Below are 144,179 nucleotides of genomic sequence, written 5' to 3' on the forward strand. Positions count from 1 at the left end.
GTAACTTGTTTTGGTTTAAGTCAGCACACTGATCACAGTGAACCTACAAAGTCACCCCAGTTACCGCAGGTCTTGTATTTATTTATACTACAAATACAGCTGTTCTTTGATGTTTAATTCTAGCATCTTTTTAGGAGAATATAACTATATATAAAAAGTTTTTGTAGTGATGAACCTACAGAGAATTATCACCTGAATCTGCCGCTCCTCCGAGATTTATAGCTCTAAAGAACCCAAACTACCTACTCAGCTCCAAACAGCAGACAGAGTAACTGCGAAACATAGTGGAGCATTTAGAGCAAAAGAGCCGGATATTTCCCTCAGGAGTTGGCCAAAAATAGAGCTAAAATAACCACTGGATGTGTAAATAAGCAACTGTTTGCCAAGAAGTTAGTCATAAACTTAAAAAGTAATGTGTGCCCACAAAAATCAAGTTATTGCAGGTTTACCTGACCTTGAATGTGTATCAACCCATCACGCTTTAACAGTTGTTTTAATTGCTCTGCATTACAGCATGTATGCACTACTGAAAGTTGTTTACCCTTTACTGGAAAAAGTGAGGTTTAGTGAACTGGTGTATAGTCTGGGGAAAGTGTTAATGCAGTTGGTAACTTGGGGTTTTAAGAATGTACAATCTCAAAATGAAACCAGCCAAGTTTTATACTTGTTTGGTCTCTCAGTTTCACAATGTTACATTCTTACATTTCAGAGCGGTGAGAAATTACCAAGACAGAGGAAAGGCTACATTTTTCTGTGACTAACACAGATGTGTTTTCTTGTGTCCTTCTGGCCATTCGACTTCATTATCCAGTCACATGCAGATGCAGCACAAGGAAAACATCAGCAGTTATCAGCTGAAGAACTGAACCAGTTTATCCTGTACATTTAAGTGAATTAAGTAAAGAGCCGTTTGTATTAGCAGAGTGACCCGTTTACTGAAGACGTGTGTCCAGATGTTGCATAGCACATAATTATTAACAAGACATTCTTCATTGCCAGATCATCTCTAAACCTGATCGGCTGCCGAGATGTTGAGCAGCGTATTACCAAAATTGACAAACAGGAGGAGCCAGATTCTTAAAAATACACTTTTATTTTATCACAGTTGTTTATGTTTTAAGCTGCAATATAAGTAACATTTTAATGGTCCATGCCAGACTCCCATACAAACCAAAATACAAAGTACAGAAGAACAGACCAACATTTTAAACAAACAGGCTGTTAGGGATGTATACGGTTGGTGTTATGAATAATATTGTGTACAATTTAAGCAGATTTTTTTAAAGCATAAAAAAGGCCCCCAAAATGCAAAGAAACAAAAATATAACACTGACAGGCACAAGGCCTTTTATCACACCCCAATTCATAACAAAGTTTGAAAAACATACTAAAAACTAGTGATATAAAACTTATCTTCCATGAGAATATGTTTAATGAGAAATGTCACAGGCTCGAGAAAGCCAGAGAGTCAAGTCTCCTAATCTCATTTCACAACACTGTTACATATTTTTCTTTTTGCTGCGTTCAAAAACACATCCAAATCTATTGTGTGTTTATCAGGCAGACACAGTAACGTAATCTTCAACAATGCGGGCTGATAATCTAGACGGAAAATGTGGCCTCTGTTTCTAATTGGTCAAACTGAAGCACGAGAGGATGTTTTCAGATAAACCAAATAGACCCACGCTGATACAACTCCATCTAAAACTACTGAGGCACAAATAGACAAACACAACTCTCTAAGACCATGAATATTCAGCGGTTAGTGGCCCAGATTAAAACCTCGTCTTTAAGTTTTAGTCCATCCTTACATTCTTTGAGAATTTACTGATTTGCTATGGAGGACGATCGCTCACACACACACACACACACACACACGCACACACACACGCTTGTTTCACTATCCCCGTGGGGAACAGTCATTGACATAATGCTTTCCCTAGCCCCTGACCTTAACCTTAACCATCACAACTAAATGTCTAACCTTAACCTAACTGTAACCTGTACCCTAAAATCAAAGCTGCACGTTTAGCCGTTCGAAGGGTCATGACCTCCCTTCAAAGTTCATCGTTTTCCCAAGTTGTCTTTATGTATTTGGCTTGATCAGAGTTAAACGCTGCAGCAGCCCAGAGTGATGTAACGCTCAGGTTTCATGTTTGATTCGCTAACATCATAAAAAAAGAAGTCACGTTAAGGATCAGTTCACAAATTGATGGGTTAAATAAAAATGTGTAAAAGACTATTTACACAACATCATAACTTCATATGATTTCTAAAAAAATGTGATTGTATTGCAATCTAACATTTTATCATTACTTTATAATTTTGTGTAAAGGAACGTTTTATGAACGTGGCTCCAGGATACTGTGTAAACAGGCCGTCTTCATTAACACTCAAGATTAACAGTTTCGTGAGATCTGGGAAAACTTAAAACAGCCCTTGAAGAATTTCTACTGTCTTCTACATAAAAACATAAAAAAAATAAAAATCTGTTTTAACACTTTTGGTTGTGATTTGCTTGTTGAGTTGCACTCTGTATTCAATTTATCTCAGAGAAACAACCTGTTTTGATCAATGGCATCGATTGCGAAATATCCCCAAGAAACAGGAGGCAAGCACACATTTACACACAGTTTTGAGGGGGAAAAATATTCTGTAACATGTTTCAGGTTATATAGTTGCCGAGATGGCTGGATGAGACGAGTCTCTACTGTACACTTCAGAAGACTGAGGTCCTCTAGTCTTCTTGTCTGCTGTACCATCTCCACTCAGCCGGAGAGTTGTAGAGGAGCGTGGCTAGTCCAGTTATTGATCTCCCATGAACGGTAAATACAGGGAGTGATGGAAGGTGAGGTGGTCTAATCTACGTCTACGGAAGGGCCTACTGGAGATTTTAGATCATGGCCCGGAAAGCAAATGACACTGCAGCGCCAAGCGCCAAGCCGAGGGACAAGAAGAAGGCCATGATGGCCCCCGCTGTCTCTGCCTCGTGCTGTGGCACCTTCCTGTACAGAGACAACAGAGGGACAAAATTCATTAGAAGAATGAGTGGTTCACCATTAAAACACAATGGTGTTTGTGGTCAAGAGTTAGATGAAAAGAGGCTGTAACTGGCGTACATTGTTTTATGTCAGCTTGTGTCTGGGGTTTTAGCATTTGTTTTACATATTTCTTAATATGCTTTATGTATTTTATTATATTTTATGTTAATATCTGTGTTTTACCAGGGTGCTAGAAAAACTTTTCCTGGGGGACAATACAATATAAGTTGAAAGTTGGCCACAGCCGTCTGTACGGCAAGTATGGCACTACAGCCCAGAGCCTGTCCAAAATTAAAAAAAAATTTGCCTAAAGCCCTTTAAAGCCCAGTAATGTACATGTTTTATCTAATTTCTTTAATTCGTCCACAAACAAATTTAAAAACGTCAGTTTGTGGTTTTAGGGGGAGTTACAAGCTGTAACTATTTAATGAGAAACAACACTTTATCCATCCACCCAGTTCTATGTGCAGCATCTCCGCTGGTTGCCCAGCAACCTCACAGTAACAGCAAGACTGCAGGAAGTCACAGCACCCAGCTGTTATAGCTGTTATTGCCAAGAAATAGTTTCAGCACGTAACTAAAACAGTATACAGAGTTCATTTTGAGTTTTAGAGGTGCTGGTAGAGTACTGTTGAGCTCTGAAGAGAGCCAGGCTAGCCTTTTCCCCTTGCTTCCAGTCCTTATGCTAAGCTAGGCTAATCTCCTCCTGCCTCCAGTCCAATACTTAAAAGAGTACTCCTCGGATTTAGCACTGCACTCCTACGTTGTCGTGTTCTTGATGGACAGTTAAGATCTCTGGTTTTACTGCATTCGATATATTTTTCGACATTTTTCTTCCTTGTCAAAACCTGCCGCCTATGTACATCTAATCCTCGGAAAGAAAACGACTAAGCATGAAGCTTCCACTGAACCATCGGCCACAACTAACACTAGTCAGTCTCAGTGTACGCATTTCCTCCCAAGTGTACAGTCTATATGTGTGTAGTTCTTACTTGGGTCCAAAGCACATGCAGAGACTGGCCAGGTATCCGTTGGAGAAGGAGAAGAAGATCATGAAGATGATGTACCAAGCGTCGTGGGCAAACAGCACGGGGAGGTAGTGACGAGGCTGGACGTTACACAGCATGAAGAGAGGGATGAAGATGAGCCGCAGACCCACCAGGATAGGAAGCCATATACTGTCTTTCCCTGGCTGGAGAGAAACACAGCAACATCAACCACAGGGACAGACCAGGAACTTCAATTAACAACAACACCGTAACATAGTTTTGGATGTTTTTATTTCCCACAGACACTAAATACATAGATGTACAGTATATGTGTGCATGTGCAGATTACTGTGGGTGCTTTGGTGCATGCATATATGTACTTTAGGTAAGTGTGTGTGGATAAAGCTGTAGATAATGGGAGACACATGTATCTGTATTTCATATTTAATTTTATAATTTTCTCTCGCAATTCAGTGGAGGGGTAAGTCGGAGGGTTATGGAGACTGGGTTGGGGATACAATCTGCAGTTGTGGTTACAGCATGATGCAATTAGAGGTAAAGTCAATGAATCGATTAGTTGATCGTCAGAAAAATAATTGGCAACTACTTAGATAATCGAAATAAATCAAGTCATTTGAAGGCATCACACCTTGGTCTTTGGGAACTTGTGATGCGCATTTTTCACTATTTTCTGACCCATTAGACTAAATTAATTGAAAAAATTATTGCTAGATTAATCGATACTGAAAACAATAATAATAATGATAAAATTGGTTGGTTATGTGGTATATTCAACTATTGTGCATCTATCTGTGGATATACTCGTGCTTAAAAGAAATAATCACAAAAAGTAACACTGTAACATCTGTTTGTCCGTGTTTTAACAACAGTGTTTAAGTTCCTCTGGAGACATTTATGTCTTCGATGTCAAGTTGGGAATACATGACTTTGAACGTGTGGCACGGCAAAGCTGAGTTCAATGAACTAATTTCTTAACGCACTCTGAATTCACTTTAACTTTTTAACAAGTAGGGTTAACAATCTTGTATGTGGGAGAAACATGTTTAAAGACATGACTGACCAAAGGACCTGGAGTCACAGAAGCACCTCTGAGGAAACTGTCAGGATCCTGATCAGCGTCTTGATGATAAATAAACTCACATGGTCCTGGAGCAGCTGACTACTGTTATCTGCACTAACACCAATAAGCTGCATTCCAGTACAGATCAGGTGGGGTTAACGAACTGTACTCAGTTTGAATTAATTGATTCAATTTGATTATTTCCACTGGAGCGCAGGAAATTAGACTTGTTTGTTAATTTGTTATTTTCTGGACAAAGAGATCTGAGCTAACATTTGACAAACAAAAGAAGAAAAACATGAGTATGATGATTAATGTATTAGTGTAAAGAAAATTGCCTGACACACTCAATATAAAATAATGGATAATTAAATCTGAAGGAAGTGGGGCTAAAACACTAGACAGCTGGAGATACTGTGAACCTAAAATAATCTATTAAAGCTGGTAGCAGATTAAAATTGGCCAGAAATGAATTCATGATAATAGACAATACTCAGATGTGTAGCAGCACAGAGGGCTTCTTAGCAGTGCAATAACCTCCAAGCTGCCACCGTTCATCCAGATGTGTATGTAAGAGAGCGAAGAGCGAGTGAACCTTCAGAATCACCAGCCTCACCCCTCTCTCCGACCACCTAAACCACTTCCTTAACACAGCGCACCCACACACCCACACATGCTCTTCTCCAAAACAAACCTCTGATCTCAGCAACAAAACTCGCCGTCTTTATTTTCATCCCGAACTCTGAGCAATGTTTTTCCACCATCCCACTCAGGACTGTGATTTACTCATGTGTAAACATTTTATAGTGACAACAAGTGTGTCTGTTGACCACGGCACCACTTGCCTGCCAGACAACAGCAGACCACACTAAATATTTTGAGTTGTTCATTTTAAACTGACCCTATAAGGCAAAAGTGTTTCTAAACAGGAAGGCTGTTACTGGATTGATATATTCATAGGGCCATGTGAGGTAGCAGAGTTTAAGCATCGGTCACTGTCATTACTCCAAACTGATAAAGTCTGAAATATGCTCCAGTAGTATTTTACAGATATTGTTAGTAGCATTAAACATAAAGGTAACTGTAGGGTCAACAAACACCTGAGACTACCTGGTAGTTATGTTCCCCTGAATAGATCCACTAAACCTGCAGGAAACTTGACAGTTAGTTGGGACCAAGCCTGTGAAGTAATTAAGCTGGCTCTGAACCTTCAGAGCAGGTTAGAAAGACCAAGCCCTGTTCGTAAAACGTGTTATATATATTGTCTATATAGTGTTGTTACTGACCCACATACAGAAGGCCGTCAGACTCCTGCCAGCCCAGTCCATCACGTTGAAGAGGAGGAAGCATGACACAGGGATGAAGTAAGTTTCTGAAGAGGGAGCAAAACAAACAAGTTTTTGTTAACAACAACAAGACTGCAGATGACTTTGCCTGAAAGAAAATGACCCAACTCAAATACCCAACCTCTGTGGGCTTGAAATGTGGAGATGAAAAGTTTGCAGCTTTCTCCTTCATGGAGGACGGCAACTGTTGTCATGACCTTTTTCCATGACTCCGGGTCGTGTGAATCCAAGCTGACAACAGCTGCTCCATGAAGGAGAAAGCTGCAAACGTTTTAGAGCATTATAAAATTACAAGCCTACAGGGAAGAAAGGACTAAGTAAAAGAATTAGAGGAGATAAAGGACTAAGTAAAAGACTAAGGAGATACTGTATGTATTTTTACAGGCTGCTCTCATATTCATAAATAAAGCCTTGTCCACCGCAATTTCAACTATACAGATCTGCAATGAAAGCAACAGTTAAGTCTAATTTAGTGCATCTATGTGACGAGAAGGTAAAATAAGCAGTTTTAGAAGAACAGAACAGGAAAAAGTCCAGTCAAATACTACTGTAGAATTAAAAGCCTTCCAACACATTTGTGCCTCACAGAGACAGTTTTCACTTTTTAATAATAAATAGTAAAAATTATGTGAATAAGTTTACATTATTTCCAATTGTCTCGCAACTCAGTTTCCTTAAAAATAGAAGACATTCTTTTCCCACACCCATTCTTACTGTCTGTGGTTAAGAGTTAACAATCTTCCCAGCGTACAATCTTTTGGCTGGGAAACAAAAAAAAAAAGAAGATGTCACTGAAATGTCACTGGCTCACTAGCTACTGTAGCAGTAGTAGCTTCGTACAGATGTTAGAAATGGAGACTCACCCCAGGCGCCTCCATCTGCTACTTTAGACTTGACCTCGACTGTTACGGCTGGAAATGTTCCGATGGTGACGGTGAAGATGAAGCACACTGACAGAGCCATCACCCAGATCTGATTAGAGAGCATAAGACGAACATAATCAATATTATGTAACCAGTTTAATCGCTGTCATACAGGTAGAAGGTGGAAAATGCATAAAGGGGTCATCAGAATAGCTAGCTAGCTAGCTAGTGATCGGATGCTGAATGGCAGTAAACATCTACAGTTATTACTGGTCAATCTAATAGCAAGAAGTGAAGAATGTGTCGTATCAGAGGTGTCTTGCTTCCGAAACTGCATATATTTCTAACTGAAACAGAGACTGTTTAAAAATCTATGATGCATTATTAGCTGGAATTTGTCTCTACAATGCTTTTTTTGGCATTCATTAATTTGTGTTCACATGTTACAATGTGAGAAAGTCATTTCACCTGTTTGAAGATGTTTAACACAGACACGCTGGGTTTGGCCTCGTCCTCCATCAGACTCACCACCGGTCGCTTCTCTGCTGGACCTTCTGAGAAACAAACAAATAGCTGTCTATCATTACGTTGGTTACATGGAGTTAAGACCATCATTCCCACATATGAGTGGGTTTACACACAAGATTTCAATTGTTATATAACATCGGGCTTCCATAACACTCTCACACACTAGTAATTAACTCCACAGGCTCACACTGGTCATTCGAGCTGTTGCCAAAGCACAAACACTTTCAGTGGGTTTGGCTTCCATCGACAGTGTGTAGTAAAGAGAGCAAACCTTTGGGTGTAAAGGAGACTCTAAGACAAAGGCATGCATGACACAAAGTGACTTGTTATGATGTGTATGAGTGTTATATTATGAATAGCTTTTTTTCCGGAAGTAAAAGTCCTGCTCATTTTCTGCATAAACAAGCCAGGTCTTGTACCTTTTTGACTTTTGAGTTTCCTGAGCACGCAAAAACATAACAAAAAGAAGTAAAATATAATTTGCACGGATTATTTCTATAAAAAAACTTCCAATCAGAGCTTCTAATTATTTTGTGTGTGCCGCTAACTGCAAGCGTAAGCTAAATATTACTCTTGATAGAAACCTGATGACATTCAGCAGATGAAAAAAAATTAATTACTCAGATAAAAAGCTAAAAAATACAAAACTGATGGCCATAGCATAAACCTATAGTGTTATTAAGTTATCCAAGTGAAGTGACTAACTTTGTGTTTATGTTGGGTGGATGATGGGTAAAAGAAAACTTTAAAATGGGAAATTAAAGTGGGGGAAAGGCATCACCCCTCACTTTGTAACTGCAGAGGAGATCTTGGTCCTCGAGGGTCTGCGCAGTTTGGTTGTTGTTGGTCGACACACAATAAAGACGTGTCCACAGCTTCAACTTCCATAATTATACATTTTTGGAACCTAAATATCTTAGCAGGACTGTGAGCATACTCGATGTACCTTTCGAAAGCAAGTCCATCTTGTTCTCCTCATCAGCAGAGGGTCTGGATCCATTACTCTCTGTGTAGTACCGGAAAAACTCCTGTTGACAAAAACAAATGAGCCAATTCCACTAAGCCAGTAGAGCAAAGATAAATAATACAGGGAGGACAACATGCTGAAATGCTGTTAATAGTTTATCTATCACCTCACAGACTGAAGAGTTTGGACAGATATCAAAAAACAAAAGACTGAACTTTATACAGCACCTATTTAAAAGCACAAAGTTAATAAGAGCAAAATGGGAACACATCTGAAATATCTCAAGATAAAAAAACAGTAGAAAGAATTTAACTCTGTAAAACAATGTTTAGTTCAGAGAATATGAGGTCTTACCATCCTGGGCAGAGTGAGGTAGGACACTATGGCCAAGAGAATAACAACACAGGCTGTGATGAAATAACCAAAAGCGCTGTCCTGCAGGGCTGATCCACCTTCACACAAAGACAAGACACATAGAATCATTAATGTTTATTAGACTATTGTAAGTACTGACTGAATTCAACAGTTTTTCTTGTGGGTCACAGCTTTGGGCAAATATCCTGCAAGATTTCTTTCGCTCAGTATTCCTCTTTTCAAATTACATTTCAAATTCCAACTGTTTGTTATATAATTTTACTAGGGCTGACACTAATGATTATTATGATTATCAATTAATATGCCAATTCTATTCTTCATTAATCAACTAATGGTTTAGTTTATAACATGTCAGAAAATAGTAAAAAAAAAAATGCAACGCATCAAGTTACTTGTTTTCCCCAAACAACACCTCAAAACTTGTAGTACAATAGCTGCAGATTATTTTTCTGTTGCTCGACTAATTGATTAATCGCCTAATAATTTCAGCTGTATTTGAGACTGAACCACCAGCAACAGGCACCAACATGGGCTTAAAGACCTCATGGAATATCTGCTCATCAATACTACAGGCTACAGCCTCAAAAATTACCAACAGGTTGAATAAAAACCTCTTACAGTCTAAACAATAACTAAAAATTAAGAATTTACAGCCTGCAGGACTGTACAGTGAACATACTGTAGCAGTTCTTATGAAAATATCATCCTGTGTGAATACAAACATGAACACAGTAGCACTCTAGTACCAGCAGTATGCTGAAGAACTTTGTGATTATTTTTGTGTATTTGTGCGAGATGCCTCTGCATATGTCAATTCCTAATGGCAACATAATGCTGAAGTTAATCAAGAGATCGGAAGTATAAAAATGAAAAACACTTCCCATAATTCACCCTCACAGCCTCATCAGCTAATGTTAGCATCGTCACATGGACTGAGAGGGTGAGATTTGTCCAATTCGATGCAGTCTGCTGTGGTTTAAACGCAAAGAAACAGCTAAACTGCATAAGCGGGTCTGAGTCAAGTCTTCAAGAGGGAATTCTCACAGAACACAGAGAAAGACAAATCTGACAGAAACACTCCCGAGTGCCAAAAGCATATTCAAGTAATTAATTCTGTTTTCATATTTCTGTCTAGGAGGCCAATTTCAAAGATCAGCCAGTAAAATGTATTGTCAATCATTGAACATTTGGCTGACCTTTTACCACAACAAAATGGATCTCTGAACACAATTAATATTAAACATTTGTATGTGAATGTGACACTTTCATTTAAAAGCAGAAATAAACATTTTCGCTACAAAGTTGAACTTTCTGTCACTATTTTATTAGTAATTAAAATTGTGCAAGATATCGGAAGTCATATTTATTTTATAAATGGCATCGTAGTAGACAGGGAACGTGCAGCATTTTGTTTAGTGCATCAAAACTTTTAACTTGTCTATCACCAGTGCTACCTCCTAAAAAGGTGTATGGTGTTTTTGTTATTTTGTCCACCACCTCTGTATCCATAATTCTAATGATTAAGTGGTGTACTAGTGCTTTGTGTGTGTGACATACTGGCCAGTGCGCAGATCATGGAGAAAGCAGCGAAGGTGCCGGCTAGCCCCTGTCCACTCATGATGGGAGTGGTGTAGGAGGCAGGCAGAATCCCTGCCAACCCGAACAGACTGCCCTGAAGAATCGCCCCGAATGCTGGGGAGGGACACAGAAAACAAGAAAAGCATGTTTAAGAATTAGTTGACTTTAAAGAGTCACTGTAGCACAGAAAAAACACATAGTCCATCAGCAAGAGCTGTGGAGAGACAAGGAGAGACAACACCCTTTCTGAAAACAACATGGAACAAAGTAAATATTACATAACTAATAGTTACTTTATCTTTAACCAATAAGGCTTTTTCATACAAACTTGCATCACACCAATGGATTGCACAGCAACTTTGAAACTTAACTGCTGCAGAAATCTGTTAACTTGTGTTCACTAAGATGAATGTGCCGACGTCGATATTAAAGCTTCAAGGTCACAACATCCTCCCCTCTAAATCAAACATGATGGGCTGTTTCTCACAAGGACCTTGGGGTCAGGTCTGGCCCAAAGGGGATAAGGAGGGGTGTGAGCTTATCCCTGCTGTTCAGTGAGTCATTGTAGATAAACAAACGCAGTGAGATTACAGACTGTGTTCTGAAGTTCACTGTGGTATGAGAGAGTGGAGGATTTTCCCAACACTCTGGATGCAGATCAAAGGAGAAGACACATAATCACGGGACAAAGACACTCCTTAAACTTATGCAGTCCAATACTACAGCCCTGCAATAATTCCTACCTTCATTGAGGTTATAATGTTCAGGTGTTGATTCAACTTTATTGTCATTTTGGAGGCTGTAGATTGTGTTGCTGTGGAATTGCATTGCGTTATATACTGAGAGGTGTATGGAGTATACAGTCTACCATCAGTGATATAAATGGGTTCTACTGTCAGGCTGTCTGAGATCCACAGTTTCTGAGGAATCCTGAGACAAACAACAGAGAAATAACATTTTAAAATCCACTTTAAAATGTATTTATTTATTTGCATCCCAAAACAACCACACCCAACGTTTCTACCAAAGGTTTTTTTCTTGTAAATCGCCACCCACATCTAAGATTTGTTCAGCGATTCTAAACAGGTTTGGTGTTGTGCCCACTGACGGCTGTTTCCCTCATTAGATAAACCACTGACCAATCAGAGTTTAGTTGGCCGTATTAAAAATGGGGACTTCATCCACCTATGTAGCTATCTTGCTAACCAGCTACATTCATAGAAAATACCAACATAAAAATGGCGAAAAGTGCGAATGAGATTGATACAGCAGCAAGTTGTTGTAAGTCGACTTACAGAAAGAACAACTCTTAAACCAACATATTTGTTTGATCAATGTGAAAACATTAAGTTAACTGCTCCTACCAACCCCTCCCACAGCTTCTGTGTCCACTGAAAATGATATTGATGGGAAAGATGCGTCACTACTGATGATTGGTTAGAGCAAAACAGCACAAAATAACCCCCACTCCAAACAAGAAATCAGTTAACAAGAACACAGTCAGGCTGACTGAATAAAGTGAAACAAAATGGCAAATCAGATAAACTTTCCCTTGCACACACCCAAAGTCTAATGCTTCTGGTGTCTAGTAGGCTAGTTTAGGAAGGGTTGTTATGTCGCTGCTACTTGTTGCTTCAGTTTTGTTTTATTTCTTTTTTTATTTTGTATACTACATTACTTTATTTTGTTCAGTGACTGACTGTTGATTAGTCTGATATAGGTTTGAATTTTCTTTTTGAGTAGGCAGAGAGACTTTCCCTGCACTGAATACTGAAGGATCATGTAATTATTATTAGTTATGCATTTAGAAACTCACAATTGATGCAAATAATTTTGATCATAGTGAGAGTGAAGAAGGGCAGCGGGGCCACGTCCACCTTAACGAGCACCGCCGTCAACAGGAAAACCACCAGGATGACAACCAGGCTGCCAGAGATCCGCAGTTTCTGAGGAATTCTGAGACACACAGAGTGAAAACAACACAGAGAAATGAAATTTAAACTACTACATATGTCTCTTTCTACACAACCAATCCAAACCACCATTCAAGAACATTAGCCACACCCATTTTGGACGCTTTGGGGTTAATTAAAAAAAAGAAATGATAGGACTTTACCTATCATTTAACAAAATTTTAACATAAGTTTCAGGTAAAGAAATATCCAACTACTTATATTCATCATATAATAGTAAAAGTGAAAGAATGAAAAAAGGCAACAGGAGAAAAACAGGATTGGTTTTTAAATCTGACTGGAAAAAAAAAAGAGGGGAATATGGAAGAGTGGTATGATTCATTGTTAAACAGAAAGTAAAAACAAACATTTTCCGATAATGACGCCAGAGGGTTAAGTTGAGGTCTTTCCAACAGAAAGTGTAAGAAAGGGGTAAATAGAGTGTGTTGGGTCAGTTCACAATGAGCAGTGCTTTGTTCATCAAAAAGGAAATACATTTTGTGTTTTTTGGAGAAAAAAAACAGGGAGAAAACAGACAAAAAAGGTCAGCAGAAATAAAGTGAGTATATGGAAGAAACGAGGGACAGCAGGAGAAAAAGAACAGAAGCAAAGTTTGGAAGAGACGCAGGGAGAGGTAAAGAAGAAGATGAGGGGGGAAGTAGAGAACATAAAAAGCATTCCTGGGCCTGTTTGTGCAGGGGAAGAGTCAGCCGTGGTCGTGGGGTCCACCCCAGATTTCTCTCAATCCGACTCTAATTAAAGCAAATATACTGAAGGCATATAGACATACATTCACATAACAAGATCATGTTACCTATAATGGCATGGGGTGACCAAGGGGTACCAATAAGCAGGAGGGTAGGCAGCAAGAGCGGGAAAATAAAAGGTGTAGAGTTTGCCTCAAAAAAGGTCATCCTTTGAATGTAATGTCTTATGTTACCAAATTTCTCTTTGTAATAAATAAACTACAATGTGGTTGCTACAAATCTACTCCAAAGACTAAAGCATATACCTGTACATGGTAGTGTATGGTGGATTCTGACCACTTAGTCTCAAAAGGACACCAAACCGACTAAAGAGGCTAATGATCTTAACTGTGGTCAGTTTTTTTTTGTTTTGGGTGTGAGTGTGTCAATGTGGAGCAGGGTGAATACCTCTGGTGTATGAAGGAGTTGAGGCAGGTGAAGATGAGCAGAGGCACCATGGCGCAGAGCGTCATCACGTTGTTAAACTTTGACTCCAGCACATTGCGAGTATCCCCGACCTCAGTTTCATTTGTCGTCTGACTGGAGGAGGGGTCAGTGGGTTGGTCCTTCAGCCGACTTGTGAAGTACTAAAAAAAAGGATGGAGGAATGCACATTTATTACGATGGTTATCAGCTCCTGCAACTCAACAGTAACAGTTAAATTAATGAATATGGAGTCAGAAGTTTGTGCGATATGAATGTAATTTGCAGAGATGTAAGCAGCATAGTTTGTTTAGCAATCTAGAACTTTATTTTTCTGTAACATTTCAGGAAAATAAGCCATCTACCGAATATAGTTTCGCAAAAGGCCAATACCAAGAGGCGTTTCTAATATTTTTGTTCAGCCCATTTATATCAGTGAGGGTGGATTAAATATTATAAAACACCTCAACATAACACGATTCAATGGCACCAGAAATCATAGCTTCCAAAACCACATGGGTGAATTAACACCTCTCTAAAACAGCTTCAACAACAACTGAATGGTACAACCTTCATGAGTGTAGCATTAGACCATGTTGTATTAGACCGCATTAGTTTTAGCTAGGTGTAATTTATAAACTGGCAACTGGGTGAATGTAAAAAAAAACCTGAAAGAGGTGGAAGGTCGCTTGAATGAAACAGTTTAAGTGCTTTAATGATGCACAAATTAAACACATGTTTAAGTTACAGAATTTACAGTCTACAAATGCATTTCAAACTAGCCTAAAAAACTTTTGCATTCATAGATTGTGGCCATATAGTCGTAGTATATTTATATTTCTGGTCCATGTCCTTAAAGCACATCTTATTTATCAAAGTGGCTTTCCAACTTTCCTTTGTCAATACAAAAAAGCACTATAAGCTATTTGAGCTTCAACAAAAATTCCCACTAAGGGTGGGTCCAAATGAACTTCCCCAGGATAATGAAACTGAAATTCCACATTTTAAGATGTTAACCCTTTAAACCTCAAAAAGAATGGCTGGGGATTAGAAAGGCTATACCACTGCCATGGAAGTCCACCTGGCTGGAGTCAGATCAGCCATCCTGAGTGAAACCAGATGCTTTTTGGAAGGAAAGGTAAACAAACAATCTTTGTTTTCTCTAAGTTAGGTGACCTTCCCTTAAGTGGGGCCCAACCTTTTAATTAACTAGTCTCTAACCACAAGGCCCACCAACAAGGCTCTTCCTTTCACTTCCATCTGTCTGTTGTTCCAAGGATTACCTGCATTTGGCTGCAAATATTCTCACACTCAGACGATTGCAATTGTCCTAAAATGTTACTTACCATTGTTGCCGTCATGAAGAAATTCCACGGTAAGAGGGTTCCCAAGCCCAGGATGAAGAAAATGATCCATACTGCATTGTATCTGGGAAAGAGAAAAAAGGAAGTTCACATGAAAGTACATCAAATGAAGTAATTCAACTTAATATCAACAAACAATTGAGAACAATATATTCACTAGAACTCATCCAAATCTCATTATATACTTAATGAAACTAAAACAGAAAGAGTTTGTCTTACTTGTCCCGAGGTGCGTTGATGGCCGTCATGGTTCTCGTTAGACTGTCAGAGGCACGTGCTCAGTTAGGTCTTGATCAGGGTGGGACCAGGTCTGAAACACACAGATAACAAATACATGTTTCAATCGTGGAAAATGTTAAGAGTACCTGCACCTACATGTTTGTCATCAGCAGCCATATGGCTCTCCTTTCTATATTTAGATATTTTAATAAGCCAGATAATGTGTGGGCGAACACAGCAGTTTAATTATGGGCTGCATAATATCATTTGAACAGAAAAAAATTACAATCAACCAATTCACTTAAAACTGTCAGGTTCAGTTTAGTCAGCTCCAAATTCAGTGGCAGCATGACAGCACCAGTGTAAGAAAACATCAAGCTTTACAAATCAGCCGCAGAAACTTCTCAACTTCCTAATTTTTTCCTAATTTTTGTCTGGTTGTCACTCTGTGACATTTTAAACCAGCCACAAGAGCAATAAGTGGTTAAACACTTAAGCATACAACATAATTCAAAGAAATTTTGCCACTTTGTGTTAAAGTTGCATAAACTCACAAGACAACCTTTCCATCGGTCAGAAACAAGTGCATAGCATAGCATTCCTCTTAAATGTGTTAAAACAGTTAAAACATGAGGAAAAATATAACCATTCTGCCATTATCAATCTTAAAAGCAAACTACTTTTTAAAAACTGTTAACTTACTTACAGCAAAGTTCAAGCAGGGACAAAAAAACTCCTCTTTTCTCTGATGTGATGAACAACTACTGCAAAGACCGAACAAGCACTGCATGCTTCATTTTATATTTTACAGCGGTTTAGTAGGTTGACACCCCACTGTCTGTTGCCCATTGGACCTGCCCCTCTCTGCATGTCAGTTTCTCCCCCTCTTCCCTTTACCTCAAACTCCCTTTTCTCCTCAACCCTTCCAAAACATTTTTACATTTACATTCCAAGCATGCACAAAGCTCTTTGGCATATAGATGTCAACTCCTAGATTTCAATCATTTCAAGTAAACAGTAAAATGGAGCAAAAGTCAGACCCTTCCTTGACAAGATTTCTATGAGAATTGAACAATCGTATAAGTTTGAAGTGCACTTAAAAGAAGGAAATGTAACATCTAAGAAGAGAACGTGAAACATGCTTGTTTTTAAAATTATAATTATTTCACAATGTTCTTCAGTCACTTGCCTTTATATTCCCATCTGGTCCTCTCTCCATATGATCCTATTTTTCAGTCTATACACCCACGTCTTCTTAATTTGTCCATCCATTCCCTGCCTACTAATTTTTCACCTCATTTCATCCACTGTTTCTCCTCAGTGCCTCTATCATTATTATTTTCATGTCTGTTGCTACCCTGGCCTTTATTGTGCAACTCTTATTTTCTTGTGCTACTTTCTCCAATGCCCTTCTAGTACCTCCCATCACTCCTCTTTCATTCTGCTCTTATCGCCACTCTTAGCTTATCCAACACAATCTATGCACTCCCCCCCCCTTTCCTTGTATCTTTTCCCCTGGATTTGATAGAAAACATGTGCTCAGACAGCTGCGTGAGACCTTCTCCAAACAAAATAACTTTTCTTCAAGACACTTAGAAAACACTCCTTAAAAAACACAGAGGAATTTGGCATCAAATCAAGCTAAACATAAAGAGGGGTGATAGGGATTGGTAATGGTTTCACACTATTCCACTGATCAACAGGTGGAGGTAATGTGCCAAGAAACGCAGTAATGTGTCAGGAAGGAAGAAAACAACTGCTTGCAAGTAAACATGGACATAAAAAAATGCAGATTTCAAACTTTAAAGAAAAAATGAGGAAGGAAATGGATTCAGCGTGTTTGTTAAAGTTCAAGGAAGAAAGATAAGCATGTATGACTTGATTTATTCACAGTTGAATAGACTGTTGTTGGCTGTGCTCTGTCTAGCTTCTTGTTGCTGACAGACATGACGAGCCCCATGTTTGATCCAGCTGCTCGAGATTGCTCTCAGTCTAATTCTGAGAAAACAACCGTCTATGAGAAAGGTCTGTATGGCATGTGAGATGGGACAAAAGTCTAACAGACATGAGACTGTATTTGTTAAACAAGAACAATGTCATGGTACAGCTGTACCATTCCTAGTGTCTCAGTCTGTTTGTCCGATGTTGGTTCCCCTCCTGTGTGTGTGTGCGTGCTGGGGGTGCGGCCTCCGGGGAACTGCCAATCAGTGACTGACACACCTGCTCCTGCTCACCTGTTCTCCATCCACAATCAACACCTGGCAGTATATCTACCCGGTTCTCTTCACCAGTCTTCACCAGATTGTCTGTTTACCCAAGAGGTATTAAGTCTCGGCCTCTGACTTACCGGCCTAGCGCATTACCTGTATGCTATCTGAAACCTAGACTAACTCTTTGACTCCATGAGTTTGGGTTCATTCCTCTCACCTGCCTCCAAGTTGCCCACCAGTTTCCCAGCAGGACCTTACCCCAGATCTTCTCTGCTCCACCTCAACCCGCTGTCTTTCCTCCGCCTGCCTGCTCTCCCTAGTCTCTTGCCAGCCCGCTGTTTTCACCCAGTCCACCGGCTCCCAGCGATTACCTCCACACTCCTGGTTTCCCCATTGTACTTCCTAATAAACGGAAACTAACTACTTCAATCCCTCTGTACTAGCTGTGCTTTTGGGTCCAGCCACGGTGTACCATGACAAACAAGTCCATATGTACTTGTTTACACAGAAATTCACTGATATCAGTATATTTCTCCCAATAGGCATCAAGAAGTTGCAATACAAAAATGATAAAGATAAGTTTAAGGTATAAATGTGGAAATATAGAAACAGTGTCTGCATTACATAGTTTGTCCACCAGAGAGCACTGACACGTTTATTTTTCAGTGTGCCGTTCAGCATATCGGTCATAATTCTTTAAAAGCAATAATAATCATTCAGGGATCCGTATCAGAATGTTTGCTATTTATGTTAACAATATATTGATATTTATTTTTTATCAGATTTCTTAAAATCTCAAATGTCGATACAGGCGGTCTCAAAAATCTAACACCGGTAAAAACCCAAAAGAGTGTCCTAACAGTTCCAAATTAATTTTAAGCATTCATTTGGGTGGTTTTATCACCAGAAGAAAAACTTGAATTAGTCTAAACCCCATAGTAGCTGTCCAACTCAACTCACCTCACCCTGTGTGCCTCCTCCTGTAGACTTTTGCCTTGACAGTTTTGAATGGCCTTTTGAGAAACACATGGCCAAATTATTATTTCTAAAATCATTAGTATTTTATACTTCTGTTTTATTTTTCTCTCTCCCTCTGGTTGTCATGACACAATCATATCCTACAGCATAGTCTTAACTTTATCATAGCCGATGATGGTATTACAGACACCACTACGAGACACAGTTTAAAACACAGTGGCTCAGCCATGTCCCAGATTCCTGTAAAGTATGCCTCGCTCAACCTGACGTGTCATCAAAACGAGCCAGCTGGCATGAGTTGCCCGGTGCTGAAATGATGCCCACCACAGACACAGTCAGGCACTTTGTAGTCTGTAGAGTGGTACAAAACTCCAGTTTGGCATCAGTCTGACACTTTAACTAGCCTCTCAGCGACATCCAAATCAGCACTCCAATGGAAAAAGATTTAAGAGTGACAGCAATTTATTGTTTCCACCTCTAATGTCAAAGTGAAACATATAGGAGTTCAAATTTTGCCAAACTGGGGCAGTTCAGACTAGTCTGCTTGCCATGGTCACAACTGTGTGCAAAATTTCAATTATGCAACATGAAAACCTGTTCTGGCCATACAACACTGTATATACGTATTTTATTTATTTACCTCACATACTGTTATAATTTGCTAAATTGATATTCCTTGCTTGAGGCTTCTTCTCACTTTGACACTTTGATTTCCACAAGCAATCTGAACTCTAATTCACCTGTGTGTTATTTGAAACCTTGGCACAAAGCTCCAATCTTTTAAAAACATAAAAGATTGGTATATTTTATTATTATCAGGTTTGCTCGTCATTCTGTTAATAATTAATTACTTCACACAATGTATATCCAGAATATAGGATTTTAGCATAAAAGTAGAAGGAATTGAGGCTGTTTTAAATAGGACCAATGCTAACAGTAACTTATCAATAGTTTAGCCACTACTGACTTGCAACAACTTTGGAAATCTATTGTTGATTAGAAGAATATCCAGGTGAGTAATAAAGTGAAATAACACACAAAAGACTCATGTGCTGTGTGGTCCTGTTTATGAGCCACAGTGCATTCTGTGTGCCACGAGCAGCGGCAGTGTTCAGGACTGTAGGCAAACCTCAACTCAGCTATGCGTGCTGAGGAGGAGTTTTACCCAGATGTCAAAGGTGAGCCTAAAGATATTACACAACCTGTCTGCAAGCTATGTAAAAGATGTGTGCCAGTGAAGGATATGCAGACCACTAATTTATTTGCACACGTGCAGAATCACAATCCCTCCGAGGCTGCAAAACCGTTTATGGGTGAATATTTATAATGTTATAACCTTCTTAGTAGAAGTAGTAAATTTATTCGTTTTAAATAATTTACTCTCTGTTTAGCATTTTTTAAATTATTATTGATGTTAGAATTTAATTTGGATTAAATATTTCGAAAGATCATCTTGAGCGTGGCTGAGCGTCTGACGGAGCTTTGAAATAATCAAATCTTTAAGCTTTCTGCAAGCAATAAACTTAAAGTTACGTGAATAAACATTTATAAAAGAGTGAATTTTTTAAAAATATTTTAACATATTTAAATCTATTTAATAGCGATGTCTTCTCTATTCAAACAACGGCTCCCTTTTAAAAATCTGCGTGTCTGTGCAACAATATCACAGCATCATGTTCCTGTTCTGTTTCACATTATTATCTTATCTTTAATATCACAATCCAAATCATATCCATAACGTTAACTACTCTTATGGAGTGCAGAGCACTTTTAAAATTCAGACATTCGATTGTGAAAATTAATATTCGATTGTGGAAAAAAGCAGCACTACCGCGGCTGTCTGCCTCAAGAGTTCTCACATTGCACTGAATGCACTGCATGACGGACAGGAGTCACACATCGTCACTTTCATTGATTGATAATGAAATGTAGGTCAAGCTGAAACGAGCAAATAATTTAATAATAAAACGAGCAACAACCATGTGGTAATGATGGCAGAGAGTTTACAACCCAACATCAAGAGTCATTTGCACTCCGAGGAATCTAAAATGGCAGTAAATCTGAATGAATAATACTTTGGTGCTCATAGTTTCCGTAAAACAAACTAAACAATTGAATTGTGGAGAATCTAACTGATCTAACGATGTGTAGCATGTCCATGTTGACAAAAGTTTAAAACATTTATATTTGCATGCGCGATCTATGCAGCTTAGAGCTCAAGTGAACAACCCGGTGGGCTTTAAGAGATTTTATATATCCAAAGTACTTAAAAACCAGACACAGCATCTGATTGAGATTCGGATTTTGGTCAACAGACGGCAAAATTGTGGAACCTCGTGATAAAGTAGTATGCAAGCTATGTAAGCTACAGTTAGCCTACCATTCCAGCACTAGCAATCTGAGGGCACAACTCGAAAATATGCACCCAAATGAGCATGGCCAGCGCAATTTTGACAGAAAAGAGACAGCAAACTGGTTTGTAATTAAGGACTTAAAATTCACTCATCACTCGTGCTGATTAATGGGGCTCAGCGGACAGACATGCCGCTCCACCAGAAACATCTCTAAATGCACAGTAGGGCGCAGATTCTCCATTATTTTTTGTAACATCTTAGTTCTGATAGTAAGTTAGTTAAACTAACCAGTTAGCTAAACTTCAAGCATGCCTTAAGGACATAAAGGCCTGGACGACCTGCAATTTTCTGATGTTAAACTAACAAAACTGAAGTTATTGTACTTGGCCCCAAACACCTCCGAGACTTTCTAAAGATATAGTTACTCTGGATGGAATTGCCCTGGCCTCCAGCACCACCATAAGGAACCTCGAAGTTATCTTTGATCAGGATTTATCCTCCCACATGAAACAAACTTCAAAGACTGCCTTCTTTCACCTACATAACATTGCAAAAGTCAGGCACATCCTGTCTAAAAACTAGTGCATGCATTTGTTACTTCTGGGTCGGACTATTGCAATTCCTTATTATCAGGCTGCCTGAATAAGTCCTTTAAGAGTCTCCAGTTGATCCAGAATGCTGCGGCACGTGTGCTGACAAGAACTAGAAGAGATCATATTTCTCCAGTATTAGCTTCGCTGAACTGGCTCCCTGTAAAATCCAGAACAGAATTTAAAATCCTTCTCCTCACCTACAAAGCCCTTAATGGTCAGGTACCGTCATATCTTAAAGAGCTCATAATACCTTATTACCCGACTAGTACACTGTGCTCCCAGGATGCAGGGTTACTTGTGGTTCCTAGAGTCTCCAAAAGTAGGATGGGAGCCAGAGCCTTCAGCTATCAAGCTCCTCTCCTGTGGAATCAGGTCACAGTTTGGGTTCAGGAGGCAGACACCATCTCCACATTTAAGAGTAGGCTTAAGACTTTCCTCTTTGTTAAAGCTTATAGTTAGGGCTGGCTTTGGTGAGTCCTGAACCATCCCTTAGTTATGCTGCTATAGGCCTAGACTGCTGGGAGACTTCCCATGATGCACCTCTTTCCTCTCTCCTTCTCTCCCTCTCCATCTGTATGCATTATTATCCCATTACTGCATGTTACTAACTCAACATCTTCCATCTCCCGTAGTTTTGTGCTTTCTCATCTCTCTCTTCTGTCACTTTCAGCAGGTATTTCTGCCTCCGGAGCTGCAGAGACCGGATCTGTGGTTGTGGGCCACCTGCTGCCCCTGTGTTCGTGCTCGACAACCCCTACTACAGTTGTTGTTATTGGCTCTGTTACTAATACTGACAATATTATTTCTATAGCTCTTAATCATATTATTATTAATATTAACACTACCATTACATTATTACTATTTTAAAAATTCTAGGTGGTATTTGCATTGTGCCCCCCCCCCCCAAACACGGCAGCGGTGGATGGCCGCCACCCTGAATCTGCTTCTGCTCATGGTTTCTGCCTGTTAAAAGGAAGTTTTTTTGTTGGGTCTCTGTAAATAATATTATAAAGAGTACGGTCTAGACCTGCTCTATAGGAAAAGTGTAATGAGATAACTTCTGTTATGAATTGGCACTATATAAATAAACTTTTATTGAATTGAATAAAATCGCCTTAATATCAGTGTAGGAAAAAACAATCGTCGATCATCCCTTCAATCGTTGATATACAATCCGATCACCAATCAGCACAAGCCTAGAGGCGATGGTGTGGACCTCCTGCACATTACGCTCTCCCGGTAAAGCTCATTGCTGGCAGGTGAAAAGAAGTGACTGGTAACACCATGTGTCTATCTGCAGTGCACACGGAAGTGGACATAACATACTGGGAGTAAACTGGATCAAATGTTGGGTTTTTTTAAATACTCTACACAGGGGTAAATCTTAATAGAATAAGGACAGGAGTAAATTTTTCTCGTCTTACCGGCATACTTCTCTAACAGGGTCGCCTTTATTCCCAGGCTGACACGCAGAATGGTTTGATGCTGGTCACATGAAGAGGCAATGGAAGAACAACCCCTTTCCTCAAGGTCATTTCCCAGTGCTTATAGATGGCGAACACTCTTTTCAAAGACATAAGATTTCCTCTGCCCAGTATTAGGAATTTATCAGAGTAAATGGATAACAGGGAGGTATTTGTTTTAAACCATCAGTGGTAACATATTCTAAATGCATCTGGCAGGCTCATGCCAAGAGTTGTTGTGCTTAGTATCAGTGAATCTCCTAAATTCAAATATATAGGATGTAATTTGGCAAAAGTCCTGCTGGTTTCCATCCAAGCTAATCTAAGTAGAGGTTATTTCGCAAATGGGACACAACCTGAATGCAATTAACTGTGATTAACTAGCTAGTAGCAGAAGGACCACTAAATTGAATTTCTCGTATCAGTAGCTGCAAAGTATTGTATACACAAAACAGTTTCAAGGGCATTTAATTTTTCTTAACCATCCTTTCAACATGTCTGTTGTATGCAGCAGAAGCAGGACAAACTGGATAATGCAATATCACATTACTCTGCACTGATCACACCAAAATTTACATATTGTGCACTGTGCTCCCTTCAGTGCTCACAGGCCTGTTTTCTCAAAATCTGTAGTCCTAAAATTAACTGCGGCAGGATGCACTGCTATAGTGTAAACAACAGTGGACAAAAGAATTATATTTCCTTGCATATGCGGGTAGTGGGTTCGAGTGGCAACAAGCTATTGGGGACCTGGACCAGAATTAGCCTGACTTAGCTCTGTAACTTGTAAAACTAGTCACTGATGATTCATATGCTGTTCACATTTGTGCCTGACAACCATGTTTCCAATTTCACATTGTTCCTAGAATGGCCAACACACACACACACACAGATACACACATACATAAAATGCAGCTTGCACAACAGCCATCCAAGACCATCCAAGAATACATTACAGTTACGTTGCAGTACATTGACTTTTACAACCTTGATTCCCATTTCACACACTGTGTTCCCTCCTGCTCTTCTTTCAAGGACAGTTATTACTGACTCTGTCCTCAGTCTGTCAGATGAGAACAGATAAAGAACTTCAGAAAATGACAGACAGACTGGAAAGATGGAGAAACATGTAGGTTACACAATCTTAAAAACAAACAACGTAAGCTTCTCTAAAATATTACATCATTGAGAAAAGCCTAAGAAACTACCATGTCTTAAGATGTCTGGTCTCTGTTTTTTAATAATCAAGAGAAAATAATGAACGACAGGATTGAACACATCAAGCTGATTTATGTCTCTCTGTTGCCTCTGGTGTAGTAATTGATTTATAGTTCAGCACCTGATTTAACCAGTTACTGTCATTAGGGTTGGGCGATGTCTACCGAACTGGAATATGACACATCCACAGTGACACATCGCAATAGACGATGATATCGTTGTTGGGGCTACTCCTATAAAAAGGTACTATAATTTTTTTTATATACTTTCTTTTATACTTTTTATATGTATGTATGTTGGATATTAATTACAATATCTATTTTGCCCATTTGAGCCCATACACAGCCCATCCTCACCTACTCACCGGTCTTTCCTTACTTTTCCTCCCTATAGCCTATGCTTAAGCTACCTCATTAAGCAGATCGTCTGATTATATAAAATACCTTAAATACTAGTCATAGTGATGTATATGCAGAATATACCAGTGAATTTTGAATCACAATGTTATGATGGTAGAGGGCTCAGTGGTTGAGGACTGTCAGCCCAACCCAAACTGTCATAGCTCCAAAAACACTATATGGATTTGTCACGCTGAACATTATCAAGCAGTGTTATGCGTTTATTATATACCTGAAGTAATCGTGTTCATATTATTTCACTCATTTTATGATAGAGGACAGAACAGTGGGAACGTTTGCACGGGAAATAGCATTCATAGGTCACAAAATATAAATTTGTGAAGCTTAATGATCACTTGTTTTGTCTGACGAGCAGTCCAAAATGCAACGATTTTGCAATGGTATCGAACAGAGAAAAGCAGCGAGTATTCACATTTGAGAAGCTGGAACCAGGGAATGTTTAGCATTTTTGCTTTTTAAAAATGACTTAAACAATTAACTGAAATTGGTTGCCAATTCATTTTCTGTTAATGAACTGATCAATTAATTGTTTCAGCTCTACAAATCAGATTGCAAGATCTGTGCTGACATATTATCTGATAAAATAAAAACCGTCTTCAAAATCACTGATCACGCTTTATGAAGACGGCACTATCATTAAGTACTCACATTGGTTCTCGGTATCCACCAAGTGCCCAAATGTAAGTACTCGTACTTGGTGTGAAAAACAGCGGTATCAGAGCATCCCTACTTCTGCATGTAGTTACATTTATGAGAAGGTGTACATAAGTTCTGGCGATACCTCCAACTTAGCTTTGGAGCCTCTGCATGTAGACGCCCTGGTGCCGAAATATAAATCCAGCTTTACTGTCAACTCCCAAAGACAGTAACTGGATCTAAAACCTTAAGAAAGTCCACTGGTAGTGTTGCTGTGCTGCTATGGACAAGACAAGATTCAAAGATAACATTGAGGTGAGTAAACTAGCTTTGAAGTGAACTTCACTACTTGTACTGACAAATTCCCAAATTAGCTTACAACAAAGTCCATACTATAGTCTGCATTATAATTCAATTCATACAACTATCAGCAGCAACCGTGCATCTACACCTGCAAGCACAAGTTAAAAATAGGTACACTAATCACATTTTGTGGTGAGTTAGGTCACCTTTTGAACGTTAAAAAAGCCATGTATCGCCACCCTGTCACCCTGGCTGCGAATCCAACACTGCCTAAACATTTAACAACTTCCCATCACGTGCACACACTATGGTTTGGCGAGAAGGCGATCTCACAGTCCTTAACCGTCAGTTCAAACTGCTTCTCCATGCAGGTCTTTCATGTCAGCCACTGGCTTTATACTAATGGCCAAGTGAAATACTTTTGACAGAAAAAATAAATAAAACTCAACAGATTAAACAACTTCTCAATCTGAACCAATTTCAAAAAACCATTTCAGGGAACATAAGCTGCGAACAGAAGGACCCTGACAGGTGGCCAAATACATAGTCACCTAATCACTTCCACATGGACAGAGAGGCATTTGGGTATTCAGGGTCAAACCAAGCAGACACAGCGGGCCTAGGTAACACTGTGGGGGTCCTAATGCTCTGATTAACAAAGAGACATAGAGGCCGATAAAATTTAATCAAACAAACCTCTGACAACATTCACTGGACCTTTATTTTCTGGGAAGCTGGGGTCAGAAAGCCAATCAAAACACAAAATTCAGCTTGGCACATGTTGCTGTTCTCAGTCAGGTCTCTACAAGATCGTTCATCACCCAGAAATGACGCTACATTGATATTTCACCAGTTTCAAACCCCTAATGATCTTTTAAATCAAGCCTTAAAACGTTTCTGTTTGCCACTTTTTATACTTAACCCTTAAATCTTTTAAATCTACTGTATTTCTACAGTTTCCTTTAAATAATTTTCTTTATTCTTTTTATATATGGAGTTATTTTCTGTTTTATTTGTTTCGTATGTTTATGCTAAGCACTTGGAATTGCCTGTGTGAAATGTGCTATACAAATAAACTTGCCTTGCTTTGTTATTGCTTCAAATACATAACAGCTTTTTTTCTTAGTGGAAAAAGTGGAAGGGAAACAACCTGCGTACATCAAGATGGCCAGCTGGAGTAGTTTTACTTGAAACAAAAACATGCACTGAACTGCATCTGACCACATCTAATGAAATCTGTATGGTTTGTGCTTTCCGCTTTCTAAGAAGCGCAGACAAGTTATATGTATTAAATGATTTACGCCTACGCAACTTCCATCCAGATACAGGTCTGTGCAGGGGAGTGAACCACAGAGACTGTCATGCTTTGTTAGACTGGGATGTAATCAGGATAAAACAAATAAGAGCAACAAACAATGGCACGGAGACAGGAAATGACACTTTCGTGAGACACTAAAAGTAAATCCTGGGGGAGAACTCTGGAAAGTTAAAAAAAAAAATCTCATCCATGCTAAAAGAGGGAGGGAGCATAAAAGGTCTCCAAATCCATTGTCTTCACCCTGACCCGCCCCTTTATGCCTGCAATCATTTCCCGCCATGAGAGCAGGAACAAAGCCCATCTCCAGCTGCCTGTCTTTCTAGTTGGTTCAAGTGCTCTAACTGGTGACCTGGCAATAGCAACTCCACTTATCGCCATGACTACACAACAGTCAGCACTGATGGGTTTAAAAGATTAGAAGGGCCATAGCGCCCATGCTCCCTTTGATGAGTCAGTTTAGCCTAAAATTATGTTCACAAGGAGTTACCACCAGCCACAAATGATAAATGCTTTATTCTGCCAGCATGGGCAATAATAAATGACATTTGATTCTCGCTTTGAACGGAGCACCAGCCAACTCAGGCAACAGATGGAAAAACTTCCCACTCATTTAAAACAGATGCTCATGTTTGTGCATCAGTGGTGGGTCGATGCTGCTGTCCCATCAGCTGTTGAGTGAAAAACAAAGCCCCCATTTTGGTGCGCTCCTCTCCTTGCTTCAGGGTCTGCAGAGTTGCAAATAGCACAGACACGTGTGACATGGAGACAAGCCAGGAAACACTCACTCATAGCCAGAGAGATCCCTCGTCATTTAGAGGAGTTATAGTAATCCTGTAATACATTTTAGAAGAATACCTCAAAGCTAACCACTGAAATTATTAAAATATCATGCAACCATAATGACAAAAATACTGAACAGCAAATCCTATGGTAACAAAAACATACTACTAAGTATTATCTTATAACTAAAGTCACTATTGAGTACCACAGACACATTTAAAGTAACTAAAAGAATATTCCTGTGAATTAGTGTATCCTTGTATTCGTGACTTACATACAGATTTGACATAGATTCACCTGTTAAAAACACTAACTTTTTCTACTGTCACGTCACATCTCACCACGTGCCACCACTGAAAATGTCAACGCTACAAGCCTCACACGTGCTTTCCAGCAAGAAGCAAATGTGATGCGCCACATGACTTATCACCAGGATGTATTGGTCTAAAATTCAGAACCACTTAATTAAATGTATAACGACAGTCGTAAAGAGCTTGTCAGGCGGATTCCCATCCCAAAATTGGGCAGAGTGCAACATTTAGGATTCTTCTTTTAACACCTTTTCAGGGATTCAGAATTATTCATATTATTCATTATTTATTCATCAGTTTGAAGTGTTTCCACTGACAGCAAGTATCCTGTATACGCGTGAGCTGATAATTAGAGGATATTATTCGTTGTTAAGCAAAATGTGAGGAATAAAATGCAAGTAATGTCATTATCCGTTCGCAGGTGAAAATACAGTTTACACACATCATTTTTTGTCTCTATTTTTTCCGTTAGACAGCTAACGTTGTCTCGCCCACAACACTGTCGCTAACTGTGGTAACTCCCAGCCGGTCTAGCTAACGTTAGTTAACTCTTAACTACCCTGGCCGCCTGGACGGACCATGCTTGAAATTGGCGCTAAATTGAATTCCCAGCTCCTGTCAACAAAGGAAGCGTGCCGGTGTCCAGCATAAAGACACCGGCGCCTTTCTGTCCAAACGAAACACGGAACCGTACAAATAAACAAAATCGCCTCACACAGCCGAAAGACGGCAGAATTCCATCTGTAACGAGTAACAGTTAACGTTATTTTTAACAGTCAGTTTTGAATTTAATAGAAATTCAAACAGCCGCCATTTTAAAGAGTTAACGGTCATAAACGGCTGTTAGTAACATGTAGCTAGTTAGTTAACGCTATCTTAAGTAACCACCTTATCCTACCTTTTCATTACAGTCTGAAGTCTCGTTGTGTCTGAACCAGTCTGTATCCTCAGCGCAGTCAGAAGAACCGCTCCACGCCCGTGTTACCTTCAGGGCTACTCGTAAAAGTCAAACTTCAGCCGCGGAGGTGAACGGGCGGCTCACCTAACACATTTTCGTGTAATGGATCGTGTAACAAAATGACAAAAATTAAAATAAAAAAATATCTTGTTAATAATACATTGGATTTTGCAGACAATCCTTATATCCCTATATTGCAGTATGTCACCTTAGCAAAGGAAGATTATTGAAAAACGAAAATATAGTATTAGCCACAACATTATTTTAGTTCTAGTAACTGAGATTAAATCTAAATATAGCTTATATAAAATATGCAGTAATCTTTGGTTGGTGTTTAGGAGATTCAACTGCCCTGAAGTCGTAACCCTAGAATTTCCTATCGTCCCTGAAGCCATCAGCACGTCGTCACTTCAGGAGGCGGTGGACATTTCTTAGTAGCCTATTTCGATGTGGGAGCTGTATGACTCGCTGGATGCGTAACAGTCTGCGACCACTATAACTGTTTCTGAACAATCTTTGGTGATGAACAATGTTTTTATTGACTCATCACCAGAAATACCCACTGATGGTGTGGTACAAGCTATGACTTCCAGCCAGTTATTGTCATTCAGTGAACACCAATTGGCAATAGCAGAGAGATGGAGGTATAGCAAATAACAATTAACATCATATATCTTTTGTATATTTCAAATTTGAGCTGTTAAATGCCCACTAAACACCAGTAAGTGCAGTGATGGGGTGAGCAATGTGTATAAAACCCAGTACATGTAATTTTATGTCATGATATTGATATATATCTTGACATAGTGAAGATTCTGGAAAATATATTGAGAAGCTATTTATAGATAAAATAACCAGACAGGATTTTTGGCTAATCCAGCAAATACCCAAAAAATCAGGATATTTCATCACATTGACTAAAAAATTATATACAAATCTAATATTGTCATAAAGCATTCCTGATCATAGATTTGCAATATTATGGCCACCATGGCCTAATATACCCAGAGATATCAAATACAAAGATACCACGGTGTAATGATGTGGCAAAATAACTTTATATCGTCTCAGGATATATATCATGTTGTCTAATCCTGTGCAGTGATAATAATGGTCACTGAAAGCAATGAATACTTAATTTTTTTACATTTGCTGGCTGCTCGACTCGCTTTCTTTGTGGGACACTGCCGGAAAAGAAGCCTGCTGCATTGATTTCCTGTTCTGAGTTGGACGGCAAGGTAGAAAAGGCAGTTCCTGAACCAGGAATGCATCTTTCTGGATTAGGTTCAAAAGGTAGAGGTTCAAAAAGACCACAACCACAAACACTCTTTCAGTGTAGCAGCTGGCTTAACATTGGCCTAAATAACTTGCTAGAAAAATCATGTGCTTCTCATGTTCTGTTTATTCATATTTCCTATCCAAAGTTGCATGCCATAATACGCGATGAATAGATGACTGATTCACTGAAAATTACAGTCTTGTTAGTGTCAATGTATAGGAAGAAATGGTGTGTAAAGAGGCATGAATGAAGCTGTTTTCAAATTGATGAATCATTATCTCTGCATTATTCACACTTCTTTCAAAATGCAAAGACAGCACATGTTTTCCAGCTTAAGGTCAGTGCTGTGCCATGTTTAACAGTTTGAGGCATTCAGTCAAGCACAAAACAACAAGTACAAAATAAGAAAGTGGGCACCTGAGGGGGCTTGCATTAGCGTGTCTGTGTTAAAGCTGACATGAAAGCAAGAGTTTTCCAGGTACAAAAAGCAATTCGAAATATTGAATTCTTATGCTTTGAATGAACTAGAACAAATGATTTACTTCAGGAAATGTGCAGTTATTTGAAGCTATTGTGCAACACAATGCCTGCTGTAAATCTGTCACGTATACACATTACAATCCTCTCCTCTATTGCCTTCAGTCTACATCTTGTTTTCTTAAGTGTCTGAGAGAACTGACACCAATGTATAATTTCATCATAACACGTGGGCCTGTCTGAACCGCTGTGCCGCCGAGGCGTTGTTTATGGTCATTTTTTGTGCTGCGTGCGAGTCTGGACACACTAAGCGCTGTTTGCTCATATAGTCGTGGTAGACACACTCTCATCCACACCCTGTCTCCCCCCCCATCTAAAAAAAGCTTACTGTGGTTATGGACAGAAACCATCTGTGAGGGAGAGCTAGACTGGCTGCCTCAGACCCCAACTAGGAGGAGCTGAGCCACAGAGGACTGAGGTACTACTGTCTCTCTCTCTGCTGGTGTGAAGACACAAAACAACACTTCATTCCATCAATGGTCATACAAACGTTTTTATTTCCTGTAGTTGAATATGACTCTCTATGGTCCTCTGAGCCTCAGACGTGTTTACTGGCTTGTGTAGCCACAGGAGAAAGTCAGTCAGCAGCTTCTCAGTGCAGCAGAGGACAGCCTTGACTGGGTTTTCCATAGAGAGAGGGAAAAAGACAATAAGAGGAAAAAGAGGGAAGCAGTGAAACAGAGACAAGACAAAGAGAGAGAGAGAGAGAGAGAGAGAGAGAGAGAGAGAGAGGATGGTTTCTATGAGACACCTCCTTCATCAAACAAACACTGAACATCCATGCAGAAATGAGAAATTTCAATGGAAACGTTAGAAAGATGACTGAAGATGATGAAAAAGTGAACTGCTAACAGTGAAAACAGTCTCAACTGTAGGTCAACAGGTGGCTGTGTGGTTGAGGTCTTTGTCACTAGCTGATTTCTATGAGGCACCTGTGTGACAATATATCTGCCAGCCAAATTAACCTGATAAGAAACACGTATTTCCCCAAAGTATCTAATAAGAACATGGAGGAACATTCAATGGCCTCTTCTTTGTTGTATGGTTGTAGGCATTTCTATTGTCTGACAGAAATCTTATGTCGTCTTCACTTCCTGCTGACCCCAGACAGTTCCCTCTCATGCCATTTTTAGAACACGAGTTTATGAGCAAATAAACATCATACATGTCTAATTCGAGAAAATCCTGTGAAGTCTGTGGCATACGAGGCGAATTCAGGGAGAGGAGGAGGGCATGACGTGAATGGGCTGGAAGTGGCTTTCTGACCACATACTGAGATTTAAGAGGACAGCGGTAGAAAAAGGAATTCCAATGGATAGTCTCTTCAACCCCTAAATGGTTCAGGAGACACAGAGAGAGTGAAGTAAATCCCATTTGGGAATAACAATTTCGAGGCCTGGCTCCGTTTTGGAGGATTAAGGTTTGGACTGAAGTGACGAAGACAAGGCAAACAAAGAAAAAACTCCTCTGGGCGGTCTGTGAGAGTCAAATCCCTCCTCATCTTTACCTTAGTAGCCCCCTTCAAATTCCCAACAGAGTGTGAGTGGTCTGCAAGGGTCAAACATTTGAGACAGTCCATTATGGGATTCACCTCTTTAGTTGAAGTCCAGCCACTTCCAAATTGGTATTAATCCCGAAATACTGCACTTGTTGCTCACATTCTTCTCTGCAACCATGCAAATCACCCCAAATCCACAACATACATTCCTGTGCTGTTGAATTTAACACGAGTAGTGATGGAGTAATCCTGATAACAGGGTTGGTGTTAAAGGTTAAATCCACACTTAATCACATGAGCAGAAAACTGCAGCACTCTGTAGGGGTTGAAACATTGGCCACACCCCAATCAGTGATGTCACAACAGGTGTTTTTCATCATTAATTAAGAAGTTAGGGTCTCAGATAGTTAATTTCTCTTCTTTTAATACGTGCCCCAGTGCCAATTTTGAAACTTATTGTTAAATCACGCAAGTGGCCTCACCTAGTTTTACCTTGAACCACCCACCACACCCAACTTCCTGCATAGACTGTCACTCCTAATTAGACACTCTGAGGAAGTTATAAAAACACCACCCTTTAGGCCTGTCAGTGCCTTTTCCCTCCAAACCCTTGTGTGTGCAGGATAAAGAAGGAACCTATATAAGTTCAAATATGGACTGATTTAATTTGATTAATATTTCATGGATTTGTTTAAAATGTTTAATGGACTATTTTGTATTGCATTTATGTTAGATTCCTATATTTAGCAAGGCCTGAAAATGACCTAAATGGCAAGACAGTGGTGGCTTTAATGATGACCTGATTAATTAAATCATTTGTTTACTGCTAGTGTTCTGGTTTGAAAATATGTTCTTTGTAATATTTCCTTCTCATTTATAGAAAAAATCATCCCTGACTACTACTAATAAATTGTTTGAATGCCTTTGTTGGATCCTGTGTTAAAGGGTGTGACACACCTCTGATGTTCGGTGAACCAACGTCACCCCCATCACTGTAGTTTTCACTTATTGTTCCAGAAATCTATTTAGAAGGCTTAATAATACCTCTTTTGTATAGCAGGTGTGCGTATGACGCGCGTCTACTGACGCATTGGACTTATTCAGATGAGACAGCAGTGACAGGTTTATCTCTGGTCGTCACAGTTAGCAGAGGCAGCGCTCGGCACTGCAGCCCCATAAACTTAACTGATGAGCCACAGAATTTCACAGGATTACACTGAATAATTACCAGATAAAGTTAAGTCTCGCTTCTCTCCGTCTGTCCATTAAAAACACCACAAGTGCTTGCTTTCTCTCTTTTCTGGGACTTGGTTGAAGGACGTTTAAATATTATTATATAACAGAGATGTCTGCTCACCATTGCAGGGCAGCATCCATCCCTGGTCTGGAGGAGGGTCTGGATCAACAGCTTACATTAACGCAAAGGCAGTTATATTGTTGGATGGTGTGCTTCACATGTTTACTGTGAATTTCATACATCTTCAAGTTGAAAGGATATTTTTCGTACAAACTTATGAGAATACGTTGTTTGTTACACATTTAAAAAGGTGAATGAAAAGCAATTTAAACAGAAGAGAGCAGGTTTGATACCCTGATTCAATTTGGGTTTTGAGAGTGCACATTTAGTCAAATTTTTAAACCAGTACTGAGCCTTTGTTGCATATTGTTATGGTTCACTAAAAAGAAAAGCAGCTGCACTAAAAGCTTTTGAAGATAATTTTCACTTATTATTTAGTTGTTATTTATCAGCTATTTCTTTAGGCAATCGCAGTTTCCACAGTTTTTGCAAATACACTGCAACACAAAAAGGTCAGTATATTAAAGTACATTTCTTTTGTCCTTTCCTTCCATGGAAAAGTGGCAGCAGCCTTAACTTGTGAAATGATACATGTACATACATTACATGTATTTCATGTATCAGTGGTTCAATATTAAATAGCAAATTTGGTTAAATTGCACTGGTTGTTACAGTCTGTACCAGTATGTGGTGTTCAGGGGTTTCATTGTGTGTCTGCTCTTTTTCTTTTGCTGTACACGTGCTACATGTCAGATTTACCATACAGCTAAAGTGTGTGTGTGTGTGTCAGTCTTAAAAGATCGTCCTCATCCTGGCTCATCCTTTTTCTTATCAGAGGCTGTCAGCCATCCTGTTGGCCTGGAAGGAAAATAATAAAACAGAGGTAACTGAGGGCAAGGTCACGTTTTTATATGGCGTGGTTATGTCCATTTAACATCCTGTTTGCCCATTTGAAACTCATTACTCAATTGTTCTCTCTATATTGTTCAAGTTATATTTACCAGTCTTATTGACACCAGCCCGTTAAACTGTTTGCAACCTGCTCCTGTTTACTTGACTCCCTGGAAGCTGGAGGCCATTTGTTAAAGCCATCAGATCCACAAAGACATACTTGATGTTATTATTGTTGAAGGAAACATATACAAAAATGTATAAGAAAAATTAATTTAGTGATTAATACAATAATATTTTTATGAATGAATTCTTCCAGATATAAGAGGTCAATTAGGCTCTGGGAGGTGGCCTAACCAATGACTATGAGCACTTTTTGTATAACTATACTTTGGTAGCTCCAGTGAAAACTGCTGACAGTGTTATGTGGATTATCCTGAGCAAGGACGACACTGTTTATGGTTGCACTTGAATTTTGAATGTCATTTTCCATTGATTTCACTGGGATTGCCTTAAGTAAAATACATAAAGTACTTTTGTTTATATAAGATTGTGTAGTATTATTTCCACCCATGTTACAAGAGTCTTATCATAACTTTAAAGGCACAGGTGTTTTCACTTATTCTGTCTGATTAGAGCTGAACCTGGAGGTGGGCGGAGCTATGCTAGAAATTACATTAGAACACTAAGCTCCATGTACTAATAAAAATGGTAAAGCTGTAAGCTGTCCCACCCTAACAGGTGCTACAAAACTAAAAAAAGAGTGAGGGAGATGATAACCAAGTACAGCGTTTACACACCCACACAGTCCTGAGAGGAGGTCTAATCCACTCACATTAGTGAAAACACCTGTGCAGGGATTTTAAAGTCTTCCTCCTGTTCAAATTTGGTGTAAAACAGCTCTGAATGACAAGAGCACATTTATTATCTATGTGACCTTATTATTGTATCCTATTCTGAGACCCCCTGTTTTTTTAAAGGATAAAGTAATTTCAGGCTGTCACCAGATCCCTCAGCTGCATGTGGACCGCATGGCAGTGTGACACCCATATAATTAAGTGAGATGTCCCAACAACTGTGTGTGAAACGTGTCACAGATCAGGGAAGGGTTGAGCAAGATCTAATGGTTGCATTATAGTATTACCATTAAAGACATTTTACTAATAAATATGTTTGAATTCTTGCTGATTCACTGCATTTCAGACATGGCTTTATTGTTTTCACAGTGCAGTTTTTATGTTGTGTGCTGTGTCCCTGCATGGCCACGGGATCATTATACGACACAATGAAAGGTGAAACCTCAGTTTACACATGGAAACCTGACACTAGTTGGTATTTACAGATAAAAATAAACAGAAAAGCAAAGTAGCCCAACAATAGGCAATAGGATGTCTTTTAAATTTATTTCTGTAAATCAGCTGATAATTACTGTTTAGTTTACGACACTTCTTTCAGCGAGGTCAGATCAGTTTTTTAGATTTAAGTTAATTAAAGTTAGACTGTGGAGATTTTGACCTCTAGTGGGGCTGTAGAGCAAACATATTGTCTGTATCTATCGGAGTGGAGTGATACACAGTACTGCAGAGGGTGTTAACATACAGTATATCAACAGGTGGTGGCGGCAATGTGCAGTAAAAGGTAGCAATGTGGGAGTAAAAGGAGAAAGAAAGCAGCGAGCTGATTTAACATTGCATTTATCGGAACATTGACAATAGAAATGAATTCAACTGGGCCTTTAGGTCATACAAAATGCACTTTAGATTTTGGTGAAAAATGTTTTCTCAACAATAAAAATTCCACAGGGTATCATTAAAGTCCTAGCTTTGGCAGACAACTAGGGATTTAAATGATCAGTCAATATGTTTTTCATTATATCAAAGATAATTACAAGTTACCAGAGCCTAAAGTGTATTTGTCTGACAATCCAAAAACCAAAAACATTTACAATTTACCATGAAACTAAGAAAAACAAACTTCTTTTAATTTAAGAAGCTACAAGTAATTTTACTTTATAAACGATTGGTTGTATCAGACGGTGTGAAACAAAGACTAAACACTGTTAATTATAGACAATATGTCAATAGTACATGCTAAACAAAACAGAGACTGAGGTTGTTTAGAAAAGAAAGCAGTCTAGCTCAGTAAAGTAATGTTGTGAGAATCATCAAAACCACAAACCTCAAAATGGGTGTGTGAATGTGTGCTTGTGTATGTGTGTTCAAAGGTAATTTCTTCTCTGGGATATAAAGTAGCTTAGCCAGCAGGCTCTGTCTGTATCTAACAAGGAGTGCAGCGATAGTCTTCCTCTGGTTTCAATATCTTGGCCGTGCATACCTGAATCAGAGGGGAATTTACATACTTTATTCCAACCCTTGCGATTCTCTTTCTATCCGTGTCTGACTCTAAATCTTAAATTTTGCATTTCATTGATGCTTTTCATTGTGCTTTCTTTTTTGCTTAGGTTAGAGAAAATGTGTTTGTCTGAGCTGGGCAAAAGGCTGAGGTCCTGGAGTAACTAACGTCATTCTTGTGAGATGTCAATATTTTAAGTCATCACCACAAACCACTGTCAACATGTATATTAGTGGTCAGAAATATTGCAGTTATATACCTCCCCATATCTTAAACCCTATTCTTGACACCATTATCCTCAGCAGCAAACTTCTCACAGGCCAGTAAAGCTACACATACAACAATGTCTCTACAACCGAAATGTCACCAAACAAGACAAGCTCCAAACCTCAGCAGCACCGTGAACAATTATAGTCAGTCTTCCTTTGCAACGAACTGGACTTGCAGATTGGATGAAGCTGACATTACTTATGTTGGACCCCCTGTTAGACCCAGTTATGAAACAGGAATCCCAATGGACTTATTTGGGATTTGGGAGGGGTAGTGCTGCGTATAAAGTACTGTCCACGCCAATCACAGATGTGGAGTATCTGAAAATCCATTGTATTTAACTGTTCATAAGTTCAAAATCACATTTAGGAGCAATTCTCATAACATTAGGAAAAGTCATTAAGTATCTAGATGACTAAATGTGTCTTTTGCACTATTAAAGAACAGAAGAGAACATTAGGCTTAAAATGTTGGCAAAAAACTATGCCACTGAACATAAACCAGGGTTTTGTAGAATCGAAATATTGACGTTCTTGTCTGTCAGTGTTTTAAGCTCTCACTCTGTGTGTATCAGAACCAAATGGCAGTGACCCAAAACCAACATAGTCCCACAGAAACTCAACAGAGACCTCTTCATTGTCTGTGAAAGTGTAAAATTGTTTCTCCTGAAACTGAGTTTCAACTATTAGTCAGAGACTCTTTATTTAAACACTTCGGTATAAGGTTGAGGATTAGCAGATCAATTAATTTGGATTGTTTTCTGAATACTGTATTTCTGTTCCTAAGTAAAAAGCTCTCTTCTTCATTATGTGTAGAAAGTTCACTCTGTAGTATGTGAATAACAACAATCATGAAGCCTCTGGCAAAAATGACAATGTTCCAATGTTATAAAAATGTTTGAAACGCAAACATATGTTTGAGATTATCCCAAGGACTTTCCCTGAGTCACTATGGGGAAGTTACGTAATCATCCCCTGATGAAAATGGCTTTCTATTCCTTTCGGTCTTCATGCAGAAACACTGAGTCAATACCACTTTTTTCTTTATTGTGAAATAGACTGCAAGAATTTTATGAAAACAAATCTGTGAAAATGTGTTCATAAAAGCCAAACAAACCCCAATTCGCCTCCTCTAAACTCAACAAACTCATGTGTGTGTGTATAAGATGTTTTATTCAAGATGTAAAAACAAATCTAAGCTTATTTACTTATGGAAAGTTAATGAGACCACATTCCAATGTGTTAAAATTAAACTGACTTGTAGCAAGTATATTCCATTATTTTGACATTATAGACTGAACATATAGCTCTTGCCTAATTTCCTGCTCTTGCTTTGCCCTCAGTAAATCTCCCTGATTCATCAGTACTTATGACCTTGTGTGACAGAGGGCATCTTGCTATAATCATCCCAGACAGGGGTGCAACAGCACGTAAGTATATAGCAGGGTAATATGATGCAGGGTAATATGATCATCAAAAGCATGACGCTTTTGATGATTCTGGCTTGGTCACCTGGTTACACTCAATTGCATCATATTACCCTGCTATATACTTACGTGCTGTTGCACCCCTGTCTGGTTTTCAGATGGAACTTTCTAATTATAGTCGTTTAGTTGTCTCAGGACACAAGGTCTCGGTGAGAGATCAGGTGATGGAGGGAGCTGCAAAAAGGGACAGTACAACTAGATCAATGTTAAGGCAGAGCTGACGGCTGATCACAGGCTAGTAGGGGATTCAGGGTCTTGCTCTGAGGCACTTCATCAGGAAACATGTCCAACTTGTAGCCTGTGACCTCAGTCATAGGACTAATTTCTATGCGCTTGAGAAGACTACAACAGAATCATGGAAGTCACATGGGATTAATTTCATTATCGATTAATCTATCCTTTTTTTCCCCCGACTAATTGATTAAAGGGGAAGTCTACTGATTTTTGCACATAAAGGCCAGTTTATTAGTAACAGGAAGTCTTACTCAGCCTGTGAAAACAGTTGGAGGAGTTTTTGCCAAGTCTGAGAAAATAACCCCCAATGGTGTCATAGTGATGTCATCGGGGTTATACAGGTTTGAACTTGAAACAGAAAGCCTCAACGCAAACTAGAGGTTTGGAGATCGAAAGATGTAGACGTTCACCAGGCAGGAACAACCCAATGAAAAGTCGCTACTATTAGTTGCATTATGGGAAATGTAGGCCAATATAGGGGACTAAAAGTTAGAAGATCTTGGCCTCAGCTGCCTCATCTTTGACCAGTCTTTTTTTAAATCTGTCTCTTGAGAGTACCCCCACGTTTTGGATGTGCAAACTAAATTGCTGAAGCACCCCTTGAATAGTTTAGTCCATAAAATGTCAGACAAGCTTGTCTTGGAGTTATTTTGTCTAAACAAAAGTTAAAATCTAAACGGATTCAGTTTGTAATGACATGAGATAGAGAAAAGCTGCAAATCCTTACCCTGGAGAAGCATGAAAGTACAATTGTTTGCCATTCTTATTTGATAAATTACTTAAAATAATTAACCAGTACCAGTCTTTACCTGCCTAACGCTGCTCCCTGCATGTGAAAACTGACATCACACTTTATCCCTGTGAGAATAGCAGCTTTCTCAAAGCCCCAGGACCGCTGATAAGCAAGTAGCTTCAAAAGTTATCAAACACACTCCACCAACATTGTATCAAGCACACTGAGGAGTGGTGTGTGTGTGTGTGTGTGTGTGTGCAGTGAAAACATAGCACCAAGGGTTTGCATGATACAGTAGTGGTTTTTAGCTCAACGGGGTCTATTTTCGGAGCTCTTTCATGCTGTCCCCCGCTGTGGAGTGTGCTAGTGTGTGTGTGTGAGGAGGATCTATATTCTCACACTATCACCTGCTATGATGCCTCAACTCAGACTGTGAACAAGTCTCTGACCCACAGCCAGGCTCAGCTTTCAACTTCCTCTGCAGCTATCATAACATGCATGCTGGATTACTAACAGAGAGAGATATGCCAGGTCTTAATATAGACCAATAAGGCAGCAGCATACATCCATGTCTGATATCACATATAAAGTATAACTATCAGCAAAAGCCCTTAGTCACTGGCGCACTTTCAGCACTGTTGGAGACGTGATGCGCACTGCGACTTTGTGTCCATTCAGACCATCTGACCCTGTCACCGTTTCTGCTGGAGCTCCACCAGCTCTACATCGGCTATAAACTAAACATCTGTATTAACCGAGTTGCCTAGCAGAGAATTGCAAAGTGCACTTCGTGGGCATCCCTTACCCTGTGTCAGCAGTCTGACCACCGTCTTTTACTTTCTATCGCCGACGTACGAGAAACACAGACTTACCCTCATGCAACCGACCCGCGATGCGCTCACATCTGAGCAGCACGTCGGTTCGTAGGCAACAACGTTCAGGCATTCATTCGTCTGTTTTTCTCTCGTCTCATTTAGCAGCAAAACTCAACTCAACGCTCCGCATTCACGCAGCTGGCACAGAGACGGCTTTTAGGGGGGGTGACGACGCAAGAGGGGTCTCTGACAGATAAATAACGACAAATAACGGGCCAGCTGGTTACTTTGGATTTTTACAAATAAACCACCAGATTATAATCCTTTTAAAGCATCAGGGTCCAAAGCCAGATACTGGGTCAGAGAGAGAGGGGTCTTTATTCATACAACAAACTAGGCTACTCACCGGATCTGTAACACCACTTCTACGATAGTCAATCAGATGAGCTGTTTAATTTAGCACAACAGGGGCGTAGCTATATGGGTCCTAATCATAGTCCCAATGCACCAAAGGGGACTGTGGGCCATCCAGCACCATTATCTATCACAAACATCTGTGTACCACCAGCCACTCATTCATTTACTATAAAGCAGTCAAAGAAACCTAAAAAAAATACATGTCTATACTATTATTTTGATTTGCCAAACACATTTTGAGGGAAACGTAATGGATTTGGACCTGGATTTGCCTGGCACTGTTTGTTTTGTTTTTAATGGAAGAAGTTGGTTTTGTGCAGCACGCAAGATGTACGGAAGTGGTCAGCGTGGGGGTTGTGTGTACAAAGCTCAGCACTTAAATACAGGTGACCGGGGGTTTGCATCCTGAGTCTGACCTGTCGTTAGATTTAGGCAACAAAAACACTTTGGCTAAAGTTAGGGAAACACAGTGGTTTCGGTTAAATGTTAGTAAAGAAAACACATCGTGTCTCATGGTTCTAGTCACTGACGTGACTGATCTTTCTCTGACCTTAACCAAGAGCTGCCTAAACATAAAAGTGTTATCATGATATATCTTACAAAACAAATGAAACAGGTTGTCAGTGAACATTTTGCAGATACGTTCTGTATAAACAATTTGCGACTTGGCAGATACGTTAATTAAAAACCTTTCTTGGCATTATGTTTCTTTCAAAACACAGGCCTATTTGCTGTTACAAATTAGTACTGCATGTCATTTTGAGGTGACTGTTGTTCAGAGAGCACAGAAACGGACAAATAGCAGACGAAAAAGCATTAAAACAAGACTCAATTTATGAAACACATCTACGTAACATAGCTACTGTTTGTTGACACAGAATCGGTGATATGTAGTATATACTGCCTGGTTTTCTAAACAATGGTTCCATAAGCAATGATCAGAGTGAGAGGTGAACTTGTCATAGGTTTTGGCAATCAAAACATAACATCGAGTGAAATGTCCGTGATGAAGAGACTGCAGGTGGATGATTTAATCCAATTATCTGAAAAGAATCTGATGATCATGGTAGTAACGAGGGAGGAAGCAAGTTGTGCAATGCTCATCAACATTTAAAGAGCCGCATCAACCAGCTGACTGTTTTGCATAATGCAGGAAGTTAATTTCCTAGAAGTGTCATTTTGAAATCATTTAGTGAACCACACTGTATAAATAAGATGACACATGACAAGTGAGGTATCCAGTTGTCAGATCTATAAAGAACAAGTGTGTGGGGGTATGTGAGGAAACAACTGTGTTGGAAATCTCCCCATAGCAACAACTGCAACAGCAGCAGCGTCGGCCATTCTCTCGGCTTTTAATAGCAGAGCTCCTCAACACATGAAAGGTCCAGCATGTGATTTATATATACTGGGATTAGCAATAGAAAGTAAACAATAAAGCTAATGTACCATCTGGTCTTCTTCCTCGAGGTTTTCCACAAAACAAACTTTGTGTTTGTCTTTGAATTTACACCATGGACCTAAAACATTTATTGCAGGAATGTGATTAGATGGACTGCAAAATAAAAGACACAGATATCTTCATCAGTGTTTGAGTATCCATCCAATAAAGACATTTCATCACTGTTCATATTCCTGCACTTTGTCCGACAGTGTCTCCTCCCATCAGCTACCACATTAAACAGATGCGAGAAAATAATTGAACAAATATGAAAGTAACTATAGTAATACCCAGCTTGACCAACAACATATTTCAATTGCCCAATACCCTGCTTGTGTTTCAGTTTCTAGAGGATGTCCACCAGATATTTGCTGTCTTCTTCCAAACCAAACCTACCCCATAAGGATTATCCTGTCACATCTCCCCCTCCCTTTGTTCCTGGATCACCTCCATCCACAACTCGGCATAGATTTGGATTCCCCTAAAATACTTTGGGCCTCCTTGGTGCTGCAGAGACTTCACTGGGTGGGTTAGTGATTAACTCACCCAGTTATGCAACCAAGGGCCGGTGGAATTCTTGATGATTGCTGAGTACCAGCGAAATTTTTCTTAACAGCCTAACAGCCCCCACCCCCGCACCCGCCCGCCCCCCCACACACAGAAAAACTGTAATGCCTCTTCTCGTGTGTTAATCTATGAGACACAGTCTGACCCACATAAAAAAATCCCTCCAGTTCCCTTGAGTAAGTTTCACATAATTTTACTTCACAGAAGATTAACCTCTTGCCCTCTTTTTTTCAGAAAACTATGGGGCACTTTTCTCAAATAGCCATAGTCTGGGTTCAAATACCGCTGCGAGTACATACAGAAGAATATACAGTACAGTGGTGTAACAGCTAGCTTGGTCTATGATTTAGCAGTGATCTGAACAGATCAGGACAGCTGAGGTTGTAGATTTGAGTGATTGACTCCCCATTAAGGCTAGACATGAGCTGACATGTGGGAAACTGGATCCAGGGCTGGTGATCCTGTGTCTTTAGGGGGGTTACATAACCAGATTAGGGTAGTTGGTTTTAGTCTTGAGAGTCACTGAGGCCTGATTAACACTTTAGCTTTACAATCTAAAATCTGAATCGCCTGAAGCAGCTTCCCAAACACAGAGATTCCTGAATGAGCTGCTGTTCTGTGTGAGATTGCGAGGCCACCTGGGAGAGATCCAAGTTGAGCTTTTTAGGCCTTTATGGTCCTTTGATTACTACAAAAAGTCATGGATGATTGGCTCAAAAACCTGGTGACTGTGTGAATGTAGTTTTGCAGCTGCTTTTCTTAGAAAGTAATTTGCAGTTCAAATAAAATCTTGGACCAACACTGGACCTGCTCCCTTGCAGGAGTAGCTTCTTTGAAATGGCAAGTTTAATGAAATAAGATTTTGACTTGCAGCAATCTTCACTTGGCTGCCCTTGAACTGAATTTGCACTCAGATTGTACAAGATGTGCCAAATGTCATGAAAATAACATTGTATCAGTAACTTACAAATACTTTTTAACAGTTGAGTTCTGTGATAAAAACACAGTCAAAAGGGCAAACAATATAATGTTTTATTTAATTATTTAACCTATAATAAGAAAAACTGTAGCAGTCTGTGCAGACTCTTGAGTAGCCTTCACTGACTTGCTGGATAGATGGATAAATAAAGGCTCCTGCAGTGCCACCTACTGGTAAACTATATTCCTCTCAGACAAATACAGGCATTTGTAAATGTTAATTAATGTATTTGTCAACAACTATAAGCCCTCCTCATAAGTGGACGCCTGTGTATAAACAGAAGATGAATGACAATATAGTAAAAAAAACAGTTGTAATACTATAAAGTTGTCTTATAGGAGAAGTTATAACTGTTGACAAATACTGTAAATCAATTAACACTTACAAATGTCCTTATAGCTGCATACGACTACATTATAATGTGTTATAAACCATTTATTAAACATATATATAGTGCTTATAAATGCTAAATAGGGGGGTTAAAGTGACATGCTCCTTAGACTTTCGGCTAATCTCCCACATCTTGTGGTTGAGTTGGTTCCTGGTAGTTTGGGGTCATATAAATATATGGAATTCACAGGAACAACTGGTCGGCATAGATGTCCTTTGGAGAATTTGAACTAAAAAGGGTTTGGAGTCAATTTGACCTGAGCCATAAAATGTCAGGAAAGTTTTTTGCGTGGTTTTTAATGATACTACAGGCAGATTATCATCTACTGGAGGAATGCCCTCCCTCTCCCTAAAGGAGACTTCTTATATTATACTTATATTTTTTAGGTTGTTTCTGCCCAGAAATTCATGGTGTGTAGCTGTAATTCCTGTCCTACTAGCACCCACAATTCAATCCCAAAGACACAGCTCTAAATACAGATGTGAATTAAAAGCGTAATGGGATTTCATCACTTTCAGAGTCACATTCAGGGACGCACGTGACCTCATCTGCATCTGAATGCAAACATGTCTCTGACCACACTGAAAAACCGCCTGCTCAACTTTGTAGTTTGCATACAGCCGCCAAATAACAAACTGCCTAAACAGGATGATTTGCTGATGTCAAACAACCCTGTTACCACATGTTAAATAAAATAACACACTGTAACCTCTGGTGGATATTAAAGCGTTAATAAATAAATATTTTTTCATATTACAGTAACAATCAAATGTGTGTAATGTTAAATGGAGGCTCTTAGTGATAAACCCAGAGAATTACCCAACTCTGCAGCACTACTTACGCTTTTAAGCATCTTTTAACTAATTAGCTCAGTCTCAATGCTCTCATCAACCTTGTTTCCAAGAAAAAAGCTGTGATAAACCGACTGTACGCTACCTGTCCAGCACAGAACAGCAGACAGACAAGGTTAGCAACTAGCTTGTGAAAAATGTGAAACATCTAGCAGCTAAAGAACCTGATATTTCCCTGAGGTGTTGGTGGAGCCCAAAAACAGAACTAACATCTTTAAATACTCAAATACAGTTCAGCATGTGATTAGTCAGTACAGAGCAGGTCAGCTGAACATGCAAAAATGTAAAATTTGATTACATGCTAGCATAGAATTCATTCATTCAAGAATATAATTTCCAATATTAAATAAATAAACAATGAATGAATAAATGAACGAACGAACGAACATGTACTTGGATTAAAACAGAGCTGTTCTTTCAAGGGGAAATCTATTTTTCCCTATAATTAGTACCAAATTACATAGTTCTTTACGGGAAATGTCAATTATTAGCAAATTACGGACCTGTTGAATAAAGCTTTACCTAGAATAGAATAGAGCAGATTCTATCCAGCTGTGAAAGTGTTCAGTTTTAAAATTTTTATGGAGACAAACGGCTGCTGAAACAGACAGCACACCTGCTGCATAAAACTTAACTTGATATTTCTTGGTAAAAAAGTGCATCCTGTTCCAGTTTCTTCTTGGTTAACTAATTAATTTAAGTACTACAGCAAGTCTGAGCTAAACCAACAGCACACACAGATTTAACATCATTCAAATTCTGCTGCATAAAAGGAACAATGACAAAGACGCAGTTTATTTTCTCAATGTTTCAGCAGTGTTATTACTCAAAATAGTGACTCTTTGCTGTAAAAAAAGCACATCCATTTCAGGGTCCGTATTTATCAAACTGCTAAAAGTGAAATTTTGTACTTAAGTGAACATTAAAAGTAAAAAATGCTTCCCTTTTACTTCTACTCGCAAATGTAAGAAGAATTCTAGGATTTTTTTATGATGATAACCGGCTGCAGAATTAGTTTCCTGCTCCAGTTTGGTTTTCTTGTCGTTTCCATTTCGGCCATTTTTAAAGGGGATATTAAAAGGATTTTACGCAAACAAATTGTACTTTTAAAAAAAAAAAAAAAAAAATCTCTCTCAGTAAAATGTAAGGCTTTTCTTTAAAAGAATGAACAATATGGCAGATGTAGGGTAAATCATTGTCTCTGATTGGCTATTCCTGCTCTGAGCATACATGTGAATAATCATGTTATCACCTGAGAACTGCTCTTAAATGTTACTTTTACACTTCGCTGTAAGTTTGAGTAAGTCTCTTGATAAATGTGTCTTTGAGTGAAGAACTTTTTTACTCCTAAGTTAGGCTCTTTCAGTTTTGTTCTTAGAAGTTTGATAAATAAAATAATAATAATAATAATAATAATAATAATAATAATAATAATAATAAGGACCCAGATGGATGAAAATCAATATTTCTGAGTGTGAGTCCGTAAGTGGTATTTTAGGTGTGCACTCTGTAGAAACCCTCTGCCGCAGACATCACACCGGTGCGGTCTCTCTCCTGTGTGGCTTCTCATGTGCTTCCTCAGATGTCCGCTGTGGGTGAAACTTTTACAACAGTAAGAGCAACAGAAAGGTTTCTCGCCTGTGTGAATCCTCATATGTATCTTTAAATCTCCTTTCCGGCTGCACTCTTTCCCACAAACATGACAGCGATGCAGTTTCACCCCGGCGTGGCTGGCCATGTGTTCAGTCAGAGCGGTCGTACTGTTGCAGTGTTTACCACACACGTGACAGCATTTTGAGCCCTTGTGCGATTGAAGGTGCACATTAAGACTTTCGGTGGACTCTAAGGTCCGTCCACACACAGCACAGAGGACATCTGCGTCCTTTGAATGCATGCGGAAAGCATGATTTATCAAGTGATGATTGGAGGAAAAACATTTATCGCACAAATGGCAACGATAGTCAGGTGCAACTGAATTCAAATGCGATAACTCCCTGGCAGCGATAAAAGAAATCTGACTTTGGTCCGTCTGTGTACGGTTTGATGTAAAACTTGCAGCATGTCTTTCATTTTCCCTACCATCTTGGATTCCTTCATCTTGGATCAGAGTTTGTGAAGACAGAGTTGAGGCAAGAGGTAGCATGAACTGTACAGTTTTTGTTTCCTGCAGCTCCTGAAACTGCTCCTCGCTTTCACTGATTTGAGTCTGAGGTTGCAAAGGCGGTTTTGTGTCCCCCTGCTCATTTCCCTCCCAGGCAGATGAATGAGGTACGCACGAGACATTAGCCTCCTTAAACTCTTGAACATGTTGTTGTTGTTCTTCTTCTTGTTGTTGATTGGCCCAGAATTCATGATCTTCCTCTTTAATGTGTCGAGGCTCTGGGTCCCTCTGACAGACGCTGAGGCTCGGCTCCTGCTCACAGTGCTGCTGCTCAGGGGGAGTCTCCTCTTTACAGATGAACGACTGAGAGAAGTCTGGAAAAAAAGAGTAAAGAATTTAAAACTTCTTCTAATCATCTTCCACATTCTTATTTCTTTATCAGTTTTATCACCAAAATAGTGGTTAAGTTGTGGATGTTGCCAGATAGAAGTTGGCAATATTAACAACATCTCAATTAGGGCAGCAACTAATGATTATTTACATTGTCGTTAATGTGCTGATTATTATCTCGATTAATCGATTGTCTATAAAATGTCAGAAAATAGTGAAAAAAAATCCAAAGATATGTTGTCCATCAAGTTCATAAGAAATGCTCTTATATTATCAATTGGGTAGTACAGACATCCACCTAATTAGTGAATCAGTAAAGTCAATTTTGCTGTTCTGGTTAGTTTATTAATCAACTTACTTACTGACAATAAAAGAATAATTAAATATGTTTCATTACACATTGCCTATAGTTAAGTTCACTTTTTTTTTCTGATTTCACTCCGAAATCGTCTTTAAAAAAAGCTTAAAATGAAATAGGATGAGTTGTTAGCTGTTTGTCACACTAAGTCATTTAAACACATTACTTTGGTTCTGGTTACTTATAATGGGTTTTTACATTTATTTCATCAGTTTACTCGGTTTCTAGAACAAATGACACATCAATTATTTTTTTTAAAAACTAATAAATCACTAGTTTCAGTACAAAAAACAGTTAACACGATTTATCAATTAGCAGCCTTGTTGATTCAGGGCCATGAAAAACACAAAACTAGTACGTTAAATAACGTTACAGAAAATAAACATACAAGTTAACGGCGATTTTATTCTTTGAGATGACACTTTAAGCTAATTATTAGTCTAGATTGACACTGACAGATGATAAAAATGATAAAACAGACCTGTTTTCTGGTTTGACGCAAACTCCAGCAGCAAACCTCGGAGCCGTTCATTCTCCTGTTTTGAGCTGGAAGCTTCCTCTTCATATGTTGCTATCGTTCTTTCAAAAACCTGAAATATTTCCTCGGCAGCAGCTGTCAGTCGCTCGTTTACGAAAGCCCTGAGAAGCAGTCGAGTAGACATTTTAAGACAACTGTTATATGAAGGTGAATGACCCCAAGCGAAGGTTTTAGAGTCGATTTCTTCTGGTGTTAGCTTAGAAGCTACGGAACAATAAACAAACCGTTATGCGTAAAGTCCCGCCCTACTGTGCTGTGATTGGCTAGTACTCGTTATGCGTCGCGTCCTTGTGATTGGATGCTAGCGGTTGGATGCTGGATGACAGATCTCCATGGTGATCCTTATTATTCATTTTCTGGTTGGTCTTCATCACGAAATAGGAAAGATCTGGTCAGATAATTTACCACACTAATACTTCTGAGGGGCATGCGTTAATAAGCATAGCTTTTTCCATAGATAAAATAATTTTATTTTATCTAAATGAAATGCTTTCATTTTAAATAATTTTGCATATTTTATCTCATTTAGTTCTCTCTTAACCCGTGTTTTTTTTTCCCTCGATGGCAACACATGGTTCAATATTGAGTGTAATATGTTCATTGAATAAAATTAGGGTTATGAATACACGATTTGCTGAGAAGCAAATGTTATATGTACACGGGTTAAAGAGGCAATCTCGATCTTAATGAAGATTTTCATTAAATAAATGTCTGTTAAGTAACTATCTATAGCCAAATGAGTTAACACAATGACTGACCCTATGGCCCACTGATGAAATTATATGAAAGTCCTTGCATTTGCAGTATTACGAGCTGGGTGTCTGTGGCTAATGTAAACCGAACATTTCCTACTGCTGCAGCTTCCCAATAAAGCATTCAACTGGAGAAACACGAGTTGACTTTTATTATGAAGTAGTCACAGGAAATGCAATGTGTTTGTCAGTGAGCTTGACACTGACCGCTATCGTTCATCAAAAATGCGTCTACAAAACAAGACAAGTCATTTTCGACATGTTTTGACAGCGGATCAGTGTGAAATATTGCAGGGAGTAATGGAACAAGAAGGAGCCGCCACAGTGAGCTGTTAGATGAGGAGCTGCAGGCCGACGGGCTGCACACCCCCACCTCTCAGCCTGGTAACCAACCCCTTTCACTTTCGTTCTTCGCAGACTCATGCCGTGTGCAGCAGAAAATCAGATCACAGTTTCTCACAGAATGATGGAAAAGGGCCAGTTATTGCCTGACTTCTTTATTAAAACGACAATAGTCTGTTTTGCTGTGCCCAGAATTCTGTGACCTGGAGTATTAAACCGCATTTGCTGTTACCCCCAGTAACTAGGTGTGGCCAAATCAACCAGGACTGAAATCTTAAGTTTTGCCACTTTTTAAATTGCGCAGAGTTAAATTGAGTTGCATCCCCTCTGTAGAGACCAGGATTTAAAATAGATGTATATATTTGTATTATGATTACATTATCATCAATGTCAGTAGTGTCTCTAGCTGCTAGTGTGACTTACCTTCCCTGGGTCCATACCATAAAATCCGCCCACTCATATCAGGAAAGGACTTGCCTAGAATTTAACCGAAAAACCAGTGGAGCTAGTATCACAAGGACAAGTGAAGTAACGAGCTAGCCAATCACAGCACAGTATGGGCGGGACAGGTGAGTATTGAAACAGGTGGGTGGGAAACGCCCAACAAACCACAGAACATGTTGACGCATGTCAGACATCTGCTGCCCCCTGCAGGACAACAGCGGGGATGGACGACACAGTGGTGGAAGTAGATCAGTACATTTACTCAAGTAGGTGCTTATACTTTACTTGAGTATTTCCATTTGCAACTTTATACTTCTACTCGGCTGCATCTCAGAGGCAAATATTGTATATTTTACGCCATTAAATTTGTCTGACATCTTAAATGACCAGTTACTGTTCAGATAACACATTTTCATACCCTTCCTATCCAGTGAAAACCATGTATCTCTATATTTGGTGATTTGCCTTATGGGTTGAGACAAATTCTCCTACTTCTTACGATGAATAAACTATTTAAAAACAAAACTTGGATCCGCTGGAAAACGCACTGTCGCAAAGCTGAAAATGGGGCTGTTTTTCTGAGCTCATGAGAAGTTGACTTTTTAGAGATACGTGGTTCTGACAGGACAGCTGATCTTATAGAATATGATGCATCGCTGTAGATTAAACTACCCAACAGTATACAAAGTAGCTAAAATTAGCTCAGCCTTAAACATCTGCAGCAGTAAAATGCAACATACACATTATTGCAGCAGTAATATTAAACAGTATTATACTGTGGTACATGTAGAGAGAATAACATTTTAACAACATTCAAGCAGTTTTGCCTGCACTGATGCACATGAACATCTTAACTGGGTCAGAATATCTTGATTAAAGGGGTACTCCACCGATTTTACACATGAAGTTCAGTTGACTTGTCACAAGGAGTAACACTCAGCCTATCAAGATCATGTTCAGATGCCGGACAAACAGGTTGCAAATAGTAGTAATCTTAAGTTATTTTCATATCAACAAAAATTAAGTTGCTGATTTGCAGAATTTCTTCTTTTGCTATTGAGCTGTTGTATCTGTGAGCAAGACATAATTATGGAACATTTACCTGCATTCATCTGTGCATGTAAATGTTGATGTGATATTGATATATGATAATGATATTGATTGTAATTGATGTTGGAAGTGCAAAGTGCATTCATTTAATACAAAACTCCTGATAGTACACACAAACACACGTTATATTTATAGGTTCTTAATCACCAGTACACCTGTATGTAAATGGTAAATGGACTGTACTTGTATAACGCCTTTCTAGTCTCCCGACTACTCAAAGCGCTTCACACTACATATCACATTCACACACTGATGGCAGATGCCAACTGCTCACCAGTCCAAAGAAAGTAACTAATCATTCACACACGTTTCTTTGCCACGGAGATGTGTTTTTCTTTTCAGGAGGGCAGCCAAAATGAAACTGGGAACTGTGGGGCAAAGAAAGCATCAAAGTTGTTAGACAACAACAAATAACACAAGTTAAGAATGAAACAATAAAAAAGTCACATACTCTGCTGCCAGCTGCCTGAAAGGGATTTATTTATAAGGGAAGGAGGGAACAAATAAAACAGTAATGATAAGCAAACAGGAAATCCCCATATTCCCATTTCCTTTGACAATTCTGTGAAAACCAGATGAGAAGTGAACAAACAGACCGAGTACTGAGGCAATCTGGTTGCAGGGAGACCTTTTTAAACTCTACCGTTCGGACAGTTTGCACTGCTTCACATGACCACTCTTATGAAATCAGTGTTGCTTTCTGTTGTAATGTGTTGCTGGCAAATATAGTAGTCGGTGTGGACTGATAATGGACCGAATGCATCTGACTATTTTCATAAAACAAGGTCGGTGTGGAAAAACCTGTAGGAATGACATCAGATTGTTAATAAAAGGCCCACTGTTCCCAGTGCCCCCAGTCTCTTGTTCACCCACTTGACCATCTGTCCCATGCTGAGCTCAGAGGGGATGAAAGGAAAGTTGTGACGTGAGCTGTACCTGGCACTGTGCATCGCCATCTGCAGCAGGTACAAACAGGCACAAACAAGAACCACAAGTCTGCAAAAAAGAAAAAAACTTTAAGAATGACTGAGAATGAATGGATCATCAGCTTTTACTTTGTATTGTTTTGACAAACATTTTGTATTCTGCACTCGTTGTTTCAACAGAGGCTATTGTTTTATGTTACCTCTCAATGTGGAGCCATCGTTAAGGGTGAAAGCAGGTTAAACTGGCTCAAGTTTAGGTGCAGCACCTTATGGACATAATGCTCCATAATGTGAGCAACAAGGGAACTTGCATGCATTTCAGATCACCACCAGAGGGAGCCGAATAATGCAAGATCCAACACATCTAATACAGTCCAATTTAGAGTGTAATGTATTTTGATCAAATGCCATGCAAATTAATGTAAACCAATCTCGCTCAGAACCCAGGGAGACCTTTTTAAAGTCTACTTTCAGGGGTCACCACAGCGAATCATGTGCCTCCATCTAACCCTGTCCTCTGCATCCTCTTCACTCACACCAATTAACTTCATGTCCTCTCTCACTACATCCATAAATCTCCTCTTTGGTCTTCCTCTAGACCTCCTGCTTGGCAGCTCCAACCTCAGCATCCTTCTACCAATATATTCACAGTCTCTCCTCTGAACATGTCCAAACCACCTCAATCTGGCCTCTCTGACTTTATCTCAGAAACATCTAACATGAGCTGTCCCTCTGATGTACTCATTCCTGATCCTGTCCGTCCTCGTCACTCCCAAAGAGAACCTCAACATCTTAAGCTCTGCTACCTCCAGCTCTGCCTCTTGTCTTTTCTTCAGTGCCACTGTCTCTAAGCTGTACAACATCGCTGGTCTCACCACCGTCTTGAATACCTTTCCTTTCATTCTTGCTGATACTCTTTTATCACACAACACACCTGACACTTTTCTCCACCCGTTCCAACCTGCTTGCACTCACCTCTTCACCTCTTTTCCACAGTCTCCATTGCTCTGAACCGTTGACCCTAAGTACTTAAAGTCCTGCACCTTCTTCACCTCTGCTCCCTGTAACCTCACCGTTCCACCTGGGTCCCTCTCATTGACACACATGTATTCTGTCTTACTTCTACTTTACTTTCTACTTTACTTCTACTAAGCTTCATTCCTCTGTTTTCCAGAGCAGACCTCCATCTCTCTAGATTTTCCTCCACCTGCTCCCTGCTCTCACTACAAATCACAATGTCATCCGCATACATCATATCTCATGGAGATTCCTGTCTAACCTCATCTGTCAGCCTGTCCATCACCAGAGCAAACAAGAAGGGGCTCAGAGCCGATCCTTGATGCAGACCCACCTCCACCTTGAACTCCTCTGTCACACTGTCTTACAGCTCTCATACATGTCCTGCACCACTCTAACATACTTCTCTGCCACTCCAGACTTCCTCATACAATACCACAGCTCCTCTCTCAGCACCCTGTCTTTCTCTAAATCTACGAAGACACAATGCAACTCCCTGTGACCTTCTCTGTACTTCTCCATCGGCATCCTCAAAGCAAATACTGCATCTGTTGTACTCTTTCTAGGCATGAAACCATATTGCTGCTCACAAATGCTCACCTCTGCCCTTAGCCTAGCTTCCATTGCTCTTTCCCACAACTTCATTGTATGGCTCATCAGCTTTATTCCTCTGTAGTTGCCACAGCTCTGCACATCTCCCTTGTTCTTAAAAATTGGCACCAGTACACTTCTCCATTCCTCGGGCATCCTCTCGCTCTCCAAGATCTTGTTAAACAAACTAGTCAGAAACTCTACTGCCACCTCTCCTAGACACTTCCATACCTCCACAGGTATGTCATCAGGACCAACTGCCTTTTCACTCTTCATCCTCTTCAACGTCCTCCTCACTTCACTCTTGCTAATCTTTGCTACTTCCTGCTCCACACCAGTCACCTCTTCTACTCTTCGTTCCCTTTCATTTTCCTCATTCATCAACTCTTCAAAGTACTCCTTCCATCTTCCCATCACACTCCTGGCACCTGTCAATACATTTCCATCACCCTAACCTGCTGCACATCCTTCCCATCTCTGTCTCTTTGTCTGGCCAACCTGTACAAATCCACCTCTCCCTCTTTGGTGTCCAACCTAGCATACAAGTCCTCATATGCTCTTTGTTTGGCCTTTGCCACCTCTACCTTCACCTTACGCTGCATCTCCCTGTAGTCCAGTCTACTCTCTTCAGTCCTCTCAGTGTCCCACTTCTTCTTAGCTAACCTCGTTCTCTGTATACACTCCTGCACTTCCTCGTTCCACCACCAAGTCTCCTTGTCCGCTTTCCTCTTTCCAGATGACACACCGAGTACCCTCCTACCTGTCTCCCTGATCACAGTAGCTGTAGTGGTCCAGTCATCTGGGAGCACTTCCTGAAAACTACACGACATTCTTCCTTTTTCAACTTCCACCACTTTGTCCTCTGCTCTGCCTTTGTCCTCTTCATCTTCCTCACCACCAGAGTCATTTTACACACTACCATCCTGTGTTGTCTGGCTACACTCTCCCCTACCACTACTTTACAGTCCCTGGTCTCTTTCAGATTACAACGTCTACACAAGATGTAGTCCACCTGAGTGCTTCTACCTCCGCTCTTATATGTCACCCTATGTTCCTGCCTCTTCTGGAAGAAAGTGTTCACTACAGCCATTTCCATCCTCTTTGCAAAGTCTACCACCATCTGTCCTTCTGCGTTCCTGTCCTGAAGACCAAACCTGCCCATCACATTCTCATCACCTCTGTTCCCTTCGCCTACATGCCCATTGAAATCTGCACCAATAACCCCTCTCTCATCTCTGGGGATGCTCTGCATCACTTCATCTAACTCACTCCAGAATTTCTCCTTCTCTTCTAACTCACATCCTACCTGTGGGGCATAACCACTCACAACATTGAACATCACCCCTTCAATTTCCAGCTTCAGACTCAACAACCTGTCTGATACTCTTTTCACCTCTAGAACATTCCTCACAAACTCCTCTTTCAGGATAACTCCTACTCTGTTTCTCTTCCTATCTGACCCATGGTAGAACAACTTGAACCCTGCTCTTAAGCTTCTAGCCTTGCTACCTTTCCACCTGGTCTCCTGGACACACAGTATGTCCACCTTCCTTCTCTGCATCATGTCAATCAACTCTCTAGCCTTCCCTGTCATAGTCAGGAAGAAAATATTGTACTTTTTACTGCACTATATTTACTTGATACCTTTAGTTACTAAAGTATAATCAACAAATAAATTGTATTATTATATGTTTAAGACTTTATTGATCCTTGGTGGGGGGGATTCACAAGCTACCCTGCAGTATATAAAGTAATTAAAAGTAGCTCCAGCTTTACTAGCTGCAATTAAAGTGATTTACATATTAATGCACCAATAATTATAATCCAGGAGTTTTGCTTGTAACAGAGTATTTCTACACTACTACTTATGAAAAAGATGTGAGCACTTCTTCCACCACTGCACCTCCTTGGGCTTGAATCCACCGCCAGAGTAGTGGGAGTGTCTTCTGAAATTGTATCAAGATGATTCACCTGCTAAACCTATGTCAGCTAAATCAATAAACTTACAATATAAACATGGGGGACAAGTATTTTATTTCCTCCTAATTAAGACTGCTAGAGGCTTATGTGACTGAGGTATAAAGCCGCAGCTGCGTGTGTGGCTCTTTCAGGATTTTTCTGTTCACACTTACTGTATTGTAATTGACATTTCAGACACTTGTACGCATGTGCGAGGTTTGTTACTTCCTAGCGTCTAACGTTGCCGTGAAGGGAGCTCCTTCAGTCCTCTAAGCTATCTTTGTGCAGCAGCAGCAGCAGCAGCAGCAGCAGCAGCACCACCGTGCGAAGGGCGCACAAGTGTAGTCAGCCAGAGACCCAGCAGAAATGTCAGAAAGTGGGCGTCAGGAATCCGCCGGGGCCCCGAACGGCAGCGACAGCCCGACAAAACGGGCACCGAGACCGCCCGTCGGAAACAAAGTGACCGTGGTGCTCGGGGCTCAATGGGGCGACGAAGGGAAAGGAAAAGTTGTGGATCTTCTGGCACAAGACGCGGATATGGTGTGCAGATGTCAGGTTGGTTAGCTCCCGTGCTGCATTCACTTGTTATGCGTCCGCTCCCCGGTGAAGCTAGCTAGTTAACGGAAATCCCGCAGGTAACGGCGGCTCACGAGCTAAAACAAGTTAGGTGTTAGTTCCAAGCAAGCTAACGGCAGTTTGCTAGCTAACCAACATCTCAGTCAGCATGTTGTGTTCTCAGTGTTTTGCTAATGTCACCTTGAATTCCTGCTAGCTGCCTAGCTCCTCAGACACCTATAATGCTGTGATGAATTGTCTCCTGTCGTGTGCACATGACAAGATAGCAGAAGGTACCTGTGGCTAACTAAAAGTGACCAGGTGCATCACTTCAGACTGGGCTTTCTTTGGGCCAGCATTAAAGCTAGCAGAAGGACCAATGTTGGCAGCAGGTTGATTCATTCTGGCTGAACAGTTAATTACAGGATGAGTTTAATTACAGAGCTGTGGGATAATGTTAATATTATACTGTATGGTTATTGTAGTATCCTGATCGTGAGAGGAAAGCAGATAGAAATGTTGTCTTTTCCTGGTCTTGAAGGCTGCATTAGCTACATTAAAGTGATAGAATATGTCAACTAATCAGACTGTTGTAGCTGAGTAAAATGAACAATGAATGCCTGTACTCCATTATAAGCACAATGCTAAATATCATTATATTACACCACCCGATTAGTTAAAATACTACAATGTCACCAAATTACATTGGGTTTAATATATTGTCAAATTTGTGTTTGTCAGTGTCGACCAGTTCTGCTCAATTCAGCTGATTATTGACCTGTCTGTGCATTCAGATCCATATACATTGTCCTGCTTTTGGGGGGCCCAAACATGCACCACCTTATCATTTCAGACATGCTGGGAGGGGGCAGAACTACAGAGTACATACATGTGTCGATAACATTTACTTAACTGTCAGGATGTATAAACAGATGTTTGTGTAGCGCACTGGAACTGTTATTTTATATGTCATGTTGATTTTATAATGTCAGTGTGTCCAGTTAGATTCATTTGATTTATATAATATCATTATATAATATTATTAAAATAGTACTTACCTTAATGCCTACTTACTGTGCAGGAAGAAAACCTGTACTTACCCTTTAAAAAGAAAGCGCTATCCTTTTTTTGGAGAGTCAGGAAAAACACGCTGTGAGTAAGCTGAAAAAGAAGTATGCTTGTATTGAACTGTGGGCATTTTCTGTTATTAAACCATTGCTAAAACGAAGAAGGACGTGTTTTTGGCAGTTCATTTTGGGGTTTCACCTTCAGTGTTTCAGCATGACATGATTGTTGGTTGTTGTTGTTTTTATCTTATCAAGCTGTAATTTTAGTGATATCCTTGTGACCCCTCCACTTATCTGGACTTCGTGAGCATGTTGGCTCAGTGGTTCAACTCCTGGCGCTTTGTGTCGAATTTGCATGAACTTTATTTTTTTTATGCAAAACATGAGTTGTTGTGTTGGACTTGTGACATGGACAGGGCTTTCTTTACTCTTTGCCCACTGTGGACTGGGAAGATTCCTGTCCCGGATCTCCCTGAACATGAATAGGTGAGACAGTGAGTGAAAGCAGTAGAGGGCGGATGGCGTCCCTGTCTTAAATGTTTAAAAAGCTTCTGCTGTGATGGCCTACAGCCACATCTACTCCAAGAAAGGTGAAGTCCGGCCAGCCTGTGGAAGACTGGTCGTATTTGGTCCCCTGGTCTCTGATGTACTGTGTCTGACTGTATACAGTTTATTCAGTCGACCTGTCTGGACTTAAGATGATAATAACCGTATGTTTTGGTAATAGCAATCGTCTGGGCAACAAAACATATGTGAGTTCAGTTTGGTTGTGTGTTAGCACAACAATGTGTAGTACTTCCTATTTTTGTTGAATAGACTTCAAAACCTCGCAGCTCTCAGTAGTTTCAGTTGCTACTACAGAGTCTGTGTATATATACCGTAGTGAAACAAACTGTCATTCTGACTTTATCGGGTGCAAGCTTGCAGTACGTTGCCATTGCAATGTTTTGGCATCTTTCATCCTTCATCCTTTATCACAAATGAGGTCTATATTTAATGTTACTGCATTTTAGGTTTATAGGACTTGCTTGCGAAATGTGATCCATCACAGTTTACTTTATACTTTTTATTTTTGTCAGTTAGCCTACACTGGAGTTGCATGAGAGCTCAGATTGATTTGAAAAGTCTGCTTATTTGCCTTGATTAAGGATCACACAATTTCACCCTTTCCCCTCACATATAGGCAATTAGAGGCTCAATTTTGAGGCGATAACAATATCGTTTGTTTTTTTTATGTTTTGCCATTTTTGCCTTCTATTGTGCAATTGACAACATAGAAACAGTTTAAAGTTGTTTTCAAATATCAAATGTCTAAACATTATCTTATCACAAGCAGCTATATAAGAACTATGGCTAAATAAAATGCTAAAATTGGCAAATTTCTGATCAAATAGAAGCTGTTTGATCAAAGAATAAGTAAAGAAGAGTAGGAATCTGACATTGCCAAACAGTTTTAAACACGCTGTGCTGCGAGCGCATTTCAGTCGGTACCAAAAAAGTAAAGCTTAACACTAGAGCTATAACAGTAAGTCGATTTAACTGATAAGTCGATCGAAAGAAAATTAATCAGCCACTGTTTAATGATCAATTAATCATTTTGAGTCATTTTTCAAGCCAAAATGCCAAACATTTGCTGGTTCCAGCTTCTCAACTGTGAGGATTTGCTGCTTTTCTTTATCATATTAATAAATCATATGATTCTAAATGAAATATCTTTTGGTTTTGTTGTTAAATGGATAGTTCGGATTTTTTGAAGTGGGGTTGTATGAGGACTATCAGTGTATTACCTACAGTAGATGGTGGTGGGCACGCCCCCAGTTTGGAGAAGCAGACAGGAGTACCGGCACGGAAGCAAAGCCACCTGCTGTGGACGGGCTCAGCAGCACACCGTATTTTAGCCACCTAAAAAACGACCCACCTAAAAACATCAGTCAGTTTAAGTGTGTGCACCGCTTTACCTTGCAGTCAGACAAAAAATCTAAACTATCCCTTTAAGACAAAACAAGCAATTTCAAGGCATCATTTTGGGCTCTGGGAGGTTGCGATGGGCATTTTTCACTTCTTTTTGACATTTCATCGACCAAATTGATTAATCGAGAAGATAATCAGCAGATAAATCAATAATGAAAATAATTGTTAGTTGCAGCCCTACTTAGCACCATGTTCCTTAGCCTCCTTAAAAATACAGACAATCTTGCTAATCTCATAATGGCTCGTTCTAACTCTGTGGACTTCAGAGGACTATTATTTGTCTCTGTTGATACCAGATTAACATAACAAGGATTCTCCTGAGTCTCTGAGCTTCCTTGTTCCTGCAGTCCTGCCAAGGCAGGAGATGTGTAAAATTAAACCGCTTTCTTGCAGCGTCCGTCCATACATTATGGTGTGTGTGTGTGAAGTGCTGCGTTGATCTTTTTTTTTTTAAAATGAGCTTTGCCAGCAGGCCTGCTCGGTGTTCCTTACGGTCCAGACCTCGTCAAGATCCTAGAAGTCACAGTTGGGGTTACAAGAAAGGAAAGAAGGATGTGTAGCTGAGGGGGAAAGCTAGGATAGTCATTAATGTGGAATATCATATATCCATATCATGCTTCAAATGGTAAATGGTGCAGATATTTGCTCTTTAGCCTCCTTAAAGGCTCCAATATACTCCATTCAAAGTTGTATTCAGCCGCACTAGTTGAATAATCCAAAACTAGGTTAACACAAGCTGTGGCTGCGTTAAAAGTCACAGCTAAAAATTCATGAGGAGGAAGCACTGGTACTGTTTTCACTACAACAGAAAACAGAATAGAAGATAGTATGTTTGCTCTAGTTACTCATTTCTAGCCACCAGTGTGAAGTATGAATGTGTACCAGCTGATTTGAGTGACCACTTTCAGTAAACAAAATCTTTATTCTGATCTATTTAGCTACCCATTGCATTGAAAAAGTAATAAACAGTCACAAAATAATTAAGTTTGTTTCATTTAGATTAGATTAGATTAAACTTTATTGTCATTACACATGTACAAGTACAAGGCAACGAAATGCAGCTTACGTCTAACCAGAAATGCAATAAGCAAGTGCAGGATATAAAGTGTGTGCATAAATGCAGCATAGAGCAGTATAATGAAAATAGAAAATAAAAAAGTGGTACTATGGACATTATATACAGATGGCAGAGTGTTTTGGCACTGGCACAATAGAGGTGGATTTAAAGCATGCTGTCACAGGTTGAAAATATCCGTAAAGACCCAAGTGAGCTGCTCTGCACATGCACTGGAGAGTCACTGAGCTTCGCGATGTACAAGCGCCGCCATCTTGGTCGTTTTGAGCAGTGCACCGCCTGCATAGTTAAGTAAAGGGTCTCTACAATTGTTGAAATCAATATGATATTAATAAGAATATTTTAGAGCTGAATCGATTTGACAAAATAACTCAGCAACTATTTTAAAAATTGATTAATTGTTTAAGTCATTTTCAAGCAAAACTGCAAAACTTTCTCTGGTTTCAGTAAAGATTTATGTGAAGATTTGCTGCTTTTCTTTGTCACATATATATTAGTAAATTTAATATCTTTGTATTATGGAGTGTTAGTCAGGCAAAACAAGCTATTTGAATTATTTTCCAGCAGTAGTCTGTAAAAGTTAGCCTTTTTTTCTGAGGTTTACTCAAGTACACAAATGCACTTTGTGTACTTGACTTCTGAAGTTAGATAATCAAGAGGATGCTGAAAAAAACTTTTGTAACTGTAAAAAAAATTTGTAACTGCACTTATGGCTGATATGGCCCTAAAATAATATCACAATATTTCAGGGTATTTCTGCAATAATGATATTCTTGATAATATGACAAAATCCTGGAAAAGTATGTATGTAATGTATGAACCAACCACTTCCACTACTGAAGTCGCTCCCCTTCTTGGAAACAACTCCTCCACCATGGAGCCGGTAGCAATGTTACTTTCGCTTTCAGCTATGCTTATTGTTGCTGTGCGTAACGGTACGACATCATTATTTCTACAAGTTGGAATATTGCCATTATCACGATATGATTTTTTTCATCATATTAAAAATTATACCGATATTGTCGTGAACGATATGATATGGCACACCCCTAGCCCTCACTCTGCTTGGAGATAAGAAGCATACCTGAAACATACCGAAGGGCTCTGAAACAAGCTCACCAGGTTAAATGGATGACATTTCCTGTAACTCTCTGAAAAGCCCAGTCATGTTTACACAGTGTTTTGTATTTGTTTGCTAGGAGATGCAAATTTGGCATGGACTCCTTCAGCTGGAGGCAACTATACCACAAGCATATTCAAAGCACTCAAAGCGGTTGCTATAGAGATTTTGACCAAAACCAAGGCTTGGTTTGGCAAACAGACTATTGTCTTGTTAGCCCTTTCAAAGGACATCTTTCAAGACTTAAAATGATTCATTAAAAGGGGCAGATACACGTTATATGTCATGCACAGAAGTCAAACCTGCCTAGCAGAAATACCTACAGATCAATGTACCAGAAGAGACTGATGCAAGTACCTTCAGTTTCATGTTAAACAATACTTAAAAAAGGGCAGGTGGTTTCCAAAATCAGGGCTTGAACTTGTGACCTTGAACCTATTCAGAAGGTGCTTTCTGTACCTGGGTCCAGGCACCCTGCTGCTCAGAGACAGTGTTACACACAACACATATTTGATACAAGATAATGAACAGACATTCAACCAATATCTGACTGTCATCTTTGACACAAGAAAAGTCTGTAGTGGATTGTAGTTCTTTTACATGTGACTGCTTAATCAGACTTCATATAAATCTAGTTGCTAAATAGAGCTGCAGTGATTAGTGGATTTGACATAAAATTAATCAGCTATTACTATTTTCATTATCAAAAAATGTTTGGGGTCTTTTTTTTTTTTTTAAGTAAAACTGCCAAACATGTGCTGGTTCCATCTTCTCAATTACACGATTGTAAACTGAATATCTTTGGGTTTCGGACTGTTAGTCAAACAAAGCAAGGCGTTTTGAAGACGTCGGCTGACATTTTTCCACTATTTTCTCACATTTTATTATTTTCTTCAGTATGTGTGATGTGCACGCAGTTTGGTGTAACATTAAAAGTTGTGTTTATTCTGAACAGTTTATGCAAGAATTTAAACTTTATAATAAAACTGTATTTGCTATAAAAACAAGCAGAATGTTTGGCTGATGATGATTGAAGTAATCAATCAAAATCTAACTACAAGTTACTATATTAATCCTAAAATATTGACTTATCGAACTACCTAGGGCTGCAACTTTTTTTTGGTCATATCCATCTATTCATTAAATGTATTTTAGATTCTTTAGATAACCCTTCACTGGCCAAAAACATTCTCAAAGCCTAAAGTGAGGTCTTCATGTTGCTTTTTCACAGCAGACATTTTGATTGGTCGTAGTAACACAGGTGTTACTAATAACATTAACAATGGTATTCCAGTAAGCCATGAGAGTACGCACAATACTAGAAGCAGCTAAATGTCAGTCATGTGATCATTGTTAATATAAAAATCTTGCTGTTTTAATAAATGACAGGATCACAAGTCCAGATCCGGTCTTGATCCATTAACACCAACAGTAAACCTGTCATTCAGATTTCATACTAAACCCTTCGGTTCTGTATTTTTCCACACTTTGTTTCTGTGAATGTCAAGCCAAGTATGTTTTATTTATAAAGCCCAATATCACAAATCACAGAAGTTGCCTCCAGGGGCTTTACAATCTGTACAACATACGGCACCCTCTATCCTTAGACCCTCGATTCACTAAGCTCAGGTAGTGTCAGGTGAGCATTACCAAGTGAACTTGCCAAACAACTCATCTTACCTGACAGCACTCTGTTAAATCAAATGCTTTGGACCTCCTATTGTAATCTCACAACATAGTGGATAATCAGTGTTGCTGTAGCGGTACACAAACCACAGTACAGTAACAGGTGGGTGTCAGAAGTTGAATTTCTCGTGATGGGAATAAGAGGCCGATCACGGGACTGTACTGCATGCGAATCAGATTTAGGTTTTGTGGGGGATGGGATGGATCGTAAAAGTATCTCAAAAAGGAGAGGCATCTGCCCGCCCTATCTCTTCCCCCTCTCCATCAGGGTACTGATGTGGCCAGGAATAACCCCATGTGGTTAAAGCACATGCTGGGTTTGATTTATATCCACAGGCTACAGTGTTAGGAACACATCCTGGTAACAGGACAGACTAAGTTGAATTGGTGCCTCAGGTATTGAGCAGTGACGCAAGCTGCAGAGGCATGAATGGATCTGCAGTTGCCTTATTATCACAGCAGGGAAAAAAAAGATACTTGAAATACTTTCTTTCATTCATTTGTCCCTTCCTGTCTCAACCTTAGTTCCGTGCTTTGCTTGTGTTCATTTCATTGCTAATATCATCCTCTATTTCTTTTCCATCTGTTTGTCGGTACGTCCATGAGCTACAGACTATAACCTCTCTGAATGTGAAACGTAAAACATCGAGCAGGTCAGATGGTGACGTTCGTCCTCGGACTCACTTCTGGGCTCCACCTCCTCCAGCGTTAAATACATTCTTTAATCCTTGCCCGTTTTGAAAACTTTGTTCTTGTTGATCAACCAATCAGAGTGGTTTATGCTTGTGTTTTTCTGCTGCCTGGATGGTTAATGAGACTTATTTTAAGTTAGGATTAAATCACTGAAATTGTTTATTGCATAAGTACATGTGCATGGTTTTACACAACAAAACACATTTCAATTTAATGTCTTGTTTAATGTCTTATTTCATGTCTACTTGTTTTAGCTACATAAAAAGTAATCTTGTCAGGTGTCATATTATTTGGGGCTCTACCAATTTGTCTAAGTGAGTGATTAAAGAAAATTTGTGGCGTTGACCAATTTTCTCGTACTTAGAATTTTCTCTCCTGAACAAAATTAATTCTGTACGAGTCATGTACCGATAGCCTGCCTTTCACTACGGGGCAAAAAGCCTCAAACTCATTTAACCTAAAATCATAATGCTTTAATCTGAATGAATTTGGAGTTTAAATATGATACCGAAATTTAAAAACTTAATACCAAATTAGTATTCATCATGGCTTTTCAATTTACTGATCTGTCCAGTGTCATCCTCTGCTGCAACAACAGCATAACATCACCTACTGAAAGCTATAATAATCTCTCGTCTAATCTCTCCATGACTCGTGCCTTTGACCGCCTCTCATATTAGTCATGGACCGCTTTGCTTTAGAAAGATGTTTTTTAGCATCTAACTTCATGTCAAACTATTCGCTCTTTATTTCTGTCACTGTACAGACCTGCTCTGATGACACGTGGTGGACCGCTGTTCTGTTAATATGTTCTAATAGTTTCAGGTCCTCACCACTACCAAACTTGGGATCTTTTTGTCTACTGATGTCCAACAGCAGCAATTCTTCTTTTTACTCTTTGGTAACATTTTTGTGAATGAAACCTGCCCACAAACGGAGCCGAACAGGTAGCCTTATATGGGAATTTTTCGGGGTGTAGATTATGCTAATGATAAAATCTCACGAAAACGCACCTCCTCATGAAGAGGTTGGATTAGCTCGTTTCAGCCTGATGAATGCGACTCACAACACTCGTACGAGTAAGCCTCACAGAAAAAAAAGTTAGAGGTTTAGGCCCATTGTCTGCCAAGCTTTGGTTTGTGTTTGACCTTTGTTTTATCATTGCACTTGATAAGTGCCAAAAAATGTAGGCTAGCTTGTTAGAGGGTTGCAAATCAACATGTTATTCCTCCAGGTGGATGTTTGTGTTTTGATGTAGTTGGTAGCAAGTCTTTATAGGACGTGGTTTTAGGTGTAGGGACTAGAACATTATTTACATAATGTTTAATCCATAGTACCAACAATCCATTTTTCTTGTCCTTTTGCTGACACATTTGTCAGTAGGTTTACACTGGAGTGAGACCTTTACTTGAGATCTGAGTGCATAGTGAGCAGAAGTCTCTAAGCAACAGCACAGAGTAGCTCACATACTAACAGACAGTGGCCAGTGGTTTATGTATGATGCTTGTTGCTACTCGCCAAACTATTCAGCCTGCCTTTCAGCTCAGCCAAACAAAGTTGCAGAGCCTCCATTAGTCTCATGCCTCTCTGTGTTTCTGTTTCTCTCCTCATCGGCCTCTGTCTCTTCTCTGCAGGGCGGCAACAACGCAGGACACACCGTGGTGGTCGACTCAGTGGAGTACGACTTTCACCTCCTCCCCAGCGGCATCATCAACCCCAAGGTCACCGCCTTCATTGGTGTGTAAGGCACGCAGAAACACTCCCATTCGAACTCACATTTGTGTTATCTACACACTCACTGAGGCGCTCACACATACACTATTTGCTCACACACAATTACGCACAGGCTCTCGTTCCAAGGCCATCTTTCCTCGCTATTTTCTTGATGAATTGATCGAGTTCCTTTTAGCCTGGCACTCGTCATCGCCAGAGTAACGGCCTCCATTTTGACGACTGCTACAATGAGTGCGATTAGCTTGACTCAGAGCCAGACTGCATCACATCCACTCATCTGCAGTAACTTCATTAGCTAATGGTGTCTCACTCTTTACTTTCTGGCTTCCAACCCTCCACACATCTGCACTTTAACATGTACAGCTGTATGATCTATCAATACATTTCTGCTTTTTCTTCTTTGTTATATCACACATTCACTCAAACACTCGACTTGCAGCGTGGTGTGTCAAGTGTAACATAAACTTCTATCAGTGGTGTTTCAGCGCATGTTGCAGTTGCCCCACCAATTATCTTCATCACTATAGTTTTATTACTTCATTTGTTGTTTTTTAATATTTAAAAAACAAGAGAAATAGTACAAATATTACAAAAATCATGTATGCATGTACAGCCATGTATAGTTTCACATTTACTTACTTAAAGGAGCTGCATGATCAACTACTTGTTTTCTCGCCATTTTTCACTCCACTTTTTATCACGAAAAGCTTGTACTGAGCTGCTCAAAAGGTAACTTAACCCCAGCAGTAGACACTTTGAACAGCATTTTCAAACAATGCGTTCAATTTGGTGGAAGCTTTTATCCCAAAGTGTCAAACGGTACTATAACTGTATACATAAGCTGTTGACAACTGTTTGAAGGATTGCCATGAAATTTGGTGCAGACATTCATGTGCCCCTGAGGAGGAATTGTAATAATTTTGACAATCCCCTGACTTTTCATCTAGCGCCATCATCAGGTCGGAATTTGTGTTTGTCCAATACTTTGGCATATGACCAAATACCTACAGAACTAACGACATTACCATCAGCTGTATCTTTGTGTTTTGTACTAATTAGCTAATGTTAGCATACTAACATGCTAAACTAAGGTGGTGAATATGGTAAACATGTCCTGCTTGAGTTGTCTGGTAAATGTAAGCCAAAGACTAGCTGCTGGTCATGGCAATGAAAAATGACATAACATATATTCTGAAGAGAAGCTGACCGGACACTAAGCTTCAACAATTTTAGTACTGATGTTCTGACCACACTTGGTCTTTCTCAAGGGAAGTTTGGTACAGATGCCAGATACAGCCTTGTGTGTATACATCCCACACCTGGTTGTGTGCAGTCATCATAAACATTGTACCTGCAGCATGTTAGCATGATGATGTTAGCATTTAGCTCAAAGCACAGCTGTACCAAAGTACAGTGTCACATAACGACAAGCGTGGCTAGCGTAATGTAGACTCTTGCCTTGTTCTTTTTTTTTTAATCACATTAAATGCACAGAACAGACAATGAGTCAATCAGCTAGTCAGGAACAACAGCTCTCTCAGTGCACTGGTTTCAGATTAAGTTTTTATAAAGCCATTGATAACTTGTCCCAAGTCTGGCCAGTGTTTTGTTAATATCAAGTACAAAGACTACAAAATAACCTACTATAAAGCTTTTATTGTTATCATACCATGAGCTCTAGTCAGTTATTTCGACATTTGCTTGTCATTTTGCAAAGAAAATCTATATTTCTCTTGCAGCAAAGCTAAGCATTTAGTATTATTGGTGTTACTTGGCAGTGCTTATAGATGATAAACATATTTTTATAACAGTGAGACAGAAGAACATACAAACATAGCAAATTTCTACTCATAGAGTTATTGTAACTGTTTCATTGTCCCTAAGTGGAGACATGTTTATTATACCGTCATTTCCTCCCCGTGTAAAAGTACATTCATGGCCTCCAGCATGGGTGCAAATGTGTGTTTAGGTCTTTCCTGTTCTTGACCTGCAAATGGTTTATAGCTGCACCTCTCACATTTATTCCTACAGTGTCACTGAAAGAGTGTTTGTTGTTTTTGTTTTTGCCTTTTTCCACATTTCTTACCTTTTTTTAATTTGGTCAAAGTAATTACCTCACCTCCTTCAGTTAATGCAACCCAATTAAAAAGATAATTAGGGCCAGCGGTTTGAATACTCTGTCAGGTCTGTCTGACATATTCCTTAACATCACAGTTAGACTAGGGCTGCTTTCACAATGTCAGACATTGATCTGGTTTAGATGTAACTTATAATTAAGATAGACTTTAGACTGTGCGACAACAACAATTGTGTAAGTTTATTGTACGTAACACTGTGGGAGATGGGTCTAATAAAATCTGTGTCAGACTGTACGATATCAGTTTGAGGCATGTCGGATGCCAGGTGTGATGCATGGGTGGTGTATCGCAGCATTACAGTGTAAATCAAAATTAAAAAAACATGAGAAAAGAGGCCCATCATCAGCTTTTCTTATCCATCTACGCCGAAACATAAGAGTTATGTTTCGAAAATCCAGCAAAATGAAGAAGCTCCCGCATAGTATTCTGATTGGTTGGTTTGTAGACGTGGGTCGTAGCGACAGTCACATTGTGAGAATTGGACCTAAATTTCTGACACTGTCAGAACAGATGTTACGAATAACATTAATGATGGCTTTGTTCTATTCAAGTGTCCCAGCAAGCCTTGACAGTGTGACAGCGAGCCAGCATGCACAATACCAGGAACCTGAAACTGAAGCAGCTAAATCAAATTCATCCATCATTAATTTTATATTTAACACCTGTGCTTTTACTACTGTGACACGTCAAAATGTCATTTGGGCCAATTGCAGGGCTGCATTAGTTTTAGTTTTGATGTACCTATCGGTACCGACATACTGTATTGTAAGTCTACAGTACCTACAACACAGTGTCCACCTCCGTTTGGGAAAACATTGCTTTCTACTGAGTGACCAAGTTAAAGTTGTTTTTGTTTTTTTTTTAAAATCGCTTCCTGTTATCTTTCTCATTCCAACATGGTTTTCTTACATAAGTGGTTCCTAATCTGGGGGTCGAGGCCCCTCCAAGTGGTCACAAGATAAATCTGAGGGGTCGTGAGATGAATAACAAGATAGGAAACAAGAAAAAGCATAGTTCTATTACACTTCTTCACACTTTCTTCATATGAAAATACTATATAATTTTCAGTGATGGAAAGTAAGTACATTTATTCATGTACTGTGAGTAACATTTTGAGGTACTTGAGTACATTCATTTTATGCAACTTTACCAATATACTTCTACTCTGCTACATTTAGAAATACTTTCTACTCTATTACATGTATCTGACAGATACTTTGTAGTTTAAGATTTTATATATGTAATTTTTTACCTTAGGCAATGGTGTAGTGATCCACCTTCCAGGCCTGTTTGAAGAGGCAGAAAAGAACGAACGCAAAGGAAAAGGTGAGTGACCTTCAGTTGTTTTAAACACTAACACTCAGTAACAGAACAAGACTGTGCTTTAATGTGTGGAGACTCAACGTGTATTTCTGTGCGTAGGTCTAAAAGACTGGGAGAAAAGGCTGATCATCTCAGACAGAGCACATATTGGTAAGTCCTCCCAGGTCCACCCCAGGACTCTTTTTTTTTTTTTTTTAAATCTATGTTTGAATGTATGCATGCAAACATGTGTGCGTGGATGTGTGAGCCCTGCTTTCTCTGAGGTGTGTGAGAGTGTGTGTCCCCTCTCTCCCTCCTCCGCAGTGTTTGACTTCCACCAAGCAGTTGATGGCGTTCAGGAACAGCAGAGACAAGAGCAAGCAGGCAAGAAGTAAGAAACCTGTTGCTTAAAGATGGCTGCTGCACACACACACACACACACACACACACACACACATGTTCACAAACATAGAAACAGAAACAGAGATCAGATCAGTTGTCAGATCTTTCTGAGAAAGAATTTGACTCATTTTCCTGAACTTACCTTGAATATTATGAGTCACCACCAACATCCAGTAGAACATCCAGTCTCATGATTCAGTCTGTGTAAACAAAAGACTAAACCAGGCCATGGATAAACAAAATACGTCACTTCCTGCATTCCTCAGCTTTGATTGCATTTTTAAAGCATTCATGTTAGTGAGTCATAGTCTTTCCTCATGTCATAAAGAGTCAGATATTTCCTTCAGGAGTTGGTGGAGACCAAAAACTGAGCTAAAAGATAGTGAATCAGGTGGACAGAAACACAGCTCCAAATGAATGATAATATTGCTCTGTAACTGCTAGATGTGTAAATAATCAACAGTTTGCTAACAAGTTAAGCCATATCAACTCATATATATATATATATATATATATATATATATATATATATATATATATATATATATATATATATATATATATATATATATATATATATATATATATATATATATATATATCCTTCTTTATCAATTTGCACATACATTTATCTTCACATATGTACAGAAATGTCTTTCCACAGTGACACACATGCATATAATCTCAACACTGCTCTGCCTGGAGGTATCCTCATAGAGGTCAGAGGTCAGGCAAACAGGTGGAGAGAGAATAGCAGTGCTTCATCACTAAGAGATTGGATAAACCAGCAGGTTCCTGTTAAGGGGCATACTTTTAGACTCTTTACAAAGACACAAGTATTCCATGTAGTAAGTCCAGGTATTCAGTAGTCTGTTTTATTCCACACCATTTTAAAACTACTTTGTTCTCATACATTATTAACCCAGGCAGTGAACCATACCGACTGTGAGGAATGTTAAGCTGAGTCTGTGGAACATTCACAACATTAAGCTCAAGAGAGACCCAGTGTATCCTGTTCAAAGCTGGGTTGCCTTTACCAGCTCCGCAGCCAAAGCCCCAAATAGCCAGCGTGTGTGTGTGTGTGAGTGTGTGTGTGAGAGAGAGATGCATGTTCACCAGGGTGCTTTAATGGCACAGTCATTATAAGCTTTCAGCAGATTGCTATAACAACCGGGTGGATTTCCAGCATCTCCAGGAATCCTGCACACTCTGCTGCTGGAAGTCAGAGCAGAAGAGTTTTGTTTAGCTAGAATTTAGCCTGAACCCAGGTTTCTCAAAGCTAGAAACACAAAGGAGAAACTTGTAGTTCCACTAAGACGCTAAAGACATAACTCAAAATAAGAAAATATTTGATCACAGTTAAAGAATAGTTGAAACCAACACATGTTCATTGATGCATCACTCACAACACCCATTCTTATAATGGCTATAGAAACATCTACACAAACAAAAACAGGTGTAGAATTTCCTTTGTTACACATGCATTAATGACAGGACACAGCAGCTCTTTGGCATGCACTTTTGACATTTTGCTGATATTACTTATGTACATTTACCTAAGTAAACTTTTGAATGCAGGACTATTACTTCTAATGGAGTATTTTTACATTGTTGTATTGTTACTTTTACTTAAGTAAAGGATCTGAGTATTTCCACCACTGGCAGCAAGACTCAAACACATGTAGGCTTTTCACTCATGCACTGAGCACACGTGGTGATTGGATACTGCATGTTTTACGTAAGCTGCATTTGTTGAACATCTGCTTGTTGTCACTTGATAGATAACAGAGTATCAGCATTGGACTTTTCAAATAAGGTTTCGCTGTCACTTGTTTGCACACAGTGCTCAGTTGTAGATTCACCAATCTATGATTTACTGTCTTTTGAACCCTATTGGTGATGTGAGAGAGTTTCCTCATTTAGGGGTCCGGAGGTGTTAAGAGTTTGACAATAATTAGATGGATGACATTATGAGATCATATGCTAATGCTACTTCTGTTCCCCCCCCCCTCCCTTCTCTATTGGCCCTGCACAGCCTCGGGACAACAAAGAAGGGGATTGGTCCAGTGTACTCGGCCAAGGCAGCACGTAGCGGTCTCAGGATATGTGACCTGTTGGCTGACTTCACTCAGTTCTCCGAAAGGTCTGTGCCAGTAGTACAGGATTATATCTCTGTCTGGGGTTTTGATGAAATCTGTATGTAAGATTATTTGCTAAGTGTGTCAACTCTGCAAAGACCACTGGGTGATGAGTTAAGATTAGTTATTAATTAAAGTCTGTGAGTAATGCTTTACTGCCCCTTTCCCCAGCTGAAACTTTTCCTTGAACCAAGGAACTCAGAAATCCAACTAAAGATACTTTCAGTTTTATTGCCTGTTTCAGCCACAGTAACTTTTCCAGGAACCATTTTAGGAACTCAGGAACTTTACCTGCAGAACCCAGGTCTAAGCAGGCGTTCAGGCCGAAAACAGGCCTGCGTTTAAGCAACGTGAGGGGCTGTGTTGGTGGGGTACTGGTGAAGCATGGAATACTATCCAGGAAGTCCAGTTTGAGTAACAGATCAATGAGTTTGAAGGCTTATCAGACGCCAAACACTGCACAGCGATTTATAATACTCTTGAGACAGGATTTTACAACTCTGGAAAGTTATCACAGCAATTAATTTATCTTTTGTTGTGACGATCGCAAGGTAAACAGTAGAAATACGGTGTTCACGTTACAAAGTAATCAACCAGGAATGTGCACTTGCATGTATTTGATTGGCCAGATGACGTCACGTTGCATTCCAGCAAAACTTGAGTCTGGTTCAACTTTTTTGCTGGACAACCCTGAGTTGTTTTTTTGGGGGTTTTTTTGCCAGAGCCCTCTGCTTTGGACTGGCCTCAGTCAAATGAATGAGGAGGCTGTGTTTTTTCACGCAGGGCTGATGTCAGTCTGAATGTGGTTAAATGTGGTTCCTGGCGTGTGGTTCCCTGGGGTGTAGTTCCTGCTCCACCACCTAAAAATGCCTGCTCCGGAGGTAATGCTGTCTGATGGCCCAGGAACTATCGGGGTGGAACTTCACTGACTGGTCAAACCACTAGTAGCATTAAAAAAATGGCTTTTTCCTTTATTGGTCTAGTTGTGTGGTGGTGGAAACACAAACAGGAATGCTCATAAGGGCCATTTGGTTCCAGAGTTTAGTTCCTGGGGCTCCTTCGTGTCTGGGACTGGTGGTTGAGAAAGGGCAATTCATCTCTAATGCACAGTAAAAATAGCAAGATATGTTGTTTGTGAGACTTCTGTGTTTTTATAATCTCATTGCAACATGATGTAGATTGGTATCATACCAGCCCAGTTGGAAATTAATCAAAACTTATTTAATGTTTCCTGTTACAGGTATAAAGTATTGGCACAGCAATACAAGGCTATGTACCCCACTCTGGTGATTGACATAGAGGGAGAGCTGGTCAGATTAAAGGTAATAAAAATGAAACAGAAAAATATCTCTAGAAACATTAAGTTGTCCTCTTTGCAGTAATATTTTGTATGTTGTATGGTTTTTAGGACTACGTGGAGCGGATCAAGCCCATGGTGAGGGACGGGGTGCACTTCATGTACAAGGCTCTTCATGGACCTCGTAAGAAGATCCTGGTGGAAGGAGCCAACGCAGCACTACTGGACATAGACTTTGGTCAGTGTATTGCTGTGTGTGCATGTGTGAGCGAGCATGTGCACCGCAATTAAGCACTTACTCTTAACTTGTTTGGTTCTGTATATTTTCCAATTATCTTTTTAAAATCAAGCCATCTTACTGTATTTGTGCAAACCTGTACTCTGAGAATAAATGTTATTTCTAATTGCCAAGCACTGTTGCGTGCATTTACAGTGACCCAGTGATGTGCCCTGAAACACTTAAGCTTTGTGATGCTCTTTACAAAAGCCTGCTTGGAGCTCAGACTAGGGGTGATGGTAAGTTTACTAACTGCTACTGAAGTGCACTGGCATCCAGGCTTGTCGTGCACGCTCACAGTTGAACCACTCAGTGCCACCTGACTGTGCATGAGCACAAAGGAATCCTGTATCTATGGAATGCCATTTCTTTCAATATTAAATAAATAAATAAATATGCCTATGAAATTAATAAATATGGCTATGAAATTGACTCATTTATTTATTTCATAGACATATTTATTTATTTAATATTGAATAAAATGGAAATATCATATGTATCAGCAGTTTGTCAGTCAGAATTACAGGGTAATCATTAAATCCAGAAACATTCTCAAAAGGTTGATGTTTGAAAGCATGAAAATTGTATTTTTCCTTTCACACAGACTTAACATACCAGTCTTCTAGATGTTATATAGTATGTCACTGTAACAGAGCAGACCTGTCATTATTGAGAGCAGTGACGGCGCTGAGCTGATTAAATTACAGTCGAGTTTCAACATGCTTGTAATAACTCTGGTGGTATCAGGGCACAGTGTCCTGCACACTGATAGGCAAGCAAACATCTACTTCTGACTGGCTATATCTATACTTGATAAGAAGTTGTGGCAAACGTCACAGTAGCGTCAAGCCTTAACTTGGAATTTGGAAGCATGTAGGGCACTTGACACATGACTGCTGTAGATATCGAACCTGTTCTTTGATTACACAACAGTCTCTCTGAACATTGGGATTACCTGCATGTGGGCAGCCTCCAGCATCTTTTGGAAACTCAGCCCTCGTTTACTTTTATTACAATAGTTAAAATTTCTGAGGCACACCATTTTTTGAAAATCTGAGGAGTTTATTAAGTGTTCGTGTCAGTCTGATATGATCACCTCAGGGACATCCTCCGGTGTGGTTAGACAAAAGACAGACCAGTATACTGTAAGTGTTTTGTTCTGTTTCGAAGAAATGTCAATTGGGCAACGTTCGTTCTTTTCGGGCAGCTCACTTATCGAGAAGCCAGTTAGAGTTCTCAGTTTAAGGACAGGTCCAAGCTGGACTAGTCAGCCGACTGTATCAGGGCAGGTGCTAAAACAAACATATTTGCTATGTCAACACAGTGCCTCGTCCGGAAACAGCTCATCACCCTCACCTTGTCAAGCCCACGCCACTGTAGGTGAAATTCATTTAGAGATGAATGAATCGAGAGGATAACAAAAAGGGCTTTCATTAAATTAAATTACCTTCCTCTAGACCAGGGATTTTCAAACTGTGAGGCGATGCAAGAGAGTTTCAGAAGGGCTTCGGAGGGATAGGCGTAGGTGGTTTTAAAGTATCTTAATTGCCCCAATTTGCCTCCTATGTGCATCCTTCACGATGCACATAATTGTAGATTTCAGGATATCATTATCTCAGATGTCCATCATGAATAAACATCCAATAAATCTCTTTAGAAATCAGAAAAGACGCTCCTTATAACTCCAGAATTTGCCTGAAAATCATGACATTTTTAAGGTTTCTTCAGTATCAAAGTAATCCAGTGATAGTTGTCTGTACATCCACGGGTACATTGCAAACAGGAACTGCTAATGGCTAATTTGGCTTACTTTTAATGGTGCCAGTTTGCCAAAATCTAAACAAATATAGGTTTAAAAAATGGGGTTCAAGTTGTAGCCCATAGTTACTCACTGAAACCATAACAACATCCCCCCAAAGCATTGTGGGAGCTGTAGTTCCAAGACTAAGAGCTGATGATTATCTACCAAATAGAAGTAAGAAGAAAAGATACAATATAAACTTTTTTCAAGTTGCACTATAGTTTTTTGACATTACTAAGGCTGTGAATGTCCCATGGGGATGCTGTTGTCTCCATTGGGTCTGAGGGGGGCCCACAGTGTCAGACTTTGAAAACCTCCGCTCTAGACAAAGCTTCCTATGTTTTTTTCAGTTGCATGTTTGTTCAACCAATATATACAGTATAAATAAAAAGTATGATCGGTCTCCTCGTATCATTGCAGGGACGTACCCGTTTGTGACATCGTCCAACTGCACGGTGGGCGGGGTGTGTACGGGTCTCGGCATGCCGCCTCAGAACGTCGGGGAGGTTTACGGGGTCGTCAAGGCATACACCACCAGAGTGGGCATCGGAGCGTTCCCCTCCGAGCAGAGCAACGTAAGAGGACACACAGTAATTATACCACCCATCAAACATGACATAAGACATGAAGTCCTTTTTTTAAATCATGTTTTTAAAAAGGATGAAGCTGTCACAGGGTATGTAATTCTCAAAATTACTTTTTGCTAAAAAAAAAGATGGATAGTATGTCACAGGAAAAGCAGTTGGTTTACAACTAAGTTTAATGTTGTACACCTTTAATCTTAGTTGTAAATCAAGTAAAAGTGAGAAATTAAGAACATTTGGGGGAAATAACCTGTTCTTTATTCACACGTCATACTGTCAACACGTTCATGCGGTATTCGCCTTGTTTACACGGTCAAACATGTGTAACGACTTAATACGTACAGTATACAGCAGAAGGTGAGGAGTAGGAGTAGCTTTGTTTTCAAACAGCACCACCCAGAGGAGGTTTTGCTACACTGCCACCAATAACCAGCTGTAGTAAATATATATCAATAAATCTGCCTGTGACACCTGCTCATGACTAAAACTGAAGCCTGAATGCAGAGCCCGATCTCTAATGGCTGAATATTTTACATTGAATATTTACCAAACAAAATTCACAAGTCAGAGAGCAGCAAAGACTGGGGGACTGTCTGCGCTCATCTTGTTGTCTTTAGGAGATCGGAGAGCTACTTCAGACTCGGGGGAAGGAAGTGGGCGTGACCACAGGCAGGAAGAGGCGATGTGGTTGGCTGGATCTGGTGCTCATCAAATATGCACACATGATCAATGGCTTCACCGCGTGAGTTCAGTGTGCATGTGTGTGTTTCGATTTGATTTGTTTAGTTTTATGTGTGTGTGTGTATCGGAGGTTCCCTGAAGTGTTTATGTTTGCATCAGGGTGAAAATGTTTGACAAAGCATTTAGTAGACAGGGAGATAAATGTGGAGCAGTGAGCGATGAGGATTGGTTATAAGTTGCTTAGCAGAGCAACCTGTGTATTCAGTAAGAGTCTTTGCTGTCTGTGGGTGCACACTAATAACCTTCCTGTCCCCTTTGTACCCCCCCAGTTTAGCGCTCACCAAGCTGGACATACTTGACGTGTTCGCAGAGATCAAAGTGGGCGTAGCGTACAAAGTTGCCAACCAAACTATACCTCATTTTCCAGGTGAGCCTGTGTGTGAATGACTACTTCTTGTGTAAGTGTCAAAATACATTCCAGCACATATTACCTTGAAATCCTTGAAAGTTTGTGAATTTGAGGGGGGAAATCAATGCCTTAAAAGTTTTTGAAAATAGTGCTTGAATTTATATATTTTGTGTAAGAACAGAAAATTAAGTTCTTTTGATATATATATATTTTTTTACTTAAAGTAACATCACTATAACACATTCAAGCCTCTCTTTTTAATTGTTGTTGTGAGCTTCTGTAAAGACTGCTAGTTCTCATTATAGAAATTCTCAGTGTTGATCCGTGTTCAACTATTCTGAGTTGGGTCCTTGAATTTCAGGGAATTGGGCCTGGAAAGTTCTTGAAAAGTCCTTGAATTTGATGTTTAAGAAGGTGTGGGAACCATGATATTAAGAGAATAATTGAAAGGCTTCGAGCAATGTTGTTAGAAACCTTTCTCTTTTCTCTCTCGTTTTTGCTCAGGATACAGGTAGATAGAATAGGGGCAGAGTATTAGTATACAGCAGCGTCAGGCTAACAAGTGTGTCAAAGGAGTTGAGTGCAAAATATGGAATTTAACGACAACTGTACCTTTTTACCTTTTCCACTCGCATAACAAAGAGTGTATCTCAAATGGGAAAAATGTGTTGAGATGCAATTGTTTTCCACCTTCCAAGCAGATCACACTGTTACTGACTTTTGACAAGTCTAAACTGATATCAGTGAAAAAGTGGAGTCGGTGAATCTCTGCCTTTTAATGGATATTGTCTAACCTCTTGTTGGCCTGTCTCCAGCTTTTCCTCTTCTGCCAGTCTATACGATTATTTTACATATCGATCTGTTGTCATAGCTGTTGGATTGCAGTCTCCTGTGAAGCTAATGGTTTGATATCCCCCCAACACCAACCCCTTGTCTCATTGATTCTGTGCCAGCCAATCAGGAGGTGTTGCAGCGTGTGGAGGTCCAGTATGAGACGCTGCCGGGCTGGAAAAGCGACACCTCGGCTGCAAGAAGCTTTGAGGAGCTGCCTGAGAACGCCCAGAAATATGTCCGCTTCATTGAGGACCATGTGGGAGTGCCTGGTATGACCCCACATATACACACACACAATCCTTGATACACAGAATACATAGAAAATATACATTTTAAATGATAGATTATATGATTTTAACTGTCCCGATTCTGTCAAAAATACATCGTTGACTAAACTAAATCATTAACGTGTTTGAGAACCAGTGCTTTCACTTTTAATCCCAATGCTGTTTTAACCCTGTTTTAATTGTTTTCAATGTTGACTATAAGGGAGCTTATACTCAGTAAACCTGGAGGGGTTTAAATTTGGGTTGCGACTAATGATTATTTTCATTATTGATTAATCTGCTGACTATTGATAAATCGATTAATCATTTGGTCTATAAAATGTCAGAAAATAGTGAAAATTGCCCGTCACAATTTCCCAGAGCCCAAATAGCTTGTTTCGTCTCAGCTGGACCACAAGGAAAACTACTTAAAATGGTCTGTTGTGTTTATAGACAGTACATTTTGAATTTGAACAGGTCATTACAGAGCGAATATAAAAATGTTTTCCCATGTTCAAATGAAATTTCAAATAAAAAGTGACAGCCCTAATGTATACGTGGTTTCTAATAGTCTTTTTACGCATGTAAAAGTACTGCAGACAGAAGAACTGCTGTGACAGCGAAGTGAGGGTGTTGAAAGGAGAGATAATTACACAGAGCGATGCTCTCTCATATTTAAATTAATTATATCCACATAAAACTACACAAATCAAAGTCAAACTAAAACTGAAACAAATTCAAAGTAGCCTCTAGAATTAAATAAGTCGGTTTCCACCACATTTGACTATTTGTAAAATTCACACACATTGGTGCAGAGCTCCGCTCTGTCTGTCTGTCTTCTCACTGCACAACACACACACACACACACACACACACACACACACACACACACACACACACACACACAAAAATCGAAGTCAGGACTGACCAACGTCAGCATCTTGTTTCACTAATATAGTTAAAACAAGTAAGCCATGCTTCCAATATAAGGTTGGGGGTAAGGGAGAAATCTGATTACTGACCTGCTGCATGTAAACACATTCTCCGATTACCTGCGTAACCTGGTTTCTCTGAGTATCCTGGTTTGAGGGCATGTAAACGTACCGATTGACACACAGACCTGAGACCTGTAGCAACAGAACAGGACATCCTCTACTGTAGAGAAATTAACACATACGTCTGCCTCTCTCTTTCTTCAGTCAAGTGGATCGGAGTTGGCAAGTCTCGGGAGTCGATGATCCAGCTATTCTAGACGAAGGGAGGAGAAACACAAGCAAAGAGGACACACAGCAACTCCCCCACACACACACACACACACACACACAGCCTACCTACCTGTCTCAACTCTCCAACAGAGACATGACCATCATGTCTGTTCTTAATGCTTTATCATTGTGTCATCAGACTGTCCCATGTTACAGACTCCCATCAGACTGACCTCCCTGTATGAATGGTTCCCGGCATCTCCATCGGGATTTTTAGCAGTTTTAAACTTTAGGATAACAGTTCCGCAAGTCAACTCCCTCTTTAATTTGTCCCTGTTTATATCGTAGCCGTTTATTTCAGACATGCAACACCAGCTGCCATCAGGTCTGAGAGAGGACGTGAGGGAACGGACTCAACACGCACACCGACGGAGACACGGGATCACTGCCCGGAGGAACTGTCCACAGACGTTTGGTTGTTCAAACTTTGTTTTAAGTGTATTTTTGTTAATCTATGCTGTGTTTTAAATGCGCTGTGTCAGTCCGATGTACATCAGTTTAAAAGTTTTAACCACTGTACTTTAGATGCTTTGGACTATATCTGCTTTATGTTTTATTCTGCCAGGTTTACAGAACAATCAGACATGATAAAGGGATCCTTTTAATATTGGTAATGTGTCTTATTTGTGTTTGTTTTTTCGTCGTCAGACAGATGTTTGGAGTAAAACCTTCTAATATTGCCTTGTCATTCAACCAAAAAATTTGCTTTTAAATTTCCTGTAGCTAGCGACTGCTTCCACTGAATGCTGTTGATGAAATGCTGACACACATCTTCCCATATTATAATGGTTCGATAATGGCTCGTGTTTTCAGATTTAATTTTAGCAGGTGAGTTTTCCGAACCATTATAGAGAATCTGGTATAACAAATGAAAAGTAATTCAGTAGGCCAGCATCTTTCCACTCACATTCTCATGATTGTCTATCTTATTTTTACTACTGATTTCTTTGCACTTTCAGTACAATCGTCTGTGAAAGTGTAAAGAAAGGCAACGGTTAAGTGTAAATATGGATTGATAAATGCTGTATAAGACAGTTGTTCATCTTTCTCCATTTTTTTCTGCCATTGTTATAACACACATCTTTAAAACCAGGAAAATAAGGCATACATAAGTTTAGTCTGAAGATGCATTTTGCCATCAGAAAAACAAAACTGGTACTCCTCACTGTTTAACCAATAAAATGTTACCATCCAATTGAGCCTATCAGTTACCTGCTGGTGTGATTTCACAGCCGGAAAACAGTGTCTAATTGCATTCAGGCAATGTCGGCAGAATGAGAAGAACAGGAAAACGACTTGGGAGTGTTCACGCTTTGTTCCAAGATGGTTACCCTGACTGCTAGTCTTGTAGTCATATCATCTAAAAGGCCTTAATTAGCTACTTTAACAGTTCTGTATTTGGAGCGGTTTGTTGACAAGTGAAACCAGATACATATAAACTGTAGCGCTCCTTTTAAATTCGCTAAGTCAATTATATTAGTGTTACTATTGGATTTTATTTAGATGTAACTGCCAGCGATGATGGCTTTCTAGCCTTTTTGCCAACGATTTGTTGGTGATATCTGACTTGGAATTACAACCAGGAGACTGACGTGTGTTTTTACGACTCGGTTGCTGATAATTACGGTCTTAACAATATGACACGAATGCAGCATTATTCTTCCTGTTTGTGGTTTAAATCAGTTTTGTATACTGCGAAATATGGTCTTTAGATATTTACATTGTTATGTTAAAGGGTGCTCCAGTGATTTAGTATTGCTCTTCCATAAAGTAGGGGGACTAACAAGAGACAGATTTTTTAAAAGTAGTCAAAATTGAAGCAGCAGAGGCCAAGATATCCTGTCTTTTAGTCCCTAGTATGGAGTCAAGCTCCTCTATTTCCATAATGCAACTCAGTGGCATCTTTTATTATTCCAAGTTCACGCCATATGGGATGAATGACAGAGATGGGGAAGATTCCCATGTTAGCAACTTGTGAGCGCTCACATAATCCGATAAATCAAGATGGTTTTGTGATTACAGAATTTGTCATGTGAGCGTTAAAAACACCGTGCACTGACAACACAAAACTACATCCATTAAATTTGGGTTTAATTACATTAAGAACGGACTTTGTCTGACGTGGGTTATCCATGTTTGGTTTTAGGCACTTCAAGTTTGGTTTTTGTCCCAGTTTCCCAGTTGTGATTACCACTTGGGTGTTCACATGAACATTATTTACAAGCTGGAATCTCGTGATTATGATGACTTTAATATGACATGAATGTGGCATTAGACCAGACTTTGGAAAGCTCCACCAGAGCCTGAGCTTTGTGCACAATTGACGGAATGTTCCTTTTTAATGAGGCCCTAACAGCTTGCTTCATTAGAGGTGGAGAACTGGAAACCAAACAACTCTTGGTAAAGCTGAACAAGTTTTGGAAAAATTGTCACCAATGTTAGACACACAGCTGTCATAACAATGTGTCACAAAAGTATAAGTTCCACTTTAAAAACATATTGTGGTGTTTTGAAATAGATTCTTAAAATATTCTATTTTCACATTATCACAAGAATTATTTGCAGATGCGATTGAATGTGTTTTTGTTTTTTATGTCAGATATTAGAAACTCAACCTGTTTTGCACTGGCAGCAAGACGGCTGCACATTACACGTTTTGTTTTGTTTTTATTCCAAAACACAATTAAGTATAAACATGAAACAATTGATTCCAGAAATTTTGCTTTCAGTATTTTAAAAGAAAGAAGCAGTGAGTCAATTTTTCTGGGAAGTCTTTAGTCAAATGATTGATATGTAATTTTGGAATAAAATTCATCTACTTGTCAGTTATATAAAATACTATCTAATCCACTTCGTCTCTGGTGAGCTAACATTTTTCTCAGGACATTGATTAAAAAGGGGATGTTTTTAAAAAAAATGTATTTATTCTTCATGCTAGTTTTGTCTTGAGATTGTTTGTAACTGCTGAAACCAGTTTGACTCCAAACGGAGTCAGCAAAACCCCATGTATATTCTCAACAACTCTTTTAAATTTAAAATGGTGTTTTCTGAATTCCATCCATCTCTATCTGCTCTACTGAACAGTGCATGCTTGATATCGGTGTCTCCTTGTTTCCCAACAGCAGCACTGTTGTTTTTGCTGTGAACATTTATCCCTTTACATGCTCACACTGCCAACTTTCACTGAATCCCCTTTCACAACCTGAAAATCTGCACTGTCCATTTCTGTCTTTACTGCTTTCCATCCTCCTTTTCTTTCCTTTTATCCTGAACATTTCTTTCCTCCTCCTTCCTCCACTGTTTAGCCCACTAACTTGGCATGTGGTTAAGACTAAATGAATGTTTTAGGCTACATACGCACAATATACACGCAAAAACCCTCAACACATAAGTTATCATCTTAACTCTTATTCTCATTTAACTCCGTCATATGCAAATTTCCCCTTTTATTTCCAGTAAAGTCATTTTCAGGTTGGAAAATTTGGTGTTTGTGGAAACGTTGGGATCTCTAGAATTTAAAATAAAGTTCTGTGGGTTTGAACAATGTTTGGCTGCAGAGCATGAGTTTGTAATATCAGTGGGGTTTTAAGAGGTTAAAACATACACATCAGCTGATTAAACTCTAAATGTCAATGTGCAGTATTGCATTACTTTGTGTTATAGAAGTGTAATATATAACTTCAGCGTTCAAATCCGATTTTAAATACATCACCAAGCCTAACAGTTTTCAGACTCCCAGATACTTGAGTCTGAACCAGATTTCTTTCTAACTCTCCATCGAACTAGCTATCAGGATATCTAACTATCGAGCTAGCTATCGAAATTGTTATCCAGCTAGCTATCGATCTAGTGATTGTGATGTCTAGCTATCGAGGTAACTATCAAGCTTGCTATCAAGCTAGCTATCAATATATCTAGCTATCGAGCGAGTTATCGAGATATATATACTATATATACTGTATATACTACAGTTTTCTCTTTATATGTTTAAATAGATATATATAAATACAGATGGGTGACAAATTTATGGAAAAACCAACATAAAGTGTCTTAGTAAGGTGTTGGGCCACCACATGCTGCCAGACCAGCTTCAATGCGCCTTGGGATTGATTCTACAAGTCTCTGTAACTCTATTGGAGGGATGGACACCATTCTTCCTAAAGATATTTCCTCGTTTTGTGTTTTAACACTGTCTAACACGTCGGTCCAAAATCTCCCATAGGTGTTGAATTGGGTTGAGATCAGGTGACTGTGAAGGCCATAGCATATGATTCACATCATTTTCATACTCCTCAAACCATTCACTGACCTCTCGTGCCCTATGGATGGGGACATTGTCACCCTGGAAGAGACCACTCCCATCATCATCATATTATCCTTTGTTTCATCATCGGATAAAGGTGATAACTCAGAACAACTTTGCAGTCTGAGATTTCCTAAGAGGACAAGTGGAACTAAACCATGCCAGCAAAATGCCCCCCGCAGCATAACAGAGCCACCGGATCCCCTCGCTGTAGGGGTCAAGCATTCAGGCCTGTACGTTCTCTTGGTGTACGCCACACATGCACTTGCCCACTTGTCGAGAATATGGTGAAGGATGACTCATCTGACCATATCACTTACACACATTGCTGTAGACCAATGCCAATGTTTTTTGCACAACTGAACTCTCAAATGTGCATTCATCTTTGTAATGAGGGGTTTATGCACTGCAACCCTACTATAATATCCCTCTCTATATAATTGTCGACGGACTGTTCTTGCTCACAGTCTGATCACATCCTGCATTGACATTCTCAGTCACCTGAGGAAGAGTTGCTCTTCTGTTTTTCCTTACATATCGCACTAATGCACAAGCATCGCGGCCATCAAATGTACGCTGTCGACCACAATTTCCGACCCTATTTACTGATGTCTTTCCCACAGATCGAAATGCAGATATCACTTTAGTCACTGTTGCTATTGAAACTCTAGCCAGTTGAGCAGTTTTTGTGACTGAAGCTCCTGCCAACCGTGCCCCAACAATGAACGCTGTTTCAAAGTCACTTAAATCTTTTCCTCAGAATCAACTGGGCCTGCTCAGCATTTTTATGCATGTCACAGACCATAATTGGATGTTAATTGCTTAATTGTACCATGCATCCTTTAATTTGTCACCAGTCTGTAGATATATATAAATATCTCATTCTGCTGCACAGTAATTATACTGTTACAGTAAATGTGCTTTGACATGAATATGTGTAAGAGAGCACTATTGTATGTGGAAAGTAACTAAGTAGATTTACCCAAGAACTGTACTTAAGTACAATTTTCAGATACTTTGTACTTTACTTGAGTATACATCTGCTCTACTACATTTCAGAGGGAAATATTGTACTTTATCCTCCACTACAATTATTTGACAGATATAGTTACTAGTTAGGCTACTTTACAGATTACGATTTTTACATTAAAACATATGATAAACTTATAAAATACAACACATTGTCAAAATTAATCCGGTGCTCCCCGATCTTTTTGACTAGTGACGCCTTATAAAGAAAACAGTGTCTACTTGGGATCCTTTTTCAGATGAGTTGTTAGCATTTCCACCGGAGACACATTTCCCCTCTAAACTTGTCAGGTGGTTTCATTTAAAATACAGTTTGTGGCCCAAAGAGGTCAACTCATCCATTATTTAAAAAAAAAGGCAAGTCCAAAAAATGAAAACAGATTTTTTTAGCAGAAGTTAGTTTTTTCTTCTTTCCTCTCCCATTAATCATCTCACGATCCCTCAGATTTATTTTGTGACCCTTTGGAGGGGGCCCGACCCCTAGGTTGGAAACCACTGGACTGAACTACTGAACTGATGTAAAGTAGTTAAAAGTAGCTCCAGCTCAAACAGTAAAATGCTGCTTACTCATTCATGCATTAAAAATCTAATGTTATATATTATATTATATCAGTCACAGGTGACTTTTACTGCAGAACAAGATACTTTTAAGTATATTTTGCTGGTAATATTTCTGTACTTTTACTCAAGTAGGATTTTTAATACAGGCTTTTACTTTTATTATTATTACATTATGATATTGGTACTTTTACTTAAGTGAAGGATCTGAATACTTCTTCCACCTCTGATTACTATCTAACATTGTGTCTACTGCACTGTTTTTTTCTCTGCAATGTGAATATCAATCCAACAGACAATTCTACAAATAGATTATAAAGCATTTCATTTTTCATATATCTGTTAATTGCTTTAGTAAAATACTCAAAAGTTTGTCTTTCAGAATTCATTAGGGTCAGTATTTGATTGTTTTGAGGGACATGACTACAGCATCTTGCAATAATCTCACACGAATACAGAGACTAGTTTTCTTCATGAGCACTAGAGGGAGGCATTTGACTGTAAATGACTACAAATGCTAAACACTTGGTAATGAACTAACGACCGGAGTGAGAATTGTTCTCTCCTCGGGAATCTTTTATGGAAGTTATCATGAAGTCACCGACACAGAGAGGCTACAGATGGTTTTAGGTAGGTTTTTAGGTACTTTATACTTCAACTGCACTACAATTCAGAGGGAAAAGTTTAACTTTTCACTGCACTACATTTATTTGATAACTTAAGTTACTAGTTACTTTGTAGATTCAGATTAATAATATAAAATGTAATCAACAAATACATTCTGATGTTTTTATAGGTTTAGATAAGATAAGACTTTTGATACCCAGCAGTATATAAAGCAGTATACAAAGTAATTAAAATGAGATCCACTTTTTCCAGCTGCAGCATAAAAGTGATGTACACATTAATGCATCATTTATTATAATTCTATATCTTATATATATTATAATATAATATGCAGAATAACCCATATTCTGAAATTAGCCATTCTTTTACTTTTGGTACTTTAAGTATATTTCGATACAATACTTTTACTTAAGTAAACTTCTGACTGCGTGACTTTTACTTAGTATTTTTACACTGTGGTATTGCTACTTTAACTTACTAAGATCTGAGTACTTCTTCCACCGCTTCTAAAATCTTTCTATCTCTCTCCTCCCTGTTAGCGTTTACTATTAATAATCTGTGACCACAGGTTGGCTTTAACCACAGCCTCACCTGTAGCTCATTTCCTTGCCTTCACCAAGCTTCCTCTCTGTATTTGACTACATCTGAATGCACCAACAACCTCTAAAAACCCACAAAAACTCACTCACACACACACAGAATTCACCCAGATGCGTCCAGCTTATTCAGAACAGGATGAGCACAAAAACAGTCTTGCCTTATTTTCCATAAACTGGACATTCATAGCCCGGTGTACCAAACTCCACAGCTGTCCAGGGTGAGGTCATCCTATTGAATAAAGCATGTCACCTTGAAGCAACCCCACACACACACACACACACACAAACACACACAGTGGCATCTGGCACAAAGCCTAGCCTTCCTCAGTATTGTGTGAAACGTTGATGAGAGGCTGGACGTCGTCACTGCAGGCCGAAGGGCACTGCTGCCCTGTGATTTGGGTCGGGGTTGCACTAATTTTGTGACCAGCCGCCCCTCCCTCCTCTTTACCGCTCATCATCTATCACCTCCTCCCCCTCCGTCTTGTACAACTCATTCAATCCTCTCTACCCTCCGAACTCAACCTCCGTACCCCACCACCAACCCCTTCATCCTTTCTATGCACTGCTCCCCTCCTCCCTCCTTCATTTGAATCCCACAGTGAGGCCTCTTTGTCCAATGGCTGCCGCTGCATTGTGCTACAAAGGGAAGCAGAGTAAATGGACAAGCAAATGAGTTTTCTCCTTCAGCCAACTGTGGTGTTAGGACACACACACACACACACACACACACACATGCTCTGATGCACTCACCTACATACACCCGCACACAAAAATACGCATAGATACATGCACCCATTCAGAAAGACATTTTCTTTAACTGAACATCTTTCCTTTGTGCATCCATGACCTATGACCTGGAAACAAAGACCTCTGTAAGAAAAGGGAAATGCCACGACATACAGCAGAGTGTGCGTATATCATCAAGTCCATCATGTCCTCCATCGATCTGTGAGCTCTGCTGCTGCAGAAAATGCTGCTGATGATCATTTGTTTTTTATGTCTTTACTTTCACATTTTAACATGATCCAGGAAACTCTTAAACATTTAGTAAAATCATGTTTATTTAAACCTGCATTATTTGATTTTTTTCAGCCATTTGGGTGCAAGGCAGTAAGGTGTAAACATATTATCACCTTATAAAGTGATATGACAAACGTGTTAGAGAATAATTACCCCATTTCCACACCCAGCAGACATGGAGCAACATTAGCATTCATTCAGAGTCATGTGTCTGGCCACCTGATGAATGTAAGTCCAATATTTCTTCTCCTTCTAGCTCTGTTTTGGCTTCCACAAACTCTTGAGGGGAAAGATCTGGCTCTTTTGCTGCTAAATGCTCCACTATATTCACCAACTACATGTAGTCGCTAACTGCTGCAGCTGGAAGCGTGATGAGAGCGGTAAGAGTGAACCAAAACAGGAAAGTTGCGGCCCCTAAAAACCAAAACAATGAGTGTAAAGGATCTAAAAGAAACAGTAGAGCTGAAGGGAGTATTGAGTCCCTATGAGCGACACCTTTCACATCACACATAGCCATTTGATCCGTTGTTAATTTAAAATTAGCTTTAATCTTTCAGGGAGTGTTCTGGCCAAGATAGGCAGTAATAGTAATGAGTTACAGACATAGAAATAAACACAAGATCAAAATCACCAAATAGATATCACAAGGTGGCCCCTTAAAGTCATCCTAAGAGTAATCTAAAACCATTAATTTAAAAAATACCAATCTAAAACTTTAGACTTTTTGCCATTTTAAATTTAATTGTTTCATTAACTGTGGCGCTAATAGTTACGAGATCTCTCAGTGGATGTAGAGTAGTTAAAGGAATAGTTCAGCATTTTGGGAAATAAGCTTATTCACTTTCTTGCGGAGAGTTCGATGAGAATATCATTGCCACTCTTGTGTCTGTAAATATGAAGCCACTACCTGGAGACTGTTAGTTTAGCTTAGCATAAAGACTGGGAACAGCTAGCCTGGACTCCAGGAAGTTCTGCTCTCAGCCAAGAAATAGTCTGGCACCTAACCAACCATAAAACCACAACTTGTCGTTTTTACAGTTAAGTTTTTGTATGGATTAAACAAAGAAGATTGAACATGTTAATAAGTGAGTTTTTGTTACCTTTGGACAGACCCAGGCCAGCTGTTTCCCACTGTTTCTAGCCTTTATGCTAAGCTAAGATGACAGTCTCCTGGCTCTAGCTTCATATTTAGCGCACTGGTATGTGAGTGGTATCGATCTTCTCATCTAACTCAAATAAATGTATTTCCAATAATGTAAAACTATTCATTTAAGTAGCAGAGATGACTTATTTCATGCTGTCTGGGGTTAAGGTGGAAATATGCACTTTACCCCCAGCTCCTATTACTGTTTCTTCTCTTTGTCTCTTTGTTAAGGTGGTCTGACTTGCAAAGGTGCAAAGGTGAACAGCTAGTAGCATTTACGTCACACGTGTGTTATTGTTGAGCCACATTTTCCTTCATTCTCACATTTTAAAGGGACATTCCACCCCAAAGCAAGTTTAAAATAAAAATTTAGCATCTGTAATATAATTTTTTTTTTACTGGAGTTTGGAACATTTTGCTCCTTTTGCTCAAGGTCATAACTCCTGCACCCAAGCCACGAAAATGAAGATTAAAGGTCAGGTCATTGTCATGCTTTTTCTCTCTGAAACTGGCAGATCAATGAAATTCAGCACCTTCTGTCCTTCATCTCCTATGCCTCATCAAGCACAACCAGTATTGTTAAAGAAACCTACGTATTCATGAGAGTGGTGTAATGGTGTTTGACAGCTCCGCGCCACTTCTACAGTGCTCTTGAGCAACCAGAAAACCTCTACCTGATCTGCTCTGCCACTGACCCGTGACTCTAACCTCTCTGTGGAATGCATGGCTGTAAAAAGTCTATAAAGTTGTTTTTACTCACAATCTGTCTTGACCCTCCTTCACCTGCTTCAGTTCTTCTCTCCTCCTCTTTCCAGCCCCTCCCTCCTCCCCCTCCACCCTTCTCCTCAGCCCCTGAACTGTAGCCACTCTGTAAAAGAGCCCCAACGCAGCAGATGTGTGACGGCCAACACTGTTAACAGCTGTCAGCTCTTATATCAGCTCCTGTTTAGTGTCTAATCCCACACACCAACCTACAGTATATATGCTCCAAATAGCATTCACCAACAGTTGTGGCACAAACCTCAAGGGTGAAATCCAACCTGCCAGTAGTGAAAGGCAAAAGTTTTCTTTTTCTTCTTTTTTTCCACAGGAAAAATCAGAAATTCACCTTGCTTTCTAGGGAAAAAAATACATAAGCATCCTGGGGTTCAATTTGGTTAAAAGCAATAAATAATTCACAAATCAATATCCCTGACATCTGCGGCGACACCCATTCTTTCTGTGCCCTCTCACCAGTCATTCCTTTCTCGTTATCAACCTGATGAAGCCAGAGCACACACAGGATCACCTAAACTTTAATTTAGTCTTTAGTCATAAAAATAAGGGAGGAAAGAGCACAGGAGCTGTTATTCAATTTAAATATTCAAGTCAAAGCAAGATCGCTTGTTTTGGAAACTACTCAAGTAAGCTCTCTCTATTGGTGGTTAAAGGAAGTCCAAGGAGAAAATAGGTTCCAAAAATTAAATACTCTGTTATTCCTGCTCAAACAAAAATATTAGTTAGTATAATAATTGATCTGTGTTGATTTATCATCAGTTTTTGTGATACATTATATTGGTTGAGTTCTAGTATGTTTTTGGATCTTGGCAGTTGTGGAAAATAACTTCAGGCATTAACTCAAGTACTGTACTTCGAGGTACTTGTATTTTACTTGAGTATATCCATTTTCTGCCACTTCATACTTCTACTCCAATATATTTCAGAGGGAAATATTGTACTTTTTACTCCACCACGTTTATTTGATAGCTTTAGTTACTTTGCAGATTCAGATTAATACAAAATATAATCAACAAATATGATATGTTATTATAGATCAAGATAAGACTTTATTAATCCATTGGTGAAATTCACAAGCTACCTGGCAGTACATAGTAAAAGACAAACCCCACATTTACCAGCTGCAACATTAAAGTGATGTACACAGTAATGCATCAATAATCACAATCCAATAATATAATATACATTACTATGAAATGGACCTTTCTGCATAATGAGTAATTTTACTTTTTGTACATTAAGTATATTTTGATGCTAATACTTTTACTTAATGCAGTACGTTACTTGTAACAGTATTTCTACACTGTGGTGTTGCTACTTAAGCAAAAGATCTATGTTTTTGGACCTTGGAAACAATTATGAACTGCATTCCCCATGTGTACTAGCATGACAAAGCACAAATGTGCTTTATTTGATGTCATTATAAGTGCTACAATACTTCATGAAAATCTATTTCACTCAGGTGGTCTAATTTGCTGAAAGAGAGTACATTTGCTTGCTTATTATTCTCTATTTTCCCCATCTTCATGCTTCAAATGAAGTGCTTGTAGGATAATCGAACAGTGTCTGAAAGCCCCTCCTCCCACACCTTGCGATGTCAGAATTGGGGGCTGCATCCAACAATTTTTGTAACAACATTCATGTCCACTTGATGCAGCGACTGGAAGCGATTGTGGAAGTGAGAAAGAAGGTGAGATTTAAACTTCTCTCTGAAGCTCTCTTTCTTTATTCTTCACACAACTACTTCCATTACTTTTCATGGGTACACCACACGTCTCGCCTCTCTCTATGATGACGTCTTAAGACGTGTCCGGATGACACTAACTAATTTGTTTCAAGCCTGAATTCTACTTTATCTAACCTCATTGTTTCTTTCTGGCTTCCATCCCCTGCTCAGCATCTGGCTGCCGTCAGAGGCCTTGCTGCCCATCCCTAGCCTCTTGCCCCCTTCCCTTAGCTGAAAACTTGCTCATGTCTGGCCTTTACTTTGGCCCAAGCCCCAGCTTCAGCCCGGCTCCCAGTCCCAGCATGTAAGCTTCGGCCCCCATCCCCGACCTCGACTCCAACCCCGGGTCCCAGCCTCTTGCCCTGAGCTTTTACCTTCTCCCCAACCCAGCTGCTGTCGCCTTCCCAGCCGTCCAGCCCAGCATGAGAAGCCTAGCAGCTGTTGATCAATGGGCAGCCGGGGCCAACGCCTGCCTGTCCCCTCCCCTGACCTCCTACCCTTACACACACACACACACTAACACACACACACAGATGCACACACACGCTCCCCAGGGAGGCAACAGATGGGGGTCAGCCAGAGGAAAGGGGTGTGGTGGGCTACAAAGGGCTGGGTTAGGTGTGTGTTTGTGTGTGTCCGGCTCTGTATCTGTGTGCCTTCATGTGTGTGTTTGTCAAATAGCTTATTCCACAATTAGATACATTCAGGCATGTTTTTTTTTTGCATGTGTGTGATCTTGTGTGTGTTTGAGGGGCTGTGGCTGGACATTTGCTAGCCGCGTGTCTCAAGTACGGACAGGTGTTGGCGTCAGCAGTGTCCAGACTCGTTTCAGCAGCTGCTGCCACCCCTTTTCTCCCCCAGTTCTCTCCTCTCATCTCTCCCTCCCTCCCCCCTGACAGATGTAGCCACACCACCACCACCTCTCAGCTCTTTATGGGCCCTGCCTGTTTTGACTTATAAATATTTGCCCAGGAGGTGCTTGTTCTGTTCTGGCAGGTGGGGGTTCAGCGGGGTAGGCTTGCAACCTGACACACACACACACACACGCAAACTGTTTCTCTGTGTATGAATATGCACACCTGAGCACCTCTAGTCATGTACACACACCTGCATGGGCAGAGGTTGAGGGCTGGTTTGTCTTGTTTTTGTCTCACCACGATAAAAGCAGCATTAGCAGACTAACGGCTAACAGGAATAAGGAAACCGGTTCACCAACTATTCTGATGGCCCTGATTGTGAAGATCAGCTGGCAACTGGGAAAAACACAGTTGGGATTTTTTTTGGCACCTCTAAGAAACCTCACCTGTAGAAACCACAAATCTCTCATGTGAACATCTTGCAATTTCAAATTATCATTCAACTTCTCCTCATGTGTGTGTTGATAATGTTACTGCAATACTGGTAATGAGATGTTAGGCTGAGATATCTGAGCTGTGAACAATGTTTGAGTCATCGTAAGTAATTTTAGTAGTTAATTTGCAGTAAGTATAATTATCTAAGAAATACGTTTAATGTAGTAATTGGAAAGTTCAGACCTTTTTAAAGCTGCACTAATTAATATTTTCATCAAGCTAACAACTGGATCAAATTACTACATCTACTGTGAAAGGAGTTGCTCGTAATGATGAAGCCAAGAGCGCTTTAACTTTAGCACCTTTCTCACTGTTCTCACCAGTGTTTCCAGAAGCAGCTTTTTTCAGCTATAAAGCTGATAAACCCACTCAACACTACCTGGCCAGCAATAAACAGCAAACACACAAAGTTAGCACCAAGCTGGTGAACATAGTGGAGCATTTAGCAGCTAAAGAGCCAGATATTTCCCTCAGGAGCTGGTGGAGACCAAAACAGAGCTAAAAGGAGAGTGAATATTGGACTTAGATTAATTAGGTAGCCTGAAACATGACTCTGAATGAATGCTAATGTTGCTCCATTTCTGCTGGATGAATAAACAGACAACCGTTAGCTAACACGTTCGCCATATCACCTTTATAAGATGATATGTCGATGTTGTGTTTACTGCTTGTTCCACTGCCCCGGGTGGTCAAAAAAGTTGATTAATACTGCGTTAAAGAATATTTTACCTCACCAGTTACAGTAAAAAAAGGGAATTTCTTTATTTTGCCTGTCAAATAGGAAGTTTTTTCTTGCCACTGTCGCCAAATGCTTGCTCATGGTGGGATTTGTTGGGTCTCTGTAATTAATATTATAAAGAGTACGGTCTAGCACTGCTCTATAGGAAAAGCGCAATGAGATAACTTCTGTTATGAATTGGCGCTATATAAATTAAATTGAATTGAATTGAATCAAATAAATAAAATAAATGTAGAAATCTACTTCCTGATTTGACTAAATAATCTTACTGTAAGTCCACTTACCAACTTTTCATGAGTTGGCTCAATTGTAATCGAGTAAACTTCGGATGTATGACAGTTAATGATTCTGTATGTATGTTAGAAAAATTAACATGTACATGAAAATCAAAGTAAATTTATGATTTAAATTATTCTGAATAATTCCTCCTGGGTGGAGCAAATAACTAAACATAAGAAGAATCAATTAATGGCCACCTGTAGTCAACATTTTTATATTTTACACAAGAACAACCAGTAGGCTAAAACTATGCATCAACAAATGCTAATCTCAAGGTGACACATGCGCTGTGAAGTGTCTGTTTTTACAAAAATCTCCAAGGAGCGACTGAAGCTTCTGCTTGTGATCCATCAGAGAGAGAGAGAGAGAGGAAGAAATGCAAAGAGAGAGAAAGAAGTTAGAGAGGAATGTGGATATAAAAGAATGATATACAGTTGGGGTTTGGAGTTGAAAGATAATTAGAACAGCAGTGAAGGATTCTGCTGCTGATCCCAGAAAAAACACCTCCGCCAGCTGGGTTCAAAGTCCAGGAGGGAGAAAAGACGAGGAGGAGAGAAGACAGAGAGGGAAAGAGAGAGGGCCACAGGAAGGAAGAGATTTGGGGATCTAGCAGAAGAGTGGTGGAGCGCACCTTGTTGTGCCATCTGGGCTGACTCCCCCACCACAAACACACATCTCTCCTTCCCATTCTCCTCCTCCTCCCAGCCCATTAGGGTGGAGGATTAAGGTGGTGGCAATTACAAGACGCAGCCGACAGGAGCGTACCTGGCAATACATTTAACTGTTCAGGGGAGGGAAACGGGAGGGTGAGAGAGGGGAGCAGAGGGAGGGAGGAAAGGTGGTGATAGAGAGGTAGATCGAGAGGGAGGCAGCAAAGGAGGAGTAACAGATGAGATGGGTGGGAAAGAGAGATCATTTAAAAAAAAAAGACAACACAGACACACATCAGGATTGTTGTTGTAACAGCAAAAAGAAACTTTCTTCATCGCCAGCTCGACCTACTCATCTTCAAAAATGGCCGAGTGAGCAAGTGAGTGCCAAACAGACGCTGGCACAATTGCTGCTATGCACCCCCCAACTCTACCCCCTCACACCCTCCACCCACCCAGCCAGCCGGGGGGCTACTGCTATGGATGGCGCCCATATGGCCGCAGCTGATGGGGGTGATTGTCGGTATTGTTCACTTTGTCAGCGATCCTGGGGATGCTGGAGAGAGCTAATGATAATGCAGAGTGCAGATGTGCTCCGGAGCAGCCCAGTCGTTAAGCAACAACAGCTTGTGTTTTGTGTGTGTGTGTGTGTGTGTGTGTGAGAGAGTGTGAGAGAGAGAGTGCGCGTGCGTGTGTGGGTTCCTGGGTTTGTGTGTGTGGGAGAGAGAAAGAGAGTTACAACCACAGCTGCTTGCCAGCCTGTCTGCCTTCTTGAGAAGACCTTCTGGAAGACCTACAACATGCACACAGACAAACTCACAGCCATACATGTCACACACACGCGCACACACGCACGCACACACACACACACACACACACACACACACACACTGCTGTACAGAAGCTCAAACTTTTAGGTAATTTTCAGTTTTATATGAAGAAAAACTTGTAAGTGGTTGAGCAGCAACAAATTTTTAGATTTACAGTAATTTCTTTGTCAGTGTCATAAAAAGTCAAGTCAGGTCAGTTTTGTTTATGTAGCCCAATATCACAAATCACAAGGGTCTACAATCTGTACAGCATACAACACCCTCTGTCCTTTGACCCTTGATTTAGATAAGGAAAAGCTGCCCAATAAAACCTTTTAACGGGGAAAAAACAGAAGGAAGAGCAACAGAGGAGGGATCTTTCTTCCAGGATGGATATGCAATAGATGTGTGTACAGAATAGACCAACATAGCGAAAGTACAATATGGAAAATCAGGATGACAATTTTATAGATAGATTGTAAAGTCACGGTCATTAGGTCATTATGTCACAGTGGGCCATCAACTCAGTCTTTTGTGCCACAGCAATCTCTGGCCTCATGAAAATGATTCCTGTAAGTTCAACACAGTGAGGAATACAGATTATACATTTGGGAAAAAAGAGAGCACTGGTATCCGATCGGTACTCGGTATTAACCTGAGTTGAGGTATCAGGAGAAAAACAGTTTTCATTGCATCCCTACTGGAAATCGAATCTGCTACTCGAGTTTGCATGTTCTCCTTGTGCTCCAGTTTCTTCTTACAGTCCAAAGACATGAAGGTTACATAAATTGGAAACCATAGGTATGAGTGTTGTTTGTCTAAGTGTGTCAACCCTGTGATAGACTTGCGACCTGTCCAGGTTGTACCCACCTCTCACTCGATGTGTGCTGGGAAATGCTCCAAGTCCTGCGCAGGATAAATAAGTACTGTAAGTAAGTGGAGTGAAAGCTTCCCTCTTATCTGTAATACTGCAGGTTTCTTTCACCAGCCCATGTCCTGATTTAGTGTGATTGCTTTGATGTAAGAGGGAAGAAAATGGGTCATGATTCCTTGGTTTACCTTAGAGACTTTTCGTTCAAGGGAAAGCCAACATACAAACCTCTGTGACAGTCAACCAATACAACAATTCGATATACTGGATTTGTATCTGCGTCGATACTGACCTCACTGAACTGATTTGTGTTGGATAGTCATGACCATTGAACAATAAATACTGTTTCTTAGTCACTGTAGTTATGAAATTGTAAGAACATCATTTTATCACCTTCTAGAGCAAAATAATTTAACTTGCACAAACCTAAAAATAATGTTGTTGTCCTAAGTTAACTAATGTGTGGTCACAGCCTCAAGTGACCTTACACATAGAACAATGATCCCAATCAGTTCCACACAGTGAGATTTTAAATTGAAAAAGAAAACAGGGCTCTGGTTTCCCTGAGTTTAGCTATACGAGTTGGTATCGGGAGAGAAAGGGACAGATGAGTGCATCCCTCGAGACACTGAAAAACATTCAATTCTCACAAGCTGTTTTGTAGACTACCCTGACCTCTGACCTTCCTGTGTGAGAATTTCCCCACAGACTCACATGCATCACATTAAATCATGTTTACTGATTGCGCTACTGGTTAGTATGCTTTAGCCCATAGTTTTGACACAGTTGAGGCTGTGAACTCTTAGGTGTAAATGCACTGCTAACGCTCAAATACTTGCACTCATTTGAAGTAGATCCTTCACTGGTTCCCAACCAAATTACCAAATTACCCTTTAAAATGATGCATTCTCTACTTGCAACCCCTCATCATACAATGTATATGTCAATGAGTTGTGGGCAGCTTCACCAAATAGTGATTTTCCCATCTCATATTGCTTTATTCCAATAATTGTTAGAGGCCTCAAGAGGTCAAACTATTCAGTATTTTACAAGAAACAAGTCTAAGAGTCTACAGCATGCTAGTGGCTCTGTGAGGCACAGCACTGCTTTGAGTTAGATGCTAATGTCAGTATGCTAACATGCAATACCAATGCTAACATGCTGACGTTTAGCTGGTATAATGTTTACTGTGTTTAGCATGCTAAAATTAGCTAATTAGCACTAAAGTACAGGTGAGTCTGATGGGAATTATGTTAGTTGAGCAAGTATTCAGTCATAAAACAAAGTATTGGTCTATGAAATTTTGACCTGATGACGGCGCTGGATGAAAAGTTAAGGGATCACTAAAGGGATTATAGTTCATCCTGTAGAGGACATGAATGTCTGTACCAAATTCAAAAAAGACTCTCAAAACCACACATGTGAACCAAAGTAATTAGGATACATCGCCTGGAAACCATGAATGTCTGTGCAAAATGTTGAGCCAATCCATCCAGTAAATGTTGAGATATTTCACTGGATAAGTGAAAGTTCTGACCTGCTGGTGGCGCTAGAGGAAAAGTCAGGGGATCACCAGAGTCAGTAGAATTCATCCTCTGGGTGCTATGGATATCTGTACAAAATATTGTGGCAAATCATCCAATAGTTGTTGAGATATTTCAGTCTGGACCAAATTTGGGGACTGATCGAGACAATATGCTATTGTCGCAGAACTATGAATTTTCTTTCCTGTTCCTTTTTTCCTATCCACTGTTACCAATTTGAAGGGTCCTATTTGAGAACCCTTGTCCTACATGAAAGGAACAGACCTGACAATATACAGTGTATTCATGGTGATGAAACTGAGGCTGGTTAATTCTGTTCTATTGAATTTGTTTGCACCGAGGCAAACTCTTTTTCGCTTTTTTAGTCTCCTCTCCTTCTCTACTTCTTCCCTACCACCATACAGATGGTCCCAAGCTGCCTTCAATAATCCAATGTACAGCCATGCCAGTACACCCCAGGCTACACCCCTGATGCTACACTACTCACACACACACACATACACAGGGACAGTGCCAGTTCCCTAGGCAGGACCCCTGTCTCTCTAGCCCAGATTGGATCAGTTTGGTTCAGCATGGAGCAGTAACACTGGGCCTTAGGGCTCTACATGGGCCTGCAGGGTCTCACATTGGCTTCAAGTAGCTGGGGCTGCAATGGAAAAAAGCTCTTGGGCTTGATTGTGTTATGTTTAGATCATGACTATTGTTATTATTACACAAGCTTGAGAGGCCACATGTTTTCATTTGTCATCTCTTTAAGCCTGGTCGTTTAGAGGTGCACAAGAGCTGACACATACAATAAAAAAAGAGAAAGCGAGAGAGATATGGAAGAAAAGCAGCGAAAGGGAGATGAGCGAACGCTGAAAAGGAACTTTTTAAGAGGAAAAAGAGACGGAGAACAGAGACGAGGAGTTTGCAGGAAGGAGTGGAAAAAGAAGGAGGAACAGAGGATGGAAGGTGACGGAGGCAGAGAGAGATGGAGGGATGGAAAAGAAGGATGGGTACGCAGAGGGAGGGATGGATGCGGCGGATGGGGGAGGGATGGAAGAAGAGATGGAAGGAGGAATGTGACAGATGGGTCGTGCCTGGCCAGAGCTGGGAGGGAGCGGAGAGGTTGGCATCACAGGGTGAGAGAACACACACAAACACACACACACACACACACACACACACACACAATACACACATTAACTGCACGTATACATGCGTGTGCGCCAGTTAATTCCTCTCATGCACATTCTCTGCTGTCAGGAGTGTTTTCGATGTCTTTCCTTGTGTCAAGAAAACGTCGACCATATGATAAATAGACAAATAGATGGCGCAGAGGACATGTTTCAACATATTGTTTGCATACAATTTCTGCGTTGGCTGACTAAGATAATAGTTCAATATGCTGAGTCTAATTCATGCTTTCACATCAGAATTTCCCAAAGTTGTCCTAGAAATTGAGATCATCTCTGCAAAACTGCAAGTTAGTGGGATCAACATGACCTGAGGTATGAGAGTCTTCATACTGATGCTGAAAGCACACATGCACAGCACCTTGAAGTAAAACTGTTTATATATACAGTGGTGTGAAAAAGTGTTTGCCCCCTTCTTGATTTCTTATTTTTTTGCATGTTTGTCAAACTTAAATGTTTCAGATCATGAAACAAATTTAAATATTTGTCAAAGATAACACAAGTAAACACAAAATACAGTTTTTAAATGAAGGTTGTTATTATTAAAGAAAAACAAAATCCAAACCTACACTTGTTCAAAATCTATTGAACTGCATTAACATGAGATGATACCTGTTTTTGTCTCCGCATCTCATTGTTTTCATACTGTAACGTTACAAGCTACTGAGAAGCTTCTCCAAAAGGGTCAGGAAGAACTCTGTTTCATTCCAAAGTTTCAAATCTAAAACTTCTATTAAGTTAAAGGTTATTATAAACTGACAAATGGATGTAAGACACATACTGCTCCTTATTTTTGCTGATTTGAAAACGTTTTGCGTCTTGACAGCGCCGTGACACATCAAATCCGACTGTGAATTTTGTGATTTGTTACACTCCCAATGGTAAGATACAGTGCACAGTTCATGATGCTTACAGGGAGCTTTTACCCAGAATGCTGTGTGTGTGTGTGTGTGTGTGTCACTTTCATCAGGTCTCCACTGTGTTTCAGCAGGAGGAAAGACATGACAGGGAGAATGAACTTGACTCTTCCACAACACCACAGCTGGCAGACTGCTGCTCACTTGTCGTGTGTGTATGTGTGTGTGTGTATATGTATGTGTGTGTGTGTGTGCTTATACATGTGTACAACTCAGCAGGCAGGTGCAGCAGATGTCCGGCACACACATCTCACACACACACACACACACACACACATACAGTAATGCCGATAACATTTACACAGCAGCAGCCCGGCATGTTGAGTTAGTGACACTAAAGGACCCCTCCCTGCGTGACCCCGTCAGGTCACCATGGCGATGATAAAGTGCTGAGTCGTGCACATGTGTCCCGTTGCCAGCAGTTTCCAGCAACACGAACACGCCCTGGCAATGCCCCTTATCTAGCAGACACACACAGCTGGGCGAGGATGGCAGAAATATGGAGGGAGAGGTTTTATTTCTTTCTGCAGGGCTTCGTTGTTGCTTTGACCTTGAATCCAATTAATTTGGCTGTTTATTCCAGATGCCTCTTCGTCAAATGAATCCTTCTGATGGAGAGATTTCTGTCTCTCCATCCCTTTTTCTCTCTTTTTCTTTCTTTATGTCTCTCTTATATTGAGACTTCATGGCTGCTCTCCTTCCATACAAGAATCACACAAAGGACAAGTACTGTTTAATCCCATCGTAGCCCAGCCCTACAGACAGACCAGCTGGAGGCCTTTGTGTTTGTGTAGGAGTGTGTGTGTGTGTGTGTGTGTGTGTGTGTGCTACATGACAGGTTAGGTTATATAAACCTCTGTTCTTCGTGTGTGTGTGTGTGTGCAACCACAGTGTGTGCTCTTGCAAATGTGTGAGTTTTTCTTAATGAGTGTATGTTGATATATATATATGTGTGTGTGTGTGTGTGTGTGTGTGTGTGAAGGGGTGTATGGGGGGTTGCAGCAGAGGGGTAAGTAGTATTTGGGGCCCCCCTCTCACAGAGACACAGATATTCAAGTTCGAGTTGCGTCGCCTTTTGTTTTCAGGAGGGGGAGGAGGGTGCAGTGGATGGCTGGATGGCTGCATGGTTTGCTGGGACACTGTGCCCCCCGATTTTCCCAAAAAATATCCCCTCTTTGCCTCCCTCCTCCCCCTCCAGCCCTCCCTCCCTCGCCAGCCAGTGTAGTGCCACTGTATTGTCTGCTTGCAGGCGGGCCGCTTGTTGCTTGCCTTCTGTCCTGCTGTGCTGAGTGCCTGACAAAGGGGCTCTTTTAAATATGCAGACAATCCTCGATCACTTGCACACACACACACACGCACACACACGTTTGTCCCTGCTTTCCTCTTTCTCTCTCCGTCAATTCTTCCGGGGCTAGACCTGGCCTGGGAGTGTTTCCTTTTTCATGGAGAATCAACAAGTCTCAGACATGAAAAGGATACAGACGGCTTTTCTCCCCGTTGGTGCGGTATAAGCTTTGAATGAATGCTGCTAGCGTTGCTTTGTGGACTGGCCGTCTTGGCTAAAAGCTGGAATCCTGTTTGTTGTGGTCTTTGTGAAGGAGCTTTGTTCTTACTGTATATTTAACCAGCTTCATTTTTTTATGCACAAGAAAATCCATACTGAAAGAAAAAACCAAATATTTTTTGGTGCAACATAAAAACAGCAATCCTTGACCATTTTTTCACACATCATACACAAATACACTGTGACAAGAAGCTATATATGTAAACATGTGTGTCTGGTATTCTTTAAAAACTGAGCTTTTAGATGTTAACAGCTGTCTTGAGCTGATTTTGGAAGTTGCAACAAAGTTATGGAGATTGTTTTCTCAGCCAAACCTGCAGATGTCATTTTAGAGAGACGAGCTGGAAACTGGTTTGAAAATATGGCACAACAGTCAAACATCAGGACGCTTTGAGTCCACATGACACTCTTCTCTTTATCTGCCCCCCACCCCCCTTACTCTCCTGGTACGGGAGCCCTCGCTGGCAGCTTGGCAGAAGCCGCTCCCTCACGCGAAGCAGCAGAGTGCAGGGTCCTGGGCCCCAGACAGGAGCCCAAGCTGGTCTCAGCCTCCCAACATGTTGAGCTGGCCTGCCTTGGGCACAGCCAAATGGTTCTGCAGCTGCCCCTTTGTCCCCCTTCCTTAAGTAAACAAAGGACAGAAACAAATTAATGACCTACATTCACAGCAAACCTCGCACGGCCTCCTCGCGCAGAGAGAGAGCAGTTGTCTATAAGCAGATGTTCACTTACAACACTGCAGATTGCAATTAATGATCACCAAGCAGCACATACCCAAAGGATAGGGTTGCTGTATTTTCTACAGCAATTTTATCATGTCTGCTGTCTGTCTGAAGTGACGATTGAATACAGTGCTGAGAGCACGTACCTCAAAAACTGACTTTTTGAATAGTTTGGATGTTTTAACTGAAAAAAAAAATGTAATTTTAAAAGGAGACATCTCCCAAAACTGTAAAGCATAATAATAAGATAAATACATTTCAAATAATTGCTGCCTTTAAATGGAATGGAATGTATGCATGTATGAATACAGGTTTTTAATAAAAAATAATTGAACCCGAACCAAACTGAAATCTTTTTAACACTTCCAAGTTTTTTAAACTAATATTAGGCATTCTTCAGACAGAGGACAATGTTGTAAAGATTAGGAGTGAGTTTATCGCGTGAGTGTGCGTTGGGGGCTTACTGAAGAGACCATCTGTGGCCTAATGAACACTGCTCCTTGGCTTCAGAGTGCAGGGGCTTTTAATGCATCTGTAAGAGAAGGTTTACTGGTTTACTGAGCAGCAATACATTAGCTAAAGCTGATTTCTTTACTGGAAACCTGTACTTGAGGAGCTTTGGAATGAGGCTGTGTGTGTGTGTTTCATGTTCTTATATCCCGGTGGGGACTTTAACCTGAATGCACACTAACCCATGGGGACTTGTGTCACCGTGGGGACAAACATTGAGGTCCCCATGGGTAGAGACTGCTTTTTGAAGGTTAAGACTTGGTTTTAGGGTACAGGTTACAATTAGATTAAGGTTAGGATTAGGGTTAGGGTAAGGGTTAAGGTTAGGGTAAGGGGATAGGGAAAGCATTATGTCAATGACTGTCCCCCATTGGGATAGTGTGTGTGTGTGTGTTGCAGGGGGTTGGAGCTCAACAAGCTGCAGATATATCAGGAGTTGTGCAGGCACACGAAAGCACACAGTGAGCACACACACACACACACACACACACACACACACACACACACACACACACACACACACAGACACAGACACAGACACAGCAAGTGTACAGGCCATCATGTTGTGTCCAAGCACGGCTTAGTTTAGAGCTTCTCACACACACAAACATGTACACACACATGCATATAAACAACTTCCACCCACATCGCAAGTCACTGAGGAACAGAACACGAAAACCTCCTGCAACCTGCAACTCTGTGCGTCTATGTGCGGGCATGCGAGCTGCAAATAAGACAGGGTTACGCTGTAAATTACCAAAGAAAATGTGCTTAAAAAGATGTTACATTTGAATATTCAGTTATCTTTGTGATTTTAATGGCAGTAAAGAAACTGAGATGAAACTCAGCATCAACGTGAGCAGAAACACAGATATATATAAAAACTAGCCGTGATTGCTTTTAATTTGTCCAAGAAAAAAAGCAAAAAAGAATTTCACACATAGGTTGAATTTCAAGATTCTTATAATTTATTGCAGTTTGCACACAATTTAAAAATGTCAACAACAGCACACCAAAAAATTACAAAACTAAACACAATTAGAATTTACTCCTCTTGAGAAGAAAAAAAAATTAATCAACCCAACTATGATTGTCAAAGCTAAAAATGACTAAATCTGAAAAAAGGAACATAAAAGAAAAGCAAAGAAAATTCTTAATCTCAAGGAGGAGCAAATATATCTGAATCAAAATCTGCTTGTTTTTTCCCCAGACAGTGATTGTCCTTTTTCAAAACAGACTCAGTCATTTCGCGCCCCCGGCCCGCCACCCCCCACCCCTGCCTTTCCATAAACTGTCTTTTGAACATTTTATTTTTAAACCTTGCTTTAAAAAAATCTCCCCCCTTTGTTTTCAAGTAAGCACAGCAAAAGATGGAGATGGAGTCTCGTCAGGGTGGTTACTTCACAGCGTCTTGAGCGGTTGACATCGCCCCCACAACTCCACCCCACACTCACACTTCAAAAATAAAATTAAAAAACAGCCCGGACTACAGCAGTTTAAGGCGGTCAAGTACAACCAGAGGAACAGAACGGAACAAAAAAACAGCAGTAATGATGAAAACAACAGCAGGATGGAGTGAGCCCATATGCAGAGACACTGCCAGTGAAGAAATAACGTTTCGAGAAAAAGAAAATGAGACGATGCGGTGCAAACTGCCGCAATGTCACCCACACTGTTGTATTGGCAAGCCTGTAGGTGCCACCAGATGACAGGGCGGCACATACAACCTCCCCACCCACCACATGCACATCAATGGGGGCGTGCACACATACACACACACACACACACACACACACACACACACACACACACACACACACACACACACACACACACACACACACACACACACACACACACACACACACATATATCTGAGTGAGGGGAAATGTGGAGCATTCACTTTTCAGTATGTTTTTGGATTGTATAAACGCTTGACCATTACTTTGAAATTATAACAAAACATTTGAGAGGTTAAAAAGAACTGAAAAAAAATATTAAACTGATGTAGCCCCAACCCAAACACAGCATTCACATACAAAAAAAAGTTTTCACATGATCATAATATAATAAGACATAATTTTTTGATAAATTCAATAAATTCCATGAATTTATACATGATTTTAAACAACTATTTCCCAATGCTCCACAGTATCAAATACTTCCATAGCATCAGAAATGGTTTCTAATAAAGGCATCTTTTCAGCAAAAAATCTGATTTTATGTCTTTTAGCTTAAAAAGGTGCATTTAGTCATGCCAATTCTCTCCCATCTATCTCAATGTAAGGATAATGTTTAAGAGGAAAACACACACACACACACACACACACACACACACACACACATACAGACATCTTATAACACTCGCGCCACTGCGTTTAATGTGAAACACACTGCACTGAGTTGGGTGGGTTGTTGTACTGAATCAGCACGGCCCCGCTCAGCTCAGCACAGCTCGGCTCAACATGACGCAACACAGTGTGACAAAGATATCTGACCCTTCAACTTTCAGCAGGACAGTTTCAGCCTCGCTCCTTTTTTTCTCTCCCCGTTATTCTTCACACTTTAGCCAAGTCACAGCCACATGAGTGCACTCAACAGACCTGAAATAAGTGCCCAATGAGCAGAAATAATTGAGAAATGGCTGCCGCTTGACCACGTCTAGAGAGCTGGAGAGGACGGAGACATAAGAGATGGAAAACAAACATATAGCAGTGGAGAAATTTAACGCCTGAGGAGGAGCAGGAGGAGGAAGTGCTGGGTGGACGTAGATCTTCAGTAGGTTAAATTGACCGGTAATAACCAAGCCACACACTCATAAACACACACACACACACACGCAGCAGAGAGATCAGTGCATATAGACACAGGTTTAAAATGCTTCATCATATCGCTTCAACATCCAACGGAAACACATTCTTCTAGGAGCCCAGCGACAGACCTACGACGAATAGAAAAAATCCAACTTTTCAATGTTAAAAGTGTTATGTTCAAACATTCCCCCCCGATGCAAAAACCACAACTTAAAGGTTTAAGACAAAATCAAATTTTCATGCATTTTTTCCATGGTCGTGAGAATAATATTCAGTTTTTCAACAGACCGCACCCTGGAGTAGTATTCACAAAGAAAAGAAAAGGAAAGCCCATTGTCAAATATTTGATCAATTACAATGTGTACAGTAATACAGCAAATTCACATTTTTATTTTAAAATATACAGGTTTGGACGTCATGCAACAACAGCAGGTCCCATTACAAAAAAAGTAACAAAATAATAATAATAATAATCATTAATTTAAAGAAAAAAATTGTAACGGATTAAAGTTCTAAAACTATAGCAGAACAATATACAACAACCTTAAATTAAATACCTTTTCAACAAGAGATGTGTTAAAGACTGCCAGCTACATTTAAGAAAAAATCTATTTATAACAATAATAATTATTATAATAATTTGTTTTTTATTTTTAGAAAATACTTCAAATTGATTGGAAGTGAAAAAAGGAGGCTGTGCATTGCATGAGTGCCATCAGTTTGTCTGTCAGTCAGTCAGCTATACCCTGAACACACAACACCAAAGAGCTTAACAAGAGAAGCAGAGAGCGCTTCGCCAACACCTCCATGCCAGTAGAAAATAAAATTAATACACACAAAACACACTCATACACACTTACGCACATCAGATGAAATTTTTGCCAGAGTAGTGCAGTATCGCGCACACACACACACGCACACACACACACACACACACATCTTCAAACTGTGCGTGTGTGTGTGTGTGTGGTGGTATTGACTTGTGGTGATCACAGTACCCGTTTAGTGTATTGTAATGCTTTTTCACTTCAGTGTGTTCGACCTGAACTCCTGCAGTGGTGCTTGCTGTCTGTGGAACTGGGACCGATACGCTGGCCAGCGTTGGAGTGTTTTGTCTGAGATGAAACACAAACAAGTGTGAAAACTCTTCAAAAAGGCGAGACATTCTCAATGGGACCCATGTCCTTAGACGCAATGAAAACCACCAAACAGAACTTATGCCAAATAAAAATAAGAGTCAGAATAAAATAAAATAAAACAAAATTACCCCAAAAACAACAAAAAAACTCAGTAGTAACATTTTCATGTGCTATTAAAGTGCAGTTGAATGAGATTTTGCGACACACAAGAACATGACTCACTTGAACCCCGAATATCAAACTTTGCCACCTCCTTTATACCACCCCATGCCTCTCTGCCCTTCTTTCACTCTCCGCTCTCTTTCCCTTTATCAAACCCAGCAGTCTGTTTCTACTTCCACAGTTCCTGGGAACTGTCCTCAATCGCCCAGTCCCTGACATTGGGCAGTGCCAGCGGTTCGCTCTTCACTGACAGTGAGTTGACCAGTTCGCAATGGAACTTGCGAATGTGTCGGTAGAGGTCCCCGGACTGCGTGAAGCGCCGTTCGCACCACTTGCAAGCGTGCGGCTTCTCACGCGTGTGCACCACTGCGTGGCGGCTGAGGTTGTGTGAATATTGGAAGCTCTTGCCGCAGGTGGTGCAGGTGTAGGGTTTCTCACCGGAGTGTGTCCGCTCGTGGCGCTTCAGCGTGTACATGCAGGAGAAGGTCTTGCTGCAGATGGTGCAGGTGGGCACGTTGACGTCTCCAGCGGGCTTGGAGCGGATGCCCTCCTGCTCCCTGAAGTGGGAGCTGAGGTGAAGCTGGAGGATGTGCGGGGAGGGGAAAACCTTGTTACACAGCGGGCACATGAAGATCTGGGTGTGTTGAGCTGACAGCATGTTGGAGACATAGGGCAGCAGGGAACTATCCATGCTGGCCGCCTCGGCCTGGGCACGCTCATTTTCACCCCCCAGTATGTCCTCATCGTCTGCTGTGGCTGAAGGCTTCTCCTCCCGCTCCAGCTCTGAGGCCAGAGAGGCCTCTCGCAGAGCGGACAGGTGCGCTTCCAGGCCGAGCCTCCGCTGGGCCGACAGAGGCCCTCCGACCCCGTGGTGGGTCAGGCCCCCGTTGGTGCTGGGAACTGTCGCCTTGGTGATGCCGCTGTGCTCCATGTCATAGTCCCCACCTCCCAGTTCCTCTTCCTCGTCTGAAGCCACGCCCCTCTCCACTTTCACCCTCACAGCCAATGGGCTTTGGAGGCTGTCTGGTGTAGCTGCCCCGCTGAAATAGGACTGGTGGTGGTTACTGTGGTTGCTACCGGCAATCGGCTTGACCGACAGGTCCAGGACGCAGTCAGCCGCATCATTTGACACCCTCCTCCCCCTGCGCCCTCCACGAGAGCTCACGGAGTGGTGGGACCTCTGTGAGAGGGATCCAGTGGAGCTGGTGGGGCTGCCGGCCGGGGAGAGCAGTTTCCCTCCCTCCCCCAGCCCTTCCCCACCCTGCATTTCCGCCTCGCCATGCCCTGGGCTGGTTGTAGCCATGGCTGGTGTCCCTGGTCTGTCCGCAGACGGCAGCCTCAGCCACAGCGGTCCTCCCTCAGCCTTCCCCTCCTCCTCTTCATCACTGTGCAGCAGGTCAGCTGTAGCAGGCCGGTCTGTAGAACCATCTGATAGACTGTCAGCCTTATCGGAGCAGCTGGACCCACCATCTTCCTCTCTGCGCGTGCTGTCTGCCTCGGCCGTGGCCTTCTGCTTCAAACGTTTCTTACACACCTTGACAATGTCATACATGTGCAAGTAGCTGGCTGCTGCCAGCACATCCTCTACGGGAAGGTCCTGGAACTGCAGCTTGCCCTCATACATGAACTCCAGGAGCAGGGAAAAGGCCGGGGCTGTGACAATGTCGCTGTTGAGGTGCACCACGTCTCTCTTGTCCAGCTGGTCCTTGTAGAAGAGGTGAAAGTACATGCTGCAGGAGGCCAACACAGCACGGTGGGCCCGGAACTGGGCATCACCCACCAGCACCGTGGAGTCACACAGGAAGCCCTGGTGCCGCTGCTCGCTCAGACACTGGAGTAAATGTCTGCTGTGGTCTGGGAACTCCATCCTGCCGTCCTCATAACCTGCAGCCACACAGAGACACAGAGGTAGAGTCAGAATTAGATACATCTGATAACGGTCTCAGTTTCCGTAATGTCACCGACTTTAAATTGACACCTAATTTGGGTTTTTAATGAAGTTTTGCAACATTTTAATTAAGTGTTGCATTTTAAATACAATATTTGTTTCAGTGAAGGTAAATACACAAGAAAAAAGTATCAGAGAAATGCAAAACCTACAAAAGACTAATTCAATTCAAAGATGACAGAAACAGAGATTCTAAGAAGAGGCAAGACAACAAACAATGAAATATGTGTCTGAGGTAAAATTCAAGTTAAGTATAGAGATCATGACATTGTTTTTATCATCACTTATGCTTTTGTGTTAACGCAATTTCTGCGAACAAAATGATCTTAAACGAGGCCAATTAAAACAAAAACAGAGAAACGCAAGAGAGAAGAGGCAAATGCCAAAAAACACATATGGTATGAGATGCTGAAAACAAACCACAGAGAAGACGACGAGCAAGCGAAAAGAAACACATCAAGAGAAGGTAGGTCAGTAAAAACAGGAAGACCGAGAAGTAAAAGAAGGAACATTTCTGAACACATAAAAAAGTCTATTAAAATAAGACAAACAACACAACAAAACATGCAGCAAAGACACCATATATTTAAAATCTGTTTATATTTTTTATGTATACTACGACTATGTACAGCCATGAAGTTTTTTTACTCACAATCACAACATCAACGGAAATATTTCTGCTCCAATTCAAAAACACCATGCAGGTGACTGTGAAGTCGCGCACACATTCCTTCGCACAACGATGCCAAATGTTCGTTTTATTTCTATAATTATTTACGTTAATTAAAATAAATAAATAGAAAAGGGGAAAAGAAAAACTGATGATAATTATAATTAAAGAGAATAATAGTAATTAAAGATTTAAGCAATTAAAGAATAATCACTGATTCAGTTTTTATCCACAGAAAGACTTAATCTCAGGTAAACCTGCAGCGACTCTGTCTCTGCGTTCTCTCTCTCTGTATCTCTCTAACTCCTCTGCCTGCACTCCTGGATTGTCGCTGCTCCTACGCTGGTTATTTTTATTAACCCACTTTGGCCTGGCCTGGCACAGCCCTTTTAGGTAACCGGCTTTCAGCTGCACACACTGTCCTCACATACACAACACACACACACACACACACACACACACACACTTAGTACCAGCCTACCTACCAACCACCTCCACAGGCTAAGTCGAGCAGGAAAACTGGCCAATTGAAATAGCACTGTTGAAAACAAAACAGCTTGTCCCTCGTTTAACCTGTTAGCACCGGCTTTAGGTGTAAGATTAGACAAGGGGGAGAAAAAAGACAGAAAACTTGCAGCAATGCTCTTCAGGTGTCCTTCAAAAAGAGTCTGTAGAATTTATCTAGTTGATAAAATAAATTAACAACTAATTAGGCAAAAAGAAGGCGATAATGAGAATGAAATCTGTAAAATCGTTAAGTCCCACCTGTTAACCAAGTCGATTTGTCCTGCCTGAGAAAATACATTGGTCCCGCTCTGCACTGTGTTAACCAAAGCAGTTAAATCACCTCATTTGAATTAAGCTAAACCAAGAATGTCAGTGTGTGTGAGACTGTGTGTGTGTGTGTGTGTGTGTGTGTGTGTGTGTCTGCGTGTTGTGTATATGAGTGTGTGCTGGCCCTCCGGCTCGTTCAGACTGCTTTTAATGAGGGGGCTTACGGGGACAAGGGTGTACCACCTCCCACCTCCCCATCCCCCTCTCTGTCCAGCCAAACCCCTCTGCCACCTCCTCCTTCCACACACACACACACACACACACACCGTCCGTCACTCACACACACTCCTTCCCATCTGAATCTTCCAAGAAAAGCCCCGCACATCCGCCCCATAGTAGAAACTGCCCTCTTCCTCAAACCCCCACCACCCTCCGCCCACCACCCAGAAGAGAAGATTTACAGTACAATCACTATAAGTGCCCTGCTCGTCACAGCATCAATCCTAATCCTTAAAGATGGCTAAAAATAAAGACGGCGGTAGCGGTGGCGGGGAGGGAGCCGTCGGCGGAGCCTCAGGAGGGCAGCAGCCCGTCACCCGGCCCACCCGGCCCGGCCAGCCAGCTCAGGCAGGGGTCTGAGCGAGAGACACAGAGAGGCAGGGAGGGAGAGGGCGAGAGAGAGGCTGGGACGGCCGGGAAGGGAGGCTTACCCACATCTGATCCAGCTGACGGGGGCCATATGGCAGCTGCTAGCCAGATAAAGAGATTAAGACTAGGAGGGAGTGCGATTACAGCTGTCTAGCCAATTCAGGCAGCTCAAATCTGCAACTTCTAAATTAGTCTCCTCTACTCCAGCCGACAGGAGGGGAAAAAAAGAGGGTAGAGTAGAACGCACATGCTTTCAAGTAATTTTACAGCGAGTTAGATTTAACTGAAAGGAAAAAAACAGATTCAATGATTAAGATTAAATAACTGCTCATTTTATTTTTTCGCTTAAAGTTTGCCTTTTTTTTTGCTCTTTTATTAACTAAAAAATGAGTAGGTTTTTTTCGCTCAAATGTAACTAATTAAAAAAAACAACTAAATTAGTTTTTTTAATTAAAATATTAGGCAAAAAAGCATTACATTTAATAATGATTTCACTTGAATTATAATAAATGATCTGGGGAAAAACGAGATATAAGCACGATTTAAAAAAACTGTTTTCTCAGTTGTAACTTTGCTTTCAATTAATGAGTGTTTTAACAAAATGCCTGACATCACAACTAGGAAACAAATGCAAAATAATGGCTGAGTTTTAAATGCAAGTCTCTAGACTACAAACTAAAAACCCCTCAGACAAGCAGCACCAACACGAGTTTACTACTGAAGCACTCACCAGCAGTTTTGCACAGCGCTCACACTGGTTTGACACACCGGAGATCCCCACAACAAAAACAAAATAACTACTCCACTACCCCAGACTGTCCTACTCTATTCACTCTGCCTCACACACACACACACACACACACACGCACACACAAAACGATACCTGCAGCAGTATGCATCAACTTGATTAACTCCACTGTAGCAGAATAGCTGGGCTCTCTGGCTGGGAATGGCTGTGTATCTCTCTCTCTCTTTCTTTCTTGCTCTTTCTCTTCCTCGCTCGCTCTCTCTGAATCAATGAGTGGGTAGAAGAGGAGAGAAGAAGAAGAAGAAGAAGAGGGAGGCAGGCAAAAAAAAAAAAAAACGCTGTTCAAACTGCGAGGGACAGATGCAAAGTGGAGGAGATGTTGGAGGGGGAACGAGATACCACCTCCCTCCTCCTCCTCCTCCTCCTCCTCCTCCTCCTCCTCCTCCTCCTCCTAACTGGCGCTGATCGGCAGCCACAATCACACACACATACACAGCGTGCGCACACACACATACACACACAGCACTAACTCTCCCAGGCTGCCGCTGAGACTCACAATAAAGGACTGGGGAGGGGTGGAGGCGGTGGAGGGATGGAAGAGGAGGAGGTGGGGTGGATGGCAGCCTGTCAGCTGCTCTGACATCATCCTCAGATGGAGATGCTACCTCCAGCTGTGCTCTTTCTACAGCCATATGCTGCCTCCTCTACACTCCTGCCACCAGACTCCTCTTTCATTCTACCAACACCAACACCACGCAACTTTGTCTCTCTGTCTTTCTTTCTCCCCCTTTTTCTCTCTCTCTCTCTCTCTGGGAAAAAAACCCAGGTCTACTAAATGCAGTCCGGTGCAGGTTTTTGGAAAACAGAAAATAGTTTACACACAAATCAAGCAACCACAACCGCCCACTGCTACCAAAACGATCAAGGAAAGGGAAAGTTTATAGAATATATACAGGAGTTCTGAGTAAAGACTTTATTCTAACCTTTTTCTGGTGTTGTGAAATCTTTAAATACTCCTCTGTCTTTCTCTTTATGTCTCTGTCTCCTTCCAGTAACCATAAACAAAGGCCAACACAGCAACTGACAGAGGCACGCAGCTGATATTGTTTTCCACTTCTTTATGGTTCAGCGCCGCTGCCTTGTCTTGTATTCATTCATTCACTCACTCACTCATTCATTCATCCATCTATCTATCTATCCATCCACCCATCGCCCCCCCCCACACCTCCCTTCGGACATCTCACAGGAACAAAAATGAAATGAGGAAACAATGGGAACAAGTCATAAAGAAAGAACCTAATGAGAGCAAATCCTAAACAAAAGGTATACAAGCCTTTAATAAGCCGGGGAGAAACTTATTACAACAGTCTTATTTCACTTTCGTTTTAGTGAAAGTGTGCATGTTTGGGGCATGTGACTCTCCACCTATTTAATATATGCAAGTATAGGAATAAAACTACGTTCATTTTCAATTCTTTTTAGTGTCTGAATCTCACAAAAAAACCTACAAAAGTTCAAAGTTCAAAAGACTAATATAGCGTACACATGTCATGGTATTAAAATATTGTTTCTTACGGATGTACAAGATAATAAAACAAACAAATACGTAGAAAAATATTAGTGTGGCTTTTATCGCAGACGCACATAAATGCCGAGGAAAATTATAAAAATATTAAAGTTATTTTTCTTGCGTTGTGATGAGCAACATGTGAGTGTGTACAGCATTCATAAGTGAATTACAAACATTTCTGGATAATGTAAGTAAACTTTTCCTTAAAGTTTTCCAATTAAATAAACTTAAAATAGGTTTTGAAATGTGGTCGACTCCAACTTCTAGTCTTCAAAAAAATCAGCAGTGTTTTCAAAGTCGGAAACATTAATTTATCCAACTTTAATTAACTTCACCACTGGAGTTTCAGTTAGCATCTTTAATTACAGTGTTAGAAAGTCGTGTGAAGCTGCTCGCTGCACAACACTGCAACCACTGGTGCACTATTTCAGTTTTACTTCGACACATTGTATTATCGTGACAGTGCTATATTCAGCACTCGGACTCACAGAAGTCAGCAATGTGATCAATAAGTTGGTTATAAATTTCACTAATATACCCGTTAACTTCCCTCAAAGCAGCCTAAAATTGTCAACCACGAAAATGACTGTTTGTAAGCTTTGTCCGGCGAGGAAATTAGCATAAAAGTCAAAGTAATGTTACAGCTGAGAGGCTGTCGCCGAACAAACTAACAACACAAGAAGATTGTAATTAATGTCTTAGCAGAAGACATAACAAACACAGAAAGAGAGAGACACACACAGAGACACACTGACCCACGCAGCTAGCTATAGCCCGATCATGGCTAACAAAAGTAAAGCGAAGAAGCTACAATATTAAGCTATTTAACGTTGTTGGGAAGGCCCCGGTGCTATGACAACAGCTACTAAAACACCGCGGAGGGAGAGCTAACATAGCAACTATTAATGCGAGGAGACAACACAGTCATGCTAAGGAAGGTTTAGCTACTTTTTCCCCTCCGTAACCCACCCTCTCTCTCTCTCTCTCTCCTGAGCCTCCTTTAATCGGACTCCGGTATTAGAGGCAGCACTTACAGACAACACGGTCCAACGTCTTCCCCGCTTCCTTCGTCAAATCCCTCTTTTTTTCCTTCGGAGACAAAACTAGATTGACTTTGGACTAATTTCCATAACAGGCTGCGGAGGCGAGCAGGCGGAGGGACGGGGAGTCAAGCACTCTGCGGCGGCCAGATGTTTCCGAGCTGTTGCTGCTCAACTCGGGCTGGGAAAGGAGGCGAGTTGACTGGCACGGCACGGAAGCCAATGGTGCCGGCGAAGAGGAAAGTGAAGGCAAATTGGAAGCGGCCCTCTTACAGAAGAGAGGGAGGGATATGTCTTCTTCTCTCGTCGGCGTAGGTTGACACCAGGCAACAACAACAGCAGCAGCAGCACACACACACAGCGAGAAGGCAGGAAAAAGAAGAAGCTGGGCCAAACCAACTGGTTCTGCGAGTCAGTGTGGCGGACTGGCGGACTGGCGCAGCGGAGAGCGAGAGAGTGGAGAGCGGCGCGGTGCCGCCTGGGTACTGTAGTCAAGGGGGGGAGGGGGGGGGGGAGGCGGAGCTGATGTGAGCAGGTGCACCACCTTGACAGGAAACAAAAAAAAAAAAACCCTGTTGGTTTCCAGCGGTGCAGGTTAATGCTTAACATTTCATTGTTGGAATAGCTTTTTGGTTACACTATTTTCTATTCGCAAAAAAAAAAATTAATTACGTTTTAATCAGTGGCATTAAACAGTTGCACCACTTCCAGAGGTAAAAACAAAACAAAACAAAACATGGGCTCAAAAAAAAAGGCGGTTGAGTTAGTAAGTAAGTAACTTTATTTATATAGCACCTTTCAGGGGCAGAGACGTCACAATAAGGCAACCAACATACATAGGCCATAGAAATAAATAGAAACATTACACAAAGGCACGTCTAAACAAATGGGTTTTGAGCAGCTGCTTTTTAAAGATGTCCACAGTGTCAACAGATCTTAAGTCCAACAGGAGAGAGTTTAGGAGCCACACCCAAAAAAAGCATAGTTCCCTTTAGTTTTAAGCTTAGTTCGAGGAACAACCAGCAGATCCTGATCAGAGGAGCTTAGAGACCTGCTGGGAATGTAGGGCTGCAGCAGATCTCTAATGTAAGCAGATGCATAGGGCAGTCGGGTTAGCTACTGTAGCTACTGTTTGACTTGAACCTGCAGTTACTTAAAGGAAAAGGCTGGCCATATTCTATTTGTTTGTTATTGTCAACAAATCCTAATGTGTTAGCCCGTCTCTCAATACCTCCCTACCCTGTCTGTGGCACTCAGCGCAGAGCCCATTGGTTCCTACAAAGATGTGTTTAGATGTGTTATATACTTTGAATTTTTTTTTAAAGGCCACATAGTTTACCAAAACAGCTGGGCAGTAGTAGTTTATAGTAAATGTTGCTCAAACTGGAGTAAATTGTGTATTTGTTGGGAACTATTTTCAGCTGCAGATTTGGTGCACTAGTGAGTATTTACAGCAGCAGGACAGTATGTGTGACTGACCCAAAACAAACTGCAGTGCCCATCGTAATGCAGAAACATGTCACCCAGTGCAGCGGTGTGGCTCCTGGATGTGTTTTTAAAAGTTTCGGGGCAACGATGGAGATCTATGGCACAGAGGAAGAAGACACTTGTTAGTAGGAATATTTCCTTGTTGGTTTTGCTGTTTTCTTGTTGACAATAACACAAATATAGAATATCACCATCCTTTAAAACAAAAATAGTAACCCTGATTTGGTATTGCAGGCCCAGATGTTATATAGAAATAAGTAATACTATGCATATTGTAAGGTATTAGTAGCTAACGCATTCAGCCAAATACATCACTGAAAATCACAACAGTTTTGATAATCGATTAATTTTTTAATTTGTTTATCAAGCGTAAATGTCAAGCATTCTCTGGTACAAACTTCTTAAATGTGATTTGTTGCTTTTCTCTTATTTATGTCATTTTAAACTGAACATCTTAAGGTTTTAGACTTTTTTCTGGACAAAACACACAATTTGTAGAGCTAAACTCGTCCTCAAGGGATGGGCGTTTACCTTTTTTAAAAACATTTTATTGACTAAACAACTAATTAATTAATTAATTGGAAAAATACTAAAAATACTATTTCAATGATGACATAATGGTTTGATACGGCCCTCCAGTACGCTATACGTTTGTCTAATGCAGTCACCATCTATAACCACCCAAAAAAGAGGTAATTGACTTGTGGCATATAGTTGCATTAGAAAACACTATACTGAGGATGACCTCCTTTTTGTCTCTCTATATGTCATGACAGTGTCTGTCCGACACCTTCAGCATTGATTACAGTTTACATACATGGCTGCGTTCAGTTTGTGATGTGCTGTCAGATTGTCAGTCTTAGCTCTAGGGGTGGAAAGGACCAACCCTCAGTGACAAAAGCTGTGGATGTAGTGAAAATGTAGCTGCATGAAACAGGTTTGTTTTGTGAAAATAGAGGCAGAGGCGTGTTCATTTGATTTACTGTACATTAAAGGTAATTTGCCGGCAAGAACAAATTTTAAAGTCCACAAAATGAGTCAAAAGAACACAAAAGGAATGAAAGGACTAATAAGGAAGGTGATAACAGTCTTCTTTAAATGAGTAATGTAGACCGAGCTGTGGCCTTGTATACAAATTTCCCCCCACAAACCTAAGACTTGCTGTGCCTTGCTGAAGAAATGCAGATACTTTGTGTGGCAAGGCCTGTTTAACCTGTAAGTTGCCGTTCACAATAAACAGCTTGTTGCATGTAGTCACACTGGGCTGGTCTGTTCCTTCACTGACAGCTGACTATTAAAACAATCTGATCATTTTGTTTATAACTGCAGTGGTCTTCAACATGGGATCCCACGGTTAATGTACAGCCTTATGTGAGATTGTATTTTCCTCATTTGTCTGCATGAGGTTGATTTTTTTATACCTATTTTATGAAGAATGTCTTTTGCAGTGTGCAAGTGCTACAGAGCTGGAGATATTTGGGTTGTAAGTTTCCTACACGACATCCAAGAGAAGAGAGCAGCAAATGTAGGACACAGAGCAACATCAGCAGCAGTGTTTCTCCCTGTCCAGAAAAAAAGGCACAATTCTTAAAAAAGGGATGTTCAAGTGCTCATACTTAAAGGGGTCACAGAAACACAATGAACAACAAGTTAATTGTGTTATAACAAGTTTAAATCAGAAATAAATCAGATAACTTACTTTCCAATTACACTTAAAAATGACTACTGATCAGAGGTTTCACTCTGCTGCTGTAAAATCATACCTAACATAAAAATCCTCTCAGACATGGGTCACTGGGACAAAAACCTCCATCAAACGTCTGTCATGGGAGCCTTGACATGAAAAAGTTTAGGCAGCTCTGGTCGCCTGAGTGAGTCTGCGGGCCTATTTGCATCCCCTAAACCTGTCCCAGTAAACTAATTGGCGTTACTAATAGATGGCTGGATGAACTGCAGCCCGGTATGGTAATGAATTCACACGATCCGGTGTCATAGCTGAAGCAATTGTTAAAATGCAAATGAATGATGACCCTGTTATGTGTCTATCAATTTGGGGATCCACGTTACCAGTGCATTACAATGAGCCCCTTGTTCATGCACGAAAATACAATTAGGCCCCACGGGCAGGAGCAGTTCAACATGAGGCCTGTACAGAAAATTGGATTTAAAGACAGACTTTCAAAACTATTAGCTAATTTTGAGCAATAAATATAAAGTATTCCAACTATTTTGAGGGTAATTGCAGATTTCACTGAATATTAGGCTCCTTTTCTTCTCAGTGTGCAGGAAGATGTGATGTATGGAAGACTCACCTCACCTTCTGACAGGCTCTTTTGTAGCTCCTATGTATAGGATACTGTAAAGAGAAAGATTCCCTTCAGATAGCCTGAATGCATTGAAATCTGTTATGTGCGTGTCTGTGTGTGTGAATGCCTCAAGAGATTACTGTGCAATTTTCTAAACTTCTTTCAGCGCTCCTGTGTTCCCCCTCTGATCCACATATTGTTTTGCCACTGACAGATGCCAGAATACAGCCTAGTGTGTGTGGGTGTGTGTGTCTGTGAGTGTGTGTGTGTGTGTGTTTGTGTGTGCATGTGAGCCAAAAAAAGCATAGCCAGCCTGATGTTTGAAATTATCTGTACTACTATTTCATCCTCCCTACAGCTGAAAACTAAAGACAAAGCAGAAGGCAGGCAGGAATAGACCAACACATCCACTGCAAAAGACAACAAGGTTTTGTTTGGGTTTAGTTCTCTTTTTCCACTTAAAACTGAGAGAAAATTAACACATCCACAAATAGTCTGTCTCATATATTTAGAGGGAACCAGTCGGACCTTTGTCAGATCTTCAGACATTGTCACAATGATGACAATTGTGCTATCAGTTTGTTTCCCTTAAATATGAATTGAACACATTTTAGAAAGTTACATAAAGCCCAAATGATGTGAGTATGGGTGTTGTTCTGGTGTAAATACGGCATTGTTTTTAGCAGATTTTCTACTTTCCACCTCTGGAGGTCGCTGTAGATCCCATGTTTTGCACTCTAATTCTCTCTTTCTATTGAGTGCATTTCAATGAAGCTTTGTTGGCATGACATTTTGTTTAAAAGTTATGTTGCCAAAGCATTAACATAAAGGAAAGTAAATAATACATATAATGAGAACATTAAAAGTGATGCACAGGTCATGGAATGAAACAACTTGTTACTGAGCGCTTAAATGAAGTGAGAAATATTTAGAGAGAGTTATGTGTATTACAGTACAGTATAGGACAATCTTTTTCAGATTTTTACATAATTTGTTTACACCTACCTGACTTACACTTGTGATAGCGCTGCCTTCACTGTATTTGCAGTGAACATTTCATGCAAAGTGTATGATATTAATATTCAGCTTTTTATTTCAGTCCTCTGAGGTAGATAGCCCTGAGTGCAGAGAAAAAGCATTCTATGAATCTGGCAGAAGAAGTGATTCAGAGAAAACCTCTGGCCATCCCTGAGACATTACGACTGTATGCTTCACAGCTTCTGCCTTTCCTTGCCAGCATTAATTATATTTTGCTTGTCAATAGGTTTTTATATTCAGAGGTGTTCAACACAGACATCTGTTTTGAGAGCAACTCTGAAAAGGGATTCTGATGATGAGCCTTATTTTTCCCACTAAAATGCAGCATAAATGGTGTCTCAGAATACTTTATAGGGCATTTCTTTATTGAAAATACATTTAATAAAACATTCTAAATACGCAACGGCCTCTTTTACAAATGGTATACTTGACATAAAACACTTTTATTTCATTATGTCTAAAAAGCTTTCTCTTCAGCTCTTCTTTTATTCTTTATTGTCTGTCATACATTTTTCTTTCTATGGGCACAGATATATTGTTCCATCTGTTGCCAGCTTGCTGTGAATCTGACCTTTCATTTACTGGTAAATTTGGGGATCAAGATGTTTAAGCTCATTTGCACTCATTGTAAATTGTTTAGCTTGGCTTTAAAGCAGCAGGGGGGCAAAATAATGAAATAAACCCATAAAAAGTAGCTCACTGGGGCAACAGAGAATGCAGCATCAAAGATCATTTTCTCACTTCCTTTGATAATTTCTTGGTAAGTTGGTTGTATGATTACAGGAACACTTTTGATAAAAGATGCAAGAAATAAATTATATAATCCTGATTTTTATTAGAAAGGGGATTCTCCTGTTTGGGGTTGGCCAAATCACCTGTAGTGTTGTGGTGGTTTGAGGGACACTGAGACCAGTTGGTACACATTCAGTCCATCTATACATCCATCCAACAGCCTCCCAATCCTGCAGCCCCCAGCGGTCCTCCACAGTGTGTCCCACAGCTTACCTCATCATGCCCGTAATAGAGGCAAGCAAGAGGGCAGACATTCTGGGAGACACTGGCTGGCTGACAGAGGAAGATGAAGGGAGGGGGGGAAGCAGACAGATGTTTGAATCTCAGCCCCGGGCCAATGAGATCAATCCATCCTCCAAGGCAGAGACAGAAACAGAGAGATAGTGAGAGATGGAAGCAATGTCTATTAGTACAATTGGCTGCCCTCTTTCCTCTCTGCATCCCAGACATCCTGATCCTCCTTTTTTCTTGCCGAGGTGAGCAGCATATCCAAACCCATTATAGATCCAAACACCCTGAATACCCTTGGACCAAGCAGCCACTGTGAGGAAGAGAAAGAGGAAGTCTATCAGCTTGGAAGAGACATGTTTTGTGCACATCTCTCCTAGTGTGAGTACAGTAACAATGTGGAAATGTTTAGGTTGTTATACAACACACGCAGCAAGCAACAAGTCCTGATCATTTTGGTTTCATTAAAGGAACAGCAGATTAATATTCACATGGAGGGCAGGGTTTTTGTGACTCTTTGTGAAAGTACTTTTATGCATCCCCATGATTTGTAGGGTCACATTTTACAAAGTTTGATTTCATTAGTCAAATGTACGGTGGCCGTGAGAGCTCAACACACTGCAACTTAAGAAAATACATGCAAATTAAGGAAACATCTTCAGCAATTTGACAACACATGCATAGCATTTAGAAAAATGCTGCAAAGTGAGAAAACACAACCAAATACAGAAACACAAGTTTGTGCTTGTTCATCACTTTTTAGTGTCCCCTGGAAACATTTTCCGTTGTCATCTATGCTACTTGCAGCGTTTCTGTATTTGGTTGTGTTTTGTCTATCTGGATTTAAGGTAGTTGCAGTGCATTGAGGCCCACAGTGTAAATACGATATTAAGCTGGAGCTTGAAAACTTTCTCTGCAGGATTTTCTCTGTTGTAGACTTAGCATATTTCACAGAACTTTGAGAGAAATTCAAAGTGAGGAAATATTTGCTTAAAAATACAAAGGAATATACTATACACTAGACTTCAACTCAGACTACAAACCCAATGTCCCCTAAGCAAACTCCTATCAGACACCCCTACCACAACACAAAACCAACACAAACATATGTGTCAGAACCTCCAAGAAATATTCTAGCAATTATTTTTTCAGCTGATGGTGGGAGGATGTCCGTCCATATAGTTTAATGATCTGATCATCTGGTCCAGTGTGGCTGCTGTTGTAGGAGTCTGGAATGCAGCCATTTTGACTGAGTGTAAAATATTCATGAACTACCAATGGTAGCCCATCTGACTGGCTGGGGAACAGCTGCTGGGTCTCTGTGCCTCTAGAGGTGCAGCATCTGTCCATTTGAGGAAAGTGAATATGTGTTTGTGTAAGTGCATGCTCGACTCTACATGTGTGTGCATGTGTGAGTGTCTGTGTGCATGTGTGAGTGTCTGTGTGCATGTGTACCTTTCGAGATATGCATGTCTGTATGGGAGCACACTTTCTGATGTATGTGTGTGTGTGTGTTCATATCTCAGGGGGACTAAACATCAGGAGAAACAACTGTGTACTTAACTTGGTTTTCTCCAGATGGTGGAGGATCATTTTAGAAATGATCAAAAAGTCTCAGTTTTATCAGGATCTGTGCTTGTCTATCAAATATCAGCCTCTCACACACATAAGGGGAGCAGCACTAGTGCAGTTGGCTCTGCTGTGTGTGTGATGTGTTAAAGTGAATGTGTCTTGTACGTCTGAAGTCGTTTTCATTCTATATGAATCTGTTTGTGTCTCAGCATCAGCACATCACAGCTTAACAGTTTGTGTGTGTGTGTGTGTGTGTGTGTGTGTGGGCTGTTCGCACCCGTGCGTGTGAAGCTCACAGAGAGCTGTGCAGCTTTGGCTATGGCTGTATGATGGACATCTGGAAGCTAAATTGGTTAATGGCGCCTCCAAGCCAACAGCCAGCCGGCCGTCCCCTCGCTGAGCTGAAAGAGGGTGTGTATGTATGGGTGGCGCGGGGTAGGCTGGAGTGGTGGGGGGACTCTACATCTGGCCAGCCGTCCTGCAACAGACAAACACCCCTGTTGGACATTTAGGGCCCCCCCCCCCAAATTAATTTTTTGTATTATCTTCAGAGTATACTCCAAACAAATTCAAATTTGTTGTGTGCACACAAGCAAACTACTGCGTTTAAGACCATAAAGAAGCAGCAAATTTGGCTTTGATCACCACACCACAATCCATTGTTGCATGCGACTGAGTTATACTAGTTTCAATGCAGCTTAAAAAACTTATTTTGTTTAGGAACTGCAACCCATGTTGGCTTTCATTGTGACTCAGAAGCCAACAGCCATCTAATAACAGTTCTTTTTATTCATTCTATTATTTTTGCACTTGTATGAACAACATAAAAACAGAATAACTTAAATTAAAAATGAAAATAAACATTTGCTAATTAGCACTAAACACAAAGTACAGCTGAGGCTGATGGGAATGTCATTAGTAAATATGACCTGATGATGGCACAAGAGGAAAAGTCAGAGGATCACCAAAGTGATTACAATTCATCCTGAGAGAGATGTGAATGTTTGTACCAAATTTCATGGTAATCCATCAAGTAGATGTCGAGATATTTCATTGGAAATGTGAAAACTTTGACCAGCTGGTGGCGCCAGAGTAAAAGTCAGGGGATCACCAAAGTCATTGGGCTTCATCCTCTGGGGACCATGAATGTTTGCACCAAATTTCATGGCAATCCATCTAATTGTTCTTGAGATATTTAAGACTGGATCAAAGTGATGGAGCGACAGACATACTGACATTGTCATCCAGAGGAGCCGCTAAAAATAAAACATCAATTAATTAATTAGAAATAAAAAAGACAATATAAAAAACATGCACTAATAAAGAAAAAAATACTCATGAATACAAACAAAATAAACGAAAATTAGACACTTAAAATGAACAGCACTAATCAAGATCATGTATAAATATAAAAAAAGACAGAATGTAATAACCAGATGACAGACAAAGATGTCACATCAATTTCTATTTAGTTTGGAACACACTGTTGGCCTTTAAATGAAGGCATTTACAACAGTAGACAGTCTAAGCAGAAAATAAGAGAGAAGGAGACTGATAATAACAGCAGCAAGAGAAGAGCCAATCAGGAAGGTCAAGAAAGAGATCAAGAGGGTAAGGCCAAGGCAAAATAAAAGGTATAACAGATATGTGACCAAGGTTGTGAGATAGACAGACACATTTAGAAAGTAAGCAAAAATACGACAAAGGATCCATATCTGCCGTCATTCATTGCAGCGATAATGTGATTATGATGTCACAGGTTTAGTAAAGCACCCATAATCACAGTGTCCTGGGGGGTATTGTGGTATTTCACTTCTGCATGGGTACTATAAGAAACATTTAGCAGTAAACAGGAAAATAACACAACACTGCTCTGTAGGTATCTGAATACCACAAAAGCTGCCATAGCAACCAGTGAAACATGGCTAGCAGTGCTTTATAGGAGCTGTAACTACTTACAGACTGAAATATTACACATCTCTTGCATGAGGAGTTCCTTGATGATTATGAAGGCAAGCTGCTTTTGTGACAATGTATTGTCAAAGCATCCATTGTTCAGAAAATGAGCAAAAAAAAAAAAAATCTAGTTTATTTTTTAGAAAATATACACAACATGCTTTGAAATTAATTTTAGTTCATGATTTTCTGGTCTGAAATCAGATCTCCAAAAGCCAGATTTGGAAATGTTCATGCTTGCTGCAGCTGCTAGATCTGTCCAGGCAGAATGCACATGCAAATGATGAGAGGGAGAGGGAGCGAGAGTGGGAAACACTGACAGAGCTTTAAATAAATACAGCCACAGCAGACGCATTGCAACAGACGCAGTGCAGCCGAGTCCAGGCCAAGACTGCACAAACAGCAATGTGATCTCCTCAAATCTTTATTGTAAGATCTCAGAGATCATGTTGAAATGAAAAGTGCCACTGTAGCCTCTGTTCTGTCTGTCTGCCTGCCTGCCTGCCTGCCTGTCTTTCTGTCTCTCTTCAGTCCAGATGTCAGAGGACTAGCCAACAGCTGCGGCAGGAAATGAGCCCCCAGGCAGTGAAAAGGCTAATACACTTCCACACAGAGGAGGGAGACCAAAACAAAACATGCAGACGCACACACACAAAGATGAACTCAGAAGAAAGCAAGTGGATGATGCAAAAAGTAACCTCTTTCTTGAGACCAAATCAAATTCTTTGTGTGTGTGTGTTGGTTTGTAACTGATCTCCATGAACATGTTGCTCCATGTTGCTGTACATGTACTCACTATAAACATACCCATGCAATTCAGTACTTTTGCATGTCTGTGACAGTATTCATGTGTCCTTTTTCTACTGGATTCATCCATTTTGCGTAAAGTGTGTGTGTACGGGCGATTGCGTGCCAGCCTGCCAGCCTGCCTGCCACATCGCCAGCCCCTGAGCCAGCGGGAACATTTGCCTTGTGGCTCCAATTCCCAGGAATGCCTAACCTGCGCCAGCTGTTGAGAACATGTTACCTGTGCCAACAATGCACCGGCTCTACCCACCACATCAGCTGCCACTCTGTCTCCATCTGGGTACGAGATTGGATTTGTGTGTGTATTTGTTTGTCTGTAACTTACTGTATCGCAACTCTTCCCACATCTGTATTTGTGCTTGCATCTGTGTGCATGAATGCGCAGCCTCTCTCATGTGTTTAGTGTGCAGTGTCAATGTGTATTTGAATGTATGGATGTTCCTAATGTTGTGTGCACTGTATGTGCATCTGTGTGTGTGTGTGTGTGTGTGTGTGTGTGTGTGCCAGCTCTGGTGTTTATGTGTGTCTCCATCTGTGTGTGCTGGGCCTCCCTTGCCTGCATCTGGAGCAGCATTGAAGAGGCTTTCCAACAAGGCCAATGGCAGACAGCATGCCAAACAGCCCAGATGTTAGTTCTGTAAGCCTCAGGCTAAATGGAGGGAGCCATACTCTCATTATTCAGGAGGAGTAAATTGCAACCACTTTTTTTAGCAGAAGAGGGAAGGAGAGACACCATGAAAGAATAAAAGAGGGGGAGTAAGAGAAAGAGATAGAGGTATGAGAGACAGATGAAAGAGAAGTCGTTTGATGTGATTGTTACTATAAGCTTCTTCACTGTGCTCACAGAACAATTATAATAAATAAATCAGACTAAATGCCACTTTGATGAATTACCTGTGTCAAGTAAGTTTCAAGCCTCTGCAGGTTGATTTTCACACGGTAGGTAGGAAATTGATCTAAAACCTTATGACAAGCTTTGGAAATTATGGGGGGTAATGTTAAAGTGTAGACACTCATACAGGTTTTCAAAAAACTCTTAGAGGAAACAAAGGCAAACAGTAAAACTATTCAACTTGATCTACTGTACTTGCCGTAGGCATATGTGCACAGTTTTCCTGTACAATAAAGGATTATTACAAACATTTCAGGGGCAGACTTTAGTCTATGACTAAAGTGGTTTAAATAATCTGGTTAAACTGTTGGCTTATTTACAACCTGTTTAATCATGTGAACACTTGTGTTTCTGGCCCCGTTAGTAGTGATGTTGTGATGTTTGGAAACCTGACCTGATTACTTTGGTGGGTACAAATCATAACTGATAGAAATGACGATGATGTGTCGTTTGGTCCTGAGCAGGTAGTGTACAGTGGGTTTTTAGGGCTGTTTTTGCTGAAAACTGTTGCCTATTGCAGCTGAAAATGTCTCTGATGAGAGCGGTGAGACTAAACCAAAACAATTAAGTTGTGGCCCAACCAAAACAATGAGCTGAAAGACGCTAAAACGCTCCGTAGAGCTGAGGGGAAATGCAGAGTTGGATGGTAATTCTCTGTGGGTTTGTCACTACAAGCGACTCCTTTGACAAATTCCTTTACACACAGTCATTTCATTAATTTTTATTATAAAAAATATCAATAAGTGCAGCTTTACAGGAACAGTTCACCCAAAAATCAAAAATACATATTTCTCCTCTTACCTGTAGTGCTATTTATCCATCTAGAGTGTTTTGGTGTGAGTTGCAGAGTTTTGGAGATATCTACCACCAACACTGAGGTAAGTGTATGCCGTTGAAATTTCTTAAGGAGCAAAGTATGCATACCATACTAAGGTACCCAGACAGACATCAAAATTAAACAATTAACAATTAACCAACATAGAATCCATTCTGGTGACTTACTATTAGGTCACCCTCTGTCCTTTCTCCACTGTTTTTCAAACAACCACAAGCCAATATCTCTCCAAAATATTCTTTTCGTAAACAGGAGAGCAGTTTTGGAAATAAAAACACAACATGTTCATTCACCATCAAACAGTAGGACACAATTAGCTTGATCATCTGGACGGGTGTAGCTGTGATGCTGGGGCAGATTTGGCTGTATGTGTGTATACGCATGTGTGTGTGTGTATGTGTACGTGTACGTACGTGTGTGTGCCTGTGTGCGTGTGTGTGTATATGTACTATGGTAACCACAGAGGTGGCATCTGCCAGGGTGCTTTAGCTCTGTTTGTGAGATGCATGTGTGTGGACTTCCACAGGGCTTAGAGAACGTCCCCCCCCCCCATATGGTGAGCTGTCACTGGATGGAGGTCCCCTGTGTGGGACCTCCAGCCAGCCATCAGACTGACCGAGTAAACAACAACTGGACATGGGGTGATGATGTTGTATTTGTGGGGATATTTTCTGGATAGGATATTATCTCCTAAACCTGTGATGAAAGAGCACAGACGACATCAGAATAATCTATTTCTCATGTGACTTACATCGGCCATATATCAGTATTTATGCTTCAGTGATATCCCAAAATCTGTTTAATCTTTTTTGGAAAACACTTTTTGTCAACAAACTCCATTCTCACACACCCTATCAAAACAGATCTGACTTCTAAATAATTTCACAGGGGTTGACTTCTAGGCGTCAGATGTTACTGATATGACTGAGCTGGTTTAAAATGGCACAGCAATGATAAGCATATAAGGTCTTCTTTTTGAGTTTATTAGAAAAGAAAAGAAAAAACATGTAGCTAAGTAGCTGTGAATTGGTTGTAGCTTCTCCATGTTAGTCTGCACAACTTTCTATCAAACACGGTGTACGACACTTTTGGGAAATGCAAATTGCTAAGAGAAAAATATGACTGAGAGACTGACAGATATCTTTCTCACATCTGTCTCTCTCTTCCTGCACACAGAAGTTACACAGCAGTTTGTTCTGAGAAGGCGAAGACGACGACTCCTGTGCCTCCCCAAGGAGTGAGTAGCCTCGGGAAAATCACATTTGCACATAAAGTGTTAATGTGCCTCTGTGAGCAAGTCTGTGTGTGTGGAGACAAAAGAAAAAGGGAGACAGAGGGAGAGAATGTGTCTTACAAAGGAAGTAAAGGATATGCAGACTAGAAATAGGAAGTGGCAGGATTGGAAACTGGGGGCCCTCAGGGGCCATCAGAGGCTTTGGAAGTGGGTGGATGTGGGAGGGGGGTTACTGCTGTTCTATCCTCTGGCTGTACTCAAACCGTGTGTGTTTATGCTGTTGATCTCACCCAGTTGTTGGAAAGCCAAACACAGTCTGTTCACCCAGATGTTGACAGATGTGCTGCAAGATATTCAACAAATACCACAACATTTCCTAAAAACCAACCTTAGCCCCAGTGGTGAGCTGCCGCGCTCTTGAAAGGCCGCCGTCCACTGTGCTGTTCCAGATGTTCTATAAATAACTAAAGTACACAGAATTTGCCTCATCCAGATGTGTTTACTTCATAAGCTGCAATCTCAGAGAAAGACGGAGAGAGAGAAAGACAGACAGACTAACAGCTGGAGCCCTCAGTACAACTATAACTAATGCAGCTCTCCCTAGTGGTCTGGAGTGGTTCTTGCACACATGCAGCTGTGCACATGCAGGCAGGATGTAGGACACTGGGATGGTTTGTAGTGGTGGGACATTTAGCTATCATCTGTCACAGGTCGAGCTGGTACTGATGTTTTAGGGTTTCAGCTGTTCTTTTCATCCTGTCCTGTCCTGTCTTGTCCAATCACATCTTGCCCTGTCCTATCATATCCGATTTGTCCTATCCTATTCCACTTCTGTCCAATCCTATTTGTCATATCTTGTCCTGTCCTATGCTACCCTATTTGTCCTATCCTATTCCAATTCTGTCCTATCCTATTTGTCATATCTTGTCCTGTCCTATCCTATCCTATTTGTCCTATCTTGTCCTGTCCTATGCTACCCTATTTGTCCTATCCTATCCTGTTTTGCCCTTTTCTGTCCTACCTTATTTGTTCTATCCTGTCCTGCCTTGTCCAATCACATCTTGCCCTGTCCTATCCTACCCTATTTGTCATATCCTGTCCCGTCTTGTCCAATCACATCTTGCCCTGTCCTATCCTACCCTATTTGTCATATCCTATCCTGTTTTGCCCTGTCCCATTCTATCCTATTTTGTCCTGTCCTGTCTTGTCCTGCACCATCTGGCCCTGTCCTATCCTACCCTATCTGTCTTATCCTATCCTGTCCTGTCCTGTCCTGTCGAATCCTGTTTGCCCTGTCCTATCCTTTTTGTCATGACCTGTCATGTCCTATCCCCTCCTAACCTGTCCTGTCCTAGCCATACTCTACCAGAGCCTATGATGACTTCTCTGTTCCCACTAATGTTGTGCATGAAAAAAATCACCTATCATACAGAAGTCAGGTGATCACATGCTTTAAAAAAGACCAACACAATGCAATGAAAAGAGGAAGTAATCATAATAGTTTAGATCACATTCACACATACTATAAACATATTTTTTATACTTGTGGACAATTATATTTGAAAATATGCCATTAATTATTACCTACATAGTTAAATACTTAAAGCCCCTGCAAACTTGGTTTCAATCTCTCTATAACATTAACTATTTATGATTAAATATTCATAAATCAAAGTTAAAGTTTGGCAAAAACATCAAGTTATTATTTATTAAAAGTTTAAAACTCATAAACTCAGCTAATCGGCTACATCAGGATGTGCGGGTGTGGTTTAATCAGATTTAATTGACAGTGGCCTGGCTTTGCAAGAAAACAACCCCACAACTGTCATTGGATTTTGATTACAACATTGATAAATACTGATTGGTGCATGAACATATGATCAACTTTCTCCACTGAGACCCGCCTACTCCAAACCGGTGAGAAAAACTCAGACAAAATCGCAGATACAGAAATCTCTCGTGATTTAAAAATAATGTGTTTATTTATGAGCCTTGTGCTTATAGTAAGAAGCAAATTTAGAAATGAGGTTTTCAGGGCCTTTAAGCATCTATGTACTGTAAGACTAAAATTTGTGTAGTGAAAGCCTGGAAGAACATCTTATTTTTGAGGAGCATCTCAAAAATCTGGTCTTTTCTCTCTCGACCGGATCTCGATAGAAGGTCATTCATGCTTCATTATCATTACATTACATTATTATAATTCATTGTATTCAGAGTTGAGCCAAAAATGCCTTCAGCTAGTACAAAACGCTGCTCGGCTTTTAACAAATACTTGAATACAGGAACATATCACTCCTGTTTAGCCTCTTCATTGGTTACCAGTAAGTTTTAGAATTGATTTTAAGATTTTACTGATTACCTATAAAGCACTTCATGGTTTAGTTCCCAGTTACAGTATATTGCTGAATTGCTGTTCCCCTATGAGCCAGAGCGCAGCCTCAGATCTTCAGGCAGGGCCCTGCTGGCTGTTCCTGAGTCCCGGCTCAAGACTCAGCGTCAAGACTAAAGGTAACCAGGCTTTTGCGGGACCCTTCAGCTCTGGAACTCCCTGCCTGAAGATCTGAGGCTACGGAATCAGCGACATCTTTTAAATCACTTCTCAAAATGTAAATAAATTTAAAAAAAGCTTTATATTAATGTTAGCACAATGGTTTATGTCTTATCTGTTTTCTAAACATTACTATTGTTTTTATCTTATATTGTTGTTGGGTATTTTATTCCATTGTATTTTTTTAATTATTTCTAATAGATTGTATTTTCGTCATTGCAGTCCTGAAATGTTTCAACCATGTGAAGCAATTTGTAACTTGGTTTTGAAAAGTTCTGTATAAATAAAGGTTATTATTATTATTTCTAATCTGTTTTTAAGCATATATGTCAAGGTCACACCTCAGCAATGGCAGCCCTCCTCTGGAACAAAAACAGATCAAAGTTGTCCCCTCCCTCTCTCTCTCTGTCATCCTCCCACTGCTTCATTGACTCTACCACTGAGCAGAATCTACACTGATGGCACCCAGTGGAACTCCAGCATGCAGCTGGAAGAGCCGCGAGAGAGGAAGTGTGTGTGTGTGTGTGTGTGTGTGTGTGTGTGTGTGTGTGTGTGTGTGTGTGTGTGTGTATTTGTGTGTGTATTTATGTGTGTTTGAGACAGAGACAGAGAATTCATATGCATGTTCATGTCACACAGTCCAGAGCCTGGAGATGTTTGTGTCACTGAAGAAAGGATTGGGTCTCTGGCTGCTTCCACAGACACCATGTAGGTAACATCTGTCCTCAAACAAGAACCACACACCTAATATTCACTCAGAACATTTCTCATAGCTGACAATAACACATAGCCGGTAATACAACATGATATAACAGAGTGGACAAACCACCACAACTGCCTCCTCTTAGTTTGTCCAACCTCAGCCTACAAACTGCAGTCTCATTCTTACAGTCACTGCCAAGAGTTTATGTCATTAGGAAGTGCCAGAACAAACCTGAGCAGTAAATCAGGAACCTTTACTTAGTGGCTCAGCTTTCTCTTTATCGCCGTAGTGCAAAATGACTCCTACATTACTGCAGCAGCTGCCACTAAGCAGCGGTCAATCACATAATTGCTTTTACACTCACTCATAAATAATCCTGCCGTCATATGCCATCACAGATACTGGAAATACAACTTGCAGATGTACACGTTGCACATGAACATCTGCTCGGGCCATCATTGCAAGTCAGAAATCATTTTGATATACATGTTTCCAAGCTGAGATGTTTTACTGAACTGTGAACTCTTTATCATCAACATGTTAGCAGAATTCTGCAGTCATAAAAGGCTGTTTATTACTCACTGGATGCTTTTCTTTGAAAACAATGTTTCAGAGTCTGATTGGATGCAGTGGTTTCATAATTAGGAAGTGAAAACTGTATAATAGGAGCTTTAAATGAGCATAAGTAGGCAGGGTAAGATGCTGTGTGAATGAAATGAAATGCAGTGAATGTCCAATGTTGTTTTTACAGTTTTACAGCAAAGAATCTGAGAAAAAATATATATAATGTATAATATATATAATATATATATAAATATATGTAATGTATGTAACATTAAACTGGGGAAGGAACTTACAATGAAGTGCGATTTTAAAATATGCCAATTTGTGAAAGACAGTTGGTTATTTGGGACTCAAACAGAGTCAAACAGACAAGCGTTTCACAGCTAATATCAATAACATTTGTTTTTATCTTTATTTAAAAGTACTAACATTGGTCTGTTGTCACTGCCTTTTGGCGATTTACAATTATTTGGAGTTTTTGGTTGTGAACATTGATTGTAGATTGCAGATTATCACTTTAATGAAGAGGTTATTGCAGTATTATTGCTCCTCTTGTAAAGTTAATCAAAATCTGTTTCCACTCCTCTGGCTTGAAGCCCTTAATTTTAGGGCAGAGCAGCTGCACACTGCAGAGCAACCTGAGAAACCAGACTGCTCTAACCTGGGGGTGGAAGCATGTGTTTAAGATGGGGCTGGGCATAGAGGACAATATGAGTGTGTGTTTTGTGTGTGCGTGATGGAGGGTCAGGGGACAGGGTGTTTTTGGGGGAGTGCAACCTGTCCGCACGTGAGCAGAAGGTATCCACCTACACACAGGTGCACACACACACTGCATATGTGAATGTGTGAACCTATGCATGGATACAAGCACATAAACAGGCTATTAGACAAACACATGTACACGTACGCAGACAAACACCAACACACGTTCATTCTAAAACTAACCACTTCAGGGTCTAACAAACCTCGTCTTCTTGCTTCCGCAGAGTACACACACTCAGAGTGCTGAAGTGCATTGATATGTTTTTGTACTATGCTCTCATTATCACATAACAGGAAAACTTTACAGTGTGGTGCAATCGAGAACGAAGCCCTGCAATAAATGAGATAAATGGGGATGTTTTGGGCAATGAAGTGATGCCACAGATGAGTTTATAGGCTGGAGGCTGCTTTAAATATATATAAATTTTATCTGGTCATCTGGTACTGCACAGACTGCATTTTACACCTGAGTGCAAAATAGGTGACCCAGAACAGAGCAGAGCCATGCCGGACCATACTGGCTCCCAAGCTGTCCTGCTGTACAGCACACCTTCAGCACCATGGCTGCAGCTGCTCTGTACTGTCTCGTGTGTGTGCATATGTGTATGTGTGTGTATGCCTGTTCGTGTGTGTACATATCCCCTGCACAGGGTCTGTCTGACCGCAGCTGTCCCTACCTCTATGCGGGTCTCCGGGGCGAGGCTGACCTCTCTCTCCTGAAGCCACTTCAAAGAGACCAGGGATGGGCTGAAGAGGTACAGGGTGCCGGGCAAGGCCAGCACGGCTGCTGCTTCCCTGGGCTTTGGGAGCTGGGGAGCTGGGACTGGAGTTAAGGTAGGGGGGAGGAGGGGTGGAGCGGGGTTGGATGTGTTGCGGGAGGTGAAGGGAGTCGCAAACATGGGGGGGTGGGTTATGTGTGTGGCAGAGGGCAGAGACAGGAGGCATGGGAATGGGGGTAGGAATGTTGTTATAGTCAAAAGCTGGAAGTTTATCAGTGTGTGTGTGTGTGTGTTTGCCGTTCAACCCGGACAGACCTTCTGTCCTCTGGTGTCACATCGTAGTGTCAGGGGTGTCTGTGCATGTGTGTGTGATTCACTCAGCAGTGCACCACCTCACCCACAGGGAGTCAGGGGTCCAGCTTGGTGAGAACTGATGGCACAGTTACATGGGGGTCCCGATGGAAAAGACCACACACACCCATACAGAAGGAAGGACAAAATAACAGGAACACCTGACAAAATCGTGCACTCTAGTTTAACAGCCTTGAAATAAATGCATTTCTGAAGCTTATCATTTTCAAAAAGTCCTATAAAATCACAAATAATCAGCGTTTTTGTGCAAAAAATCTAAAATGTACGACATTGTCAATATATTTTTTGGAATTTCTGCTTTATCGTGTGATAGTGATAGCTGGAGAGAGACCGGAGAGGCAGGGGAGAGAGAAAGGGGATGACATGCAGCAAAGGGCCGCAAGCTGGAACTGAACCCTGGCTGCCGTGGCAAGGACCCAGCCCCAATACATGAGGCGCACTCGCCCAGGCGAGTCACCAGGGCATTATATTTTGTGGTGTTGTAGTATTTGGATTACATTAGCCTGTAAGGTGTGTTCCTGTTTTTTCTTTGTTTGGCTCTAGGGATGGCAATGTCTTTCTGTCTATCCACTTTGGTCCAGACATGTCACTGAAATAATCATGTTCCCCAGAGGATGAATTCTAATGACATTGGTGATCCCCTAACCTTTCCTCTAGTGCCACAATGAGATTCACATTTGTGGTTTTCAGGGAAATATCTCAATAAATATTGAATGGATTATCATGAAATTTGGTACAGACATCCATGTCCCCCTCAGGGTGAATTCCAATAACTTTGGTAAAACTTTTCATCTAGTGCCATGATCAGGCCAAATTCTCACTTTGTCCAACACTTTGCTGTATGACAAAATACCTGTGAAACAAATGACATTCCCATCAGCCTCAGCTGTACAAGCTAAACTAAGATAGTGAACATGGTGATTATTATACTCGTTAAACATCAGTATGTTAGCATTGTCATTTTGAGCATGTTAGCATGTTTAGATTAGCATTTACCAAGGTGAGTACAACCTCACAGAGCCGCTACTGTGACTTGTTTTGTCCACCCCCTGAATGTACACTCACATTCTTACTCTACTTAATATATAAAATTCTTACATGTACTCTTCCACACATTATACATTATATATTATGTACTGTACAGAGCTTTTCTCCCTCTCTCTCTCTCTTATACAAACATAGACATGCTGTATATATGCACATGGAACATGCCTGAAGTTCACAAACATACACCATGTGGTGCACTTGTGTGGGAGATCACGCACTGATGAGTAAAACATACCGAGAGGATCCCACCTTAAAATGTTATTTTTCTACAGCTGAATCTGACCGATTGGACGGACTCACTCTTCCACTGCAAAGATTGTGCATAATGATGCCTCGAGGGAACCCAGAAAATAGACTAGTGCACTGATTATAACATCACTGTTTATCAAAGTCCCTTTGAAATGGAGGTCATGTGGAGAATAACATATCAGTGCCTATACAGTGAAATGAAACTGTATGAGTATTTTCATATTGGTTCATACAGCCCACATCCTATGAAATATGTATTTAGCCATATGCTATATTGACTCCCAGTTACATTTTATTCTATTAATTTGAACTTTTACTGTGATGTGATCATGAAGAATATTACAGGCCATGCAGAGAAAAAACAGCTCTTCACATCTTCTGCGTTTATCTTTTTAAAAATAATTTGTAACAATCATCACTTTTTATAGTAGTCTTTAGTCAGTGGCTACATTTCCTCACAGAACATTATTAATATGCAAACATTCAAACATGCCTTCTCCAGATTACAGTATCAATACAAACTTTTGTCCCACTTTGAGCATATGAAAGGGGGAAGTGACACAGCAGATCTCAATAAATAATTTAGCCACACAGAATATAACAATCTTTATAAAGGACAGCATTAAGAGAGGATACAGTATAGGAGAACAGGAGAGGACCTCTAGTTATCAAGCAGCAGTGTGGCCTTGTCAAAGAAAAAAGGCCCAGGAGAATATAGATTCAAGACACTATGTTGGTAAACATCTGTCCAGCAAGGACCTTTATTCTGTAACAGATGCTGACTTTGACCTCCTTGAAGAGAGGCGATTATTATTATTATAGTGGAGTGATTTTTAGCCATGCTCCAGGGATGGCAATGCTGGTCTGTCTGTTGGTCGACAGGTCGACAAAAACTTTGTTGATCTCTTCATTTTCCACCTAGCACCAGCATCAGAACAAAATTCAAATTTGTCGAATACTTTTGTTTATGACAAATACCTGCAGAACTAATGACATTCCCATCAGCCTCAGCTGTACTTTGTGGTTAGTGCTAATTGGCAAATATTAGCATGCTAACATGCTCTCATGCTTCTTATGTGACCATTGTTTTTAATAATATAAACATTATGTTGGTAATTATTCCTGTCATGCTTTTGCAACCGTGCAGGACTAACAGCTGAAGTTGACAACTGACTAAATTGTTTGTGTGTGTGTGTGTGTGTGTGTGTGTGTGTGTGTGTGTGTGTGTCACAGGGACACGTCTGGCCACAGTAATGGCAACAGAAGGGCTCCCGTGTTGCCTTTTTCCTTTTCAAGCTGTCTCTTTACCCCCACCTCCATGAACCCCACCTCCACTACCTCCCCTGCACACACAGACAGACAGACACACACACATACACACCTTCCCTGGTCGCTGGTTTCTGCCCATACTCCCCCTCTGCACACAGGGCAGTGAGCAAAAGGCCAGCTGATGGCAATATGTGAATGTGTGTTAAGAGAGGCCAGAACAGTACACACATACATTATCTGACACACTAGGTCCTCCTGTGTCTGCACTCTGTGCCCAGCCATGGCCCCATACCTAAACCCTCCGCCACTGCTGCTCAGCTCCACACTCCACACCATCTGGGGAGACAGACAGAAAGGAGAAAAGAAGAGAAAACAGATGAGGGAGGGCGTTGTTGCACCAGAATGTCATCAAAATAGCCTCTAAATAGATTCTACTTTTAAACTTACATCAATATGATCATTCTCAAAGTACTATAATAGGGCAGCTGACCCCGCTGGCTTGAAACAACCTGCACAGGAATTCAAAAAATGCATTGTATCAACAATCTGAGCTTTAAATGTCCTCTGAACATTTTGGTTTACGCTTGACTGATGAGCTGTTGAGTAGAGATTTCAGTCACATGCTGTGCAGCTGCCTGATACTTCCGGCAAACAGCATTTAAGATGCTGCAATGTACTAATGTTGAGAGGCTGTAGGGATTGCTGATCCTACTGACTTACAGTTAACAGTCTTTTTCTGAAAACAATAGGCTTAAAAATATCCAAACCGCTTCTGACACCATGTCAAATAACGAGAGCTGTTGTGTTTCAGTTTACCCCATTTATTAAGTAACTGTGCAGAACAAGAGGTGGTCTAGTATTCCACATGTGTACTCGTTACAAGTCTCATATTACTTTCTTCATATTTCCTGTCAACCCCGGATACGCAAGATAGCTGTACTATAAGTAAAGATGCACACGCCTTTGACAAAGACAAAAAAAACCCAAAGGAATTTCATGATAATACAATATTTTTATACATCTATAAACCGAATAAATCCTCATAGCTTACATTTATCACACTTAATTCTTATCACAGTTCAATTTCTTCACTGCTTCACATACAGATAAAATATGAAAAATTGTAAACCTTATTGTCTGAGTGCTGCATCACATCCAATTAACCAATTAATAAATTACTCCACTGACAGAAAATGTATTGATTCCAATTTTAATATATGAAATACATGGGTTTTTTGGCAACAAATCAGACTGGAGGTCAGTTAACTAGTCATGGGGAGTTCAGCGTGTGAAAACAGTCATCTGGGGTTATCTCAGATTGAATTTTTAACAGAAAGCCTGTGTGACAAACTGAGTTGGCATTTATCTGACTACATACAGTAGCTGAAGTATACCTTTAATTGGCATTTGTCTTGGTTTAAGGTGAATCAGAGATACAAGGTTTTTCACCTTAAAGGGTGAAAATCGATATGAATATGGATTTTCAGTATTTACAAGACATTTGGACATGTCACAGTAGGAAAAGCACAGGAGTAAATTATACAATCACTAATGGCTGAATTCCATTTAGTTGCTTTGGTTTCAGGGTCCTGATATTTTGCATGCTGGCTGGCTCACTGTCACATGTCATGGCTTACTGGGACACTTAACACCTGTGTTTCGTCTCCAGTTTTGGAGATTTGTATTAAAACTTTGAATCTAGGAGGTACAGTACACTTGTTAACTTTTACTAACCTGAAATGAGAACTTGTAATGTAGCATTTTCCATTGTGGAAAATGGCCTACTACTTTTACTTACAAGATAAAGGTACCGAGTAGGTCCACAGACCTTCACTGCATGACCCATGTCTGTTTTAATGTAACTATAGGACCACCAGACCCAGTTAAGGCCTCTTCTCGTCTGGCTCTCACGGTCTTAACACCGGCTGATTCTCGCGATGATTGGCTTATTAGCCGACAGAGACGCACGGGATGTTGGAATGGGATGATGAGAGAGCTCCACAGTGGAGAGAACCACCAGACGCCGAGCTGAAACCGTTAAAACCGAAAAAGGGAGGACGAAGCGAGACGGTATGATGTGTGGGGGGTGCGGGAGCTGCGCGCGCCTGTGCATGACTGAAAGGGGGTTACCGTTTCTCTGGGTGACGTCACGAGTTTTCCTGAAAGTCAAAACAACCGTTGGCTGCGCTAACGGTAGCTTTCGGAGCTTCTCGGAAATCCGTTTGATGTATGTTAGCTCTAAACGATTATTTCTGCCCCGGCTCGTTACGTTGACAGCGACCGTTGGCTGGCGGTTTAGCTTAGCTTGCAGTCCAGCATTGCTTTACGTTACTCACTCAGACGGAAGGGGGGAAGAAAAAATAACCCGAGCGGTTTATGAAGAGCAGGTGCACGGGAATACCACAGCACCTGTCGGTACAGGTAATACTGTTAGCTAGCCACACTGCTGTGACAGTGAACATGATTTAAACCCTGCTAAAACTAGCTAGATAATGTGTGTTTATGTTGTGATAACGTTAGCAAGGTGGGGGCGGTCCCGTGTTTGACAGGTCACTTGGGAATGATGGCTTGTGTTAAGGTTGAGAAAGAGCACAGTCTGCGTCCCTGTCTCGAAGAAGGGTAACGTCAGTTTTCGTTGACCGGAAAAAGTAGTGTTTAAAAAAAAAAAAAAAAATGTTTAACATCCGTACCGTTTTCTGCTATGCTACATGCAACATGCGTCAGTTTGACAGGCAGTTTGCATCGTGACGTAGCTGATGCAGTGTTGGGAACTGTGTGTCCTAGCTACTCATTCACTGCTCAGTAGCAGTGTTTTAGTTTGACAAACAACATTTACACGTTCACATTCATCCCAACAGCTAAATAGACTCACTAAAATGACATCCATGATGTTTGAGGCAACTGTATATCATGTAGATTTTCATAACTGTAATAGAGAGAGACAGCAAACTAGGCCTGGCTTGATTTGTGACTGCCACAAATCAGTGGCACACATGTATGATCCAGAGGGTATGTTACACTAATGGCAGAAAATTATATCTTTGATGATGATGGGGGTAGTGTTTATGATGCTGCTGCTGCTACATCAGAGCCAAACTCAGGAAAGCCTTGACCTGTGGCTGGTTGTCGCACCTCAGTAGCCTACTTTTTTTGGTATGGAGTCTGACTGAAATGTGTCCAGTGAGTATTGGACAGCTGGCATTGAATGTTTGGTCAGTTTTGTAATCTTGTTTACTTGTTCTTTGATCACACTATTCCCCTCAACATTTGTAAAATGAAAGACGTTTGTCGAAAAACAACATGCCTATATTTCTTAAAGTAAGGTATCGAAGAAAAAGTATTTTCACAAGTATCGAAATATTTCAAATGATACCCAGTCCTTCATGTGATGTTTCACATGTTTACAAAGTCAATGTTTTTCATTGGCCAAGGAAGGAAGAACTATTTTGCTCTACACCAGGGCTATTCAGTTACAGATGTAGATGGGCCAGACATTTTCAGCAGCAGAAATGTTTGGTAATGACAAATTTTACAAATGCAAATGAATGTAGTAAAAAATAGCAGGTGTTTGGAGATGGTTTTCATGGTCAAATTTACGTTTCAGGGTTGACAGAGACATACTTTCAGTAGAGCACTTCCCTACTTGTGGCTGTCAATAGCCGGATGTTTTGAAAAGCTACCAAGCGTGGTCGGAACTCACATAAGAAAACGTTGATTTGTGAAAGATGTGATTAGCGGTGTTGCTACATCCGTAGAAATCCTGCCCTATCGGTACTGCGCATGTGCAACTCTCAACAGAGATGAGATGGAAGCGAGATGGCTCACTCGCTACTTTCATACACGTATGTAGTTTACTTATTTTGTCATATATCAAATTTATGTATTCTCGGTCACTCGGATGTTGCTTCTGAACCAGATGTGGCCTGCGGGCCACCAATTGAATAGGCCTGCTCTACACATCTTTTATCTCTCTCTTATATGGATTATATGCCTAAGATACACTCTCTTACATAGGGCTGCAACTAACAGTTATTTTCATTATCAATTCTGCCGATTATTTTCTCAACTAATCGATTAATTGTTTTGTCTATAAAACGTTACTTCCCACATCCCACAAGTTGACAGATTTAATTGTTTTGTTCTGTCAGACCAACAGTCCAAAACCCAAAGATATTCAAATTGCAATGATATAAAACAAAGAAAAGCAGAAATCCTTGAATTTTAGAAGCTGGCACCAGTATACTAGGTAGTTGACAAATTGATTCATCGACTAACCGTTTCAGCTTTACTCTTACACCCTATCTACACAGGCTGCGTTGTGAAAGCAGCATGTCAACAGCGCAGCTTCTGTCGTCCATCAGTGTATACCCAGGATGCGTTTAGCAACTGTACTACTGTACTCGTCACCCGTATTTTGGCAGCGCTCACCGCCCAATACACAATCACTGTATTTACATGCATAAAACGGAAGAAAATGGACTTGAATCCTAATGTGGCTGAAACACATCCTGTGTTAGCAGAGTGTAACACTTGAGGTCCTGCCAAAGGCTGGCTTGGACTTTAGGAAGAAGATTGTGGGCTCACTGCTGCTGATGTCAGTCAGGATTTGTATGAGGCCACACTTTAGGGTGAGGAGGAGTGAGGTGAGGTGAGGTGAGATTAGGTGTGCTGTCCTGACAGCAGGGTGAGGGTGATAGGAACACGAACATATCTACAAATATTATACTGTAGTGTCCTCCTCTCTGTACCAAATCCGTATTAAAGAGCCATACCAATACTTTTACATGTTTTAGCTCATTATATATAGTGTCCCACTTTCCAAAGCATACCATAGGTTTATAGATTTATTCTCTACTTCCTACTGTAGGTTTCAGTTCATGATAGCAGTACTGTATAAAAATCCTTATAATACTTAGTCTGCTTTCTTTACTGTATGTCAAAGTTATATTAACATGCAGTAATGCAGTTCCAGGCAGTGATTTGTTTTGATTGCAGTTATTGGTATGTTAATTGTTGGTCTTTTCAAGAGTTTGTGTGCACGGAGGAAATCAATCAAAACGTTTAGCAACCTTACTTTGGAGAATGGTTGGAAGCTGTTGGGGTCTAAAACATGCAAAACTCCGTTGTGGTCCTCTAAGGAAAAGAGCTTATAGTTACAGCCAAACTTGTTGGTCTCCTTTCAGAGAGGATGATTTGGGGTTGTCAAATTATTACTCAATTAATTACTCAAGTTGTGCTCCTCTTTACCACAATATTAGCAGAAACCAAGGATGGGTTGAGCAGTGAACAATAGCTTGTAAATGTAAACAGCAAAGTCCTAGTCATGTTTAATGTGTGTCAGAGCTGTGTTTTGATTGTATTAGTTTTTTCCAGTTGCCGTCCTTTAATCCCTTGCAGTGTCGCTTGACACATCCAGACTGATTATTGGTGGGGTAGCTGACTGTCTGGTCTCTGCCCTCTTTTTCCATTTTTCTCCACCTCTCTCTCTCTCTCTCTCTCTCTCTCTCTCTCTCTCTCTCTCTCTCTCTCTCTCTCTCTCTCTCTCTCCATTTCTCTATTTCCTCTGATTTTATCTTTCTTTTCTCACTTCTGTCTTTCTTTGTAATTTTTTTGTCCTTGTTGTTGCCTCTCGAATGAAATATCATGAAATAAATGTTGTCTGGCAGGTGCTTCCCCTGGCATCGTTGGTTCATCATGGCAGTGGCTATCTCCATAGCAACAGCTGCCCTGGTGACAAGGGGTTGCCACTGTCTGGACATTCAGCTCCTCTCCTCTCCACTCGCCATGCTTGTTCAGATTAAGGTTAAAGCTAACTGAAGCTTCGTTGAATTACTCTGTAGTCTTAAAGCTTAATCCAGAATTGTGCAGTGCCTATAAAAAGGTAATTACCTTGGTTGTAATTACTAGGGCTTTTTCCCCTCTTTTCTAAATCAGTGCTAATACCAATTTTGGTATCAATACTTCTTTTTTTTTACCTTATACCTTAGTTTGACAAATATAAACATGGTTTCTACAACACCCTTTTTTTCATTTAACAAAAAAGCCAAAGTTCTTAAATATGAATTGTAGTCTAAAAGCAGCTATATAAGAACTTTTCCTAAATGTAATAGTCTAAAACTGGTAACATTTCTATACTACAAGAGTGCACTCAGTAGAGTGCAGATCTCCGCCAGGCCTGGTATCACCAAATGGTGTATGAATAACATGTCAGTGTCTTAAAGGGGACCTATTATGCTTTTCTTTATTTTCTGTCATATATATATATATAATGTTACAATGTCAGATGTTCATTAAACGTGGCCAAAGTTTCAAATAATGAAGTAAACGTATGTAAAAGTATTCCTTGGGAGCAAAAAGCTCAGGCTCACTGCTCTGAATAGGCTACTGGGTTTTCAACATTTTTTTTCTACTTTTGAGCTTAGTTGACGTCAACTTGGTTATGCTCACTCGTGATCTGCTACAGGGACGCGCCCATCCACCTGCTTAGTCTGTCTGAGTTATTCGACCACTCTGCTCATAGCGCTAAAACGAAGTGTGGAGATAGGTCTGGCTATGCAAGACTACTCTGTCCTGGACTACTCTTAAAGTTTTTGGAGGTTGTTCAGTATGTCTTGCAGAAAGTACTTTTTGGGTTGTGAAGGAAAGTTAGTTAGTTTCTTGATGGACAGATGGCTTTAGTGTAACTGCTAACTACAGCTAACTGTAGCTACCATTAGCTTTGTTAGCCGTGCATCTGGCAATCTCATTAGCTAGCTGACTCTACCCGGACTGGGAGCTCGGAGCACAGGCCTAAAAACCTCCTCCTCCCGGCGGTCCAAAGCTCCTGCGCTAGTGGTGTTACACCTGGCGGAGATACCAATAAGTCAGGAACTCTGAATGAGTAATATTATGAATCTGATCAGATATTTGATGGCAGCTTTCGATAGATTTCGATACTGCATAGACATTTCAGAGATGTTGTGGTCTGTACCAAAAACAAATTGAGGACTGATACCCGGCCCTTAAAATTACATTCATTGTAATTCAGTGTGGTAAAATAATAAAACATACAAAAGTCCAAGTGATGTAAAAAGTGGTAAAAAGTGTTTATATAAGTGTTTATATGTACTGTACTGGTAAGGGGGCAACTAACAGTTATTTGCATTATAGACTTATCTGTTGATTTATTTTGTGATTAACCGTATGGTCCAAAAATGTCAGTGAAAAACGCCTATCACAATTTCCCAGAGCCCAAGGTGTCCTTATATAAGTAGTTTTGTCCAGTCCAAAGACCAAATATATTCAATTTCCAATTATATAAAGCTTAGAAAACCAGCAAATTCTCTTTTTAAATTTATTTTTTGATTAATGACTTAAACTATTAATCGCTGACTGACTAATCAAGCCCATTATTTTGGCAACTAAGCATATGAAAGGGACACAAATTTTAAATTTGAGGAAACTGATACCATACTGTACAAGGGTAAACTAAGTGAAAGCCCGAGCCCTTGTGACCAAGAAGTACTACCCTGCATTTGTTTGTCTGGTCTCAGATTGGTCACTATTCTGCTGCCTCAACATAAAAAAAAAAGCTCTGTGTCACCTACTAGGGTGTGTGCGTGAGTGCGTCTATGGGTCTGTTCCAGCCTTCGTTATGATGCCGCAGTCCCTCCAAGTGTCGGCAGCAGTGCAGACACTAGCTGAACTGAATACTGATTTCCAGCTAGATGGCTACGACTGCTAACCTAGCCGCCGTAGTGCTGATCTCCATTCAAGCTGAGCGGCGTAGTGTTGTTGCGCTTTGTGCAATACAGTGTAGTAGGGTGCATTTGAGGTGAACGCGGCAGCTATGCAGAGAGAGAGAGGGGAGGAAGAGCGGGAGTGAGACGACAGAGAGGTGCAGAGATTTGGGCAGAGAGAAAGAGAGTGTGAGAGCATCCCTAACTGCCGTTGTTGCTATTTATAGCCAAGCCCTACTCTACAGTCCTGAGATGCTCTCCCACCTCCCACATATAGATAGACAAATCAGCCTACACACACACACACACACACACACACACACACACACACACACACACACACACGTTGACAAAATAATTTGACATGCAGAAATACAGTGAGCACAGAAAGGTAGACTGGCTTTTGCACACAGCACATCCTGCTCACCAGAACAAAAAGGATCTATGAATGAATGAGAGGTACAGCTCAGGGATATTTGTTTGGCAATCAAGGTCAGTTTTTTGCTTCATCAAGAGCTCTGCAATAATTCATCCTGTTTATCAGAGTGAGTGTTAGCGACAGAAAGAGGAACTGGGTGGGGGAGATCAGAGAGAGCATTTGTCCACACAATAACTAGTTGTTTGTCTTGTCACATTGTATGAAAGGGCTTTGGATGGGGGAGAGAGGGAGCAGCAGAGGAGGAGAAAAATAAATCCATGCCTTCTTTTTTTTCTTTATTTTTTTTTCTCCTTTCACTTCCTTCCAGGCTGAGTCACTGTTGGTGAGGAGGAAGGTCTGGAGAGGGAACGAGAGAGGAGGAGGAGGAGGTGGAGGAGGAGGGGGAGAAGAAGAAGAAGAAGAAGAAGGGAGGGAGGCACGGAGATAAGCCACAACAGGAAGCAAAACGACACACACACGTACACATACACACCGCGTGTTTGTGTGTGTGTGTCTGAGAGGGAGACTGCGCGAACGAGAGGGTGAACGGGAAAGGAAGGGAGGGAGAGTGACGCGGAGGCTGGGAGAGCCGCCCCCCACCCCCCTCCTCCTCTCCCTCTCTTTCTCTCCTCTCCTCCTCTCCTCCCCTCCTCCCTCTCTCTCTCTGTGGAGCAGGCGTGTAGCGGCATCAGACTCGGCGTGAAGGAACCATGAGCGATGTCACCATCGTTAGAGAGGGATGGCTCCAGAAACGGGGTAAGTACATCCAGTACCTCTCCTCTTCTACTCCCCTCCTCTCTACCTCTATTTTCTCTCCTCTTCTTCTCTGCCTCTTGTCTAGACTGAGGGCCTGGCCGTGCCTGTCCACATGTGCCGGTGGGAGGATGTGAGTGTTTGCGATTGAGTGTGTGTGTGTGTGTGATCACATGGATGTCTGATTATCTAGTGTGAGAGTGTATACGTGTGTGCGTTTTCCCCCACAGGGATGTGTCTCTTTATTATAAGCTTGGCTGGCGGTTTGTTTGCTAAGCCTCTATGTGCTTCAGTCAGGTTGTGTCTGAAAAAGAGTGTGCATGGGTATGTGCATGTATTTGTATGCATAAGTGTGTGTGTGTGTGTGTGTGTGTGTGTGCAGTTAATAACATCTACCAGGCCCGTAGTTACACTGCTGGTGCATAGTGTTCTGTCAGACCAGTGTGTCTACTAGTCTGTGAAATCAAGTTAGTTGTGTCTCTCTTGAAGTATTATTTAACATAGTTGTCTCTTAAGTTCATAGAAAATCCTGAATGGTGTCACAGAGAGTCATATGACATGGGGCTGAGGGGTTGGTTGGGGTGGAGTCGAGAGGGTACTGA

At 40.6% G+C, this 144,179-nt stretch overlaps 4 protein-coding genes and 1 long non-coding RNA gene across 24 annotated transcripts in view; 2 read left to right on the forward strand and 3 right to left on the reverse strand.

The window, feature by feature from the left end:
* Nucleotides 1-1,074: 1,074 nt before the first annotated feature.
* On the reverse strand, nucleotides 1,075-50,176 carry LOC122884761 (equilibrative nucleoside transporter 1-like). Of its 10 annotated transcripts, none has more exons than XM_044215079.1 (13): nucleotides 49,956-49,978; nucleotides 15,473-15,563; nucleotides 15,236-15,317; nucleotides 13,875-14,053; nucleotides 12,585-12,724; nucleotides 10,748-10,882; nucleotides 9,170-9,267; nucleotides 8,795-8,876; nucleotides 7,789-7,874; nucleotides 7,321-7,429; nucleotides 6,398-6,483; nucleotides 4,034-4,233; nucleotides 1,075-3,005 (listed from the first exon to the last, which is right to left on the reverse strand). In XM_044215079.1, the coding sequence occupies exons 2-13, from the start codon at nucleotides 15,499-15,501 to the stop codon at nucleotides 2,894-2,896; spliced, it is 1,338 nt and encodes a 445-aa protein (XP_044071014.1). In that variant the 5' UTR covers nucleotides 15,502-15,563; nucleotides 49,956-49,978; the 3' UTR covers nucleotides 1,075-2,893. The 10 variants fall into 10 exon arrangements, with proteins under 10 accessions (XP_044071014.1, XP_044071013.1, XP_044071011.1 ...); XM_044215078.1 differs by lacking the exon at nucleotides 49,956-49,978 and adding an exon at nucleotides 40,463-40,527; XM_044215076.1 differs by lacking the exon at nucleotides 49,956-49,978 and adding an exon at nucleotides 28,954-29,098.
* A 5,601-nt stretch (nucleotides 50,177-55,777) lies between these two features.
* On the forward strand, nucleotides 55,778-80,073 carry adss2 (adenylosuccinate synthase 2). Of its 2 annotated transcripts, none has more exons than XM_044215072.1 (13): nucleotides 55,778-56,134; nucleotides 65,381-65,483; nucleotides 68,876-68,944; nucleotides 69,041-69,091; nucleotides 69,245-69,311; nucleotides 71,358-71,465; nucleotides 72,701-72,782; nucleotides 72,869-72,995; nucleotides 75,256-75,410; nucleotides 76,037-76,161; nucleotides 76,430-76,527; nucleotides 77,463-77,612; nucleotides 78,809-80,073. In XM_044215072.1, exons 1-13 carry the CDS (start codon nucleotides 55,946-55,948, stop codon nucleotides 78,859-78,861), a joined length of 1,377 nt encoding a protein of 458 aa, XP_044071007.1. In that variant the 5' UTR covers nucleotides 55,778-55,945; the 3' UTR covers nucleotides 78,862-80,073. The 2 variants fall into 2 exon arrangements, with proteins under 2 accessions (XP_044071007.1, XP_044071006.1); XM_044215071.1 differs by having other exon boundaries at nucleotides 55,784-56,134; nucleotides 75,256-75,425.
* A 22,667-nt stretch (nucleotides 80,074-102,740) lies between these two features.
* zbtb18 (zinc finger and BTB domain containing 18) lies at nucleotides 102,741-113,785 on the reverse strand. 4 transcript variants are annotated; one of them, XM_044215459.1, is made up of 3 exons: nucleotides 113,302-113,785; nucleotides 110,833-110,958; nucleotides 102,741-107,793 (listed from the first exon to the last, which is right to left on the reverse strand). In XM_044215459.1, exons 2-3 carry the CDS (start codon nucleotides 110,846-110,848, stop codon nucleotides 106,079-106,081), a joined length of 1,731 nt encoding a protein of 576 aa, XP_044071394.1. In that variant the 5' UTR covers nucleotides 110,849-110,958; nucleotides 113,302-113,785; the 3' UTR covers nucleotides 102,741-106,078. The 4 variants fall into 4 exon arrangements, with proteins under 4 accessions (XP_044071394.1, XP_044071397.1, XP_044071393.1 ...); XM_044215462.1 differs by lacking the exons at nucleotides 110,833-110,958; nucleotides 113,302-113,785 and adding an exon at nucleotides 110,680-110,811; XM_044215458.1 differs by lacking the exons at nucleotides 110,833-110,958; nucleotides 113,302-113,785 and adding an exon at nucleotides 109,293-109,531.
* A 20,227-nt stretch (nucleotides 113,786-134,012) lies between these two features.
* Nucleotides 134,013-136,557, reverse strand: LOC122884937. The gene is made up of 3 exons (XR_006380010.1): nucleotides 136,423-136,557; nucleotides 135,136-135,197; nucleotides 134,013-135,024 (listed from the first exon to the last, which is right to left on the reverse strand). It is a non-coding gene; the product is annotated as an uncharacterized LOC122884937 (long non-coding RNA).
* Nucleotides 136,558-136,621: 64 nt separating this feature from the next.
* Nucleotides 136,622-144,179, forward strand: part of akt3a (v-akt murine thymoma viral oncogene homolog 3a) — a 57,292-nt gene continuing 49,734 nt past the window's right edge. For 4 of the 7 annotated variants that reach the window (XR_006380006.1, XR_006380005.1, XR_006380007.1 and 1 more), the window contains exons 1-2: nucleotides 136,805-137,109; nucleotides 143,153-143,580. Coding sequence is in view for 3 of the 7 variants with exons in the window: in XM_044215463.1 (XP_044071398.1) it covers nucleotides 143,535-143,580 (46 nt within the window). In the remaining 4 variants the exon portion in view is untranslated. Of the gene's footprint in view, nucleotides 136,759-136,804; nucleotides 137,110-143,152; nucleotides 143,581-144,179 lie in introns of those variants that run through there. The other 3 variants (XR_006380008.1, XM_044215465.1, XM_044215464.1) reach the window with 2 other exon arrangements.

The sequence above is a fragment of the Siniperca chuatsi genome, linkage group LG11 (genome assembly GCF_020085105.1).
Source record: "Siniperca chuatsi isolate FFG_IHB_CAS linkage group LG11, ASM2008510v1, whole genome shotgun sequence".
Classification (NCBI taxonomy): Eukaryota; Metazoa; Chordata; class Actinopteri; order Centrarchiformes; family Sinipercidae; genus Siniperca; species Siniperca chuatsi.

Bases quoted from the DNA above. Each gene is read 5' to 3' on its own strand.
- LOC122884761 (XM_044215079.1), bottom strand. From the start codon at position 15,501: ATGACGGCCATCAACGCACCTCGGGACAA. The intron at 8,877-9,169 runs GTAAGACCTCAT...TTTTGTCAACAG, and splicing joins ACCTCACTCTGCCCAGGATG to GAGTTTTTCCGGTACTACAC. The intron at 7,430-7,788 runs GTGAAATGACTT...CTCTCTAATCAG, and splicing joins TGTTAAACATCTTCAAACAG to ATCTGGGTGATGGCTCTGTC.
- adss2 (XM_044215071.1), top strand. From the start codon at position 55,946: ATGTCAGAAAGTGGGCGTCAGGAATCCGCCGGGGCCCCGAACGGCAGC. The intron at 68,945-69,040 runs GTGAGTGACCTT...TTCTGTGCGTAG, and splicing joins GAACGAACGCAAAGGAAAAG to GTCTAAAAGACTGGGAGAAA. The intron at 75,426-76,036 runs GTAATTATACCA...TGTTGTCTTTAG, and splicing joins GCAACGTAAGAGGACACACA to GAGATCGGAGAGCTACTTCA.
- zbtb18 (XM_044215458.1), bottom strand. From the start codon at position 109,332: ATGTATTTTCTCAGGCAGGACAAATCGACTTGGTTAACAG. The intron at 107,794-109,292 runs GTGGGACTTAAC...GTGTGGCTGCAG, and splicing joins CAAATCGACTTGGTTAACAG to GTTATGAGGACGGCAGGATG.